The sequence below is a fragment of the Antennarius striatus genome, chromosome 23 (assembly GCF_040054535.1).
Source record: "Antennarius striatus isolate MH-2024 chromosome 23, ASM4005453v1, whole genome shotgun sequence".
NCBI lineage: Eukaryota > Metazoa > Chordata > Actinopteri > Lophiiformes > Antennariidae > Antennarius > Antennarius striatus.
This window is the reverse complement of record NC_090798.1, coordinates 647,915-792,093: the sequence shown is the minus strand read 5'-3', so window position 1 is coordinate 792,093 and position 144,179 is coordinate 647,915. Positions and strand designations below refer to the sequence as shown.

General features: G+C 44.2%; 2 protein-coding genes across 7 annotated transcripts; one reads left to right on the top strand and one right to left on the bottom strand.

Annotated features, from left to right (window-relative positions):
• Positions 1 to 33,285: 33,285 nt before the first annotated feature.
• arap2 (ArfGAP with RhoGAP domain, ankyrin repeat and PH domain 2) lies at positions 33,286 to 126,382 on the bottom strand. Of its 5 annotated transcripts, XR_011034407.1 has the most exons (34): positions 126,147 to 126,382; positions 123,484 to 124,262; positions 122,731 to 122,804; positions 119,637 to 119,710; positions 119,292 to 119,356; positions 118,631 to 118,978; positions 117,883 to 117,952; positions 112,397 to 112,517; positions 105,337 to 105,530; positions 97,193 to 97,299; positions 89,833 to 90,032; positions 86,093 to 86,178; positions 85,820 to 86,002; positions 82,428 to 82,602; positions 73,287 to 73,412; positions 65,612 to 65,756; positions 60,751 to 60,853; positions 60,032 to 60,236; positions 54,990 to 55,053; positions 54,327 to 54,490; positions 53,752 to 53,964; positions 53,474 to 53,579; positions 52,675 to 52,822; positions 51,164 to 51,241; positions 47,946 to 48,020; positions 47,541 to 47,658; positions 45,327 to 45,455; positions 45,068 to 45,204; positions 44,367 to 44,449; positions 42,536 to 42,571; positions 42,036 to 42,099; positions 40,378 to 40,467; positions 39,528 to 40,296; positions 33,286 to 39,069 (listed from the first exon to the last, which is right to left on the bottom strand). XR_011034407.1 is itself a non-coding variant. In XM_068308128.1 (33 exons), exons 2-33 carry the CDS (start codon positions 124,194 to 124,196, stop codon positions 39,949 to 39,951), a joined length of 4,842 nt encoding a protein of 1,613 aa, XP_068164229.1. In that variant the 5' UTR covers positions 124,197 to 124,262; positions 126,147 to 126,382; the 3' UTR covers positions 39,403 to 39,948. The 5 variants fall into 5 exon arrangements, 4 of the variants coding, with proteins under 4 accessions (XP_068164229.1, XP_068164232.1, XP_068164230.1 ...); XM_068308128.1 differs by lacking the exon at positions 33,286 to 39,069 and having other exon boundaries at positions 39,403 to 40,296; XM_068308131.1 differs by lacking the exon at positions 33,286 to 39,069 and having other exon boundaries at positions 39,403 to 40,296; positions 119,292 to 119,353.
• dthd1 (death domain containing 1) lies at positions 105,440 to 136,908 on the top strand. 2 transcript variants are annotated; one of them, XM_068308133.1, is made up of 11 exons: positions 105,440 to 105,548; positions 128,173 to 128,629; positions 129,160 to 129,637; positions 130,076 to 130,406; positions 130,487 to 130,666; positions 131,144 to 131,391; positions 131,469 to 131,624; positions 134,220 to 134,509; positions 135,378 to 135,613; positions 135,698 to 135,755; positions 136,118 to 136,908. In XM_068308133.1, exons 2-11 carry the CDS (start codon positions 128,179 to 128,181, stop codon positions 136,432 to 136,434), a joined length of 2,745 nt encoding a protein of 914 aa, XP_068164234.1. In that variant the 5' UTR covers positions 105,440 to 105,548; positions 128,173 to 128,178; the 3' UTR covers positions 136,435 to 136,908. The 2 variants fall into 2 exon arrangements, with proteins under 2 accessions (XP_068164234.1, XP_068164233.1); XM_068308132.1 differs by lacking the exon at positions 105,440 to 105,548 and adding an exon at positions 127,913 to 128,045.
• The last annotated feature ends 7,271 nt before the right edge of the window (positions 136,909 to 144,179 follow it).

Here is a 144,179-nt window from a genome sequence, read left to right as displayed (position 1 = left end):
GTTCCTCTGCCGGCTGTTTCCTTCACACCTTATGGTTTATCAGACAATAAACCTGCAGGAAATCGAACCCGCAGCCGGTTTGTATGTGTTTACAGTCATTATACACACGCCGTTAAAAAGTCCAATACGGTGTGTACTCGATTAGCGCTCAACCAATAATCAATCAGCGCAGCCCGGCGCTTGTGTTTGCAAAGTTTATGGGTTCTTCGCCCACAAACGCGCGTCATTGCTTTGCTATTATTTGGCAGCGCCACAAAAAAGAAAAAAAAGAGACAAACACCCCTAAGCCGACAATCAAAAGTTCCAAATCTGCTGTCGGTGCAACTTTCCAACGGTAACCTTGTGACGTGTGACAGTATTTACATAAAGGATTCAGGCTGGGTTGGAATATTAATTATTGATGCCAGCTGTAATGAATGATTTATAACCAAAGCCAATCAGAAGCTGCTGTCTCCCGATGCCACCTGAGGGATATTATATATTTATAACTCAAGGGCACGCTGTCATTGTTTTTGGCCTCTGCTCCTGCTCCTTGTTGCAGCGACGAAAAGCTTTTGTTTCCGTCTCCATTGTACTCCGCCTTCAAAGCCAGCCGCTATTGGCTGTTCAGCAGAAAAACACACTCAGGAGACGAGCAGCGGCCTTCCTTCAAAGTGTGTGTGCTCTTGCAGAGTGCACACACACACACTCGAGTGTAACTGCTGTTTGCAGACTTTTCCTCAAGCCTTTGTGAAGGGAAACAGATTACCTGTTCATGCTGTTCTCGACATGCATGAAGAAATGATTTTTCTTTTTTAAATTGAACAAGGAACCAAGGTTGATTTGCAGGGGAACGATTTTTTTTTGCGTCGACAGACAAAAAAAAAAAAAGAGCGCGGTTGGGTCGCGCGAAGGCATTGTCCTGAACGCCGCGTTTAAAAGCTTCCCTACATGCAAAGTGAGTTTGATGAATGTCTGCTATAAACACAGAGACTATAACAAGGTAATATGTTGATGTGGGCCGGGTGGAAATAGATTTGCTGGCTTCAAAGTGACTCGCTCACCCATGGGAGTGGAGCAAAAATGATTGGGCTAAATTGATCGTTGCTTGGAATTAACCCCACTCCGATTGGTGCTTTTGTAATTGGAGGTCAGGCGGGTTACTGTAATACATGGCATACAATTGATAATTAGGAGCTTTCCAATATGCAGACTGAATTAATTCTTATAAACGAGTTCCCACAATGTGCAGGTTCACAGGTTTTTAATCAGACCAGCCCCCTCCAGCAGGATGATTATCTCTAAACATGACTGCATGTGCATTCATGTCAAAAATAAGACACACTGCTGAGCCGGCGTGTTCCACGTAAAGATATTACCATTAAATTATTCCTCATGGGGTCTGAATCACTTCCTTACTTCCTTTTTCTTTTCTTTTTTTCCAGACATCTGCGCCTCATCGAAAGCAGACGGAATTAGTTACCAGAGATTTGACTGACCTTTCAAAATAATAATCCCCTAAATGTTTGATCAGTTTTCAAGTAAATTTCATTTGTGTTTTTCCAGCTATGTTAAATTTAACTTTGATGACAATAGATTGACTTCCCAGAGGCATTAGGATTAGAGGCAGCAGGAGGAGATCTGGACTTTTGAAATCTAACCTGATTAAATGCGTTGAATGCATCACATGGGCAAAAAATAAAAAATATGGGGCCCCAAACCGGATGATTTAACCCACGTGTCAAACTCAAGGCCCGGGGCCAAATGGGGCCCTCCACATCATTCTATGTGGCCCGTGAGAGCATAAAAGTTCAGAGTGTCAAAAATAAAAAGGTCTGATGAAAAACTACATTTCCCACAATGCAGTAATTCAAACTATTTTAACATTGACAAAAGCATAATGAACAAAGTTAACGTCCTAACTTGTGTCTGATGTTATTTTTCTTTATTGATTGATAGTTTGATCCTTGATTGATGGAGTTCTGTGGGTTTAATAACCTGACAAATGAAAAGGATTTATGTTAGAACAGAGAAACAAACAAACATGTTTTTTCTGTCTAACTGTAATGTTTGGAACTAGAATCAGTCAGAAATTCAGTTATTTAACATTAAGGAGTAGTTACATTTAGTTACATTACACTGAGTTACATTTAGTTACATTTATTAGTTACATTAAGGAGTAGTTACATTTAGTTACATTACACTGAGTTACATTTAGTTACATTTATTAGTAACATTAAGGAGTAGTTACATTTAGTTACATTACACTGAGTTACTTTTAGTTACATTTATTGGTTACATTAAGGAGTAGTTACATTTAGTTACATTACACTGAGTTACATTTAGTTACATTTATTGGTTACATTAAGGAGTAGTTACATTTAGTTACATTACACTGAGTTACTTTTAGTTACATTTATTGGTTAGAGGACAGCCGTGATGCTGATGTGGCCCTCAGTGAAAATGACTTTGACCCCCTGGGGGGCCTTCACCTTCCTCCAGTCACATGTATTTCCCATTTCGAATGGTGGACACCCACACATCCAGCGGACCACTGTTGAGTTCTTCTTTTTTCAAAAGTCCAGCTTTAAAGGAAGTTCAGGGAGGAAATCAGAAGATTCATTTGCATTAATGTCTGCTTTAGTTTATTTTTAACCCTTAAATGGGGCCAGTTCTTCTCTTCTACGCTACAGATGGCGTTAGCTGTTTGTGAGTAGAACGCATAAGATGACGCGCTGAAGGCGTCGACCCATCAATCTCCTTCAGAAATCCTCTGTCGTTGTAAATCAATAATCCTCCGTCGCCCGTCGTCACGCGGGACGCTGCACCGTCTCCACCGTCTCCACCTTCAAAGGCTTTGCACACTGGTGAGAATTCTGCAGGCTGGTCCTCTCATGGCTAAGCCGCGGTCTCATGATAGTGCTCCAGCCCATTCTAGAGGATCCTATCTGAAGTGGGGGGCGGGGGGGTTTATTGAAGTAGCTTTGGCAGCTGCTGCAGGAGCGAGGTGCCCATTGCAGCAGATAGACCGAGCCTTTGTTGAAGAGCTGGCCAACACTTCCTTCTCTCATTGTTTGGGTCCTCAACGCGTTCGTATCCGTGGAAAAACGACGCCGACGTGACAAAAGGTGAGAGTCCTCCGTGTGATGTCACAAACACTCCCGTGCTGCTCATGCAGAGCGAGTTGAGAAGAATGGAGGTCCACAAGCTGGTCCAGACGGGACGCTTGTGAGCGTTCCTGAGCCTCTGAGGCTCCGTCTGAAGAGCTCTGGAGTTTCACAAACAGGGAAACAAAAAAATAAAATCTGATTCCAGTAAAAGAATAAAAGTCTGAATTCTCTCAGATCGCTCCAGGCCTGATTTTTTTTTTCAGACATAACTTTGAGATATTTTTTAATGAAACCTAGTATAATAATTCCTCGTTACTCACGATTAATACGTTCCAGGAGCCACCCACGAAGAACACAAAGTCCCAGTAGAGCGACAAACAATTTATCTTATTATTTAGGGTAATAAGATACATACTGATATTAAACCAGCTTATATCTGTATTACCTTTTCCCACGCTCTGATAGACTGTTTAAAACACCTCTATGTTTCGCGGATGCTGTCAGCCAATAGAATGCGAGTACGGTATCATGTGACTACCTACTAAAAATCTGTGATGCAGTGAAGCCTCACATCTTGAGACGCATATAAGCGAGGGATTACTGTAAAACAAACTGGCAGCACATTTTTATTATTTAATCACAATAATCTGCTGTGATTTATCATGAAAATATGCCGATAGATGAAGCTTGTTTCCTTAAATTACTAAAAGTTAAAACTTTACGTGAACAGAATGTAACAACAAAACCTTCTAACTGACAGTAAAAATCAACTTTTTTCACCAGTGACTATGAATTCCTACACCTCTGTGTGTCTTTATGTCCTGATTGGCCTCCTGTGAATGAATTAGCATAAGATGTCGATCAATACAATCATTGGCTCATTTCAGTCATTATTGTCCCGTGTAAACTCCACTAAATAAACACATTTGCATCCTAACGTGTCCAACACCTTTGATAGCGTTCAGCTGAAGTACCATCAGGCTTAGCTGCCCCCCCCCCGTCAACATTGTGTGGATTATCATATTCTACAGCCTCCGCCGGAGCCTTTTCCCCGCCATATGTTATCTGCAGCCGCAGCTGCATGGCGGCAAATACAGAGTATCCCCATCTGCCGACCCAGTCATGCACTCCTTTATCCCCCCCCCTCTCTGGAGCCCACCTGACGGCCCCGGCGGAGGGGCTAACTTGCTAGAAACACGACTGCTCCACAGCACTGGCAGGAAACAAACCCCGTTCACTCCTGGAGGGGGCTGATGTGCAGTACAATCTGCACGGATTGGCTGATGGCCGCACTTAGTTCCACTACTGGTTGCCAACCCCCCCCCCCTCCTGGAAATGCTTTAGATTGTGTGCCAGTGTTCCCAGTGTCCCCTTGAATGGCCGTGAGGGTATTGGGCCAAAATTGCTGCTGCTGCTTTGGACGAAGCCAATTAGTTGTGCTATTGTTGAAGGGCCATCAGCAAACGGGGCAGACTTCTCTCACCATACATTACATTATATTATATTATATTATATTTTATTATATTATATTATGTTAGGGGTATTTTTCTTTTAAAAAAATATTTCTTTTAATGCATTAACTGCAAAAACAGACAAAAAGAAACCCGTCGTCACAACAGCGTGAAAGCCTCGCTCAAATAAACCCTATCTGGTGCCATTTGTGTGATTGTTGGGAAAATTTCTGCTTCCAGATGATTGTCATTACGCTGTAATTGTTTTAAAAACACAGAAATGGTGAATAGACTCCGACCAAAAAAAGGAGGGTTTCAACACAATATTGCTGATTAGCGAAGGCGGCTGAGCTTCTACGATCTGAAAAAGAATCACTCTCTGCAATTTGGATGTATTGAAAAATATAAATATATGCAAATGAAGGTGGAACCAGGGGCGTGAAATATTTCAGATTCAAAGTGGAGTATCAGAATTAATCACTTTCCATCCTGGAATAAGAAAATAAGGGGGAATTTTTGAAGATGTTTTAAAAAGAAATGGTAACGCCAGGGCGGAGGGGGGCTGAAGGGTCAGAGGAAGACGAGCAAAGGAGGAAGGTTCCCGGCGGCGGGTCCTGAAGTGAAGCCGGGGGTCTTTGGGGACCCTGAGAATTCCAGCCGGCAATTACGGTTGATGAAGTGCCTCCTTCCTCGGCCCCCTCCAGCAGTGGTTTCCCACTGGGGTGCGCCGTGCCGCAGCCACATACGTCTTACTGCTGCACAAAGATCTAATTAACAACCAGTTGATGGGGCATCACTTATCTTTATCAGACACACGCATAAGCACCCCCCTGATGATTTTCTGCACCCATTTCCCTCTTTCACACTTAATATGCATTGTCTTAAAGGCAAATAATTCATCGGTTTCATTTAGCGGCGTCAGATGGGGGGGGGGGTTCGTGCGCTGGAACGGAACAACTTCCACTCGTCTCCAGATAAACGCGGGTTTACGCGAGTTTTTTTTTTCTACCTCCGCAGGTTCAGACAGGTGGCGGGGGCCATCAATGGCGACGGTAATAGGTATGATTTGCGCTATAGACTGGAAGCAGGAAGCCGTTAGGATATGAAAACGGATCATTCTGGTAGCATATCTTTACACACACCTGTTGAGCAGGTAAACGTCCGTTATTTCACAAACTTTTTTGTAACGGACGATTTCATAAACGGATCTCTGTCGTAGGAAAAGACCTTGTAAGGCCGCACCAACAAAGTCTTCTGAGCGTATCCACCCCAAAAAGCCTTTATTTAACAGGCATGTCGAGGGTTTCTGAAGTGTTCGACCCACTTCGATTCAATCCCCCTCAAAAACGATCGAGACCCCCGTGAAAAGGTTATTCAGCGCGTGCAGAGCGGTGATGAGCGAGATGAGAAGCGTCCATTGTGGTTGAAATAAACTCACAATCCTGCCTCTCAAATGAAGGTTTTCACCATTCAGGTCCCTGAGAGCAGGTTTTGGGCTCAGTTGTCCTGAGTGATCGTCCTGTTGAACGAGCCTCAAGGTGATGGGAAAAATGTCCGCTGAAGAAAAGACGGGTCATTCAAACGGTCGGACTGAATGCCGTTTGTCGTCTTTTGTGTTTCACAAGTGGGAATCAGGAGAAACCAGGAAAATAAAGCGTATGAAATATTAAATATTAAACTTGGTAGACTGTTTGGTTCAATTTAGAAAAAAAATCTAAATGAATGCACCTGGAAAAGGTGGGAAAGTTGAAACCCATTGAAGAAAGAAGAAGAAAGTCAACTTTAATCTGCAATGAGGTGAAGTCACGAGCGTTCTCATTCTCATTCTCATCCACATCCTGAGAGAACGCAATGCATTTAAAAAAAATATTCAATCTTTGGTCAAACAGATGGGGGGTAATTGTTTATTTGTAAAAATATTTGTAAAAATATAAATGATCAATTCCAGGCGGCAGTTTTTTGGGGTGTTTTTTGAGGAGTTTCATTCTATAGAAGGACTCTTCATCAAACACAGACTGTTTCACTGTCTGGCGATGATAAATTTCTCGGCAATCCATCCAATAGTTGTTTAGCTTTTTCAGTCTGAAACATTGAAAATGTGACATTTAGTCATCCTTAGAGACAAATATTGTTGCTATAAATCTCTGACAAGCGTCTTTCTGCTCGATTCCACCATTTCCAGCTCGTATTTTTTACTGCGATGTTCAAAAACAACCGACAGAAACGTAACGCGGGTCGTTTCTCCACAGCGCTTTCTTTTCCCCGGAGCGAACTAATCACACAGCCTTCATCTCCTCCAGAAACTACCCCGGATCTCTCCTCCATCTGCCCCGTCTCCCGTCACTCACATGCTCCAACTACAAAAGGTGCCCAGATGCCTCGGATCTGATCTCCTCCAGCTAAAGGGTGACCCACGTGGGACGGGCCTCACTAATCACTGCCTGGAACCGCTCTGGGCTCAGAGGCTGAGAGATAAAGACAGCCGTGAGCTTTACTCGGCTTTAGCCGGCATCAGCGGCCGTCTCTGTCGGGACTGACAAGCGAGACTGTTTCTGAGGTGAAAAATCGCCGCCGGCCAGCCGACAGAGCCGCGCTTCCATCCGGCAATCCGAAAAGTTCCAGAGACGAACACAAAGGAATGTCACCTCTGAGCCGGCGTGACGCGGGTGAACACGCGTGTGCATAATAACGTCATTGTTTTTTAATGTTTATTATTATCACTTTTCTCTTTTTCTCCCCTCTCCTCCGACTCTCTGGAGGTGTTTGTGTGATAAACGATGAACCGGGGGGAGGCAGCTCCGCATGGCTGCACCGAATCCACAATTAGCCATTTCATTAGCATCCATTAGCATTTCATTTTATTGTGTATACCAGGGCAGCGGTGGAGGAGATGAGGGCACGCCGTGTGTTTTCCCGTTGACCCGTGAACACACATGAACGCGCTGTGGCGCCGCGCTAATGGCAGCTCCTGTTTGGTGCACATGAATCACTGAGTGAGCTTTAGGAAGAGCTGGAACATTAGCACCAGCGCTAACATCTGGGTTTAGTTAAATATCCTACTTTCCATATGCGCTAAATTAAGAATTTGACTCCTGAAAGTTACACCGAACATTTCTAAAAACGACTTCACAAACATGTATGTAACAGGAAACACGGATGCTGATTAAACACGAGGCGACATGAGTCCTTAATCTGCATGACAAATGATTGCTTTTCATCGTATGTGATGAGATTTCGCTCACACTCCTGACACAAACTGTATTGGCTTGCATGATCATGCGGTTAAAAGTCTGTGTGTGCATGTGTGTGTGTGCATCATACATACATGCATGCAGAGGTCGGGTGTGTGATTAATTCGGTACGATGTTCCTAACCTGCGGCTGAAAGTCAAATGGTTGCAGCGAAATTAAATAAAACATAATTCCTCATTTGCTGTACGTTCTCCAGAGTGGTGCGATGCTCCTCGGGTCAATATCAGCATAAGTTTCCATAAAGGCCAGAGAAGGCAAAAAAAATACACACTACTCCCGTTGTGGAGATATTGATAACCTGAATGAGGCGTGCAGTTTTTCTCACACTAATAAATCACACTGATATCACTACGACAACATTAAAAAAAAACATGTTTAATCCATATATTGTCATTCCTTACTTAAACATCTAAAGCACATGTGTCAAACTCAAGGCCCGGGGGCCAAATGTGGCCCTCCACTGTACTGTTGCAGGTTCCTGCATGTCCCTGCAGGTGGTTTCAGGGTCTCTACCCCTGACAGTTTAAAGACACTGGGCTTTAAGGATCCATTCATTTCAGGGGGGGGGGCTGGTCATTACAAAGGTAAACGCTGACATTTGGGGCAGCGTGTTATTTTGACTGACTGCCTATTAGGGGGTGTAATGCAGCGCGCAAATGTATACTTCAAGCCTCAGCGCTCCGGCAATGGACAGCGAACGCCGGTGGCTAAATCTAGCGCTCTTTATTTAGCAAGGTCGCTCAGGACATTACCGTCTCTGGACACGACACACACACACAACACACACACAACACACACACATCAGCGCTATCGATGACACCGCCGTCAGCAGCACGCTTTACTTCTGAGGAGCTATTGCTATTAAGAGCTGTCTACACTTAAATATATCGGTCCTGTGCGGAGAAGATAGGAGTTATAAATCTATTGTATATGGCTTTTTGTCAGCCTCTAATTTAGGCTAAAGGTCGGGCGTCACCATTTCTGATCGGCGGTCTTCGCCCATTAAACGCGCCGGCGGATCGCTCAAACGGACAGTTAAACTACCGATTGTCAAACTCCGAGCTGTGAAATTTAAAACCGCACCAGTTGGAGAAATGTAAACTGTAATGGTTTTACGTCGTATTATTTATCGTCTGCGATGACCCGCGCAGCCTCCAGCAATTTGCTAGAAATGGCGCATTACACCGCAAGGAATGAAATCATCAAACAATCGACCTCTCGTACCGGCCGATGAGATTGTGACGGATTTTCACCGGGGGCCACATCAGCATCACGGCTGTCCTCAAAGGGCCAGATGTAACTAATAAATGTAACTAAATGTAACTCAGTGTAATGTAACTAAATGTAACTACTCTTTCATGTTAAATAACTGAATTTATTACTTATTCAGGTTACAAGCATTAGTTAGACAGAAAAAACATGTTTGTTTCACTGTTACGTTTGTGTCAGAGTTAAAATGGGCTGAATTACTGCATTGTGGGAAATGTAGTTTTGGTCAAACCTATTTATTTTTACACACTCTGACCTTTTATGTTCTCGAGGGCCACACAAAATGATGTGGAGGGCCACATGTGGCCCCCGGGCCTTGAGTTTGACACGTGGTCTCTGATTCACTGGTTTGTCCCACAATGGGAAGGAAAAGGCTTGTAGGACACTTGTGGGACACTTATAATCCCGGTCTGTTCCCCCCCTGTTTCGTGATGCTTCGTGCATCAGATGTTTTGGGGGTCAAGGAGGGATGCGCCCCCCCCCCCTTATAAAGGTCCTCCTTCAGAAAAATGGAGGAGTTTTTATGGGTCTAATTGGAATTTGGCGGCGGGGGCCATGTCAGGGATTAGACCGCTGGCTCAGTTGGCTGAGTCCTGATGGAACAACCCAACACACACGCTCCCCTTGTTACGCTGGGAGGGCAGTGTGTGTGTGTGTGTGTGTGTGTGTGTGTGTGTGTGTGTGTGTGTGTGTGTGTGTGTGTGTGTGTGTGTGTCTGTGTGTGTGTGTGTGTGTGTGTGTGTGTGTGGAGAGCATGGGGATGGGGGGAGAGGCTACAGTCCCACTCCAAAGCGATTTGTCTCAGCCAAAAGGTTCCCCTGTCCTTCACAGATGGCCGGTCACCATTAGTGGTGGAGGAAGACGAGCAAAAAGTACCGAGGGAGGGGGCCAGAGGAGACACCTGTGTACCCGCTCAACAAACAAGTGGAGTCTGGCTGTGGACTCCACTTGTTTTACTCAAAACGTGATTTACGCTCCATCACAGACTGAAAACCCTCCGCTGAATTTATCCAACCTGAGATCTGGACCAGGAGCCGCCGAGGCGAGAGACTCCTGAGACCGCTGGGAAAGAATTAGCATTTACACCCTCATGGGGGGGGGGGTGACGGGATGGGAGGAAGTAAAAAGGAAGTGGTTTCTGTTTTTCTGACCAGTTAAACCATTCTATTGGCTGACAGCATCAGGAAGTGTGAAGTCTTTTTAAGCTTCTGGTTCCAAACTGGAAGCTTGAACGCAGCACCGGGCCCCTGAACAGAACTCTGGCTCTCAATCAAAGGGGAATCGACGTCCTGACTCCGATTCATTAGCAGATGTTACAGCGATAGTGTTCGCCCTGGATGTGGATATTTCCAGCTCCTCCAAAAGGAAGTGTCAGGTTTCATTTTCAAAAGTTTTGGAAACGACTGCAAGATGTTGGCCAACGCTGAGAATCTGAAGCCCCTTCAAAACCGAATCAGGACCTAAAAATCATTTTGTACTTTAATTTCAGCATCGTTAGCATTCAGTTTATCATCCCTTCCAACGGGATTATTATTTTCATGAAATTAGATTTAATTAATAATCTAAAGAGAAATCTTCACATAAAAAAGTAGATATCTCCGGATTCTGAAGAACAATTTACAATCTTATTCACGCCCACGTAGAAAATATGTCATTTATATTCAACTTTCTTATTACTTATCGGACACACATGGATAAGAAAAGGCAACAGGTGATAAAAATACGACAATTTAAAAAGACAAAGAAGAATATTTTAGATGCAGGGCACAATTTCAACCTCAGAAAATAATTAGGAATAATTATCTTTGGGTTTTATTGAGGCAGAGACAGATGTTAGCTTCTTTCCATTCACCTCTTGAGTCATGAGATGTTTACAGCCCCCACTAGGAATCATCTTTAATACCGTTATCTCCCGTCCTACTTATAAAGTTTGTACTTTTACTCTAGAAGTAAAAGTCTTCTGCTGTCACCGAGTCAAACCAGGACTTAAACCATCATCATCTGGACCGGACTCGACAGGATGCTTCATGTACTCGTGACCTGCTTCACCTCCTTTTGACCACCATGCTCTAAAACCTTTGATGGTGCTTTCAAAACCTCACCCGGATTAACTAAGAGGTACTTCAGGAAGTCGTCTTTGAAAAAGAAGTTCAACAGTCCCATTACTGCAGGTAAAAAAGCGTCCACGCGTGTGTCTGCTGCCGTCATGCGTGTCCTCATCCGTGATGAACTAATGCAGGTGAAGTAATGACAGGGCAGTGATGGTCTGTAAGTAGATGATAATCCAGAGTTCCCCCCGTTGGGGCTTTTAAAGACCATCAGCGCTGAACCATGAAGACCAAAGATGTACGAGACCAATCACGGTTGATGCCTCTTAATGGCGCGGGTCAGAACAGCTAATGGTGCCGGCGGAGAACGCCACGGCAACAAGCAAGTTCACGTTTTTATTTGCGGAACCTCTCCGGAACGCCGTTTCAGAGCCGAGTCCGACTAATTTAATTGTGTTTTCTGAGCAAAGTGCCGCCATGCCACGCTAACGGGAAATAAACACGTGTGGGTAAAGCAAAGCAAGAGGCTCTGGAGGGTAAAGGTCGTTTATCTGCGATCGCTGCGATGCACGGGAAACCAGGTGAAGGTGAGGATGAGACGCCGCCGCTGAAAGTCCATTTCAGACTCAATCCTCCTAAAAATAATGAGATTAATTAGCGCCATAACTCAAACCCTGAATTAAACCTAATGGCGGCGATAGATCATGTCGTAAGTTATTATTGCAGCAAAGCTGAGTGCTTATTATTAATTAGGTCGGACGTCAGTTTGGACCTTCTGGTCAAAGAAACCACAGGTGATGTGTGAACGCTCGCTAGTTCAGACGCCGTCGCCGCGGTTAGCCGTGGACGCTAACGGCGTGATGTTGGAAGGAGACATCCAATGAAAACAACTCCATCAGCATTGAGTTTCTGACGTGAAACATCTGGCGTCTGTAAACATCACCGATTACTAGCGTTAACGGGACAAATGGGCGCCGCACAAGAAGACTACAAAGACGTCCGATCCCGGTGATGCTCCGTTTTTAACGCGCTCCAGGTTTAAGCTCCTCTGATTGGTTGATTGTCACCGTGGGAACAATCCTCCCATCTTTTTAAACATCCTTCCCACTTTCCCTGTTTTACTGGTCATATAGCTAAATAATCAATTACTCAAAAGACGGTAATTCCGGCTAAATAGACTTGGGAGTCGCGCCTCATCATTGGTCGACATTCTGGCATCATTAGTCAATGGAGTAATGTCTCTAATTACTTTTTCACCATTAATTCAAAGTACTTCAGAACTGGAATCTGGTGTTTGATTCTTCCAATTAGGACCAAAACATCCACTCAAAAACCGGTATTACTTTTAATGATTAACCCGATGCGTTGAGTTCTTTAGCTTCATCCTACCGCTCCACCACCTGCTGTTATTTAGTCTGAACATCATTAAAACACATTTCCACTTCCACTCCAACCGCTGTGAGGGAGTGTGTGTTTTAGAGGCTGGAGATACTTAATGGTTGCACCAAGTCTCCTTTAGAAGTTAATTCAAATTAAGTGAATCTGCAACAACCTTAAAGGCTGTTCAGCCGGCGGGAAAGGTTAGCCACTGGAAGACACATCTCCTCCGCACTGGAAATATTCTTATATCTCCCAAAAGGGTAATCAAATTATTAAGAATTCAAACGTGGCGCATGTGGAGCGCTGTTTGCACGACCGGCTAAAAATTAGCTTGAATTAAGCTGCAGGTACGACAAGAAAACCTTTTATTTGTGGAATCTCCTGCGTGCTAAAATAGAAACGCATTCCACTGTATTTAAAATACAGCATGAACGCGTTATTGGTAATGATAGTTAATTAATTCCCCTTCATCAATTGAATTGCTTACATGTGTATTAGCTGAATCTGCTTATAGCTTTTAATTATCATTGGTGTCTTTTGATGCATGTTTCATGAATTTAATGTCACAGAGGAATTTAATCAGAACCTTTAATAGAATTAATGAAGTGTCTCCGTTTAATTTAGGGGTGAGGACGGTGCTGATGTGTTGATTTGTGACGGGAACGGAGCGATCCGCTTTGTTGTGACCCTCAGATGACGCCGTTCTCTTCCAGTTCAAACGTCACGCGGGATTTTTTTGTGCAAGATTTATTTTTTTATTTTTTTAATCGAATATGGGTGTTGTTTTAACAGGTCTAACCCCTTTTAAGCAGAGCAACAACAGAATGAGATGCATATCAAGTGAAAGAGGAAAGAAATAACATCAAATACGTATTATTCCAATGTTTCCCACAATGCACCACAGACAAACACAGTATTTAACTTGTATTCAGTTTAGAAGTCACTCTCCTGACTGAAGCTCCTTCAAACAACTCGTTTTTGTCCTCACATAACCGCGGCGGCGGATTATTCTGCTTCGCTTCTCTTCAAAAGCAAGGTAGCGGCGTCTCGGAAATCTGAACACGACCGAGAAGATGTCGAGTAATCCGAGGTTAACGTGTGCGGTCAGATGAAAATCCTGCTCAGATTGCAAAGCAGCATGGGAGTCCATCTACCTCCAGCCACGCCCTGTCGGTAACACGAGACGACCTGCCAGACGCCGCAGGAGCATCGCCGTATCCGCCGCCCGGCGGAGCCTGATCATACCTGACAGGTGAACGCGGACGCCGCTGCGCCTCGAAACTCCTTCACTTTCATTTGTTTGGAAAGATCACAAAGGGGCGCCGCCGCGGCTTCGTCTCGCAAAGGATTAAGGGTAATGATTCCTCCACAGCGAGGACAACGAAAACAAAAACGATGACAGTTAATGACAATGAAGAGAACGAGTCTCCATCCCCTTCCTCCAGACCCTTCATCGCCATCGGGGCGACTCCATCAGCACAAAGACACACAGGAGGAGATCCAGAGGAGCTCAGGCCTGCAGCTCCACCTGAGCCGTCTGCAGAATGGATGCCGTTGTATCTGTGTTAGCGCTTTAGCGTGATGAATCGGTCGCCGGGCGCTCTGAGCCTCTGAAAATGGATTTGTGTTGGAGATATTTCCAGATTGCAGCTCCTGTATCTGTCAGAAACGGAGCGCTGCAGCTTCAGCTGAGGCCGCTTCAGCTGCAAACAGCTGAAGATTTTAAAGAATAGCTCACAATTTAGCATAGCAGATTTTCCTGTTTCCATAATGCTAAAGGTTTAATTTATATATTTCAAAAGGTGCAGCTGTTGATGCCAACATTCTTCCACACATCTTTTATATATCGATTTTTGCAATGAGTTTCATTCTAAGGTGGGTATTTATTTATTAACTGCCGTTATTCCGACTAGGAGAATCACAGAATCCTGCTCCTAGAATATCTTTATAATAAATCTTTATGTGCTACTTTTTATTAAAAGCCATAGAGGAGGAAAAAACCCCAAAGGGAATAAAGAGTTTCCTCGTCCTCGTCACACATGCACGTCTCGGACCCGGCGCAGGGGACCCGGTTTGGCGTTTACACCCCAAAAACGCAGCATCTGCATTGGTAGCTGCAGAACCGCATCACAGACGAGCCAGCTTCATGTTACTACATTTACTTTTTTTTTTTTTTGCTCATGCACACAACTTTATTTTGGTAGAAATGCAAATAAGCGTTGAGTTAATTAACAAATGTGCCCCATATTTTATAACGTTGTATTTTTAAGACAGCTGCCCCCCCCCCCCCCCTCCCGCTGGATCCATCCTAGCAGATATACCACCAGTTAATGAATATCTATTTTAGTCATACACACTTATATTGTCCCCATTACTGTGGTATTATTTCAAACTGCTCCACTTGCCTATATGGGCTTTAAAAAAGAACGTCTAAGCCAATTTTGTGTGGAAGAGGCGCCTCAGGAGTGTCTCTGTTAGATAAGTTAATTACCTCATACCCCCCGGCTACGCACCGGCTCCCACCCCCCACACACCACCCCCTACAGGACGGAGGAAAACAACCCTCCTACATGATCAGGATGAACTGTATGCTAATGCTAATTAACACGCCACTTTTATTTTCATCACACACCTGCTCGGCTAATCACAGAGCCATGAAGTGTGTGTGTGTGTCACGTCCGGGACATACATCACAGGAGCAATTTATTATACCGAATGACCGTGTGTGTGTGTGTGTGTGTGTGTGTGTGTGTGTGTGTGTGTGTGTGTGTGTGTGTGTGTGTGTGTGCGCATGTGTTCCTCTGGTATCAGAAATAGAATAATCCCAGTGTTTTTACCTGCCAGTGAAGGTTTTTCTTTCGCCGCCCTGCTTGGCAGAAGTGCATCATGGGAAAAGGAGCAATTACCGGTGACTGTGTGCAACATCCTGTGCAGACATCATGATTTTAAAGTGACAAAAAAGACACACTAACATGTTAAAATTTGTCACCTTGTCTTATTTTGAAAACCCGGTCCGCCTTCTGGTGGCCCCGCCTTCACACTTCCTGTGAGCGTTCCTTCCTGTGTTGATTGTCTGATTGCTTTCACCTGTGTTTTGTTCCCACCCGTGTCTCGTTATCCCACGTTCCCTCTGTAATTAGTCCGTCGCCGCGACGCCGCGTCCCCGTTCGCGTTGTTCTCCCAGAAAACCCGAACGCTCCGGCAAATTGCATCGCCCTCCACAGCTGAGGAGTCAAGATGAGGCATCTCAATCCCTCGTAATAATACGCACACGATTAAATTTTAATTTAAAAAATCTGGCTCCGTTTTTCTTTTTATAACTATTACCACGGCTTCCATTACCGCTGATTTCCTCACCGCAAACGTTCTCCTGTCGCTTCATCTCCTACCTCAATCCGCTGAAGTGCTTTTTATTCCTTCATCAGGACGACGACTGGAAGCAGGACCCGTCATCAACTCATCAGCTGTCAATGTTGCTAGGCGACAGGGAGACGGAGCTAATGACATCTGCGTGTTTTTACCTCATTGTCAGGAAAGGAAAAGAGGAATTTCCCTTTAACTCGTGTTTGTGAGTCCAAACATCCCATTATCATACAGAGAGAAAACCGGCATGGATTGAATAATAGTTAAACCTGATCTCTACAAGCGGCCCAACATCGCCCAGTGCTTCTCTAATTAAAGCTGTCTTTATATGAAGTGTTTCCATGTGCGATAACAACGACTGGGCCTCAAGTCGAGGGCCAGAAACCATTTAGCATTCTGGGTTTTTAGTCTTCGGATGGTATTTGTGGGCTAGAGGTAAATTATAGAAGTGCAAAGTAATGAAACCGAGGCTGTGATCGTTCAGTATGGAAACACCTTGGTTGTGTAGTGGAACTCTCTCCGGCTAAAGTGTCTGCACTTTGTGCAGAGTGGCCTCTGGTTGTTATGGAAACAATCCGTTTCATCACAATAAAATGCAGCATGAAGAGAGGTTTTTTTTTCTTCTTCCAATGAAAAAACACAAAAGGGAAAAAATAGCTGAATAACTCCAACGAGTCCTTGACATGGAAAGAAAAAAAGAAGTGTCACCCTTTGCTCTGCGCTGACTCCGCCTTCCTTTGCGATCATGAAATACGAGCATCGGTGAACGTGATCGGTGCACGTCGACGATCCTTGTGAGGGAACGTTCAGCCTAAACGTTTGCAGGTCTTCAGTCGGTGTAATCCTGCGTGTCAGCGCCGCTTTGCTTCAAGCCATCTCACACATCTGTCTGCAAATAAACACACACACACACACACACACACACACACACCCACTGCTGCACACATGGAAAGTCAGCATCAGCCTCCCCCCTCCCCGTGTGAGGCGTGTTTTTACTGGATTATCCCGACTTCGACTCCCCTCTAAAAAGCTTTAAATTGGGGGAGAAAGAAAAAAAACGCTTCTCCTTCTCTTGATATCTCTCTGGCTTGATGACGAATAACCCCACCACCACCACCACCACCACCACCCCCCCCTAGTTGATGCTCAAAGTCAAAGGAGCAAAACAAGCACGTCTAATAAACGGATAAATGCAACCTTAAAAGTCGCCGGAGCAGCAGCTTAAAGGATGTTTGTCTTTCCCCTCAGATGGAGGAACGATGGAGGTCCTTCTGTCTCTTTAATGCACCATTACCCCCCTCTACCGGTGAGCGCAGGAAACAACCCCGGAGAGACCCACAGAGGGGAAGGAGTTCTATATAAAACACCCCCCCCCCCACCTCATTGTTATGAGCCGACACCATGTGGCTCAGTGTCGAACAAGGAGGAACAGAATAAAGTCGCAGTAGATTTTAGAAGTCGAGGGCAGAACTGTGACTCATTTCCAAGTCAGAGGATGGAGGATGGAGGACTTGTGAGACTCCTCCTCCCTCTCTCTCTCTCTCTCTCTCTCTCTCTCTCTCTCTCTCTCTCTCTCTCTCTCTCTCTCTCTCTCTCCCCCCCCCTCTCTCTCTCTCCTCACTCTTTCATTTTCAGTCAGATTCAATAGCCGACGTGTGGCGGAATTCAAATGAAGATGACAGATATTACTACAGATCTTATCAGGCAACATTCGAACATTTTATTTAAATTCCAGCCCCTCTCCATCAGAGTCATGGCTGTTCTCTCCATCCACCCTCTCCCCCCTGTATGCCCTTCACTCTGGCTCGTCAATACCCTTTCACACATGGTCTCCTCCAGCCCATTACGCTTTGTTTTGAGCCATGGATGCTGCGGCATATGGATGATTTCAATCCATCTCTGGAAAGCCTTCCCTCCTCCGCCTTTCCCATCACTTCTGTTACCCGGATACAGTCTCAGTTCATCCCCTCCAGCGCCCCCCACCCAAGCCCTCCAGCCTCCACCTACCCCAGAGCAGATATCGTACTCCTCACGTCCAGCTTTGACTAAAAGCCAATTTACAGCTGGAATGATCCTGTCTGGGTCACCTGACCGAAGATGAACACGTTAGTGTGAAGTGTGAATCTTGTTCTGGTCCAGTTGTCGATGTGATCGCATCTCAGCATCTGTTATTAACGTGTTTGAATAATGGAAATTGATCCAGAGGCATTTGCATTAACATCTGGCACCAACAGCAACTCTCATCAGCTCAATTATGCCCAAGGTGCGATTGGATCTCGATATGCAAATGAGGTGAGGCTGGCATCTCATGTCGAGGGTGTTACTCCCTAACGCCAGTCGTATTCAAACTGTACGTTACCAACGAAATACGTTACCAACGTCTTGATTGAGAGTTTTCCTAAGCTAGCTGGATGACGTTGACTAAGGTGACCTTTGAAAGTGCAGGGAAGATGTATTTCTTTAAAAAGCAATCATCTTTTTTCCCGATCTGATTACAATTCTACTTCTACATCCCAATCGCGTTGGGATCAGATTGTGCTTTATGTGCATCTACACCTTTTATTTACACCTTCAATCAAGTCTGGATATCCAAAGTATCGCCTGGGGAGATTAAAGGTCTCCGAAGTCGTTTCCAGAAACCAGCAGCAGCGTCTTCTCTACTTTGGACAGACTCTACAGGAAAGGAAACCGAGCCCAACATCGGGAGTTCGATGACGCCAGAATGCTTAAGGCCTGAGATTATTCACGTTATGTCAACACCAGGTGCAAACCGGGTCTAAAAGATTGGCGAAACGCTGCTAAATAATGAACAAGCGTGTGACTAATGACTGACTCATGAATCTTCACGTCGGAGGAAACTCATTTGTCAGCCTGACTCACATGAGAGTACCTCCACCCTCCTTTCTTTCTCTTGTCGTTGCACACCGGTTGCTTTCCCAAGGGCTCTAACGTCGTTTGTGGCTCCGCCTCCACCCCTACCCCCCACCCGCTCGCTGCCTCTGCCCCCCGTCTCAGGAATCAGACATAGGTTTGCCTCTGCTGAGGAAGCAACCATGCTAATCCTCAGGCTCAACTTCAAAAAGAGCCTCTAAAGACGAGACTTTCTTCGGTTCTGGCAAGTCAGCCCGCTACCGATGCTGGAGGACGGTAAAAAATAAAAAAAGCATCCCTTCTTACCTGCCTGTTCCTCCTCCTCCTCCATACTCCACTCTATCAGCATTAAATGCAGCTCGGCTCAACTCTTCAACTCCCCATGCAACCAACAATCCCCTACGGGTAGAGATCCTATCAACATATCTCTGGTGGACAAATGAAAACAGAAAGCTGGAATCAAAATGGGACAGAGGAGGGAGAGGATGAAACAAGTCGGGGACAGTGTGAAGGATAAAGATAGGAGGAAAGAAGGGGAAATCAGCTGATGTGTAGAGTCTGGTGTCATGTCCGACTGATACTAACACAACTACAAACTACTTTGACGATCGAGAGCTGAATTATCAGAAGGTCGAGTAAAGAAAGTCTGGATTTGTTTGGGTTTTAAAGGTCTAGACTATCAGCGTTGCACAAAATAACTCCGACATCCTCTTGGGTAGAACTGGTACTGACTCCAAGTTGGAGTCCAATTCTACACCTTTAAATCCTTAACGTTCAGGACGTATGTTAGACATTGTGGCCTAACTTACCAGCAGTGCTATTATAGCTACCTACCTTCATCTAAAAGGACTCACTGGCCTCGTTTCATTGACTTAATCTGTCCCCGTAGATGGTACGCTTCTGCATTATGAATTATTGACTTCATTACAACAGCATCTCTTTGCCTTTTCGTTTATAAAAGAGGAATTAAGTCGTTTTTGTCTTCTGACGCCACAAAGCTGAGATGCTAGCTCGGTATTTCTGCCCTCATCGAGAGGCGGCGGCGGCTTTGGAGGCGGAAGGACTCAGACGGGCGCTGCTTAAACATTTAAAACGGAGGAGGACCGCTTCAAAGGAATGACCTCGCACAATCAGTGTAGTCTTTTCCTTTTCACTTAGCGCACGATCCGCACGGCTGGCATGCTCACCTCAGGGTTGGGGCCAAGGTCCTGAAATATTGATGGCCTCTTCTCAGGAATGAGCGCAACTCTTTGTTCCAGACTCCCGTGGGCAAGTTTATGTGTTTAAGATGTTTTCTGACAGCAGACATCTAAGTTTGTGATTTGTTTGTGTGATCCGATTGAGTGCTCGGTGACGCACTGGTCGTGTACCGCGCTCAATTCAATCAAGAATGTCTCAGCAAATACTCCTCCAACCCAGCAGCACATAAATCTTTTACAACCATAGCACAACAAATCGTTCTTGGTTAAATCAGATGAATCCCGTGTCTCTCAATCTTTCTTGCTCAGCCTGGGAGTGAAGCTTACTTATTATCTGCAGTGTTTTACAAATCCATCAACAGCATTCCACCTCCGGCTGAAGCGCGTAAACGCAAACAGGACAACTTTCACAGGAATCAAAGCCTTTTGCCTGTAACCATTGGTGAACAAGACCTCATTATTTCCAAATGTGTGATCGTGCCTTCTTTGGGGATGTAGAACAGACATCTGCATAAGTTATTAGGCCAGGTTACATGTTCAACAAGTGGAAAACACCTCAACTAGAAGGGATTAACCTGAACCTTTGGCGACTTTCTTTCTTTTTAGCACGAAGGAGAAAGAGCATCAGTTTGGGGTGATGTTTAAGGGCATTGCAATTCATTTCCAGATGAAATAATTGATTTTTTTTTCCACTTACACATTGCACAGCTAGGTTTCAGTTCACTGAGAAGACAGTCTCAGAGTGATGTCTGACTTTGAAGGCTTACAGGAGAGGATGGACAATAATTATGAGGAGAGGATCTCATCTACTTCCTAAAACCTCCTTGAGCGCAAAAGCATTTTTTTCGGCAAAAATTAGATCTGACTTTTCTCTCATGCTGTCTCGCAAAAAAACTATACTGACTTACATCCAGAACTGCAAATTAGGCTTTCAAACAAGTTCTCAAAACAGTTTGAACTTTGACGTGCATCCCTGAAGACACCTTCATGTGGCGAGCAAGGGTATGAAGCCAAAGACAGACAGCGAGAGGAGCTGATTGGATCCGAAACTAGTGAGGACTCATGAGAGAGGAAGGGTTACATACTCCGTCATGTGATGTCACAGCCTATAATGGGGCAGAGAAGCGATGCACTGATATCCTTAATTGATGGATTAGAAGTGCAATAATTCCCCGCAGAGAGAGAGAGAATGATCAAGGGAACGGTGGAGGAACAGAGGGAGCAAATTCTCAAACATGACCTGAATGGAGCGGCTTGTCGGGAAATTCCTGGGATATCTTATTCCCGCGAGGTCGGAGGAACAAATGAAAGAGCAGAGGAAGATGTGGGGTTTGGAAAAACCAAACGAGCAATGAGCGGGTGATCGATGACGGATGGGGTAAAGCGATGCAGAGAGGGCCTGGGAGCGGATAAACATCCGCGCCGGCGTTTAGACATCAAGAGTAAAAAGGTAGATCCAAAGCAGAGACGTGGATGGATGGGGGGCAGGGGAGAGGAGACACCTCCAGAGGGAAGCAGCAGATCCCCGTCTCCAACTCCCCTTTCATCTGGCCCACACAGTGCCAGATCAATCCCAACGCCCGCCCATCATTAGGCATCAAAGGTTTGTAGGAGGGGGATCTTGTCTGCACACAACTAATCCCCTGTAAATGTGCCTTCTCAAGGAACAAAGCCGCCATTACATCCACAATGAATTTCTGGATGATCTGCATTTTTTTTTCCCTGTGATGCGCCGCCATCTTCAAAGCGAACGCCACGGCAGGAAAGTTACAAAGGAAGACTTTGAAATGCGGAGATTAATCGAAAATAGTCGTTCGTTTATTCTGGCGTCTCCGCTATCATTTCAACGTCTCCATTCGGAGCCCGAAACTTTTGCGTTTGATAAATGCTCCGACATCGACTTGGGGAGGGGGAAACAAAGGTCAGCTGCGTTCACGGCGGGTGGAATCATCGCCGTGGTGTGAGATGACAAATGGAGTCGGCGTCTCACATCGCCGTCACGCCGTTCCCCTCCATTCCCGTCCGTCTGCCGACTCTTTCCCGTTCTCTACCTCTGACTGTTCCTATTTGAAAGCCATGAATAAATAATACAAGCCACAGAATTGTCATTTCGTGCCTAAATATGATATTTATCTTGTAGCCGACGTCGCCCCGCACCCACCCGCCGCTTCTGAAGGCACTGGAAGTCTCTTCACCTGCATCTCAAACGAGACTTTGAAAAGCCCTCAACATTGTTCCCCCCTTCCACGACTTGGGGATCATCTCCTGAGCCCCGATAGGTTGACTCAGCACTCCTCCAGTTGCTTTGTTTTCTCTTAAGCTTCCTTTATTCCCCTGCCACTTTTCCGTCTTAAAGCACCTTCTCATCCCTTTATTGCCCTTCTCTCTTAGCATCGTGCGAAGAATCCCAGACGGCGACAAACTCCGACAAGAAAGCCAGCGATCCCGACGCCGCTCTGAATCTCAATAATGGAGCAACTTGATATGAGAGTCTTGTTATCAGGGCCCTATTGGCTCGCCGCGTGTTGCATCCCATCCGTCAATAGGGCAAGAAGGGAAGAAGTGGGGGAGCACAGGGGGAGAAGGGAGGAGTGCGGGGGCTACGGTTCAGTTATCACAGAAATGGGATTAATGGATGTGTGGGGTTTAAATTGGCTCTCGATGACAGCGGAGGCCTCACCGTGTTTCTATCAGTTATCAGCAGGTTCCCCCCATTACTCAGTCTCTTTCTCTCTGTCTCTCCCTTCCCTTACCCCCCCCACCCTCCTTCTTCACCCTGTAGCTGCAATTTATTCGTGAAGCTTTAACCATTTCTCCCCAAATCCCCCCACACATCAATCTCCTCTCTCCTCCACTTTTTGAATCCAATACTCCAGACAGCATGATGTCCAAATTAAAGAATGTGATGGAAGCCAATGAAAGGCAAAGGAAGTCGACTCCGTAAATGGAACCGACGAGAATTTTTAAAATTTGATCAACGCTGTTGAGAGCAGTCTGGGAAAATAGAATATGGCAGAGGTTCGTGGGTCGCTGTCAATCTACAAGGTAGACGAACCAGGTGGACTTTTAGCTTTTAGTTGTCTTGTTCACTATCAGCTGATTCACCATTTTAAATTGAGACCAATTACTTGGCATTAAAACCCAAGTTAGCCCAGTTAGAACCAGCACATCCACCAGAAATGAACAGACACCATTGGATGCACCACCAGCAGCACCAGTAGCACACTGCTGCTATTCCAAGCCTTTATTTAAGCCAATCAAGCTGCTGCTGCATCTTTTAACATGGAGGACTTTGTCAGTGATCACTACTCCGGTTCTAAAGATTTATTACCCTGAAAGAAACGAACGCTTGTGGCAGCAGATGGGCCTTGGGAGGAGACAGAAACCGCTGTCAAAAAACAAAACCCATCCTCAATAGTCTCATTAATCCTCACTCATCTCACCCTCAATGACACACTTTAACAGGAATGGAGGAAGACACTCCAGTGTCGTGGAACTAAGCTCCATTTGGGGTGCAAATATAAAGCGCCAGAGCTAGCCCTTTTCCTGCTACGCTGTAAAGCAGGAGGCATCTTCAGTCTTCATGGTGGGCCTGTTTTCATCAGTTCATCCCCCCTTTTTATTTGGAGGATTGTTCCTTTATGTCGCATCACATCCTCTCTCCTGTCAGACTCTTATTTCCCCCATGCAAATCCTTCCAGTTCCAAAACACACACATGGGGTGTGTGCAAAGACGCTTGGAAGTCGTCGATTCAATTTGCTTGTGTGTTGCGGGAACACGGAACAGCCATTCATGCATCTATGTGGATTCACAAACATCTGCTGCTAATGGGGGAAAAAAATATCCAAAAAGCTCCATGGAATATGGAGTTCCCTGCTGTGGGACATTTACCGCCGTTGGTTGCCATGTTAACCGTCAGGAAACGGCTTTATTCTGAGGAATGAAAACCCATTCTCTCTTCGTATAATTATACAGGTGTTTAGTCAAGACTTAACGGATGGTTATCGTAGATTCCCAGAGGAAAAGTTGAAAGAAAACTCAAGTTACAACAAGGACTTCCTGGAAACATCTTCATATCTCCAGCAGTGTGTTTGAAGCGTTGTGACTGCTACAGGGTTTGACGTATAATAGAGCCGAGTGCACGGGAGCGGAAGCCGGTGTTTGCTCTTTGTATCGTACGTCTTGTTGTGGGAATGGGGTGAGCAGCATCTTTACACATGGCTTCCCCTCAGTGAAGGTGAAATGAAGGGGAGGCCTCAGGGCAAACACAAAGACAGGAGGATCTGCAAGAGTCTCAGATGAGCGTCGACTCAGACACAGACGAGGGAAACAAAAAAAAAAAAAAAGAAGTGCTCGTGTAAACAAGAAGCATTTGAGGAAATGGAAAATTCACACTCTCACACACTCGGGGATGAAGATGGAGTGTGTATCGTATCGCATCGTCCAGATCTACGGCGTCTGAATCCGTCAACCTACTCCCAAATGACCCAACGACACCAACTTCCTGTTACGAGGCGCAAAATATCCTAAACATTAAATTACTTTGTGGTCATTTTAATGCATTTATTGTGACATAATAGCAAAGACGAATTAGTCCAACACAATAAAGGTCTCCTGCCCCCCCCCCCATCTGTTATCTATTGTTCTCGCTCCAAAGACGTACAAGTAAATTATCAAAACTTCCTCCCTCAACAACAGGAAATATACATTATCGCTCCCATCCTTATTTTTTGTTTAGGGATATATTTCTCCCCGTCGCCCCTTCGCCCATCCCTGCTTATGATTTGCTGCGATTTCAAGAGACAAAACAGAGAAATTGCACAGGGGGGGGATCAGGAATTTACGTCCCGATAACATCTGTTACTAACTGTTCTTCTCAGCGTGCAAAATCAGTTTCCCCCTGTAGACACATTTTCCCTTTTTATCTTATTTATTTGGAGAAAGGATTTTACTGCCTGGTACACCACGAGGTGCACCTAGGAACCTCTGTGCATTGCTAAACAGGAACTTTTATAGCCGTCCCTAACCAGAATGGCAATTAGCTGTTGCAGACTGGGGGAAAAACCACAGAGCCGAGTTGGTATGCAGAGAGCCCTGCAAAGTTAATGGACTTTTAAATCGACACTGTGCACCAAATTCCCTTATTAACGCCATCGCTCGTCCCCCCGGCGGAACGGCCGTTTGATTTGAAAGGTCAACCCTCAAATGTCAACAATAGACCAGTAAATAGAGTCCAGTGTTTATGATGCGTTCAAAGCATTTCAGGTAAAGGGTTGGTCATTGAAGAGGGAGTCTCTGCTTTACTGATGCAGGGTCTGCTCACACACACACACACACACACACTTAAACGCTCTGAAGTCAACCTTAGTGGTAATTGCTGTTGTTACTTCTTCAACTCCTCTCGCCCGATTCTTCCAGCCAGTCGGAGCAGCTTGATCCAGCCGCTCCGGTCGTATATTACCTAGAAAGTGTCCATACATGAAGTCATGGATCGTCAAAATAAAGTGTACCTGGGGTCAACAAACCCCAAAACAGCATTGTGTTAACGCTAATGTTCGCTGCACACTTCCTCTAATTCCATCCATCAGTTATTTTATAACTGTAATGGTTATTGCCCCGCCTCCCTCCCTCCATCGGTCGGGGCAGGAAGCCACCAATCACCCACTTTTGGCAAAGAGCAAAAAAACCCGACTATGATTAAAAAGAGAGCGGGAAACAGATCCGTATGATCGACGTCTCACGATGAAGACGGATGTGGCGCCGCGGGTCAGCGCCGCTGACTTCACACTCGGAAGTGAGATTGTGTCGTACTGCCAATGTGTTCGTCCATCCGGAGGGCAGGAACTGCGAGTTTTCACCCCGTGACTTAGAGAATAACGCCGTAACGCCCGGGGGCCGGGGTGGCTGGACGGAGACACCGGTGGAGACACATCATTTTAGCTCACATACAGACAGAAAAAAAAGGGATGGGCACAGACACAGATCCATTAATCTGTCAAAGGTGCTGTTAAAGTGTACCTGGGTATCGATCGCGCTGATGCAGCCGGAGGTGCCGAGAGAAACGAGAACAGAACGGAATAAAAAGAATAAGAAATGGAGGAAGTAGAAGGGAAAAAAGGCGGAATTTTCAACATGGCCTGGAGCAAACAGACTGTATCTGTCTATTTTAATTTGCTTTCCTAATTATCTGATTACTGCCTGCATCCACGGATTCATTCCCTCCTCTAAATATAGGCCCAGATTGTTCCAAAGCTCTGCTCACAAATTCTCTTTGATTGTTTGCTAGTGAAACGCTTCCACCGAGCGAAGGGGGGCCCCACCGAACCCCCCCACCACCGAACGAACCCTCCACTCAATAAAAAATGTCTCTGAGCATTTGCTAATTTGCCCGGAAGGCATTTGGAGCTTCCTGTCCTACTTGAAAAGCACCACATCAGAACCTTCCAGATGTTTTTTTCCACAGCACCGTTTCATCCAACCTGCTTTTTTTTGTTGTCGACAAAAAGCAAAAGTTTTGTCTCATTAATTATTGTTCACGCGCCCCCCCCCCCCCACCACGATTGCCTCGCAACGCAAAAACCTGCATTCGCTCCGGTTTGCTCGGGATGCTAATGCGAACGGAAACGTTTTTGAAAAGAAACGGAAAAGGAAGGAAGGAAGGAAGGAAGTGTCAGGATTGTGGTGAAAGAAGGAAATGAGGAGCGACAGATGAAGAAAAAGAGGATTTTTAAGAATGCAACCTGCTGGTTGGGAGGTTGGAGGTAAGCGGGTGAGTAAGTGGCAGCTGTGAATGCTTGTCAAAGAAAATTAAGGTCAACACGTCTCCGTCTCTCCGGGATACGGTTGTGAAACCCGTTGCGGCTTAGACTCTACATACGTGTCACATTCCTTCTAAATGTTGATCCGAGCTCCCATCGATTTCCCGTTGCCGCGGCGGTGATTGATAAGCCGACCGCACTCATCTATTGGTTTTTGGTCCTCCGGAGCGACTCCTCGTGACAAAAGCGACAGGATGCTTTGTGCGTGTGTTTGTCGGTGCGGTCGGAGGCAGCTGCCTGTCCGTCACTGTCTACACCCAATCATGCGCCTGCATACAAAGACGGGCGGCGACACGCTGAAAGATTCCCCGTGTGGAAATTTCCTGAGCGAATCTCAACGGCTGTGACAGGAGGAAAAAGTTTGTGGTGCAACAACTCGAATAAAATAGTCGAATTTACAGCGAAGATCTGGGTTAGAATATAATTTAATCTGGTTGATTTAAGGATTAGAATTAGAGGGTCTGGAGATAATGAGTCGTGTGAGTTACACATAAATGACGCTACACGCATTCGCGCATCAACAATCGCGGATTTTTAGAAGGCAGTCATGTGATACCGTACACGCATTCTATTGGCTGACGGACGTTCACTACGTTCCGTGAGTCTTGGACTTCTGTGAGACACAAAAGTGCTTTAAACAGTCTGTCAGAGTGTTTTAAAGGTAATACAGATAGAAGGTGGTTTAATATCAGTATGGGGGGGTTCAGAAACGTTTAAATTACCATAAATAATAAGATAGTTTGTCGTTATATCATGGAATTTGTTAATCGCGTGTGGTTCCTGGAATGCATTAACATCTAGTAATGAAGGATTTCTGTACCATTATTTGTGCCTCTTATAATTAAATCCATCATCTCTTTTATAAATCCACTAGTTGTGTTTTGACTCTGGAACAGGGAGCAGAAATAATAAAGTCAGATACAGAAAAGAAAAAAAAAGAAGCTTTCAATGTTTCTGCCTGAAAAAGTCTGACACACTTTCCCGACTGCAACTTCTCAATCCTCTGCATCTTCCATCTTTAATGGAATCGCTGCACACACCATCCCCAATCAGCCCCCATAATGCCTTGCTCTATGCATGCCCCGTGGTTACGGCTGTGCCATGATATAATGGTTCCCCCTTATCTGACACATAGTTATGCAAATATTAGGTTCCACCCGAATATCTGGTGACAGGAGTTCCTCCCGCTCCCGTTCCCCCTGATGCTGCAGCGATACGCTCCCCCAGCCCCGAATAGACGACTCGCATGTAATCGTGATTAGTCATATCTGGTGTTTGCAGTGATATAAAAGCCGTCGCTGCCCCACTCTTTATCGATGGGGGGCTTTCCGTTAGCGTGAGACTGAAGGACAGTCCTGCTCTTCCATTGGTGCACATATTATAATATAATCACATGTTTAATAATGATAACTCGTTTCAATAATATTAAGCTCTGCAGGCATTCAAATAGTTCTTTAAACTGCATCTGATCAGCTTCTCAACACATGAAGCGGTTATTAATTAGCTTGGAGGGGTATGTGTTTGGAGCGCTAACGGAAAAAAACAAAGCAACGCCACTGGGAACGGTCCCGGAACTACGATTATATTCAACCAAGATGTGACAAACATCTACAGAAACAAATTCAAACCAAACAGGGCTGGCATTATCTCCACCTTCATCGACAGGCTCCGTATTTGACGCTGTCTAAACTTTACTGCCCTCCTGTGGTTGAACTCATGTCCACATCGTACCGACTTACAGAGATGTTGGATAGACTGTGTATGAATGGGAAGGTCCATTATAATAGAAACATAAATGAGTCTTATTATAAAGGGAAAAATGCTTCCGTTAAATAAATTCTCAACACTAAACGTGATCAGAATCAGTTGAAAACCAATAAGTTGCATTTTAGCAAAACAAAAACTGTCAAATTTCGTCGCATGTGTTCTCACACTTGTGAATAAAGCTGATTCTGAAAGAGCAAGCAGAGGCTACGAATGCAGAAATGTGTGTGTGTGTGTGTGTGTGTGTGTGTGTGTGTGTGTGTGTGTGTGTGTGTGTGTGTGTGTGTGTGTGTGTGTGTGTGTGTGTGTGTGTGTGTGTGTGTGTGTGTGTGTGTGAGAGACATTTTTCAACCCACGCAGCACAAAACCTGCAGTTTCACACCAGGATCCCAAAATTTCTCACCAAATCTGTATCCGGCGTGATGTGGAATGTTTTCATGTCGTCCCTTTCTGTTCCTGAGATACGCTCAGTAAAAGCAGCCAGATTTTTTTTTTCCAAATTGTAATAGTAATCTTGCGGTGTACTGGCGTTATGCCCCGGAGTGTACCCTGCCTTGTACCCCATTAATGTTTTTTTTTTACTAAACTGTATAAAGAGCACCTATTTAATCTTTCCCTGTAAAGGAAGTCATCATTTACTTAATTTTATTTGTGGTTTAATGACATGACAAAGGCTCCACTGCCCTCTACTGCCCTGGCATGCACACTGCAGCGTCTACAGATGGAATAATGTTCAAAAAGTTCATTTCTAGAATGTTGTCTTTGGGGATGCAGGAGAAATCACTTCGTACAAATGTCGCTTGAAGCCTTTTCCACTGCTAAACATGTTCGATTACAAAGACCTTTAATTCCCATAAAATATTGATGAGTGCAGCTTCTAAATGCTACTCAATAAATTAAAGCCAATAAGAGTGACTGACACTAAATAACTCTGGATGTATTTTAAGAACACTGGGGGCCACCGGCCCCACGGGGACGGTCGGTAACACACTCATGTGACTTCAAGACGGCAGGTGAGTCTGAAAGAGGCAGGTCAGACGTACGTGACAAGGAATATAACCAGTCCCTAACACACACACACACACTCTCTCACACACACACACACACACACACACACACACACACACACACACACACACACACACACACACACAGCCCTCGTCCCTGAGGGGTAGTGATCTGTGACTCCTCAATGTTGTGTGTGCACATCTGAGATGACAGCACACACAACATGGCCAGCGCTCCATGGGTTCCACATGATCGGCCACAGCAGACACAGCGTGTACCGACGGGGGGGAAGCGGGCCAGAGCCCCCGCCGAATCCTGACGCGTCACACGTGGCCAGATAATTATGTGGGAAAAGCGTTTGCGGTTTGTCTTTGTCAGGATTCGGACGCATGGACCTTGTCCTATTAAACAATAAAACACTGGTTGACATGTTTGCACAACTTATTTGCTTTTTTTCTACACGAACTCTTTAGGTTTGACCTAAATCTGACCCGTATATGTTAGAAATGCACATAATTTATGAAGAGGAATTGATTTTATTGCTAAGAGATGAGCATCCTCTTTGCCTGAATTCATATATGCTATAATATAAAACACTAAAGTGGATGAAAATACTGATGCAGCTTTACAATCTTGGATGAAAATGTTGATGTAGGCAAGAATTTTGCTTTGTTGACGTGTAAAATGAGATCATATATTTCAAATTGAGAGAGACAATAATAAACAACAGTGTAGTGATGGTTAAAGGAGAATAAATACATTAGTTCAGCTGATAAGGAGGAGATATTCTTCACTACACGCATCAAACATGATTCTTCTGCGTTTACGATGTGAATGTGTAGTTTTGTCTCCATCATGTCGATCAGAGCAGACGTAACAGACTACAGTCAGGACCCAGAGCAGCTGTCAACAACAACAACAACAACATCAACAACAGAAGTTAATTTTACATTCTGACTCCTTTCACATCACCGTTCAAACCTTCTTCGTTCTTATCTCGAACGACTTTTTCTTTTACATTTTTTGCTCTTTTGATCTGACGGCGCTCAGAACACACACACACACACACACACACACACACACACACACACACACACACACACACACACACACACACACACACACACACACACACACACAAAACGGTACCACTTTACAGCCCCGTAAATTTCAAGAGCAGAATAAAGGTCAGGACTTGATCTAATTTCATCTTTTCCATTTATCAGATTAACTTCCAGCCGTTCCAGGAGCTCCTGTCTGACTGCATGGATGAAACTGAAGCGTATTGATAGGCATCAGTTTCATCTCCTGTCATCAATAACGGAATCCTTTCATTGGATGTCGGGTTGGATGCTGATATTTGCTGCCAAAAAAACCCCAAAAACCACCAACTATTGAATTTCCAGGCGACTTTTTTCCCGAATTGAATGTTTTTTTTCCATAAACAAAACACAATATTCATTCTTCGGGTGTGAGTTTGCTCATTTCTAGCTTTAATCTTCTCCCAGACTCGACTTTCCTCTCTTTTCAGCCTCTCTCATTACCTCCGTTCATGACGACTCAGCGATTACCCAGCAGCTCTGTAATTTGCCGTTCTCTCGCTCTCGACTGCGTCGCTTTTGCCAAAGTTCTTTTTGTTAAAAAGGCCAACAGCTGATAAATAAAAATCCACCTTTGACCTGCGGATTGTTGACACAATGGGAGCTGTTTGCAGGGCGAAGCTTTATAGAACAATTACGACGTAATTACAGCCCAGGATTTGGAACCAGAACATAGGAGGGCACCTAAAACGAGCCTTTCGTCTCTCGCTCCATTAATATCTGCAAATATTTGCTCTCAGACCATAAAGTGAACAAAGTGCGTCTGTCTTTAGACCTGGAAATTAAATCTAATCGCGCTGCATTATGTTGTTCATTCCAGCACCTTCTAAATGTATTTTCACATTGAATTTTTTAAAACTTTCCATTTTCTTTCAACTCCGTTCACCTGCCTCTGCCAACGCTCGTCAAGGAGTTGGAGCGAAGCATCAGGTTGGCCTGACGCCTGGGAAACAAGCAGAAAGTGTAAAAGACGTTAAAAGTTGCACATTTACTCTTGTTTACAGGACACGTTTGGGCTATTCTTCCATATATTTTTTTCCCAATCAATATCTACCCTTTAATTCTCACATTATTTCCACCTGCCGTCTTGACGGAGCTGGGATGGCGGGGAGTCGCCGTGAAGCATCGGGTTGGCAGGACGCCTGGGAAACGGCGAGATAGCGCGGAAAAAAGATGGAGCGAGAAGAGAAAGACGTGAAGGATGCGATGGATCCGGAGGCGCCGGGGGGGTCCGACGATGCAAAATGAAAGCGTAACAACAGGACACAAAGCGAGTGAGGGAGGAGAGCAGGAGCGAGTGTGATGTGTTTAACTGCGGGGGCTGGTGTAGGAGTGATGGGAGACCCCCGCGGGGCCCCGAGGTAATCTGCAGGTTTGTGCGTTGGCGCTCCAGGACCTCACAGGTGCTGCAGCGGGGATGTCACGACTGGTGTTTTTTGCACGAGGACAAAGATGCAAAAGCAGCACGTGAGCAGAACCTCTGCAGACTCCAAACGCATCACTTCCTCCTTCCTCCTCTTGTCTGTAACGCCAACATCAGTGACGTGTTTCCACACGCGACGTCGTGTGAACAGCGTTTTCTCATTAAGATGAAGAGCCTGCAGCACGCAGAGAACACGCTAACGCCAAATGGACTTGGCTGCCGTCTTGGATTATTTTAAATTCTCTCCTTTTTTTCCTTTTCTTTTACTGCAAATTCACAAAGAATTAAATTTTACATACAATCTGTGCTGATTTCTTTTCTTTTCCACACAATTGGATGACGCCATCAGTGTTCATACATTATGGAGACGCTGCAGCGCGTCGCTGTTAATCACAATCGACAGGAAGCTGCTGCAGAAATAACAAGAACAGACTCCTCTAAAATCTCAGGCCCCACCCCAAAAACATCTCCCCTCCACACACACACACACACACACACACTCTGCCCGCAATGCACAACAGCAGTGGGACATCCTCATCAATTATGAAGGAGCTCTGAGTACCATCCATTACACCCAATCAGCTGGAGAAATCACTGTTTTACCACCATTAGCATTCCACTATTCATTAGGAAACCACACACACACAAATCTGCACACACACACACACACACACACAGACACACACACACACACACACAGACAATGCGCCCGATAAACCAGGATGAATATGGAGGAACTAAACAGTTTCTCAGAATGCAAAAGAAACCAGTTCCAGTCTGTATTTTATTCATGACCTGAATAAACCAGGAGCACAAACAAGAACCACTGATGGTAATTAAGCAGAAAAGAGGCTGGTTAGCGACAAACGGATTAAACACGAGGACGGATGGAAGGAAACTTCAGCCTGAAGAAAATATTTGATGTTTTAAACCACATGTGTCAAACTAAAGGCCCGGGGGCCAAATGGGGCCCTCCACATCATTTTATGTGGCCCACCAGAGCATTAAAGTTCAGAGTGTCTAAAAATAAATAGGTCTGACCAAAACTAAATTTTCCCACAATGCAGTAGTTCAGCCCAATTTAACTCTGAATAAACGTAGTGAACAAAGTTAACGTCCTAACTTGTGTCTGATGTTATTTTTCTTTATTGATTGATAGTTTGATCCTTGATTGATGGAGTTCTGAATGAATTCAGTTATTTAACATTAAGGAGTAGTTACATTTAGTTACATTACACTGAGTTACATTTATTAGTTACATTAAGGAGTAGTTACATTTAGTTACATTACACTGAGTTACATTTAGTTACATTTATTAGTTACATTAAGGAGTAGTTACATTTAGTTACATTACACTGAGTTACATTTAGTTACATTTATTAGTTACATTAAGGAGTAGTTACATTTAGTTACAATACACTGAGTTACATTTAGTTACATTTATTAGTTACATTAAGGAGTAGTTACATTTAGTTACATTACACTGAGTTACATTTAGTTACATTTATTAGTTACATTAAGGAGTAGTTACATTTAGTTACATTACACTGAGTTACATTTAGTTACATTACACTGAGTTACATTTAGTTACATTTATTAGTTACATTAAGGAGTAGTTACATTTAGTTACATTACACTGAGTTACATTTAGTTACATTTATTAGTTACATTAAGGAGTAGTTACATTTAGTTACATTACACTGAGTTACATTTAGTTACATTTATTAGTTACATCTGGCCCTTTGAGGACAGCCTTGATGCTGACGTGGCCCCCGGTAAAAACGAATAAATCTTTGATTTAATGGTGTAAAGCAGGAAAACCCATTATGCTATTATCACGTCGCACTAGTGGTGGTTAACTTGAATGTGCTGAAGCTACTGCTGCTACTCGTTTGACAGCGTGGACACACCCTGGATGACGGTCCTCTTCCACCATTTCCTGCCGTCTAAACCAATCAGACGTTCTCTTTTAATTTGGAGGATGGAATCAGGTCTGAAGAGGCGGAATCGAGTGGCGACGGAGATGAAACGACATCTGAGTCCGTTTGAGGGGAATCAGAGGTCAGTCTGCAGCACCTCAGCAACCTTCATTACGAGCTCCATATTGAACCGAACCGATAGGTAATCAAGTCCAATCAAATATTCATTGGGACACATTTCGCCGGAGGCAAACCAGAACAACAGGGACATGAAAACCTCCAGATGTGATGAACGGACGGAGCTCAGGACACGTCTCCAGTCAGGCTGCATGATTTAAGTCACATCTATGGCAACAGAATCATCTCTTCTCTGGAATCTCTGCTATAAACACTCCCAACATGTGGTCTTAGTGTGTTGCTGTGTTTTCTGACCATGACGGCGTACTGTGGGTCTGATACAGATACTGGAGCTGCTGGTGGAACCAGTCAGGACTTCACCCCCTGGTCTACCTCCATCTCCTTTATATCTTCTGGTGGGAAATCAACCACACGCACGTAAACAAACACACACACTCACACACACACTGTTCTGCAGATCCATGAAAGAAGCTTCTGTCAGCACAGTTCAGTCCTTCAGGTGGTAATTAGCAGTCATTGTTGTTTTTCTGCTAATCAGAAATCTCAAAAAACAATGAGGGTCATTATCTCGCCGTCAAGAATAGAAGAGCAGGAGAAGATGCAGAGAAGGGGGAGACAGTGGGGGGGGGGTCTTATTTGATATGTATTATGATAGAGTTCAGCTCTTTGTGGAAACACATGATGAGGTTGGATTTTTTTTTCCACTCACACAGAAGCGTTTAATATCAATTATATGATGCAGGAGTGTGATTGTTTCTTTCTGGGGGTAATTGCACGTTGGGATTTACAGACGTGTTATTAAAGTGTCCAAAACAGTGAAGCTCAAAGCAGCGACAGAATAAAATGAATTATGAGCTTGCATTGGCTCAAATGTGAGTGGAATGATTTGGTTTTTAAAGCTGGAAATGGTGAAATTAAAATGGGATCAATAAAGCGTATGTCTTAATGTCCACATGAAACACATTAGAGAGAGAAAAACAAAACTATGAGACTAATTTTACAGAAAATCCTCCATAAAGTTCCATCTGTTAATGACATCTATCAAGATTGATCATATATCTGTTCGGTTTTGGCCCTTTGATGGATAATAATGACTGTTAAAGTATGATATAAAAGCAAATCCGTCATAAAGGAATCCAACTGGAGAATAGTGTTAAAATGCTGTTGGCGGTGGCGGCTGATGACTCTGCTGAGACTGGTGGAGCGTTTTAGATAAATATTTCTGTCCATGACAAACAAAACTGAATTGACCGACACAAAAAATGCACTTTTGGGTCCAAAAAAGAAATCATCAGGGATGTGTTTATATTTTATGCATTAATAATGAGATAATCGCGCTCTGATTGGTCCCTTTGAGCAGGTGTCTGGACTTTACGTCGGGTATCAAGTAAACCAAACAGGAGCCAAGGACGCCTAAACTTCAGAGGACGGCGGCGCGGCCACTTTACAGGAGCTTCACGCGTCGGCGTTGATAACTTAGTTTAGACCAAACAATCCAGAGATGAAGGTTACTGCGGATGGGGCCGGCGTCGCAGATTAGGGGGGGATAAATAAATAATGGACTCCGAATGAGGCAACAAATTATCCTCGTCTCCCCAATTCAAATCAATGGTATCCAATCTATACCAGCGTCCTTGGGACGGGGCGGTTTGGGGAAGCGGGGGGCACAGATTGCTGTCTTATGCGGTATGCTGCTGTGTCACTCCAGGGAGTGACCGCTTGGTTTAAGAGAGGGGGGGTCAAGGTCTCATGCATGAACAGAAACCACTACAGGAACGCCGGATGGAGGGGTCAAGAGGTCGTCCAGCATTACCCGCCTGTCGCTAGCGCCCCGTCCTTCTCTAAACGCTCAGGTGTGCAATCTGGCCTCTTCTATTAGTCACACTTCTCTCACTCTTTTCCTCGCACCTCTTTTCCTACTCGCCCCCCCCCCCCCGCGAGCGAAGCGCAGCAGCTGATTGGACGGCGGTCTGCAGAGGTCGTCTGGGCCTCGCTGTTCATTCCACCTCTGCACCGGATTACCAAATGGAAATGAGCGCCGGACCCGCAGGAGCAGCCTGATCATCTACTTCCTGCTTCTGTCGCTACACCTCATTCCAGCTGGAGGTGTGGACACCTAAAACAACCAATCAGAGCTTTGTAGGCGGGACTAAGAAGAAGGACCTGTGAAAATAATGAAATTTACTGCTCTTAAAGGAGTTTTCTTGTTTTCAGGCTAATGCTATTAGCATAGCACACCTGTGTCGCCAATGGAAGAGTGGAATTCTGGGAGATGTAGGCTTCAAGAGCTTTTAAAAAGAAGGAAAAACGTAAACCTGAGTCGACATCCTCCTTCCAGTTGTGATGACAACACATTTTATTTTTTAAAATCCTGCACAGACAGCATTTAAATGGACTGTTTAAACATTCGGGTCTTTATAAGCTGTGGTGACTCACTTCCTCCTTCAACCGGAGGTTTGATGGAGGTTTTAAAGACTCAATCCCAGTTGAATTGCAATTGCAGAGGCTTTTAATTAGATAAAGCTTGGCTTGGTTTGAACATATACTTTACAGCCGTGTCAGGCTAAAAGGGTCCGTGTGTCGTAAATATCATCCCAGACATTAATAGAATTGAGATTAGAGGGCAGAATGTGTGGATCAGCGTAAAATAGCAGGCGGCGGTGGAGCTATTTATAGCCGCTAAAACGGATGTGTCCATTAAAATAAGAGTTACTCTTTCTGGAAATTCAAATCAGCAGAGCTGCGGCTGGATGTGTGTGTTACCCTAACGGCTAACGGGACCCATCGCGCTGATTTACAGCCGTCTGGGAGCAGCAGAGGAGATAACGCCGGTTTTTGGGCGTTATCCTGGTGGACATCTGGTTTTAAGGTAATAAGAAACGCAGTAATCCTGCAAAAGACGCAAGATCGTGATTTGCTCGTTTTCAGAAAACGATTGTTTCTCACCAGATGCTGAGGCGGATGCTGAGGCCTGTCACTCATCGGCTTCCCTCCATCCCTTCATGTTTGTCTGATTCACAGAGGAAGACAAAGGAAATCAACACCAAAGAGAGAAGGAGGGATCAAATCACAGCCTCGGTGGACACGTCCGCAAGGCCGAGGGCCGATCAATAACCCCCACATTTCAAAACGGCGTCAGATTAAGTCCGACACGTCTTGTTTTTAAAGACCGCGGAGGCTCTGGGTTTAATTACGAGGCGTCTCACGTCCAATCAGACGGCCGGCGTCGCTTCTTTTGAAACAACTTGTCATTTTCTCTCTTTCTCGGGGACGTCGGCTCAGACTCGCCTCCCCCGACGGCCGCGGCCGTCACTCTGCGTGCGAACTCCCATCTCTGTCATATTTAATATGTTTATCACTGGGATCCTCATCGGCCGCATTAAAGAGAAGCATCTGTAAAAATCTACTAGAATTAAAGACAACAGCTCTGCCGTAAAACACGTCTTCATGAAGCCTGAACGTCTGATTTACTGCAGAGCGGACGCTTCAGGATTCCTGCAGATGCATCCAATAAAGACGGTTTGATTGGAGGTTAGACTGAACCTGAAGGATGAAGAAATTAGAATATAAAATACACCAGGGTTCTAATTCTAAGTATATATTTCTTCTATTTCCAGCTCCACGTCGACACGTAGAACAAAACTTCTGACTGAACTGTCTCCTACCCTGTGGTGACCTCATTGTTGACCTCAGAGGGGTGAGGAGGGCGTGGGAGGGGGGGAGAGGTCACAACCGGATCAGAGCCGCGACAAACGATGTGAGAGAAGAGAAAAACAATTATTTATCTCAAGCAAACGTCGACCATCAAGAACATCAAGCAGTCAAAGTGAGTCGGTGGAATCAGGATGTGCTGCAGGGAGAAGATGGAGTTTCCTCCTCCTCCTCTCTCTCACAAGGGGGGGAGGCGGGGTGAGCTTAAACATGAATAATAATAATGCACATATAGGTGACAGTCAAACGATACAGATGGTGTCAGAGGAGATGCAGGAAGGATGGGTTTAAGTAAATAAATGCATTCAATGAACGTGTTTTCACCAGGAAACACACTTAATCCTGCATAATAAACACGTGAGGTTTTAGTAGGCTCTGAAACTGAAAAAAAGGTGATAAATGGTGAGAACGGCTGTCAACAGGTTGATTAAGCGGGAACAGGAGGTATTATTCCTCCAGAGTGATGAACACAGTAATAGAACTAATAAAGGGAAGAGGGGAGCGTTCCAATAAGCAGCACTCGGACCTGGAATGTGGACGCTTTCTGATTAGAATAGGACGACGTGAAACAAAGGACAAGCAGCTGGCGCACGAGGCGTAATGAAAATAAAATGTTAATATGAATTTTTCATGGTGTGGGGGGGTGGAACCTGTGTGACAGTTGCCTACGTGTGCATTTTCAAGCCGCCATGCATTATTCAACGGGAGCGCGCGCCGACTGCAGACGGCCGAGTTTTATTCTTACAATTTTTGCTGGAGAAACAGCAACTTAATGAATTCTGAGAATAAAATGATGACATAATTCTATTTAAATTAGCCAAAAGGTGCAGCAGCTAATGGGAGGAGGCTTTTTGTTACTCGACGCGCAACTCCACACACAACAGAGTTCAGAAAGAAATGAAATGCAATATGAAATGGCTTTATGCATGTAGGAAATGAATGTTTGATTATATGAACCTGCAGGGATTTAACACGATATTAAAATACAGATGGATATTAATAATAATCTGACTGAATCCTGATGCAAACTCCAGCTGAAAGCGGCGCTTCCGTCTGCAGGTCCGATGAGGTTTAACGTCGCGTTAATGGCTCTTCTGCATTCATTCTAACTGTATTCATGGTTTCAGAGCATCTGTAGCTTCACGGCTATAAAAAGTACAAAACTGACAACTTCTGGAAAATCATTTCTTTGACTCCCGTCTTTTCGTTTCCGCTCTCACACCCTGACACCTTCTCCTATTTCCAGAGTTCCCACCATCTGTATTTCTGTGGAAACACATCAAAAAGTCATCGTCAGACAGTTTTTTCTGGGGCAAAAAATAGAAATTGTTGATAAGTTGATTTGCACTGCTGAAGCGTTTATCTGTAATTTATGAGTTTTATTTTTAAGTGAAAGTCAATAATAAATATGTGCCCACAGAGACTTTTAAATGTTAAACGTATATCTGCGGCGTAATAAATGTTAGTTTATCTCTCTGATATTTAATTTGACATTTAAAGAGGAACTTGTGTTATAATCCCTTCCTGTGATGATGTCATCTATATTAACGGATGTTTTTATGCATGTTTCATCTTCGTAGGCCGAATAACATTAAAATCTGCTAGAAAGATCTTTATTCTGTAATTAAACTTATCAGTTTAAAGTAGTACAGAATCTGCTCTTTGTGATTATAGTAAATGTTAAAAGATATGTATTAAAAACATAGTTAGAAATAAATACTGACACGTTTTCCCACCACCAGCAGCTAATGACGCCCCAACCGGCTCCGTTCTCCTGGTTTTGGGGTTTTCCTCTCAGACAGTCTAAACGCAGGTCGGTTTGAACCTTTCAGACGCGCTTTCACACAAACAGGAAACATAAAAGCGTTGATTCAGCGTTTCCGAGAGCCTCTGACAGCGGGGCGTGTCTCCGTAACGCTCGCCGCTTCCGAGGCGCGGCGTATAAATCATGTTTTGTAGTGCTTGGGTCAGCGCCGCGTCCGGCTGAGGTCTGCCTGACCTTCACCTGGTCCCCCCACCCCCTCAAGCGTCTCTAACACCCCCCCGGTTCAAACACCGATCCGGGGGGCTCTGACCGCTCCTGAAGCGACGGATCCGCCTCCGTTGTCCTCCACGCCGCTCTCAAATCAAACCGCCTCCCCCCTGTCAGTCGTCCGCCTTGGCGCCGCGTCCCGCTCTGCTCAGCACGGCGTTCAGCTCGTTCAGCAGGGTGGGGGGCATCAGGCCCTCCCCAGCTTGAGCGGGCCTCTTCAGCGCGACGCCGCCGCTCTGAGCAGGAAGTGGTAACGGCACCAGCTGAGACTTCCTGAACGACGACGGCGACGGGCGGCGTTCAGGCTGGGGGGCGTCCAGGGAGGGGCCCCTGTGTGCGTCTGAGGCCTTCAGCGCGTCGATCAGCTTCTGGCAGGAAGCGAAGGTGTTCACCCGGTGCTGGGGGGCAGGGTCGAGGGTCGGACGCGGGTTGCCGTTGTTGAGAGAGATCATCCTGGTCAGCTGTGGGGGGGGGGGCAGAAATAACAGAGTTCTTTGCAGGTGGAACACACAGGAAACAGGTGCTTTCTGCTGACTCGTTACCTGTCTGCTGGGGGGGTCGGCGGTGCTGGAACTGTCGGTCACGGCCCGACCCCTGGACGGCTGGTCGGGGGCGCAGAAGTCCGACCCGAACTGGAGAAATAAATCAGTAAAATCACCATTACGATAAGGGGGGGGGCAGGACGTTTAGGTCAGCATCTCAGCAACTTGGGAGGGGAGGTCAAAGGTCAGTGTTCTGGTCCCAGGATGACCTTTCTCCGTGACCCCCGCAGACCCTCCACCGTCTCCCTTTAACAGATCCTCATTTCATCACTGCCAGGACCTGTCCTTGTACCTTTACACCCCCCCCCCACCAAACCCACCCCCCAACATCTATTCCATCTCGCTTCAAAATTAGGTCCTCCATCAGTGGTTGCTATGGAAACTGTCGGAGCACAATGCCGGCGAACAGGTAAGAGAAAGGAAAGGAAGAACACTGAAGTGCTCTCTGTCGACTTTCTCAACAACACTTCCTCTTTACCCCCCCACACCCCCCAATCCTCACCCCCCCATCCTGATATTTAGCAGATTCGGGCGGAGCATCCGCATATTTTTCAGCTACAGGTTTAAAAGCCGTGGAGACGAGATCCTCGACTCAGAGGAGAAACAATCCGCTGAAATAAAAGCACTTAAACAACAGATGGTTAAATGCCCCCCCCCCCGACCCCCACCCCCAGATCCATCTCCCCATGACAGCACTGCCCTTTTTTCCTTCCACACCCAATCAGAGGCGCTAAAAGGCTCCGACGGCGAGCACCTGTGACAAACAGCATCAGAACACGGAGGCGGGGCCTCGTTTTAATCCCAGATTATCGTCATCGACTCGGAAACCAGCAGAAAAAAAATCCACCTTTGTTGAATCAGGAGACGACTCAGAGCGAACGCACACATCTGACACATCTGGAGCGTCCGTGCATTACTAATGCTGCGTCAGCGACGGAGCGACAACATTTAGCTGTATGTGGGGGGGTGAGCACCACGATGTGATCGTTCCGGTCGCCCCGACCTTACTCCAACAGACTTTCCACATGAAGTGATTTATGTTATTGCTGAGCGACCTCCACAACTTTACCGTTTCCCTGCTCATGTTTTTCATTTGCGTAAAAAAAAAGCACAATGGAAACGTGGGATTGTGGGTAATGTGATTTATCACGTCTCCTTGTTCTGAGGTGAGGATTGAGAGACGTGATTTATTCTAGGGGGGGGGGGGTTCATCCCAATAAGGAGGGAAAAGGATTCTGGGATGCGGCACACGACGCAGGTCACATGTGTCAAACTAAAGGCCCGGGGGCCAAATGTGGCCCTCCACATCATCTTATGTGGCACCGCGAGAGCATGAAAGGTCAAAGTGTCTGAAAATAAAATGTTCTTTGACCGAAAAAAAAAAGAAAAAAAAGTTAATGTCCTAACTTTTTCTTTATTGATTGATAGTTTGATCCTTGATTGATGGAGTTCTGTGGGTTTAATAACCTGACAAATGAAAAGGATTTATGTTACAACATATTTATAACATTTGTAACTTGAATAAGTAATAAATTCATTACATTTATTAGTTACATCTGGTCCTTTGAGGACAGCTGTGATACTGATGTGGCCCTCGGTTAAAATTATTTTGACCCCCTTACTGTAAAGCTCTCCATTAGGATTTTTCGCCGTCTCACCTTGGTCCCGATCAAGTTCACCACCCAGCTCACCAGCGCCTCCTTCCTGTCGCAGCAGAAATGCCTAAGAAGAAAGAACCCACTGATTTCCACGTCATGACTCCACGAGTTTCTCATGCAGGTGAAAAGACTCCGTGAGTCACGGTTCTCTCAGACCTGACGGCCGATCGGTGGGCCGGCTGCGTGTTCCTCGTGGTCACAGGAACACGCGTGTTTCTGCAGCCATTGGCGGCGCTTTAACTAATGGAAGCTGACGGATTAAACATCAGCTGTCACATTCTGACACTTCAATTTGTTTGATTTGGACCCTTTCTCTGGTCATGTGGAGTAAAAGCCATAATTGCCGCGTCGTTTCGTCCCGACGTCAATCATGAACGACTTATTTTAAATATTCGGTTTTCCTGGCTGTCGTCTGTGAACAGTGACGTGTAAATCCACCCTCATGCAGATTTTCCCCTCCTCTGCATATTTTTAATTGCATGGACTTGAACTCTACTCACCACTGCTGTTTATCCGTGTGGATGGTGAAACCCCAGCTGTTAAACGACAAAGGTCAAAGGTCAGATTTGGAGACGCAATTTCCTGCATACAAAAACGAATTTGAAGACAGAGGTTGTAAACATGCTTTTGTCAAAGGGCAGGTAGAATTTTAAAGCATCAAAAACAAAAAAAGAAAACACTGATCATGTATTTTTAAAAAGGAAACCTTTTTTATTAAAATGCAAAGAGTGAAAAAAAAAATTAACTCCAAATGCTCGCTGCTAAAGTGGGGAATTAATTGATTAATCAGTGGATTTCCAGGCTGCATGATTATGAATGTGCAGACCTTAATGAGCCCGGGGCCAGCGTGTCCATCCCAGAGCACCCCCCACACACACACACACACACACACACACACACACACACAAACCAGTCTGAAAGTACATTTCAATGCGTGTTTCCAATCTGTATTAATACCTATAGTGCGACACGCGTCACGTCCTAAATGATTCTATATGAACAGGATTCCTGGGATGGAGATAAATAATGAAGCTGCTTCCCACACATGGAGCTGTTTTGGGCTTAAAGGTGTGAGTTTCACCTGCGCAGAGGCAGCAGGAGGTGAAAGACCACCTTCCTGGAGAATACACCTTCAGCCGAGGCTGGATGGGAACAGAGAGGTGGGGGCAGAACAAAGTGGGGAGGGGGGCAGGGATGCAGAGCCTGGAGCACCACTCCAGTGAGTTCAGGCAGTCGATCCGGCTGCTCACAGGTAGACCTCTGCTTAATGAGGTACCGGCGCGCTGACTCGCCTCACCCTGACTGTGACTCCCCCCGTTCTCCACATTTACTTCTTTACTCAGACAAACACTCCTCCTGCAGGAAACTCAAAGGAAGCATCCTCTCCCCCCGTCTCCTCGTCCAGTTTCTCTCCCCTGAAGGACGACGTGATGCAAACGATCGTTTTTCAAACTCGGGGGTAAAAACGAAGACAAATTGAAACTGGGTCATTTGATTTTTTTTTTTAAATCCTCTCGTTGTCTGACCAACAGGGTTTCGGCGCGTCGTCATAAATTCTAATCAGTGAAGATCATTAAAACCAAACGGTGGCTGTGATGTTTTCTACCCGCAGCAGCAGAATCTGAGTTTGTATTTGTTAAAATATCATTGGATTTAATCAATTCCATTACGGCGAGAGAATGGGTGGGGTCAGCGGGGCGTCGCCAGACCAAGGGGGGAGGAAAGAGGACAATACATCTTGTCCTGTATGGTGCAGGGAAAGGGAATGGAACCCACTGGGGATATAAAAACCCCATGAACCCAACCTGAACCCTAAACGGTTTCACATCCTTGATGCAGCGACACAAAATCTACAGCATTTGGATTAATGCATTATTTAGAAATAAATGCAAAGAGGAAATGTCATTTATAAAACAATAACAGGTGAAAATGGTTCATAATCCAGTTTGCTAGTATCTCCATGACCATGGAAACCGGTTCCCCTGATTGAAGGTATAAACACAGATAAATTGGTATTTCTGCAGGAGCTCAGAGTTAAAACCAAACCTGAGTGAATTGATGTCATGTTTGGTTTGAGCTGTAAACTTATTCCTGATTGGCTTTTGACAGATTTTATTCTGATAATAAATAACAGGGCCAACAGCTGCAAAAGCTTCCATCAAGTATTACGATTATCGATAAGTAGACACGCAAAACGAAACGGATAAAACGCTCTGACAGAATTTAATTACTTAATGAGTTTCTTTTTTTTTTGCACCTGACAGGAGGTTCCTGACCCCAAAGCGTGTCACTTGTTTAATCCACTCGCCACCGCCATTCGTGTGACTTTACCTGTTGGGAGGTTTGAGTTTTTTCCTCAGGCCCAGGTAACACTTCACCGAGCTGAGCTGGAGCATTTTCTCCGCTTTTGTTCCCTGAATAATCAAGAAAAGCAATCAAATTTGTTGATCTGTGACAGAAAATGTGGACATATTTGCACAATACATCAGTGAAACGTGTTTTACACACATGAAACACACTAAAAAAGTAACAGTTGGATTAATTTCCAGCAGACATCTCCACCACTGACACAGAACAGATTCAAACGTGCAGTTAGCCTCTGACTCCTGCCATCACAGCCTGACACCCATTCTCTGCATAATTTCAACTAAATATAGCCTGGAAATAACTGTAGAGGGCAAATAATACACATTAGATTTCTGTAGCACTAAGCCAGTAATTAGCTGGACGCTTGTGTAAAATGATATATAGAAAGGATTTTCGGAAAAGTGGCCACCCCATCGCTTTCAGAAGGGAGTGTGAGCTCTGCTGTTTTATTCTGAAGATGTAGATCCAAGAGACGGACATGTCTCCATGGAGATGAATCAGTGTTTGGTTCCACTTATGTAAGGACCAGTCTAACACATTTTGTTTGCTTTTTTTTTTCTTTCCAGCAGCTCTGTAACCTTTTAAATCCCCCTGCGAGGCAGCGAAGGCGCTTTGTGTTCGCCCCGTCTTTAGTGTCTGCGGTGCAGAAACAGAAGCGCACTGACTTTGATGTCTCTGTACAACAGCAGCTTCTCGGCGTGAAGAACCACGTATTTGTCCTGGAATTTGTGCCCCGACAGCAGTTTGGAAGATCCGTCGTTGAATTTCAGATAGTCGGCTTTTATGAACTGCTTTTGGGCGGCTGCGAGAAAGAAAACAGAAATCTGGTAAACATGACAACAACTAACAAGATTCAGCTTCAGATGCTCCATTTCTGGTTATTTTCAACTTAAAAACCTCAAATAAAACGCTTGTGCACCACACCTTTCTCATCAGCTGCTCTTTTGGCTTCTGAAAACTTCTTAATGAGCAGAAAAGCTGAGCTGGGACAATCCAAGCTCCTCCAATCCAGCACCTGTTCCAGGACTTTCTCACCGGGGTGCAACGGTCGCTCTGTCGGAAACGGGAGGCGGTGGGTCAGACGCGTGATTGGCAGGTAAATCTGACATCACACAGCGACGGGAAAGCAGATTAAAGCAAGATTAAAACCAAATCCACTCCATATAAAAATCTACGACTAATTTTAGGTCGACAAATATCAGAGTGGTGGTGTTGTTCTCTGCGTTTTCATCACCGGAGCCGTACGAAATATCTCCAGCAAACCAGGACCTGATTATAAAAACACACAAAAATAGATCTATTATCTAGGGGGGGGTCCAAAAAACAAACAAAAAAAAAAGAGTTAATTTGTGTACAGCTACCCCTGCTCTGATGCAGTCCCTGTTTTTCATAAATGAAGGAGGGAAAACGAGCCAGAATGGCATCACTTATTCATAACTGAGGGCTTATCTGTGTGGATCTCTGCAGACCCAGGCTATGGAATTAGTTCCTCATTTCCCAGCAAATATTAGCTCCCATTTTCTGCCTATTGTACTCGATAACAGTGTTTATCTGTAGCTATCCTCCAAAATGGCTAATTAACGCGTTTCCCTCCCTCCTTTATGGCTTCATGAGCTAAAACCTGTCACGCCGCCGCCTTCAAAACAGCTCTGCTGTTTACTCCTCCACAGTCGCAGCGCGCCGCCGTGGAAAATATGCGGAACCGTCAGCAAATACGTTCAGTATTCAACACACCTTGGTGTTTTAGAGGAGGACGGCGCGTCCTCTCTAACTTTGTGGGGAGAAAAACAAACATGAGAGCGCGGCGTCAACTCCCAGTGAACCCAGCAGAGAGCGCCGGGACCACAAAGCTCAACTCTGACTTCCTGTGATGCGATCAAAACGCGGGGGCGCGTGAGCCACGTGTTGCCGCCAGCGGTGCATGTTAATGCCAGGTGAGGTGGGTCACCCCCCCCCCCCCCGGCGTCCATCATCTCGGGGAAGATGGAGGTAATTTATGGCCAAATGACGGTAAAGATGATTAATTAGGTTGGATACCATCGAACCGATGAGGCGTGGAGAATTGGTCGGCGTTCCTTTACTTTCGCCGACGCTGATTGATTTGAGATACGGCGTAATGTTGTCATCATGAGATCCCTGGATGAGAGGAGGTGTGGTCTTTACATGAGAATGGATGTTTAATCGGTCATGTGACTCATCAATCACCAATCGGTTATATACATGAGAGAAAAGACCGTCTTCACAACTACAACGTCTGACAATAGCGTGACTTTTAATCTAGGAGATGTTTTCGACGCGCCGTCCAATCATCAGAAACTAAACCGTTCAGCGGGTGATGACGGGGGCTGCATCAGCATTTAACTCACTGGAATAAAAGCCCCAGGCAGTAATTACAGAGACAAAAAAACAGAGGTGACAAAACAGAGGTGTTACGTTAAAAAGAGATACAATTTTGCGTCCAAATGCAATTCAGAATAATAATAATGGTAATAATAATAATAATAATGATGTATTATTCTCAGAAAGGTTGGAAGTAAATGCTCTGGTAGCTGAAAGGTTAAACTGTGTCTTGAGTTCTGCATTCAAGAAAATATTATTTAGATCATTTAGATTCAGTTTGAAACTGAAGATCCTGAGAAAAGAAAACGAAGCGTCCAATCAGACGGTTTGAATCAGGGGGGGTCAAACTCATCTTCACCGAGGGCCACATCAGCATCACGGCCGTCCTCCAAGGGCCAGATGTAACTAGTAAATGTAACTAAAGGTTTGTCAGGTTATTAAACCCACAGAACTCCATCAATCAAGGATCAAACTATCAATCAATAAAGAGAAATAACATCAGACACAATTTTTGCTCCATGCACACTTTTGACCTATTTATTTTTAGAAACTCTGATTATGCTCTTGTGGGCCACATAAAATGATGTGGAGGGCCACATTTGGCCCCCGGGCCTTGAGTTTGACACATGTGCTTTAAATGAAGACATGCTAGAAAGCTTGAGTCTTAACGGGCGACAGGTGGGGAAAGCTTTGGTTTGTGGATGTAACTTGACAAGTGGGGGGGGGGGCTCAATATTATCAGCTCAAATTGATGTCCTGACAGAATCCTGCCCCCCCACCCCACTCCATCTTTCTCACCCAGCTCTCCGTTCTCAATGACCTCAAAGGTCGTCCAGAGGTCGTCGGCGTTCACCGTGACGTTCCTCATGTTCAGGGCCGTTTCTGCGAGCTCCCCCGACCTCATGGTGGGAGAAATCTACATCAGACACAACAAATGGACGAGTCCAGTGTGTTAGTGGGGGGGTCAGGGTCACATTGAAACCAGTTTAAATGATGAAGTTATTAAAAGACCCCCAGACGTGATTAAATATTTGCTCCCCTTTAGAGTTATTAGGTATTTCTGAAGCGGACACAGCTAATACGCTACGTCGCTCCGTGGAGAGGAAGTGAAGGATTGTGGTCCTTCACACACACTCACACGCCCCAACATGCCTGCAGAGGTTACACACACACACACACACACACACACACACACACTAATACCTTGATTAAACAGCAGTTCTCCGGCTCTCTCTTTTCCAGGTAAACCTCGAAGATCAAGTCCCCCGCTGGAGAGAACTGGAGGAGAGAACGGAGAACGTCTGAGATCGGTGGAACACTAAACAATGCGTCGGGATTAATTGGCTTCTCCTGCACTTTTACTCCACGGTGGGTTGAATCCAAACGGAGGAGAAACAGTGGGAGGATTTGTGGGGAAGGTGTTCTGAGCTGGAGGCAAACTTGATCCCAGTGGTTTTAAAGCAGCTAAATAAAGAGAACATGTGTGAGAGGTGGAAACGTTGGTGTGTGTGTGTGTGTGTGTGTGTGTGTGTGTGTGTGTGTGTGTGTGTGTGTGTGTGTGTGTGTGTGTGTGTCGGGTGTTAACTGTGTCTTCAATTTAGAACCGTTTCATAGACAAGTTGGAAACATTCAGCGTCTCTGTGAGGCTTTCACACATTGACGGTTTCCTACAAATCGGATGTCAAACTTTAAACCAAGGTTCCATCGATGACTGAAAGCTACATGAGCTAACTGATGGATGCTACATCAAATCCTAAATATTTTAAATGGAATATTTTCATCATGGCGACACAGAAAATTATCCTCCAACACAGGAAGCAGTTTTTTGTTCCGTCTTTCACACGTGTGCGAGCCGCTGCAGATCACGTTTCATGTCCACGTTCATTTTACCTTTAATGAACATTAGCAAGTTTTTCGCAGTAGTCGACCCTAAAATCTCAGCCCGTCGATTGGCTGATTGTCTTTCTAGCCAAGAACAACAGATGCGCTCCAATCTTTATTCATTAGCTCAGAGGCTAGCAGCAGAAGGTAATTAGCCTAGCCCTGCAGAATGCTAGCCTGGTTCCAATGGAAGGACAAAACTCTTCCTCCTCTCTGCAAACTTGATTTTTCCACTTCTATGTGGATTCACAAACTAAATTCAGCGTGCTAATTGCTAGTTTTAAGATTTGGACCCATATTTTTATTTATTCTTTTTTTTTTCTCATAAATTCTAATCCACTCTATAAAGTCTGAGGATTTGAAAACCTTAAACACAATAATCCTCCCGTTGAGCCGATGGAGTTTTTTCACCAGCGGATCAGCAGATAGAAGTTGAAAGAGAAAATATTTCTTTCAACTAAAGGTAAACTAACATTAAAAGAATTCTTTCTCTGTGTGTTATGACTCTAATTTCCTGTTCATGCCATTTAAAAACATTTGGAAAAAAAAAAAGTTGAGAAAGAGTGAAAATACATCCCTTCAAATCCAAATTTCTGTAGAAAGTGGAAAAATGTGGATTCTGAAAAACAGCTAAATGATGATGAAACACTTTCTTTCACCGTACCGACAATTACATTTCACTCTTCCTGTGTCATTTTAATGTGCATGTGAGCAGAGGTCCATCACTGGCTTGAACTAGGAGAACGATCACATGATAACAGGCAGCAAACCGCTCCTGACTCCCATGGCCGTAAAATGACACCCAAATTACAGTCATTCACCCAGAGGAGAGACAGATGTAACTGTGGAAATGTCATACAGCTAGGGGGCCATCTGGCTTTTCATTTTTATATTTTTAAGTCAAGTTGTTCTTTATTTTTATCTGGTGGTTGGACGACAATCAGCTCTCAAACATTTTAGAGTAAAGAAAAAAAAGATGTTAACAACTTGATGATGTGTAACAGTGACACGTAGAGAAACCTTTATGTTATCACAATAGATTCTATAAAATCTCAGCTAAATGCTCCAGAATAAACACTTTTAAAAGACATATTTGGAAAAAAAAATTAAATTTGTACTTATTTTAACACAAAAAACACTTTAAACTGTAAAAATCAAAGAAGATGTGTCACATTTTTTTGGGATTTCCAGCTCAAATCATCCCAATGTTATAAAACTCAAAATTGAAGCGTGACCCCCCCTCCCCACCAGATCACACGCCAATCAAACACCTTCCCTCCCAAACGAAACCGTTTCTAATCATTCAAGTCGCTGTATTTGCTGTAAATGTGAGCATTGATTCTAAAGAACCACTTCAGACGGAAAGACATCGTCTCCCCCCTCATTATGTCGCTGATTAACTTCCTGCCCGTCTGACTGTACTGTGCTGTCCCTGTGCTGGTGGGGGGGGGGCACCTTGACATTCTCTCCTTTCAACAGTAACAGACGAGGTCGGCGCCTTCGCCCGTCGGGTCCGAACCCTCAGAGATAAACTTCCTGCAAATGTCAAAAGCACAAGCGAGGTGTTCAGAGTGGAGGAGTGTGTGTTCAGCAGCCGACAGGCCATCTCCACTTCACACACACCACACACACACCACACACACACACCGACAAACTCAGATTGGATGTTATTCCAGGTTGAAGAGAAACCCAGGTGTGGAGGGAGTCGTCTTGTTCAGCCCCCAATGGTGCGGCCCCCTGTAATGTAGTGAGCCCCTATTCTCTAAGGGATGAAGAACTGGTGGTCAAGTTCTCCAAACAGGTGTTTTCAATAGCAGGAGTGCAGAAGAAAACTCCCAGAATGCTTTGTGAACAGAAGTAACAAGGATGTCAGATGACTAAATGATGCGTAAATGTCCTTTATCTTTGAAAAATGATCCCACAAAAATTATAATTCATGAGAATACCTGATTAATGTAGAGGTAAATTAATATGTAATTAGATTGTTATAATGTTCACTTTATAATGTATGTCATGCAGTTTTACACACACACACACACACACACACACACACACACACACATAAGCCTTTAGGTGTCAAAGTAAAGGAAGTAAAATAAGGTTTCAGAAACAGCTTTGGAGACATTTTTCACTCTTTCGACCACTTGATTTCGTAAAAAGCTCAAATTTGCGTCTTTAACCGTGATGTCGTTTCATTCTTTTCCTCGGTTTTAAAAGCAGCCTTGATTTCAACTGATCAACCATCTGCACCCCCCAGCAGATTTGTCCTCAGAGGCTACGGATACGTCAGTGATCGGCGTGCAGCGACGCGGTGAGATGAAATATTTCCTCCTGTTATCTGGATCAAATGTTTTCTGGGCCGAGGCGTATCGGTCCTGCTGTAAAGGTTAACACCAACAAAGATCTTGTCTTCCCAACACATTTTGGTTGGACAAGCAGGATGCGTGTGTGTCGGTGACACACGCAGGCTGATCAACAAACACACAAAGCAGAATAAAACCCAACGGTGATTTCTATTCGCGTTTCGTGGGTCAGCTTACTGTGGCGTCCTTCTTGTCGTTCCAGCGCGTGATGAAACTGTTCTCTCTCTCCATCTGATGCAACCGGTCTTCACTGATCTGTTAGAAACACACACACACACACACAATACACGTTTCAGATCCCGTACGGCGTCCTGCAGCAACATGAACTTTCCTGATTGGATCGCAAAACTATTTTCAAGGCTAATATTAGCCACTGCACAAAAACATGGCAGACAGGAAACCAGATGAAAACAGGAAGTGAGGTATCACACACCAACTGGGTGGTCAAGACAACACTAGCACTAGTTTTGAAGACTAGTTTGACGCAGCTCAGCTCAGAGCTGCGTGTGGGAATGATTTCCATCCCAGCTTCCCTTTAAACATCATCATCATCATTTTCAGAGAACAGTTTGCTTTGTTGGATTTATTCGAATGAGAGAGAAGATTGAAAGGAAAGCCTGACAAACTGTTGGTGTGTGTTTGGGCCTGATAATGGGCACAGAGCTGCTGCTTTCATTAGGAGATGTCTCACTTTTTTTTTTCCGTCGACACAGCGTATGTATTCACCGCCGCGCCGTGTACTCACTCCTGATTGGTCGAGCTTAACGGCTATTTGTCACGCGAACGACGGCGTCCCCAACCGATTTGGAGCCAACGCTTCCCTTCAAACATCAGAGGAGGAATCCGGGCGTTCTGCTGGGAATTAGCTGTCGCTGTGTTGTTGTGTGTGTCATAAGGCAGGCAGCTCTCCAAGGGGAACACTGATCCCCCCCCCACTGCACATCAGCAGCGTCAACTCATTGTGAGGATTTGGCACCAAAAGTTCTGGTTGAAGAGAGTTAATAAAGCCGTGCCTGCAGCCTGGTTTCCATATGGTGATAATATCTGAATTAAACGTTAATAATAATTATTATTTTTAACATTAAGTGAATCTTATTTCATTAAGTACGGACTTATTTATTTTAAGTTTTTAGGCTGTTTTTTTTAACTGAATTTTATTTATTTTATTATTTTTACCTTTTTAGTTCAACCTCTACTTTGTTCTTTATTTTATTACTTTTATTTACTTTAATTTAATCTACAGTCATTTTTGTAATTTCCCCTTGCGGGGATCAATAAAGTATACTTATTATTATTATTATTATTATTTCCATATCGCTTAACTTCTCTGTGGTGACGAGTGTAGGATAGTGCTTCCTCTAGCGCGCGCGCGCGTGTGTGTGTGTGTGTGTGTGTGTGTGTGTGTGTGTGTGTGTGTGTGTGTGTGTGTGTGTGTGTGTGTGTGTGTGTGTTGGGGAAGAGGAGGGATATTTCTTGTGTCTATTGTTTGTTGTATTGTTTTTATGGGTTGCTCATTTTGTATGAAAATCACTTTATACGTAAAGTTTGATTGATTGATTGATTGATTGATTGATTGATGAATGCTCCTACTGTGATGCTGTCTCACCGGCCATTGGCTGGACAGTGGTCACACCTCCAGGACACGTGTGTTTGTCGTGTTTGTTAGTTAAGCCGTCTCTTCTACTCACGTTGAACAGCGTGACGTAGTTGCTGATGAGGTCACGTATGACGCTGGCTTCCTGCGGCATCTGACCCTGAGTCTGGAACAAGCAGGAGGAGAAGACGGAGGCCAGCCTCTCGCTCGGCATGTGGTTGAGGTGGGAGCACTGGTGGATTCTGGGTGGGGGGGAAGAGAACCGGTCAAACGTTTTCTGAGACGTGATTGCTGAAATACGTCTCAAACATCCTCGTCCCTCATTGGTCGCAGGGGAAAAAAGAACACACACACAACAAAGGGCAGAGGGGGGGTCACGGGAGGAGCAGAAGGGACCCCAGGCTAATCAGCAGGTGACACGGGGCGACTCTAGGGCGACTCAGAGCCCCGACCTTCCTGTTTTATGAGCAGACGCACCTGTTCAACACGTCCAATCAGAACCGTTCAGTGTTTTACTTCACATCACAAACCAGAGTTCCTGCAGGAGCTGCAGTGATGAGTCCATCACATCTACACGACCAGCAGGGAGGGGGGGGTCCTGGTGGTGTAACGGCTGTGACAGACGTAGCCGGGGTGTTTGAGACCTTTACTGAACTAAAACCTCCAGTTCAACAAAAAAATGTGCATTACAAGGAAAGGTGGAACACTGGAGCTCCTTTATCTCTAATGAGTCCACAAAGATTCAGAGACTCTAAAACATGACCTGAAGATTCTGTTCTTTTAAAAAAAGGACCAAGAATAACACGACTGGGAACCACTGGATTGGATTTTGATGGCAGATTTTATAATCTCAAGAGATTATTTTAATACCAGTCACTTTAGTCATACTTCACCTGTACAGGTGTTGCAGCAGAGCATCGAGGGTCGACCGGTTTATCTTTGGTAAACTCTCTATGAACATGGAGTACTTCTTCACTCGCTGCTCCTCATCCATCTCATCTACAAAGACCAGACAGACCAGAGCTGACCTGAAGACGACAAAAAACTACAAAAACATTTGTTGGATCCCTAAATTTTCTTAAAGGACGTTCGAGCTCTACCAAATCAAACAAGTCGTCTGAGTAAGAACCATAAGAACCATTTGCCCCATGTCGGTCTGTGCCCCACATACCCAGAGCCGACACCCAGTACGGATACAGCTCCTTGGTCAGCAGGGCGTCCTGGACCCGGGACAGGAACCCCTTCAGGGTGTCGGTCACGTCCTCCAGCCGCTGCTCCTTCTCCCTCAGCTTCACGTTCCGAGCGTCCCGAGCGAACTCCTCCAGGAGCAGCGCCACCCGATCGGGGTCCCCCGGACTCTGGTAGACCCCGTCCTGACACAGACCTGATGAGACGGTTCAGCAGATGAATACATAACGACTCATGTCAGTGAGTGTGTTTTACTGAGTGAAGCGCGGCTGGTTTGTGGCGTCTGCAGATTAAAAACAATTACAGGGCAAAACTCTAACTTAGTATGCTAAAATGTGCGATTTAACGTTACATAAGCACATTTGAATGCAAATTGCAGGTTCGACACGATTATCAGTGTAAGGTCTGTTAACCTCTTGTGTAACGTCGAGGTCCCTGATTACAGACCACTTATAATGACACCGAATGCCACATGAATCTGTGGGTTTACAGCGACATTTTCTGTGTTTGCAAAATAAAATTCAAGTCCAACTCAGGCTGAACTGCTTCATAACTCACCGTACTGCGTGACAAACGCGATGCAGCTGTCCACCACGATGGGGACGCCGTTTCTGGTCAGCTGCTGGTCGCTCAGAGCGTTCCCGTCGGTGGCGGCCGCCAGCATGATGGCAGCGTGCCACAGCGAGAAGTCCATCCTGTTGAAGCCGTGGACGTAAACCGTTCTGTTCAGAACACACACACAGCAGGGTTACTAGCATAAAGTTGTTGTTTTTAATACTCACAATATGCTGTTTCATATTTTAAGAGTTAAAGTTGTCTTTGTATTTGGGTGGGGAGAAAAAAAAGCACTAAGTCATTAAATTAACAAACACAAAAGATGAAAGGAATCCCGAAGCCCTTCAACAGAACACACACATCCAAAGCAGCACCGCTTTCTCCCGTGAGGTTTGATCAGAAACGCACAAACGCGGAGCAATTAACGGCGTAAACACAAAGTCTCTCGCGTTGGGAGCCCAAACCGTCGGCTGGTGCTGCGTGCCGTCTCACCTCGTCTGCAGCGCTGACACCGGCCGTCTAGCGCCGCTTTAATTACCGCTAGCTAAAGTGCATTCCCACTAACAAGACAAATGCAAAATCAAAGCTAAAGGCGCTGCATAATGCATGACGCTGCATCACCGATACATCGCCAATTAGAAGAGGTTTTTTCAAAGGCTGACATACCTTCCGCCCTCCACCATCAGCAGCACTTGGATCCTGTCCTCGCCCTCGCTGTGTGTGGAGACGGCTGTGGGGGGGGAAAGGGCAACAAGTTGGAGGAAATTCAGCCTCCGAATGTGGGGCAAATTCAAAGAGTGACGCTTTTCCGTGCTGATTTGGAAACAATACGGCTTTGACATTTGATTTCCATCACAGCGGAACGCGTGAACACTTAAAAAGTCAATCCATTAGCTGCCAGCGAACAGGTTTCCTCTCTTTTAAGTAATCGCTTCAGTTTTACATCAGTCATGGCAAATAATGCACCTCAGTGTGAGTCCGGACGTATCGGATTCATCTTTACAAACGTGTTAGGAAGAGCAAAGCAGTGGGGGGGGGGGGCACACGCGTCTGTTTGGAGTCAGGAGCGTTTACTTAGAATGGAAGAGGAAAGATTATTTAAGGTGTGAGACAAGAAGGACAGCAGGAGTCAGTGGAGCCATCTTAACATGAGGTTAGTCTGCACTACATTTCCCATAATGCAGTAGTTCATTCCATTTTAACTCTGACTAAACGTTGTGAACAAAGTTAATGTCCTGACTTGTGTCTGATGTTATTTTTCTTTATTGATTGATAGTTTGATCCTTGATTGATGGAGTTCTGTGGGTTTAATAACCTGACAAATGAAAAGGATTTATGTTAGAACAGAGAAACAAACAAACATGTTTTTTCTGTCTAACTGTAATGTTTGGAACTAGAATCAGTCAGAAATTCAGTTATTTAACATTAAGGAGTAGTTACATTTAGTTACATTACACTGAGTTACATTTAGTTACATTTATTAGTTACATTAAGGAGTAGTTACATTTAGTTACATTACACTGAGTTACATTTAGTTACATTTATTAGTTACATTAAGGAGTAGTTACATTTAGTTACATTACACTGAGTTACATTTAGTTACATTTATTAGTTACATTAAGGAGTAGTTACATTTAGTTACATTACACTGAGTTACATTTAGTTACATTTATTAGTTACATTAAGGAGTAGTTACATTTAGTTACATTACACTGAGTTACATTTAGTTACATTTATTAGTTACATTAAGGAGTAGTTACATTTAGTTACATTACACTGAGTTACATTTAGTTACATTTATTAGTTACATTAAGGAGTAGTTACATTTAGTTACATTACACTGAGTTACATTTAGTTACATTTATTAGTTACATTAAGGAGTAGTTACATTTAGTTACATTACACTGAGTTACATTTAGTTACATTTATTAGTTACATCTGGTCCTTTGAGGACAGCCGTGATGCTGATGTGGCCATCAGTGAAAATGACCCCCCTGGTCTGAACACACACCAATTTGACTTCAGGTTGGCAGTGTGGATCTGAAGTCGAATCACAAATTTGAATTTTGCTTCAATGAGAAAAGAAAAGAAAACCTTTCAGCATCATTCATACATCCCTGTTTCAGATATAGAAGCTCTGAACCCCTTTACCAACCTCTAACATGTGTGTTCTCTAGTGTGTGTGTTCTCTAACTTTGTCTTTATGATATTATGTGTAACAGTGATCTTCAGGTTTCATTATGAAGATTTTCAGCTACACATTTAACTTATTTAGTGAACGAGTTGAGAGAATAAACGATAGAAATCGTGTTACAAACATCATCTCTGAACCGTCCTGGTTGTGTGCTGATAAGTTGAGCTGGTTCATATTGAACATTAGAGCATGTCAATCTCCTTATACGCCTCTGGCATTATAATACTGAAACCCTCCTCTGACAGCCTTTCAGAGGCGTAGACGTGTGAGAACCCCTCACCCCTGCCCCATCCGCAGGCTGGATTTTCTCTGTACTATTTTAAAAAGCTAATTTCACATTCATCGCATCTCAAAGAAAAAGAATAACAAGGTTTTTTTCTACTTCATCAAAAAACACAATCGCTGCATCCACTGCTTTGGTCAAAACACTGGTTATCAGCAGCAGCAGGATATTTAATTTAATTGTTGGCACAAGAAAGGATTGGCAAAAAATGTGACTTTTTTTTTTTTTGGTTAAAAACTCCTTTGTTTAGGCTTTTATATCTTCAACCAAACAACAAATACAATTAATACCCAAAAGCTTCTCTCAGCAAATAATTTTCTCTCTTTTTTTTATCATCTTTGGCAGATTTTCAAGGGCACAGAATTTAATTTGGATCCAAATAACAAGAGAAGTAAAGGGAGAACTTCAGAGATTGATGTTGACTTGAGAGGTTTATTAGCTGTGTTATCAGGTAGATGCACAACACTTGTCATTGTTGTTTGCACAATCGCACAGCGATCCTCTTTTATCCATCTTACAGCTCAGCGGGAAACTTTTTATATCTTAATATGTGTGATAAGGAACTGAATGTGTGGCTTTGTTCTCTCCATTAATTTATACTGGCAGAGGCTTCATGACGCTTTCTCTGTAAAATCAGGGTGATTTGTGGAGCCAGAGCTCATTTTAAGGTGGATTATTGAGGTTTATTCTCTTCTTTATTTTGACTTGTGTAACGATAATGTGACACCAGATTAAAAAAAACACAGACAGACCAGTTATTTGTAGGCTAATAATAAATATTTACATCAAATCTTATTGTAATGTATTGTCATTTATTATAGTGAAATAAATTTGATTTGACTGAGACGTGTAACGACCAGGATATAACTCACACCTAAAAAACTTAACTTTTCTGTTCTGATGGTAAAACTTCTAACCTGCCGCTAAGATAATTTGACATTTATTGTCACAGACATGACGTATATGATCTGTTATAAAAGCTAATAGTGGCTGATTACTCAATCCTTATTCCTAGAGCGCACAAATATACCTTTTTATTTGCATTCTGTGAAAGCATAAGGAGACTTCTAACCAATAAATGAAGACATAAAACTGTTTTCTTCGCAAACAAATCTCCTAAAAATCAGCGTTCAGCTCATCAGTGCTCTCTAACTAAAGTCTATCAGGATATTTATAATAGTAAAAACTTTCTTCTATATCAGTTTAGTAAAGATTTTAAAACGCAGCTACACTGAATTAGTTGGATTAACTTGGACATGGAGCAGTGGGCCTTTACATCTGATCCGAGTTCAGTTTTGGCGAAACTCCTGAAGCATTAACTTCCAGATGAAATCAGTGGGTCGTCTGAAATGTGGAGACTAAATGTGCTGGACTGCACTTCTACTATCTGTCCTCGCATTTGGACGGCCGGAGCAGTTGGAATAAATCATCTAAAGGAAATAAGAAAAATCCAAAGCATTGAAATAATTAAAAGATAATTTTCTGGAGGGAAACGTCGACCAATCACGTCGCTCCATTTCCTCTCATTTTACTTTACAGATCAGCGTGTTTACAATCTTTTCAGGAAAACCTGCTACAGATGTTAGCTCATCGAAGAAATGACTTTCTAATTTATGTCGAAGAACTTTTCAACATCAAACACTTTAACTACCAACTCAGACGAGTGCTGAATCATTGAAAAAGATCGATAAAAGACTTTGAAACCATAAACTTAGACAATAAAACTGGTCCTGAGCAAACATCCGATGAAGAGAATAAACAAAGGAGGCGGTCGGGGATAAAATGAATTACATCTCTTCAGGAGGTTGAACAAAAAGAAATGGAAAATGATCATAACTGCCAGCCTGAAGTCAGATGAAACGGGAACAAGCTGCATCGCACTCGCAGTGAACTCCTGGTGCAGTTTGAAGTGCAGAATGCTGGAAACACGCCGTGATTTTAATTGAAAAGTGTCTTCATTAAATCCCCTCGCTGCTACACGGGGGCACCTTTCATGTGGCGGTGTCACCGCCGAGAAAATAACAGCTAATCCCGTGTCACAGGCTGTGATTCCTGAAGGGATCCATTCAGCACTGCAGAACCCACCCCCCCACCCACCCCCCAACAAAACGGGGAACCTCCTGGAGCCGGCGGCTCCCCGGCTGTGACAAATATGCTTTGAGAAAAGTGGGAATAAAAATGAGCACTTCTGCAGTTCTTTACCCCGCCCCAGGTGAGGACACGGGGCAGCATTTGATCCACGTCGAGGTTTAATGGATTAAAGTGATCCATCCCACCCCCCCATTCTGTTGGCACATCGCTAGTGCGATCGATCAATCTGCCAAAGAACGTGTGAACTTCCAGCGTGACGGGCAGCCTTAAAGTAACTGGTGGTACCAGGGGTGTGGACGGGCTGGCAAACACTCATGTTGGTGGGGGGCAGAGGAAGCAACTGGTGGGACAAGAACACATTGATGATTTATTCTTCTTATTCTATTCTATTATTCTACTAATTCTATTTATTCTACTAAATCCTCTAAAAAATCCTCTTCCTGCCACGTCTCACACAGAAAACTCAGATTCTTTCCCCTTCAGAATGAATGAATATTGAACTTCAGTGATTTCCTACTAAAATCTTCTATAACAGGCCTGAAGACCAGAGATCTGGGTGATGGTGCACATCATCAGACACTTAAATAAATACTTAAGCAGTTATACATGCAAGCAGCAGGAAATTGTGGATATTTTATCATAATGGTGGGAAGTGAAGTTTAAAGCTAATAAACGCCAACAAGCTCCAGCAGATTTGATCATTTTGGGGGTGAGAAATTTCAATATTGCATATTTAAAAGTGTGATTGACGTCGATCCATCGAGCTAAAGCTGTGGGAATTAAAGACGGGGTTCTTGTCCGTGTGTTAACCTATCTTATACGTATGTTAATGCACCAGAACGCACCAGAGGCTTCATCTATCAGTGGAACACAATCATTACATCACTGCTGAAGCAGCACACTGACCTGAAGGGGAAAAAATACATTTCACAAAGTGGACACGTTTGAGTCACCATAAATGCAGAATGTTTGCAGAATGTTGCTTTATGGGTAATTTGTAGCCTACATGTTTCCTGTTTAGTCATGTTATTTATCCCTGAGTCGAGCATTCAGGCATCCTGGTTGTCCCAGGAGACCAAACGGATCAAAACCCTCAGTGTCAGTGCAGCGTTAACGGTCACACGTAGACGATCTGCTTACTGAGCTCCTGCAGCTGCTTGAGGTGAAGAACTTCCTCCTCCTCCTCCTCCTCCTCGTCTCCTTTGCTGAAGCGCAGCGTCGAGCCTTCCAGGCCGAACCAGCCCACCCTCCAGTGGTAGAGGTCGTGACCTTCCTTGTAATAAAGTCGACCAATCAGCTCGGCGCCCCTCTGCACCAGGCCCTCGACCCGCGGCGGGACGAAGCACTGGGGACAAACAGGCACCCACAACACTCCAGAACTTTAATGTTCACATTTAGATGGTGACGACAGACGGCGACGCCTCCTTCAACCTTCCCTCCCTGAATCGTTACTCGACTACATTTCTGATTCTCCAGCTCTCTTCCAGACCGTCTGTCCATCGTTGTGTAATTCAGTGAAACACGGGGGGGGGGGGGCTGTGGGGCAGACGGAGGGACATACGGAGCGGATATACCTCCTCCTATCTGCCTGGGATTAGAGCGATAAAAGGGAACGGGACGTGTTTATGTAGGACGTTTGTACAAGATCCTGTCAGCGTGGGGGGGGGTAGTAGGACCACTTGTCTTCCTGAAAGCAGCACAAGAATGGGGCTGGAGGTGTGTGTGTGTGTGTGAGTGTGTGTGTGTGTGTGTGTGTGTGTGTGTGTGTGTGTATGAGTGTGCGGTTCCGCCCCACGGCGTACAAAGGGGGGGGGGGGTGTGTTTGCGAGTGCGTTCGCGCCGTACGCAAACTGTGTCACCTTAGTGAGCGCCTGGATCCAGTCGCGCTGCGTTTCCTGCGTCTCGGCGCCGATAATCAGGACTCGCTCCGTCTGCAGGTACAGCTCCACGGTGAACACGGCCCTACAGGGAGGAGACCGTCACTGCGTTCGGACGCTCACAATTCATACAGACGTTTTTACATTGGAAAACTTTCATGTTCAGCGTGCAAAGTGTGCGTTTCATGTGGAGGTCATCGATCCAGGAAGTCGTGTCAATAAAGGTTTGAAAGGCCCACAATGCACCATTCATGATGGGCTGCACCAGTAGGAGGCACCTGTGGAGACGAGCTCCATTACAGATTGGTTTAGAAAAGGAAAACCTGCTTCAGTTAGACTGAAGTGAACTTGACTGGTGACGCCTTAAGAAGATGATTCTTGCAATAAAGTATTTTACATTTGACGACAGTAATCCCTCGTTTCTCGCGGTTAATGCGTTCCAGGACCCCCAGCGAAAAAAAATTAAACATTTCTGACCCCCCCCATACTGATATTAAACAACCTTCTATCTGTGTTACCTTTAAAACACTCTGATAGACTGTTTAAAGCACTTCTGTGTTTCAGCCAATAGCATGCATGTACAGTATCATGTGACGACCTAATAAAAATCCATGATGTAGTGAAGCCGTGTATCTCGAAGCGTGAACAAGCGAGGGATTACAGTGCTGTGTATTTTTCAGCTTTGGACCAGAACCAGACTAGAACAGCTGATGACCAATAAAAATCATGTTCACTAATTTCCAAACAACTTCTTGCCAAATTTTAGTGGCATTAATCTCACATCACATTTCCTTTCTCACTCCCTGCCATCAGATTTAATCTGCAAGCAAATGAATCAAACTCTCTCCACATCCTTTCACCAGAATCATCCAAACGCTGACATTTCTTTTATCGTGAGCCAATCGTATCGTTCACACGGCGTTCACACGTCACAGCTTAACACAGATGCTGCTGTGAAGTCACTTCTACACAATTAGTGTCGGTGAGGAGCTGGGACTGGTCTGGTGTACGTACATGAACACACACCGGATGTCACACACACACACACACACACACACACACACACACACACACACACACACACACTGCTGTCAGGACTACAAGAGCTGCTATTAATCTCTGTTGCTCTTCCTTCTTCCTCCTCCCGCCTCCCTCCCTCCCCCACGCGTCTCCCTCTCGGAGGGGGGGCAGAGGTTAGAGTATCACTACCTTAATGGTTTGAACACACACTGGAGGCTCCACATGCAGTGGCAGTGGGTGTTTAAGGTGAGGAGGGGGTCACCGCCGCACTGAGTCGCTCTTTTCTCACACGTCATCGGAACAGGTGGGACATGGGTGTTTGCATGCCCTCTGGTGACCCCCCCCCACACACACACACACACCTCGTCTCGTCTCGGTGTGCAGTTGCTTGTTAGAGGGAAATCCCAGGGGGGAGACGGAGGGAGGGAGGGGGGCGGAGGGAAGGGCAAACGGTCTCATAAAGGAAGGACGGAAGGCGGTGAAGGAAAAGAGATGAACGCTCCCATGATGAGGCTCCCAGAGGGAGGGGGGGCGCTGGGACAGGAAGTCGCTGAGATGCTGCACGTCTGTGGGGTTCTGCTTGTTTCCTGCTCTTCTCTCCTGTTTTCTTGTTGATCACAACTCCTGCTGTCTATTTTGGAATGTTTACTCCACACACTCCCAGAACAACAGGTTGGTGGGAACAATCAGGTGGGGGCACAACAATAACCTGATTACTGTATAATAGGGGAGCTCGTCTTCAGAGGAACAGCGCTGAATGTGATGGAGTTCTTTCTGTAGTGGGACACCAGGTGTCCAATGTCATGCAGGCGTTCGCTTTGAATTTTAATCTCTGATTACTTCATTAATCTCTGAAGTGGAGACCGGATTGGACGCCCGCGCACGGCGACAAAAGACAAAAAAAACACACACAAGTGAGACGACAAACCCACCATCGCAGCAACAGGAGTAACGGTGACACGCGGTTTAATAAAGATCCCAGAAGGACGCTGGAGCAGTACAGTTTAATGCACCAAAGCGGTTATTAAGCACACAGGACATTAAGTGAAGCAATAAATAAAACAGAAAATGCACAGAAAGAAGGAGCTTATTTACGTTATTTTATTTCACCCGTTCTGATGCCACACCTTCATTCACACACGAGCGCAGCGGGTCCACAACACATGAATCTCTTCCAGCAGGATTTTTGCTGTGATAAACACACTTTTTTTTTTAATATGAGGTGATGACTGCAGAGAGCTGACAGTGTCCTTGTTGCTCGACGATCTGTTTGTTATCAGGCAGCTTTAAGCGCTGCTAAGTGAAGGCCTGAGGTAACGCTGACAGAAGGAGAACAATGGATGCTGCGTGTAGCGCTGCAGCTAATAATACGTTTTCATCCCGTCTTTATGGATTCATAGGACCGTTATTCACTCATTGACATTCACTAAAGGCCAGAGTAATCAAGTGTTTAGTCCATCTAAGAACCCCGAGGATTCAGTTCATGCAAACAAGAAAAACAAAAGGAGACTGAGAAATGATTTCAACCCAACGGCAACAACCACAAACCTGATAAACTTTACGTTTTTGTATTATTTGATCCTCAAAAAAATGTATTTTCTTCACGTATTCTCAAAATAACTAGGTAATAAAAGCTGTGTTGATGTGCTATTTATGGTAATATTATAAATATGCAATTATTCTATCCTGAGCCCTGTGCTAAAGTTTTGACGTTTCTCAAAGGTGCATCGTTCAAACATTCGGACCAGTTCACTGTAGTGATAAACAAATGTGCACCAGCGTCACGTCTTCTCATCCACGCACCACCCACCTGAACTAATTATGTTTTCAGCTGCAGAGACTCATCCACACAGACATTATACTGCACCTCCACAGGTTGCCTCAGGACATGTTTGATGCTTTACTCAGATCACTCTGCTTTGATTGTGGGCTGAGTGAGCTTTTTATTATATTATATTAAATTATACTGTATATATATATATACGTATGAAAATTAGTTAACAGTACATTCTGTTAGTTTTTGTTTCTCAGCCTCTCACATAAATGGCGCAGACAGGAGGAAAGTCACTGCTATCTATCCTCTTTAACTTTATATCTCTCTATATTTCTTTCTCTCTTCATCTCTCTTTATCTCTCTTTATCTGTCTTTCTATCTCTATACCTGTATTTCTATATCTCAATGGCCATCTCTCTTGTCCTCTCTCTCCATCAATACGTTTAGCTTCAGCACATAAATGCAGAACTTGTGAAAGTGTCAAAATGGTGAGAAAGAGAAGAGGTGAAAAAAAGGAAAACAGCACAAAGGGTTCGTTTCTATGGTTTTCGGTTGAATTTGAAGGTCAGGAATGACTTAAGAGTCTCTTGTTGAGATTGAGTCAAAAGAAAAGTCCTTTTAAAACCTCGACTTATCGCCAGCCGACACACTCCCTTTGCATAAATTCCTTATGAGTGGGGGGTTGTAATATTCATACGTATGTGTCAAGCCGCTGCTACCGTTCAGTGTGTCCTCTGCCACGCTGAAATTGCCCAAATGCTGTGTTTAATGGGAGCTACACCTATGGCCTCCTGCAGCACAGCGATAGGCTGCTGGTAGGAGGGTGTCATCTGCATACGTTAATATTCATGAGCGCCAGATGCAACAGAGGTGAGGCGTCGCTGGTGGGGGGGGTGGAGGGAGTGAGGCCAAGTTTAATCTACTGAAACCAACAGCCATTATGAGCGTTAGCAACAAAGAAATAATAGCCTTTCTGGGGGCCGGGGCCGTGACCTGTAACTGGTATGTATGAGCAATGCTAAAAACAGCACAGCGTTGCTTTGCTTTGCACAAACACACACACAAACACACACACACACACACACACACACACACACACACACACACACACACACACACACACACGGTATTATCATCGTAAACCTGTCACCACTGTTTGAATGTGTCCAAATAAACCATTTACGAATAAAAGTATAGGAGCCTCCTCACGGCATCTGCTGCTGTCGTTAAAGGACGGGCTTATGCTTTAATCATGAGCCATTACCAGACTCCACACACACTTCATCACACGTGTACACACACAGAAACACACTCCCATCCAGATGCTGGGAAGGAGGTTTCCTCTTTATGCTTTTCTACGTGAAATCAGGAGTTTTTTTCTTTCTTTACTAAACCATAATCTGAGGGATAAACGAAGCGAGGTCGCTGAAGCCGTGAAATCTCCGCTGGAGTAAATAATATATTTATCACTCATAAAACCTATGCGGACATCTTTGTTTATCTGTGTGTGAGAGGCGATGTAATACGTGAACAGCTGCTGTAAATTGCAAACGCGCCAAACGAGAGTCTTTAAAAGGTGTTTAAAGGAGACATGTGTGTCTTTACATCACATTCAACCAACACTTAGAAAGTGAGATGCAAATTCAGACGGAGTGTGTGCGTGTCTGTGTGTGTGTGTGTGTGTGTGTGTGTGTGTGTGTGTGTGTGTGTGTGTGCGTGTGTGTGCACGTCTGTGTGTGTGTGTGTGTGTGTGTGTGTGTGTGTGTCGGTGAACATGTACTGTAACTGTGAGCTCTCTATCCGGATGAACAGCTGAAATGTTTTAATTACGTGTCAATCACGACTTAATGCACTGAGTTTAGCTGATATCAGATGTTATTTATGACTTTTAATTACTCCAACAGCCATAATGAGTTGAGCTTACTGATTTTACAGATTCAGAACTTTTAAAGTTTGACGTAGAGAAAATAATCTGAAAGAATCAAATACGAAGACAGAAATAAACCCCTCATCGTCGGCGTGAGTGTGTGTGTGTGTGTGTGTTCATACCCCGCTCCGGTCATGGTCTCCGTGTTGCAGACGGACAGACTGACCACCTCGGTCACGTCCAACCTGCCGATGGCCGACGGGCTGCGTTCACTCTCGTAGTAACTGAGGAAGCCTCCTTCCAGAGTGCACCAGCGGCGGGTTATTTCTGAAGGAAACAGGTAGACTTTCATTTTTCCCCCAACTTTCACAAAACTAATCCTCCTATTTATTTTCATCCCTGCTGTTTGATTCCAACTTAGAGCAACTTAAACGTCTCTGGACAGCTGGGGGAAGTTTGAAATCTGGTGGACGTAAAGCCGACTCAGGTAAAACATATTGTGTGATTTCACGCTGCATAAATAAAACTGATCCGACACGAGACAGGATGTAATCCCCAGTCTATGTCATCAGATTAAGCTACTTTGTCCCCATTCATTCACTCTAAATCTCCCAGTGAATCTGTCACAGCGTGTTTGTCCTGCTTTCCTACTGAACCCAAAATTTCTGTTCTTGGTAGAATGTCGTGTAATAAAGTTTCACCATTCTCACACTCATCTATAAGCATCTCAGCCTAAAATCCAAATCAGTTTTTGATAAAACTGATCTAAAGGTCCCATTATACATAATATGGGAGCAGGGTAAGATGAACAATAAGAGTAAAACATGCATGAATATTAAAGTAATAGTCTAGAAACAATATATATAACACAAAAGAACTCTGATATGTATTTTTTGTTGTGATTACTTTAGTGTTTGAGTTACATTTTGGTGAAAACCCCAAAACCTCTGGTGGTCTGCTGTCATGCACAATAATGATCAATCACAGATGACATCACGCACCAATAATACCAGGCAAAGTAAAGCTGCAGCAGCAAAAAATGCAAAGTTTTTTTTAAACTCTGAAAAAGTGCATTGTTTTTCTTATTGAGTCAACTTTTTGCTTGGAACAAAAGATTCCTTTTATTCTCTTAAATTCTGCAGTCCCTATGTAAGCAGCACGCAGTCAGTAAATACACTGAGATAAGCTCACTCTTTAAAAATATGCAATATGTGGAAACATTTTGTAAACTGATCTGATGCTAATTAAAACCATTTATATCTTTCTCTCCTTATGCAACCCTAATCCATCAATATGTCTGGTGCCTCTATGGGATTACTAGAGTAGAGTCATATATTTCCATATTGATAAAATTTAACAAATTGGCTATTGTTGGTGGAGTCAGAAAAAGAAATTAATTAGAGTCTGTCAGCGATTGGTGTATGAACAATTAGCACCACTCCAGCGCTAATCAACACAGCTAATGACTCTCCACAAACCACCGACGGCACCGCCGAGAAATCGTTTAAAAAGTTTGCAGATAAGACGACTCCTCCAGCGTTCACACATGGATGGAGGCGACGGTGTCAGAGGCCTCCGCTTGGCTTTTTCTTCACTCAAACGCCAAGTTGTGTTCGATTCAAAGCGAAACCACGCAGAGTTGACACTACCTAAAGGTCAGGATTCAAGAAACATCACCAAATTAGTAAAAGCGGTTTAATTGGTGGACTTTAATTCCAAAACAAAAGCACAGGTCTTCACATGGACCAAAGGAATCGGAGACAGGGTGTTCCCTTCCTGCTCACCGCGACCAAACCATCCGTTAGAAGACAGATAGTGCTGCTGGATGCAAACGCGCCAAATTAAAAGAACGGGTGTCGACAGATTTTAATCACCAAACATGATCTCTGCTGGAAAACACACAACATGATTGTCTAACTGTGCGATTTCCATAGCCAATGAGCATGAAGTTCATAAGAACATACCTAATTTTGGATTTTCAAAGTCATCGTGCCATCTGCTTTTTTTGTTTGTTTCGCAACAAACACACACAAACAGCACCCCCCACCACCACCACCACACACACACACACACGCACACACACACACCCGCCCCGTCGCTCGCGACTCCAAAGTTTCCACTGTATTCGTCTCATGAATATGCTAATTGCGCATTCCTCTGCCAACTGTGTGTGATGTTTTTGAAGGAACAGATATAGTTCCAATAAAAAAAAGGAAGTGTCTACAACTGACTGTTAAAAGAGAAAGGATGTGATAAGCATTTGGAGAGGAGGATGTCAGTTTTGCTCTCTTCACCCTTTGCTCTATCTCTCCGTATGGCTCTTTCTGGCTTTTTCTTATCTTCTCTCTTCCTCTCTTGCACAAAAAAAAATAAAGAATTTGGACACGATTCTGCTCACAGATGTGAAACTGCAGAACTCCTAATATTTTGTTACCTACTTTGGCATTTAAAAAATACTGTTCTTCTGACCCCACTTTGCTTCAAACCACAATCTGGCGGCTGAAAACTCCTCCTGTGCCTCTAAAAGCACCTGTGCATGCAGGAGTGCGCCTGTGTGTCAGGAAACGAGAGAGTGACGGACTCTGGTATTTAAAATCATTACCAATCCAATCTATCTGACAGGACGCGCCGTCGTCTTGGTGACAGAAAAAAATTGTAATGCACTTCACTCCATTGCAAACGTGTCTGTGGATTGCTAAAGCTGTGTAGGAAATGTCATGTCCATCATTACCCAGCAGAGTCGTTACCTTAATGTTTCTGGATTTATTTTCCTGTAGATATTCCTTCTCTGTCCTTCCTCTGAATCGGTAATAAACCGATGTTCAGTCTGAAAGCCTCACACAATCATCGTCTTAAGGGCCACACTTGATTGCCTAACTGGAGTCAATTGCTATTATTGCCTGGTGCAAGGCTGAAATGTCATTGATTATCGAGGTAAATTGATTTATTCTCATTCTTGTGGTTTCTAGAGAGCAATATGGATTTGGCAAAACTTTCTGAGTTGAGGTTCACTATAAACACCTTTTCAAACACATGATCCTGTTTGCTTGAAGCTTGGATGAGCCAAACTGGATTATCTTCACCAGATGGATCTGGAGGTAGCTTTGACATTCATGGTCACCAGAGGATGAACCAAGAGACTCCAGTGAACCCGTGACTTTTTCCTCCACCGTGAGGTTGAGGTTCCTGTTGAGCCAAATCTCTCAGTAGCTACTGGACGGATCGGCATGGAAATTGGCACAAACATCTAAAATGCCCAAAGGATGAATTCCAATGACTTCAGTGGTCCACCTGACTTTTTGTGTAGCAAACAACCCTTTCACCTTCCAGAGAAGAAACTCACTACAACAGGAGCTTTTCTACCAACCAGCAGGTTGATGTTTGAGGTTTTTAGTTAAATCCCTTTATTAGGTGTATTAATACACAATTTAGTGATTATATTAGTGACTTTTCATGAAGTACCTTAGATGTAATTAGTTAAAAGGAGTTGTAAATTATAAATTTTGGACTGAAAAAGATCATTTCACTGCTCTTTCTTCTCAATCACTGAGAAGTTTTTCACTCTTGGGGTTTCTGAAAATGATAGAAATAAAACCAAACTTTGACTGAACTCATAAGAAGTAGGTGTACGGTGAAACGGGGTCGCAGGAGCTTAATTTTGAGGTTTCGTCATTGTGAAAACCTCTAGTCAAGGGTATGAAAACTCCCAAAGGGTACAGAACGTGAAATACGCAAAAGAGGAGAATCAAATGTCCTAATACACAGGAAATATTAATAGATGTGATTTGGATGTTGGCACGTGTGGCACCCAGATAGTCTCCTTGTTCAGGCAGCGTCTGACACATTCCTACATCAATGATGGGACACGTGATGAATTTTAAACCCCCCAGTGAGTCCTGGAAGCAAATTGCTCCGGGATCATGGTTCCAGACATCAGGAACAAACCAGTGAGAAAAAAACAAGAACAACCTTTTTATTGAGGAATTACTGTAATAATGTCCAACAACCCCCCAGGAATAGATCCATATGAGACCTTTACATGATAGGAGAGATGCTACAAATGGATGGGGGTTAAAGGGGGTAAAAAATCTGCAGGGACTCCAAACATAATTTAAGATTCTGTTGCATATTTTGCAGTTTCTGGATTGTGATTTGGTAAACGGAGGACAAGCATTGAAGACTGGAATCCCACATTTTTACGGCCAAATAAATAATCAAAATCGGACAGAAAGGGTTGTGTTTGGTTGAATGCAAACATTCTTCAGCTGTGTTGGGTTTTGTGGCACACGCTGCTTCCTGATGCGGCGCTGAATGGCTGTGAAACCTCTCGAGAGCTTCACCAGATCGTCAGCATCCTTCTCCATTCTGTCCTCGTGGCGCGGCGTTTCCTCAGCAGGCGGGAGGCAACCAGCGACACGAGCATCAGCGCAATGGGGCGGACAATAGTGCTTGATTTACAATCAGGCAGCTGCGTCCACTGCCAGCTGTTCCCACACACACACACACACACACACACACACACACACACACACACAGCGGCCCGGTGGCCCAGCCGTTCTCCACAGGGGGCCACAAGCAGCCGTCAGAGACGACGCCAGCGGAAGCCAGCCGTGGTTCGCGCCTCCAGCGGTTAAATCCAGCCAATTAGCTAACAGGCCAAAGCGCCCCCGTTTCACCAGTTTCCACAGGAGAGGTGGGATTGCTCTCCTTTGCAGATTTATTTCCCACCTCCTCCCCCAATTCAGCAATTTCCTAAATGTTCCAATTTTGGAAGGCGAGCATGATGATTGGCAACCAACGGGGCAACCGAACCATCTTGTTGTTGCTGCAAAGTCCTGACTGTGATTGTGTCGGACTTTATTTTTAACTGCAAATGCCCCCTGAAACTTTTTATCACCGCCGCACAGACGTCCACTTCAGTCTGCATCAACAAAAAAAAAAAGAAAAAGAAGGAGGCTCTGCCCCTTCCCACCAAATCAGCCTCTTCCCTCCCTAACTCGTCTGCCCCCCAAACAATTGTCTGCCTATCTCACCATCAGACTAAAATATCTGCAATGAAGACATCTGCTGGACAACTTGTCAGGGGGGGGCTGGATATGGAAATGGAGAAACTGAAGGGATCTGAACGATCCGTCTGCGCCAGCATCACCGCCCACTTCATTACAGGGACGTATGGACAGAAACGAGATAAAGAGGAAAAAACAGCGTCTGACACGGATTTCTGGTCTGAGCAACAGCAGCGCTCAATTAGAGCAGCAGAGAGGCAGTATTATGAGTAAAGACAGTCCACATAGCATAATATATGAGCACAAATAGTTTAAATAGGCTTTATGTACTCCTCATGAAATATAAAATGTGACTAATGTGCAATTTGAATCATTTACCATCCTTTGAAAACTATTTTTGCATAAATCACAGAGAATATTTGATCTATTATCAAAGAATTTGACTTTGTAGATGTGAATAATTTAATATTCACACAGATTTGTGTCCACAATAAAATGTTAACATAACTGTAATTCAGTCTCTTCCCTCCATAAAGGATCGACACCTCTTTAAATCGGAGGTAGCCTCACTCACTCTTTAGAATCAGCTGCATGAAGCACAAACAGCCAATAAAGCAGAGTCAAGTACAGAGAAGCTTTGATTTCAGTCAAAAACAAAACAAGAAAAACAGTTTTTATATCCTAATTTATTTCACCAGCAGAACACACACTGGTTTGTTTTTCTGTTCTCGGTTCAAAGCAGCAAAGTGTTCATTTCCATTACGCTGGACTGGCTCCATGCCCACCCATGACACCTCTGTCAAGGCCATTACAAAAACTGCCAAATGAAGTTACGTTAAATTTAGCTTCCAACAATCAAAGCATGAGCGCCTATTGAGGTCAGCTCCAGAATAAAATCAACTTAAAGAAGCTGCGGCGCGGTGCTTTTATTCAGCCCTGAGCACAACCTATGAATTATTAAGAAGCTGGGTGTATCTATAGACCATCAAACCATTAGCCGGCATCCTGGAGTACATTCAAAAATACCTCATGCTTGCAAAGTAGTGACAGCACTTCCTCGTGATTGAAGAAGTTGGAAAGCATGAAGTTTTAAACCCAATCGCCCTTGAATTTATTTAACAGCTGCGGCCGCAAGTAAAGCACCATAAGAGCACAAAAGCCCAACTTGTACGACTCCATAATAGATGAAATAGCAAAGAATTTATCTGGCAGCACACTGCAAGGACTTTTTTAGGGGTGGGGGGTGAATTAAATAGCACAGGCTGCACAACAGGAACAAAAATGGACTGAAAAAGCAGACCTGATGCATCCCAGCTTTACAACAACACGGTTAAAAAAACACTTTCAAGACCTGGAATGAAATTAATCCGGGACTTACTGACAGCAGTTACACTAATTTTCCATTTGAACTCGACGTAAAACGGTTTACAAACATAACCCCATTAATCTTATTTTAAAACAAATGTATTTAAAGCCTTCCTTGTGAGGTGGTCACCATCTTTCAAGAACTCGGTAATTACTTCAGCGACTACAATAACATCCTCACCGCCAGAAACAGCGATGAAATTAAGCTACGCATTAAAATACATTGGAATTACCTTCAGCAAATTAAATGAAAATGAATTCCATTTGTTCAGATAATGAGAATTTCTGCAGACAAGCGGCAGGAATCTCCACCAAGGAGGAGTTTCCCAGACCTCTGCCTGTTCATTAGCCGGCGTGAGCAACGCGGGGCGAGAGAGGGTGATGGGAATGGAGACGGATGTCTCTACGACTTTAGGAGGTTCAAGTGGGAGGTAGCCGCAAGCTGTGCCCCCCAAACCCATCTCCCCCCCATCTAAGAGACTCTCTTTCCTTCCCATTTCCCCTCCGACCCCACCAGCATTCCCAATAACCTCCTTCCCCAGGGGCAGCAGCAGAGCGGGCTCCTTCTCTTCATTATCCACGGGCCCCAGAAACGACCCAGAAACGCTTCAGAAACGCCCCAGAAACGCTCTAGAATCGCTCCAGAAACGCTCCAGAAACGCCCCAGAAACGCTCCAGAAACGCTCTAGAAACGCTCCAGAAACGCCCCAGAAACGCTCTAGAAACGCTCTAGAAACGCTCCAGAAACGCCCCAGAAACGCTCCAGAAACGCCCCAGAAACGCTCTAGAAACGCTCCAGAAATGCTCTACAATCGCTCCAGAAACGTCCCAGAAACGCTCCAGAAACGCCCCAGAAACGCTCTAGAAACGCTCTAGAATCGCTCCAGAAACGTCCCAGAAACGCTCCAGCAACGCCCCAGAAACGCTCCAGACACACCCCAGAAACGCTCCAGAAAGTAGATAACAGAAACACTCCAGAAACGCTCCAGAAATGGTCTAGAAACACTCCAGAAACACTCCAGAAACGCTCCAGAAATGGTCTAGAAACACTGCAGAAACGCCCCAGAATCACTCCAGCTACTTAGAGAAGAGGGACAGACGCGGATCAGGAGGTTCAGCAGCAGCTCAGTAGCTGTTTTTAAACTGCCTCCTAAGACAAAAGAAAGGTGGTCCAGACGTTTTGAAGGAATCATCTCTCGGTTAGATTGGTCAAGTTTTCTGTAGAACATTCCTTCTCTGACTCGTATTCCCAGGTGTCCGATTGAGAACTCATCTGGAAGACGGATCCATTGATCGTCTCGACTGGACTGTTTGGTGTTGGGATTAAAACAAACGGCGTTTTGACAGCTGACTGGCCGACACTGATTGATCGATCAGGTCTTAATGGGTTCACACCCCTGACAGACGCGCCGTTTAAATTGCTTACAGATGGACCGATGGATTGATCGGCTTCGCCAGGGGTTTGAGTAACGGCGTCCACACCCACCGTCTCGTCCGCGGCGGTCCGGCGTCGTCTTCAGGGGGGTGGAGGAGATGTAGAGGAAGCCGTCCATGAAGAGGGAAGCCTCGGATAGCGAAGAGTTCTCCGACCACGGCTCCAGACGGGGGAAATCTAGAAGGGGAGGGAAACCCAACATATGAGCAAAGAACGGCTTCTCCACCAATCAGATCGTTCATGTCCACTTCTGAAGACACACATTTAAAGAGTATAACAATCACATCTTCTTGAATTTGAAGAATAGTTTCACACTTTTAACCTTGTCCTCTACTATTCACACAAAACACCTCAATACATTCCAACCAGAGCCCACGGACTCTGAGGTCGACGGCTGACTGAGAGCTTCATGGTTTCCGTCCTCGACCCTGACCTCTGACCTCGTTGTGAACAGAATTTCCCTTGGGGGAGGCTACACACTGAGATATTTCTGGATCTTGCAGGCAGCAGAAAACATTATTAAACTACAGCTAACTTAGTGAACAGATGAACCCACAGCTTTAGTCTCCTCTTCCGTGTCCGTTTGAATCCGTCGCCTCCTTACCCCCGGCCTCCACTCATCCTTTGTTCTCCACTTTAAGAGCTCTCCACATTCCACCTTATCGTTCTCAAAACTTCCATTTTCTGCTGGGGCCCAGGCTATATCTTCTAGATTTTATCTTCACGACCTCCAGCTCTCTCATCAGGAAAGGAAAAATAACCTTAATTGAAACCGCTTTTAATTGAAGCGGCATTTTCACCCTTTACTGACACCAGCGGTGCTTCGTCTGTGGGCCGCTGAGGATTACAGTCGATTTAACAAGACAGCTTCTTCTGAATGTGTGTGTGTGTGTGTGTGTGTGTGTGTGTGTGTGTGTGTGTGTGTGTGTGTGTGTGTGTGTGTGTGTGTGTGTGTGTGTGTGTATTCTGTATGATTGTCACCACCCGTGGTCTAATTCTTAAAGTTCTCAAATTCTTAAGTTCTTAAATTCTCTATAAAATAGATTATATCACATAGAAGTGTTAATAGTAGTTAAAGAATTATAATATGTAATGCGATTATTTTTAAAATACAAACATGACCTTGGGTTGAAATTGTGAATAAATATTTTAACTGAAACACCTGTAAACTAATTATAAGACGAGATGACAGAAATGTGAAACGTTCAACAGATATTATCGTACTATTTCTTCCATAATATCGATTTAAAGTTAAAACCATTTTGAAAAGCTGTCAACCTCTGTAAATCTGAATAAAACTCATTAACATGTGGGAACTGTGACATCGGTTCAGGCCAGACTATGCTGGACTTTATTATAATATAGAGTCAAATTTAATGCTTAAAACATGTCCATTCATGATTAAAAATAAAACGCTAACGGTGTACAGACCCATCATTTGGGTAACACACTCCCACTCGCACTGAATTTTTAACAGTGGACAACAAACTGACAGTGTGTGACTTTTTTAGAGCAAGCTGTTATGTTTTGATGCTATAAGCATTTCTCGCGTCTCTCTTGTAATAATAATTAGTGACCAATGAGATTTAATTATCAAATGAGGGAGTCCCAACAGATGCATCATAAATATGGACTGTAAATGGGGGGGGGAAACTGCAAACAAATGTAGTAATTAAATCAACATCACACCTTACATGAAACGGGCGTTTTACTCCATGTGATCACAGTAATGAGTGCAGTGTTTAGTATTTATTTTGATGTGGTGCAGGAGATGATGACACACAGATTGGGTTAGCAACATCTGTAATCTGGCCTGGAATCTGACACAGGGAGCGTCTGCCAATGGCAGCACCATAAATACATGGAATCTGACAGGATGTAATCAGCAAACTGCAGGGACACGAGTCTAACACACGCACACACACACACACACACACACACACACACACACACACACACACACACACACACACCACTCCAGTTGAAGGAATGTAAATAAGCCGGCGGTTTGATGCTGTATCAGTTGTAAAAAGGCTGTGTGAATCGGTCCCTCGGGGCCCCTAAAGCTGGGCTCCGTTAACACGGGACTGGGATGTCTGTGGGGGTGGCGGCTGAGAAGTCTGGCCCGTGCTGATTGGCTCGGTCCCCAGCGAAGGGAGGTGACATGACAGAGTGCTCAATTAGCCATCTGGTCGCCCACGGCGATGGTCACAAAGTGGTCCCGCACAAGCAGCGGCCAGCGGGGCCAATCAGGGGCCGCCACACACAAACACACACACACTGAAGGCGCACAAAGTAGATAACACAAATGGGTCCAGTTCAGAGTCAGCTGTTTTATTAATTTAGAATCAGTCCTGAGTCATATATCATTAGATTTTAGAATATTTAGTCGACTTGATGTTAAACCAAAGCTTTTAGGTGTTTTAGGTCTCAAACATCAGGATAATAAGATATCAGTCCAAACAAAAACCCATATTTTGTCTGATTTTACCTTTTATTTCACTTTCATTTTCAGTTTTACAGAAAACATCTACGTCCGATCCCACTTTGGCTTAAAGCACTTTTCTTTACAAATTAAAGCTATTGTGGGGAAAAAACAGCTGCTTGAAATGTCCCGATCCAACAGCTGAACATTTATCGGTTAAAAACTTTGACAACAGCGACCACATCCGAAGAAAATGGCGGATCTTTGTTGCAAACAACAGGCTGGAAAATAAAACAGAGCCTCAGATTCAGAGTGTGTGTGTGTGTGTGTGTGTGTGTGTGTGTGTGTGTGTGTGTGTGTGTGTGTGTGTGTGTGTGTGTGTGTGTGTGTGTGTGTGTGTGTGTGTCTGTGAGTGGGTGTGTATGTCTTGGTGTTCATCTTTTATTATCCAGACAGAAAGCCTGCTGGATAAATTTTTAATGTGCCGCGAGATTCAGAGATTGGAGGCATCAGGGATGCTGGGGTGGCAACAATAAAACATCTTTGCCTCCAAATCCGTGGTGTGTCATTTAAGAAGAAGTGGAATGATGTCAACAGTAAGAGGCATCCCTGTTAAGCTCGGTTTTACAGAACAACGGCCTCCTGGGTGGAGCGGAGAGCCACCATGAAACACAATTTACATGTTTACACTGCTGGGTTTACAGTCCAGGCATTAGATGATGCTTCCAGCCACAGATTTACAGTCGGGGCGCTGGCGGGGGGTCGCTGTCCTGCAGTAACACACTCAAGTTGTTCAGGGTGGAAATCAAACATGCCGCATTAAAGTCACTATATGTACAATTTTTATGAGATAAACATCTCACAGTTTTTGTTTGTAGAAAAGTAGGACAGTACCAAGGATAGTACTTCTGACTAGCAGTGATCGCATTCCTGCCTTTACAATGAAGAAATAAAGAACCGCTGCAAAGGAACCAAAGCCAGACCAGATGCTGATGAATTAAACCAATGAAGACTGAAACAAACAACACAATGGAGAATCAAATGGTATTTTGTGAATGATAGACCGTAGAAAAGTTATACCAACATAAAATCAACTAAATTTACATTATTAATTGTAAAACCTCCTGAAATATTTGTTTGTTTGTTGAAGACTCTTAAAAGCTGTTCCAGACCTTGAATGGCACCGTGCTTCTTTCCTCCATGCAGACTTTCAACCCTGTGGAACCCCTTCAGCCTAACCCTAACCCGGCCTTACAGACTAACTAACTAGGTTTTAAACTAATTCTGTTTTTAAACTAACTAGTTTTTGAACACATTAACTAACCCACTAGGTTTTGAACAAATTAGGCTCTAATTTAACCAGGATTTAAACTAACTAGGTTTTTGAACTATGTTTTTCACTAACTAGGTTTTGAATAATTATTATATAACATAAACAGTGTATTGATGTTACTATTTAATTATCATTCATGTTATCGTTCATGTTTACAATGTATGTTTGCATTTTTACACCAATCCTGCATTATGTGCTTTCAATTGCCCCTTGGGGATGAATAGTTTTTTTTAAAATTTTACTTGACTTTAGAGAGTCCATCGTTGATTTTTTGTTGCCTAAAGCGTCAGACAAGCAGCGTTCATTCAGTTCAAACCCACATCCTAAATGCTACACCAGTGTCAACAGTTTCCAAAGCTGTGAAGACGTTTTTAGGTTTCTACCACCAAAGGCCTGATTTTCAATCTTAGCCTGCAGCTGCTTTTAGATGGCGCGTCGGTTTGGGTTGGCGTGGGTTTGGTAGCTCAGGTGATGCGATGTGAACACAGGGCTGATTACAAACAGCAGCACGTTCACCTCTCTCGACGTTTGCTCCATTTGCTCCAACAAATGGCCTTTCCTGCCTCCGCTGTGCGTGTCAGCACAGGATGGACGGGCGGCGCGTTACCGGGTGACAAGTCCCACTCCATCTACACACGACTGCTTTCCTGAACCACTGACGCTTTTCTGAAATGACCAAACATTTTCAATTCAAAGCTTTTTGTGCTGCTGTCAAAAAAAGTCAAAGTCACTACGAAAAAAAGAGTTTGTTTTCTCATAATTGGGAATAGCTGAAAAAAAATATGCGGCTGCTTAGAAAATAAATACGTGCACACGGGCATTTATTTTTTCACTTATAATTTTACTCTTTTGGTTGAAAGTTAATGGAGTAGAACATCTTACATGTGATTACGGGTCACCACTGAAGGTCAAACATTCATAAAAAACCTACTTTCCAAATGTGAAAACGTGGGGTTTTATTCAGACTGCAAAAAACATGTTGATAAAGAGAAGCTGATTATCTCCTTAAGGACGAAAAACCCACATAATAACTCTACTTCAGGGGGGCCAAACTCATTCTCACTGAGGGCCACATCAGCATCACGGCTGTCCTCAAAGGGCCAGATGTAACTAGTTAATGTAGCTAAATGTGACTCAATGCAATCTAAGTATAAACATTACAGTTTACAGATCAAATGTGTTTATATGTATTTTTAGACGCTCTGACTTTTTATGCTCTCGCGGGCCGCATAAAATGATGTGGAGGGCCACATTTGGCCCCCGGGCCTTGAGTTTGACACATGTGCTCTAGATAATAACTGGAGTTTGGACCTCATAATAATTTCTACTGTAAAACACCTTCGTAAGACCTTCCAGTCTGTAGATTTACGGCAAAACAATATCATAATTATATAAGTCTAACAAATCTAAAGGGACCAATAGGCTTTTATTTTCTAAACCCGGTTGATTGGAACATGGTGATGGGTTAATTCCTGGAACATTTACAAAGCAGTTTTTGGGTCGTAGCTCCAGTTTGACTGGGACCAGTAGGACCAGTGGGACCAGTGGGACCAGTGGGACCAGTGGGACCAGTAGGACCAGTAGGACCAGTGGGACCAGTAGGACCAGTGGGACCAGCAGGACCAGTAGGACCAGTAGGACCAGTGGGACCAGTAGGACCAGTAGGACCAGTGGGACCAGTGGGACCAGTGGGACCAGTGGGACCAGTAGGACCAGTAGGACCAGTGGGACCAGTAGGACCAGTGGGACCAGTGGGACCAGTAGGACCAGTGGGACCAGTGGGACCAGTAGGACCAGTAGGACCAGTGGGACCAGTAGGACCAGCACAGAGTCACATGTCAAACATCTTTGTGTTAAACTGCCTCTTGGCCAAACCTTTTGTCTGTGTGGCCCATTCAGGACACAGATGTTACAGTAACGCTGTCAACACTATTAGCCCCCGCTAAATTAGCCAACAAGATGATCATTGTGCCGTTTTGAGGATTTACATTTACATATTTCGCCCATCACTTGATGCTTCTGTCTAGAACGACTTCCAATTTGTGGCGACGCTGATTATTTGGGGAATTTCCAACCCACAACTGTTCGTTTAAGGATGGTTTTTTAACCGCTCTGACTGCAAAAATGTAAAAATTGGTGCCAACACAGGTCGAAATACAGCTGCACTCCCTGTCTGCCGTTATATCAATCATCACATTAAGAGACATGACAGACACTGCTAGCAGCCCTGTTAGACATGAGCCATACTGATGTAGACAGACCTTCAAACAATATTTGACTCAGACTGCCGGTGTTCGCTGCTGAAATGTTTTCTGACATTATCTGTTTGAAAAAACGTAAAATCATTAACTGACTTCAAACCATTTTTTGTTTCAGTGATGAAACCCAAAGAAGGCGGCTCCACACGGGTTTTTATGGTTTGATATTTATTCATGTGGCCGGTACCCTCTCGAGTGTAACACACGGGAATACGCTGGACGTAACAAATGATTTAGGAGCATAAAAATACACAAGAAGCTGGTGGAGTGGGAGCCGCTGGCGATCGGGGACAGATCCATCACTGGCGCTGGCCTCAGGAGTTCGTAAATGTGAAGAGACGCTGCCTCGGAGAGCCGCCGCCGGTGTGTTTTAATGGAATCTGGGATGACAATATGTAAATGAACATGCTCCTGAGGTATTCCGAGGTGCTGTGGGGCGAGCAGGTGTGGGCGGGAGAACAACGTCCGCCGAGGCCCCCGCGTGTGCGCTCACGTACGAGAGAGGAGACGCTAATGAAGTTGCTCCGTCCTCGCGCCGGAGCCACAAATGGGCCGCTGTGGTGAGAGGAGACGGAGGAGGAACAGCTTTGTTTTTCTAAACTACATCCAGAGGAAATATGGGGGGTTTCCTATTTTTCTTTGTGCAAATTAGGAGAATAGTTCAGACTGTAAAAAGCTGCAGCAGCTATGTTGTTGTTGTTTTTCCACAGATACTCCAATTTAGAGAGAGAATGAGGATTGTTCCAGGTGTGTGATCATAGTTTATTGCTCGTTCATCCTCATTTCTCACCGATGCAGAATTTGGCATAAAGTATGTTTTTCATTATTTTATTCATTACAGTTTAAGACCAGAAGAGATCTCTTCTTCAGCCACATTATGGGATGAAATAACAGAAGGAACATGAAGCACAGTGTCATCAGCGTATTTGTCTCCCTGTTACTTGTGGACATGTTTTCAGATGTGACTTGAGGTCAAAATGTCTGAAACAAGTCTGAGCTGTTCTTTGATAACACACCTCCTTCTATTGTCGCCTCTATCTGCCCGCCGTCCACACCATGGCGGCGCCGTGGGGACGACGTCAGGAGGGGAACGGTTCCCCGTCTCTGGCAGACTCAACACCGACGCAGGAGAAGCTCAGATTCTGTTTGATCAAAGTCTTCCTCTGCAAATGACCAATGCAAACACTTCCCACAGCGTTTTGTCCGGCGCTAGAATGCAGCCACACAGGGCCGACGGACGCTACTTTCAAGTGCAGCCTTAACCTTTTCAGGACATTGAAAGTTGTTCTTTTTTCACTGTGGCTTAAAAAATATTCAATGTTTATTGGTATTTGCTTCTCAAACTGTTTCTGCGCTGGCAGCTCTGCTCATGTACACCTGACCAGATTCCTCTTGACTTGCAACGAGATTTTTAAAAAAAAAGTCTATAAATGTTTATTTTTTGCCAGTTGTTGAACATTTAAGGATCTTCCACCATCCTTAATGTTTCATGTGACACTGGGTTAACATCTGGTGTCTTTTCGGAGTCTCCTCCTGAGGGCCACTGTGCCAAACAGTCCCACACTGTAAAGCACTGCTCTGACTTCTGTCCCTGCGGCAACATCTCAGCGTGAATCTGTCAGGGTGACATTTAGGTTCAGGCTCACCTCCTCACCCCGGTGCTTCCTGCCTGCAGTAGTTAGTCTAGTTGGGCATCCGTCTCAACTGTAAGCGTCTTGTTAGCTCCATATTTGTCTGCTTCTTAATGCTGGAGTCCCACAACAACCGGATTCATAATGACCATCCACTGGAGCTCCACTGTCCTGATGGACACCACCGCTCCAGTGTCTGTCTGTCTGAATGTGTGTCTTTAAGCACATCTCCAGGTAATGGCTATCACCATGGTGACCAGGTGACCCTTCCTAGCAATTAGGAGTCCCTAACAGGCTTGGCGCCAGTGAATTTGCACAGATGTAGTGAATATATTATGTAAAATTCGGATCCCTGAGACGGTGAGCCCCCCCGGCCCCCGCCGGCGGCCCCTCGTGCTCCTTTAATCTAACACATTTCTATCATTAGCCTGTGTGGACGCGCACAAACACAACACAAGCCATTGCTAGCACGCCTCACAACGCAGCACATCTGTGCGGCGCCTCCGACACGAGGTGGGGAACAGAAAGCGTTGCTGGGTAGGGGGGGGGGTGGGGGGGGGGCACAAAGACAAACAGCATTTTTTATTTAAATGTTGTGGCTTCCAGAGAGACTTTAAAGCGCAGCGGCTTCTGATTGAATTGTAAAAATGATTGGCTTTTATTTTGTTTGGGGAATTGGCCGAATGAGGTGTTGTAAAAGTTCACACTCAGTTATGAGGTTTTACTGATCTACGCAGGCATGCCAAGGCCTTTCCTGGATGGGGGGCCTAATTAGGACCCCTGTCGACCAGTGATTCTGTTTCATGCGTCCTGCGGTCCACAGCCTCACCTGGGCTCATGGAAACATTTGTTTTATTCTAGCTGGAGAGATTTATTCTCTATTAATGAAAGCAAGATTTTAATGCGGGTTGGAAAACACACATTTAGATGCTCTGAACTAAACTCACACAGGCTGACGTGTTTTAATTCCAGTGGAAACAAGAGCAGGCTGATAAAATGCGGTGTTTTTCATGTAGTTGCTTAACTGCTAGCGTTAGCGTGCCTTTATTCAGTTTGAGGAAACTAACAGCAGGATTTAAAAAGTAAAACTTATTCACTGAGATCAGAGAACGCTGCATTTTCTCACTGGCGATTTTTCATCCTCAAGTTGATCATTAGGACAAGTAATAGGGTAGTACACAATTACAAAGCATGAGGAGACTTTGCTAACAAGCACTGCGCTGTCCAAAAGCTGTTGAGTCGATCCACTGGACGTTCAGAAAGTTCTTGAAAACGTTTCGTCTCTCATCCAAGAGACTTCTTTGGATGACCATGACCTGGATGACTCAGAACCTACACAGACATCAAGCACTGCGCTGGTGTTTTATTTTCCTGTTTAATGAGGATGAAAACTTTATTTCTGAACCTTTTAGGGTTCTGAATCTGAACACGATAGCAAACAGGTTTCAACCAACTTGGGACGGAAGCGACAGATGGGAACAAATAATCTGATGATTCTGTGATGGTACTGAAGGTAGTGATGGTACTGATGGTACCCCGACTCACCCGACAGTTTGTTCTGGTGCAGGAACTCCATCTGCAGCCTCTGTCCGGCGCGCTGGGCCAGGAGATACGGGGTGGAGACGTTTGGATCCCCGGTAGCACACATCACATCTGCACCGCTGAACACCAGCATCATGGTCTGGAGAACGTCAGGCAGGACCACCGACGCACACAGAGCCTGAATACACAGGACAAAAAGTCACAGAAGGTCTGAGCACCACTGAGAAGCTCTTCAGGAGGGAAATGTTATGAATTCTTATTAAAGGTGATTTTTAGTGGTTGCAAATCATATTAATGTAAGTACACCTCCCAGTGTGACAGACTAATAAAAGACGGAATGCACGCTGTCACTGCTCTATGTTGGATAAATACCTTTAAAAATTTCACTCCCGAGACAAAAGACCCGTAAAAATCACTGCAAAAAAAGCAAATATGGTCTCACTCCATTGAGTCTAGAGAAAACGCGTCCGTCTTTCAGCGCGTCTGCGTGCAGGTCAGGCGGCTAGAGGACAAAGAGTTCATAAAGTGTCGACAGCAAACCACATAAAAATTTAGAATTGGGTTTTTGCCCGCAGATCTCGAAAGAGAAGATAAGATCAAACTTTAATACTTCCTGTGGGAATCGTTAAATATATAATTCCTGTGAAAAGAAGGAATATAGCAAAATGAAAAAGGACAAATGGGACATATTAAAAATAATGAAACAAACCATTTTGGAGACGCGGAAGGTGGGAAGACGGGACCGAGAGCAGAAAGCATAGGCTGAGCAGAACGCAGGAAATACATGGATGAGAACAAAAAACACAACCGATAAATCAGTTTCAATCCCACTTTAGAAAGTTTCTCGAATGATAAAAGACATTAAGTGTTTAGAACTCTAAGGACGTCTATATAAACTTTAATATCTTCTCATGGGAATACTGAAACAGGAAATCAAATACAAAACTTCCTAACTTCTCGGTGTACTTTGATTTTCTATATTCTTATATTTTCCTTTATAAACTGGTCAATCTGACTGCAGCCGCCTCAGGCACCCCCGCCCGGGCATCAGCCTCCCTCCATTAAACCTTGAACAGCATTAAACTGATAGAAAGCATTGAGTCCCTATACGACACCTACATACGGTATTTAAGGTGCAGGCATGTAAACATTCCACACAACCATTAACCTGCTCCACGAGGTGAGCTGACTAAAAGAAGCCGGATTAGAGCCTGAGTCGAGCGAAGCCTTTCCTTTCTGCCGCCGTCTGGCGCCATCGGTCCGGTCAATCTGCGCCGACATTGTGGACGATGACCTGCTACAAAGTGGATCAACAGTGGAGTCGAGTGGCAAAATACCGGAATTTCAACGAGCAACCTCTGCTTTCATCAGTCGGACGGAGTCAGTAAGCCCCATCGATCCGCCATAAACAAGCGCGCCTCTTTCTCCGAGTGAGGCGCCGCGTAAACACACACACACACACACACACACAAAGTCCACAAACAAACAAAGTGCCAGTCAATAGACCCAGCCCGCCCACACAAAGGGCCTGCACCCAGACAGAGACATCTAGGTGTGTGTCCACGGATTCCTTTATTTCCACCTAAGCAGAAATAAACAAAAAATACCGACTCGTATTTATTGACGGGAAACAAAAGACGACATATTTTTGTGAGGGTGTGATGAGTTTATTCTCTCGCCGTCTTTGTCTTTCAGCCTCACACCAGACAGGGTCAGATTACGGCAAAATAGTCCCATGCAACCTGGCCTTATTCTGTATCGTCTCTGGAAGTGACCTTCTGTGTCACAGCAATTACTGCAGCCGCTAGAGGGTTGATGTGTGTGTGAGTGTGTGTGAAATGATATAAGAAGGTCCTCTGACACCCCCCAGTTCTAGGTCACGCGGCCTGCGGAGACTTTGTGGAGGTCACTGGGAAATTCTCTTCTAATGGGGAACATGGGAGCAGGAAACCGAGGGGGGGGGGACCTGACGGAGTGAAAACATCCCGACTTGAGCGCTGAGATTATGTCAGAGACACGGAGATGAAGTCAGGTGCAAACGACTATTTTTATTCTCATTTCATTACTCAAATTGACACTTTAAATGGTAATTTATTGCAGGAGTTTCAAAGTCCAGTGGGCCCATAAAAGCTGTTAAAACGCCAGTGCATGATTTCAAAAATTGCATGAATGTCAAAGAGGAAATTGCCAGTATTATTGTCTTTGTTCCAGAGAAGAGTCCCAAAGGAACGGGTTTTATATAGCTTTTATTTTTTATATTCATACTAGTGTTACAGTAAGTAAGTGTGACACAGAACTGGAACAGCGCGTCCAATGAGATTAGACTCAGTGTCCTTGTTTATGATAAAAATACTTTTCTTTATAGGTTGCTTATGATTTATTACATTATATTAAGATAAGCGAAAATGGTTTTAAATAGAATTCTTTATGATTTAAACGGAGATGCGGTCGCATGTTTTCAACCGCTCCGTGTTTATTTGTTCGATGACACTCTGATCCCCATCAAAACCCGCTGAGCCGGAAAGAGAGAACGCGCACACACACACACACACACACACACACACACACACACACACACACACACACACACACACACACACACACAGTGGTCAAACCATTTCATGCAGACACATTCTCTGTGTCTGTCACATTTTCTCTCCTTCACCACCCTGCAAACACCATGCCCCCCCCCCTCCCCAAAAAAATATAACAGCAAATTCACACGTCTGCAGTAGAGCAGCACGCATGTTCACACATGTACACACACTCCACACACACACACACACACACACACACACACACACACACACACACACACACACACACACACACACACACACACACACCAGTGCAAAAGCCAGCAAAGCGTTTCTGTTGTGGAGCCTAATCCACTTTTCCACTTAGCTCGCTGGAATATCTCTCTTCTCACTCTCCCATCATTTCCTGTTTCTCTCCACGACTCGTTCCCGGTCTTTCTGCCCCCCCCCCCCCCAAAAAAAAACAATTCAAAGTGTCTGATCTGAGTAAACGCTGACGACGGTGGAAACTAAGCTGTTTGGAGGCTCGGTCCTTTAAAGGGGAGGAAAAATACAGACGTGATATCCATAAAACGCAGCCTGGCAGAGGAGACCTGACATCACCGACCCGCCCCCACGTGAGGTGGATGAGACCCCCCCCCTTTGGTATTTTAAGACATATGTGAACACAGAGGTTTTCATCCCTACATCATGAAGAGTCACGAAAACGTTTTTCATTTGTTTCGGCTCAGTGGATGAGGTAATAGAGCTCATGTGTCAAACTCAAGGCCCGGGGGCCAAATGTGGCCCTCCACATCATTTTATTTGGCCCGCAAGAGCATAAAAGGTGTCTATTGAAGGTTGCTATAAACGTGGTACCTGGTTGAGCTGCTGCGGGTCATCCAGGCCCTCCAGGACCCTGCGGTACTTCCTCTCCCTGTACTTCCTCCTGATGAACGTAGCTCGCTGCTCCGCCGAAGCGCCGCTGAAGATTTCCTCCTCCAAGGGCAGATTAGCGGCCCAAAAACTGTTTGCCTTCTTGTTGCCCACCTCCAGGAAGAGCTAAGGGGTTAAAGGGCAAGGAGAAGACCACAAACATGGAGATACGTGTTTGATATCAACACCTAAAACAAGCGACACAACCGGACACACCTCCACCAGCGCGTTGCTCCAGATGCTGCTGTCCATCTTCAGGCTCCTGACTTTAGAGATGCTGGGGCCGAGGGAGCGGTGTTGCCCTGACAGTCAGACGCAGTCATTAGCCTCGTTTCACACACGCAGTCAAACACACTCAGAATGTCACACAAATCCTGGTTATAAAGCTATTTAAATCAGAGAAACACCCAATCGGCTCGCTTTAAATTCACTTCTACGGACTGCATACAGACATCTACAGTCTCTGCACACACACCCCCACACACCAGTGAGGGAGAACACAACAAACAGGCAGTAACAAGTCAGGAGAAACGGAGCATAACTGGAGGCTCATGCTCTCACTCACAACAGACATATTAAGTCTTCTCAGCGCTCCTAATTGGAAATGAAAGCACAGAACGAGGGCCATTAATTGCTAATGAATCATGAGTAATTCATTGTGTTTGCGGGTCGGCCTGTTTATTTCGGTGAACAACAGGCTTCTGGGGTCGCTTTTGGCCAAAGACGGAGCGCCCATGCATAATGTATCTGGCAGAAACACTGTGTCTGAATGTGAAATTTGTGAAATGTCTGCATGTAAAAGGAAGATAATTTTAGATCTCAATGTGGCATTATCTAATTACTGCCCTCCATGCTCCACAGTCGATGGAAATGACAGATGGGGCTGTGAAAGCTGTAAAAAGATCGCCTTGACACAGATTTAGAGAGCAGAGCAGCCACAAGTCATGGATCCTCTCTTAATATTAAAAGAAAGAAGGAATTCATGCCATATTTAAAAAATATTTATTCGTCGCATCTCTATTGAAATAAGCAGATAGAAAAAAAAGAGGGTCTCAGATTAAGATTTTAACGAAGGTATTGATTTCAACATTCCATGAAATGAATTAAAACAAAAGCAAAGTTAAATCTCTGGCACTTTGTACAAATTGTTTTAAAAGTGGTTGCACTGAAATAAATGACATTAATAATGATAATAATAATATTTTCTAATTGTTCTTCTTTTAAATTTTGAATGTGGAGTGAACCGACTACAACCCCCAGTGGGACACCCCATGGATACAATGGGCATTAGGAATGTGTTCCCCAATATTAAAACATATATATACACCGGTGTGTGTGTGTGTGTGTGTGTGTGTGTGTGTGTGTGTGTGTGTGTGTGTGTGTGTGTGTGTGTGTGTGTGTGTGTGTGTGTGTGTGTGTGTGTGTGTGTGTGTGTGTGCGTGTTTCAAGTTGTGCATTAATATGGAGCTCTTTTATGTGTCATTCACAACCATTAGATGAAATTTATTGAAATGTGAAGTTTCAAAAAACTCAAAAGCAAAAAATCTCCTTTGTAAAAGTTTAGATGGATTTAATGCCTGATCAAAAGTGTTATTGAGTAAAGACCTAAGAGGAAGTTACTCTGCTCATTCAAAATGACTGCATAAATACATTTTAAGTACAAAGTCCAACTATAATCCTTCTCATCCTGAGATGTTTGAAATGTTTTGTGGGGAAGTTCATATTAAAGTTTAGATGCATGAATGATTTTAAATCAGTTTCCTCAAAGCCACATTGAAAAGTCTGGACTGATTTCCGTCTTTGAGAGCCTGAGTCCAGGTCATAAAGGCCATAAATAAAAGCCACAGAGCAGGATTTCTGTCACTTTCAGCTGCGAAGGAGTGAAAATATTTCACTGTGGGAGCGTGTTGAATTGCTACGGCTATGCTTCATTCGCTGAGCCACCCGGCACCACAGGACCATTTTCACTTGTGTAAAAGTAATGAAGCTGAAAAAACGTCTGCTTTCGCACATGCCACAGGCACATGGCGAGATCTTCCCGTATAAATAGTCTGTTGTTGACGTCTTCATCTTTCTGATGGAACAGAAACAACACGCACAAGGGCATCCCCCTCACGCCAGCGCCGACAAAAAAAAGTCTTCAACCCCCAAAGAACTTTAGCCCCAATTAAAAACTTTCCTGGTGACGGTTCACGGAGTACTTTTCCGAAACCTTTGTGCTTTTTCCCCTCACTCAACGAGAAGTCAGGAAGAAAAAAGAGAAGGCTCGAAAATAAGCATTACATTTAGTGGTTACCATGGAAACAGTTGCCAGCAGATGGATCTACAAGTTGCGTCGAAAAGAGTTTATTGTAATTACATGTGTGGAGAGTGGCCTCCTGATCCGTGGTGTAATATGGTTTCCTATGGATGGTCAGCTCATGTGAGGGAAAGGGTGAAGAGGAGGAACGGAAGACGAAGAGCAGACGAGTAGAGCTGTAACCATGTGCAGCTTTAAAAATAGGATTAGGGTTAGATTATTAGTATATATATTTGAGGTTGTAAATATGTTGTTTATTTATTTTTGTATATTTTCACTGATCTTTTTGATCATTTGCTGATTATCCACTAAAATGGGTTATTCTACAAAGAAACACCAAATGTGACGTTTTTGTATCTTAAACTAATTCAAAAACTGCACGTAATTATAGTGAAGAGTCTCTTTCTTTAATGACAACATTTTTATGTTTTGCATGATTTTTTTTTTTTGACAAAATGCAACTGCTGTTTTTTTATGTATTTTTTTCCATAAAACAGAGTAATGATCCCTGCCAGTCCTTCTGTTCTTCACAAACAAAGAGCAAATATTCCCCGTCTTTAGCTGCACGTCAAAGAGTAAAGCTACGGACTATTAAAATTCATTGGGTCTTGGCACAAAAGCAGGAGAGCCAATGCGGGATCATTTTCACCATTAGCCTTCTCATTACTTTTTTTTCCTCTATCTCTTGTTCAGCATTTCTCTTTATTGCCCATGACATAAGAGTGCTAATTAAAAGCGTGAGCAGCCATTGGTATTCAAAATGGACCAGCACCTAATTTGAGCAGAGCGGAGTGAGGACAGCTTCTCGGTTGCAGATATTCCCCCCCTCCCTCTCTTTCCCAGCGTGTCGACAAAATGTAATATTAAATAGCCCTGCAAATGAAATCATTTAAGGTTGTTTGAAAAGGGATGTTGAATATCTGATGAGAACCAATTACATAAGCTTTACAGAGGTAAGGTGGAGAATAACATTAAAAACTTGTCTGGGAGTTTTATCAGGCCTGGGGAAGATTTGGAGAAGAAGGGGAAAATCAGATATCGCCTCAGATCAGGAACGGCTCCAGCTTCTCTTTTAATCACATTTAGGGGGTCACAAAGCAGTTTGTGAGCCCCTAAGTTCTCGCCCATGCCTTAATCTTTGTTGTCATTTCATCTGAGCCATCCAGCATCGCCAAATAGATTAGAAAGTCCAGAGGCCAGATGTCAACCCCCATAAGTGGCTTATCACCTGAGAACTTATTCAAGGAGAGCCTCTGGGTCAGAACAAAACACTCAGACGGACACAAACAAACCCTACAGAGAGAAAAGCGTCTCCGATTTATCAATATTACCTCAACAGCAAACAGAATAAATGTACAAACTGTAAAAGTACAAACTGTTAATATTTATTTCTTATGAGTAATAAATGAGTTTATTTTGAATTCATCACCTTTAAACTACCTTGTTTTTCATCATTCCTTTAGTGTGTTCCAAATTCCTGAACTTGTTTTCTTTCTGCAAACATCCAGTTCTTGTTTTTGAGTCCTTGAAACGCCGTCACATAAAAGCTGTTCTGACTTCCTGTGACTTCATTCTGCATGCAGGCGGGTTTTCATACATGTGGGAGGCTCTTTTATCAGATGTGTCAACCAGTTCCGGGGGTGTGTGTGCGCCTTACCTGCACACCTCTTGCAGATGACCACACCCAGATTGACGGAGGCCCACTCGGGCCGCGGCGCCCGACAGTCGGCGCAGCTCCTGTTGGCCTCGTTGAACCAGATCTTCTCCGCCACTTCGTAGTCGCAGAGAGTCTCGGCGATCGATTCCTGGACCGCTTCAATCCACTCCTTCTTGTCCCGCTGCGACTCGGCCGTGAAGCTGCAACAGTCGATTTGGCCCAACCCACCACCGCCTCACAGTTATTGATTTAATTGGAGAGAGAGAGCAATTGAATAGCATAGCAGAGCATGGCACGGCAGGGTCATGGGGGTGTGGGGGGGTGTCTTTTCAGGATATTATTTTACATTAAAAAGTACTGTAATTCGAAAGAATTTTAAAACTAAATTTGCAACATGAAATACTGTCAAGCACAAATAAATAATCTTGTTAGGAATTAGCTGAAACAGCATTGTGTGAACGTATTGGCCCAGGCTAGTGTGTAAATAATGCAATGAGGTTTATCTATGTGTAGAAGTACTGCATTGAATCTGTAAGTGTAATGATCTTCTCTTTGTTCCAACTAATCTGCTATTGCAGCAATACATCAGTCTTTGTCATGCACACGCGGTAGCAGCTAAACCCTGGTCATACATGTGCTGCACATGAAGACTCAGGAGAACTTGAAGAGGGAAAAACAGATTTTTAGAATCCCCTTCCGCCATAATTGAAATAAAACGCTTTGTGAACATGAAAGTGGGGGGCAGGTTATTGCAAAAGCCAACTGTAACCCAGTCAGACCGTGTGAGCACAGTCAAGGATGTGTTTTTTCAATATGAGGTAGCATGACTGGCCTGCAGAGCTCTGCTTTAACCCCATCCAATATCTCTGGGATGAGGTCAAACGCCGGCTGCAGACCCAGCCTTATTGCCCAACATCAGAGTCCTACTTTAATAATGCTCTGGTGACTGTATGGGAGCAAATCCATCAAGTTTGCCCAGAAGAATGTAATAAATAGTGTGTGTGCATGTAATTCTCTCCATATGGTGTAAGAGTTTTGAATAATACTGCACTGGATGCATTTAATCTGCTACTTAAACAACCAGGTAGTCACATCAGCTGGGTTTTAAACATAGAATTTCGTACCCTGACAAACTTCCAAGTACTTTTTGATGAGGGGAAGGTTAAGGTAAAAAAGTCCAAGCTATAAAAATAAAAAGGCACAACCCACACACACACACACATAGTAAATGCCGAAACTGTTAACGCTACCAAATTGGGCACCTTTAAGGATAGTCGTCCACCTGTCTCTCAATCCATCCATGTCTAACTCATTAGTTCTCCAGAATGAGGAGATCTTTTTGTAAACGTCACACACTAGAATGATGGAATATGTCAATTAGACTCTAACAAGCACTTTTAAAAATACCTGGCAGGGACAGTCAGGACAGGTTAGTAATGAAGCGGATGGCACATGCATGTTGAGGGAGTTGCTGTGTAATGTGGAGAGTGACTTAAAATTAGCTGAATGTATGATAAGTGTACAGTATGTAGCAGCCAATCCAAGAGCTGGAGGAAGAGGAAAGTCAGAGATGCAGCTGACAGGACAGAGAGTAGAAAAGTCTGGGCTCGACTGAGAGACAGAAGAAACGCCGCCGCTGTCGTCCAATCAGAAGGTGAGCTAGGAAAGAGGCGACGAGGCGAAGGAGACCCAACGCTTTGATCCAGAAGAGGATGTGAACAGTCCACCTCACTCAGGTACCTGGGAGAGATCAATAGGCTGATTGGGTTCCTGCCCATGAACAGATGACTGCTCACGTTGTTTTGTTGAATTACAACACTGGAAGAATATAAAGAGGACCGGCAGCAAAGAAGGTCAGGATATGAAGTGAACGCTGCTTTCAAAGACAGCCAATGAGATAATAGAGCTTCCAGGAGAAATGTGGTGAAATCAGGACAAACAAATAATAAAAAAACAATAAAATAAGTCTGCTTTAAAGTCAAAATAAATCTAAGGGTAAAATTACCCTTTATGGGGAATTAAATCAACTAGATGATGTTTATTCATCTTCAGGTCAATTGAGGAACCGAAGAAGCCTCTTGATTGAGATGCAAAATGTTTTCAAGCTTTCCCAAATAAGTCCGGCTGATTTTATGGAACACAAAGACTAATCATGACCTGATGAAGGAGAAACATAACAGAATTGATGCCTTTACTGCCACTGCAGCAGTTAGAAGTCACTAAAATAACAACTTTAAAGCAAAAGAAAGCTTTTTTTTTTTAAAACGTTAAACTCTCTCAGTCTTCAGGCTCATGTTATCTATGTAACTGTCTAGAAAACTATCAGAATTGAAAGGTAGTAGTAAAAACCTGGAGATGAGTATCTTAGCAACTTTTTTTTACATTCTATGTTTTAAAATAGGATTGGAGCTGGAGTTTGACACCTTAAGGTTTTGTGGTTTTCCCAGGTATCCAGTCTTTACTGTAAGATTCATGTCATATTGCTTTTAAGCAGAAAACCTGAGAGTGTGATTGTGCATCTAATCAAACTCTTGGCAAGAAAGCAAAGTAGTATATCTCCAAAAACACGTCAAACTGTTCTGTTAATAAAGTAAATCCAGCACTCTATTTCAGGCGGCCTACGTGACCTTCAGAGTGTGGAGACACTTCACATGGACCTTAAATCAATCCCAACTCATGAAAATGTATTTCACATGAAAAGTTAAATGATGATTGAATTGGGAAATGCAATTTCGATGAACAGTAGCTTGACAGACTGTTTAAAATTCTCGGTTAAATCTTGTTCAAAAATGTACTCCCACCAGTGTCCTTTGTCCTAGATGCTGTGCTACCCTTCATACTTGCAAGAGGGGAAATCAAATTTTTCATGAATGTTAAACGTGTAGCCGGCTCCTCTTGCATACATACATATGTCATCATAAGGGAGTGAAATATAACGTTGTTTAAGCCATCGTATTAATGTTTTTGATAAGAATTCTATGTATAGTAACTCATTAGGGTGGTTAGTCAGTACAAGCTGAGGAGAAGGAAATTCTATTTCTAAATTCCAGTAGCGTGACGAGCCATTACCAGCCCTATTTGTTACCGAGAGAACAAATTGCTTTCATATGTGGGTAATCAATGCACCTCTATAATAACCTTGATGGGAAACAAACAGATCACAGTGGACTACTAAAATGTTCTATCCTCCGTCATTTATAAGTTGATTTTTCAGGTTAAAATAAATCAGAAACAAAGAATAAAAAATCAGGAATTAGTCATTCAAGACTGAGTTCTAAAAGAATCTAATTATTAAATATAAAAGATGGACATTAACATTAAAACTGGCAGCTCTTCAAAAGACATGAATCACCAGTATTTGACATGAAATTGGATTAAATCTAAGATGTGTTGAAGAAAGCAGACAAGATAAAAAGAAGAAATGATTTACTGCCATAATATGGCCAGTGGGTGTTTGACACGACATGTTTCTAAGAAATCAACGGTTATCATGAGCAATCCAAGGATTTCAACATCTTCCATTACTGTAAAAAAAAGGATTCTTTATCGCTTTTGCTGTTATTTCAAACCTTGTGATGCTATTTGCATCTGTAGCGCAAAAGAAAGAAAACAATTTATATCTTCTTTCACCTTGATTGAAGAATCATGTTACAAGTTAAAGCAAAATTACAGTTTATCCAACATTGGGATTTTTTTTATGTAAGAAGCTAAATGTTATTGGTGACATTCAAAAAATATGTACATTACATAACTTTAGAAAAGGATTGGGAAAAATATAACACAAAAATATTTGAGCAAAGATGTTAATGAAAGCATTCTTTCCCTACAATGGAGTGGTCACAGTAATACCAGTGTCAATATTAAATGTGTAATGACATCTTTATTCTAGCATAAATGTGATTCGTTTTATTTGTAGGATTTTATTTAGTGTCACATGTAATCAAATACAAAAATCCAGTTCAATACAAATGGTGCCATTTAAAGCCGATTCTAAATCAATACTAACAAACTAGTCAATTTGAAAAGAATTCAGAGGAGCAGCTTTAGACTGACAAAAAACCACCAAATGGAATTTAAAGGATGAAATCGTGTCTTCGAACAACAAAGTTTTTCACGACTAATAATGAGATCACTTTGTTAGATGATCCCAGCGTATAAAAAAAATAACCTTAAATACTACGACTGAGCCTGTAGCCTTCATCCAAATAACTAAAACCTATTCTTGTGATATCGACTGATGCAGTAACACAGTAGTTTTGGGGTTTTTGCGATGTCACAATGACACAACGGAGATGTAAAAACTGAAGATAGAAACAAAACAAAAATAGACAAATATGGATTTTCCTCAATACACCCTCAAGCTTGACATTTATCTGCAGCTTAGATGAAGCAGAAGTACTTTCTGATCAAGAGCACAAAGTTTTTTTTTCTCCTTTCCTTCAAACTTTGGTGTCTTTGTCTGTAAAGTCTCCTCTCCTCCCAGACTCATTGTCATTCCGTTAACTCATAAAGTTGACTGCTGCCTCCAACCGCAGTGGGATGAACCGTCTGTCCATTTAATAGCAGCAAAACAATGGAAAAGCCAATGTGAGTCTCCACAGCTTAAAGTGATTAGACCAGTTTCTCACTAATCCCCACCTTGAGCAGGTAGGATACTGCTCCCAGGGCCACCAATCAATTTGATACAAACACACACACACGTGCACACACACACACACACACACAATGAAACCCTTCCAGCTATCACATCATCAAAACAATGCTGGAGACCGGAGCTCATTTTAATTCCGTCGGTTTTTCTTTTTTTTGTTTCGCACAAAATGGAAATTACGTCCAGCATATTAACGACGCTGCCAAACGACGGGACCATTAAGTTAGCTGACACAAACAGATCGATTAGATATGCAAAAGACAGGTTGAGGAGTGGTGGGGGGGGGGAGTCTTTACAGAGGACAACGCGCAAACAAGGAAGGGGTAGATAAATAACTGAAATACGGCGGAGTAGCGAACAAGTGCACTCAAACAAAGCGGTTTTGTCCGGGCGGCTGTGACGGTCGTGTTCTAAATGGGTCATTACAGCACAAACAAGCTGCGTGCTCATTGATTGTAGGTCCTCATGGGTTTAAGCCACCTGAAAGGCTGTGCGCTACACACTCACACACACACACACACACAGATATACCTGCACAACGCTCCCAGGGGAGATTTCATTAGAATAAAAACTGAAAAAGTCGTGCTGATGCTGTTTATTGCGGCGCCTGATAATGTGATGTTTGGTGGGAGAACACAGAGCGCCACTAAAATCCAGTCACAAGGAAAATATCCTCTTGTCTCATTAGAGCCAAGGAAAACATGAAAGGTAAAATGAATGTGTTTGCTTCCGTAATAAAGTTCATTTGATAATTCAAACTCATTACACGAGAAACTTTTTTTGAGTATATATTAATATGAAAAAGGTTACAGTCATCTCTTCGCTCCGCAGAAGGCTGATATTTGTTTTACCTTTTCTGATTCAACGTCGGAGGTTTAAGATGATATGGAATTAAAGATATCAAGAATGATGAGAGAACTGTTTGCTTTTATCCATGAACCAACTTTTCCATTTCAGCCAGGCGTTGCAACTTTTTTGAGAATTTCTCATCAGGTTTTTTATGTGAGAAAGGAAAAAGAAAATGAAACGAATGGGTGGGGGGGACACCTGTTGACGCATTTTTATTTGTGTTGTTTATGCTGACTAATTCAGTGTTACACTACCTCATTGGTGAAATCAACTTCAGTGACTGACTTGAGTGTTAGCATTATCTGGCATTAATACAAAATTATAGGATCATAAGACACCGACTTTACAGATTTGTATGAAACTATAAAACACTTCATAACATTCATCTGCTGATTGTAAATCAGTTACAAGCCATCTATGAGTTACTGCCTGAGCAGTCTTTCTGTGTGTCCTTTGGGGTGCTTCATTGCCAGCATTCATAATATTAGTTACGAGTTGCAGAATGAATGACAACAATAAGCAATGATTTTTATCTGTTTGTGAGATGAGGTTTGATATTTAAAGCCTGACGACTGCAGCCTGATCAGAAAGTAACAATTATAACAATTATATTTCTCTTGAAGATTATTGTTTTTCTGATGAAACAGGATGACACATAACTGTATGAAGCAACAGACCAGAATAAACAGGAGGGTAAACGCACGCCACATGTGTTAGTGTCATCTCAGTGAGGTCTGAGATCTCAGGAAGTAATTTTTTATCCTGGCTCAAGATGATAAATAAGAACTTTTTATTGTTGTGTTGTTATTAATTCTTTGCTTGTCAGTTGACCTATGGTGTAGCTGATTTCAATGCATTGTGGTTTATATACGCATATCTTGTGGCGAAGAGAATATTTAGCTATTTTACATCCTTGGATTATTTCTGAAGTCTAAAAGCGAGAGCCAGATCCGATAGGCCTATGTAAATATTTTCTCAGCACAAGTATCTTAAACTCTTATCGCACCATAAAGGTTTTCATATACTTGATGTATAATCGCAGATTAAATGTCTTTGCCACTTTCCTGTGAATATTGATGCAATGTGATATGTGAGTATTGGGATTTAAATACAGTGAAGAAAGAGGCTTAGTGTATGTGAATGACATTTAAAGGTCCAATATTATACTCTTATTAATAATTTTAGAAATGGACCTGAAGTCCCCAAAAGACATCTTTGAAGTTTCTTACCTGTGACACCACTCAGACCGTGTATTACATAGTATTATGGGATGGCTGCCCACCCTTCTGTTTCAGCCCCCTGGTCACTCCAGACCAGAATGAATGCAAATGAATTGAGGCTAGCCACACCCATTTTTTCAAGTGGGTGTGTCTTCTATGATGTCATCGATCACCTTGAATCTGATTGGTGCTTTACAGGAAATAAGGGGTTTTTTTCTCATGACTGCAGAAGAATTTATGTCAAATGTGCCTGTTTTTTTTAACTGGTATGATTGAAATGAGCCCATGGGGGGTTTGGAGGACTATGAATGTCGTCTCGACACCACGCTGCTTCCTCCTGTCTGATGTTAAACAAGCACAGACGTGCGTTGAACACTCAACCTGTTGCATGCATCCTTCTGAGGGGGTCTGCGTTCAAAAAGACATTCCTTCACTTCATATTTGTCTCTCAGATGATGGAGAAAGTAAAAGCAGACGGAGGAAGCTGTGGATTAAGGTTTTGATCCGCGAGATCAAATAAAATGGGAGCAATTTTGTCAGACAAGCAGACCTTAAAAAGAAATATCCTACATCACAGGAATTTTAGTATAAATAGTTCTTTGTTGTGGGAGAATGAGCGCACGCGCCGGTGTGAACGCACCAGAAGTTCTTGAAGGGTGTGTTGATATCAAAGCTCCTCCGGTCCACGTCTTTAATGTTGGCAGCAGTCAGCTCCACCTCAGCGATAGCCAGACCCGCTTTATAGTCCTGGCAGATAAATAAAGAGATGAGGGTCAATAGATCTCATACCAATAGCTTTGATCAACACCGCTCCTGTGGATGTTTTTTGAGTGTGCGTGTGTGCATGTGTTCATGTATGTGTGTGTGTTTGCCTAAATGATGTAGACACTAACTAACTTAAAAATAATGACTTAACTAAGCTTCTTATGCATTTATACTAAACACTGAATCAGATCCAGGACTGCAGGACCTCTGGGAGGTGTGTGAGGAGCGTTTTCCTGCTGCCGTTATGACCTACAGGGGGAAGGAAACGGAAGAGCGGCTGGACGGTGGTGAAATGCTAGCGGGACTCCTTTGTCGTCTTTAATAGCTTTCCCATTTTTAAAGCCAGAACATCCGTCTGAAAAATGTTCCGGATGAATGGAGGAACCTATTTAAACTTATGGAAAGTGTGAAAATGTATTCCTAAAGGACCCTGGGAACGTTAGCGTCCTTCCTGAGACGCTATCTGCTGATTTTTGTCTCCCTTAGAGACCACTCGTACAAAGCCGAACAGGTCTTTTCATTAAAGGTGCAACTTTTTAATCATGTGAAATTTGAATGACATTTGCTCCAATGAAAACAAACCAACACTACGGGGACGCCGTCGGTCCAGGCTGTCTACCTTCATTAGTTTTTATTTTTGGGAAAAAAGTGCTGGTCATATTCTTAAGACGTCTGAGAGCAGCTAAAAAGTTTGTGACGCATCAACACACACCGAAGAGTAATTGGCTTCGTCTTTAAAACACTAACACACACAATCTCATAAAGAACTAAGCGGGGGCAGTGTGTGTGTGTGTGTGTGTGTGTGTGTGTGTGTGTGTGTGTGTGTGTACCTGTGTGAAACACCAAAGCCATGTGAAAATGGTGCATCTGGGGAATCAAACTCATGCCCAAGCCTTTCCACTTCAACGTTTTCTGAGTCCCATTTCAGAAATAGAGGTTAGATGCAGAGACGCCGTGTTCATAAGCTGTGCTATGACTCGACACCCCCCCCCCCACACACACACACACACACACACCCAACCCGCTCCTCTTCACCCTCAACACTCACAGCAGTTTAGACCATTTTCTATAGCCTTGAGCTCTGAGCCAGCTAGAAGAAACAGACAGGAAGACAAAAGAAGTGTCTCCACCCACACGAGTAGAAGCGCAGCATCAAAATAGAGCAAAAAATAAAACCTACAGGCATCAGATATTACAATAGAGAAAAGTACAACTCCATATTACACCATCGCTACGGCACAGAGGCAAAGCCAGAAAGCATGAGTCAAATGAAGGAGAGAGATAGCTGGGATATAAAGGAAGGGGAAGCGAAAAGCAAATAAAAAAAACTCTTGGTAATCCTTCCAGAGAGCTGGTGGACGGGTCAAAGGTCAGCCGAGCAGCTGACACCGAGTCAGTAGAACAAAAAGAAGCGATTACAAAATCCTGCTTTGGTGAGGAGGCCTCGATGCTCCAGATATAAACCGTGTGTTTCTGTTCTTCACCAGCAAGAGTTCCACTATTACACCAAACAAAGTGAGGAAAGAATAAGGAACAGAGAAGCCCTGCTTGGGAATACACGGTCGATCCCATCTTAGATGTGTGTGTGTGTGTGTGTGTGTGTGTGTGTGTGTGTGTGTGTGTGTGTGTGTGTGTGTGTGTGTGTGTCTGCTGAAGAGGAGAGCGATGCCACATCTCTTGACAAAGTCCTCAACTAATTAGGTGCAAACAACTCAAATTTTGCAGATCGTAGCACAAACACAAAGCCGCTGGTGTTCTGAACGCTCCGGGATTCCCAACCTGATGTTTCAGTTTTGTGCGGTTTAGTTCAGTAACGGCTAACGTCGTTAAAATCTTCATTTGACATCATTACCCCCAATTAGGTTACTTCAAACTAAATTCCAGGACCGCGGTGAAAAAGACACGAGCAATTATTCTCCTCCCCCCCAACAGTTCTGCACAACGGAACAAAGAGCGAACGAGTGGGATCGGAAACGTACGACGAGATTAGATCCTCAGACGCATTTTGCGTGATTATGACGCTTTGAGAATGGAAGGGGACGACATAAGAGATAAGCCAAGAAAGAAACGGAGCAAAAAGAGCGAGACGTGAAACAAGTGAATTCACCGTGTGACCAGGTCCTAACTGAGGTAAAACTTTTGATGTGAGGCCTCAAACGCAGCAGAAACTTCTCTATCCTATCAATTATAATGACACACAGTCATTGCTCTTTTGAAGTCGGTACGATCCGGAGGATTGGAAGACGTGACACGATAACAAGAGCGCCGAGATGAGCCAACCTCGCTCAAAGCGGATCCTCCGGTTCGGTTCAGCTGAGGATGTATCAGCCGGGACGCGGCGGCGGTTCAAAACCAGCAGCAAGAGACTGGTTCCAGATGATGTATGGAGGAGGAACTCTACTGTACGTCCACGTGCGCGCCTGTCTCAATGTAAATGCGTGGGGGAGTTAGTCTGAGAGGGCAAAGCAGTCACCTATACCTAATGACCCTCATCCCTCTCAGGCAGCCAATTAGAGCCCTGGATGTTAGCAGCCGTCCAGCCCTCGCCACTCGTTATGTACCCAATATGTGCCGTAGCCTTCTGCCCTTTCCAATTAATTCACCAAGGATGGATAGAAGGAGGGATGGGGAGAAGAAGCAGAGGCATTAGAGGTAAAAATAACTCACCCAATTAAAAGCACCGAGGGGTAGATAGCAATGATGGTGCTCACGGTGGGAAAGGGGGAAAGACCCCCAGGGGCACTTCAGACGCATTGGTTTAGGTTACTTAAATACACATTTTATAGAAGAAATTAAAATATGTCATAAAAAAAGATCAAGAAATGCATGAAGACTCATTCTGATTAATCTTTATTTTTTGAGTGAGTCACCTCTCTAAAAGACGCCGGTAAATCACAGGTCGTCTTGACCTCCATCTCCAACAACATCCACCCAAGAGCCTCTAAAAAGCTTCCATCAGTTTTTCTGACGTTGGTGAACTTGAAAGACCAGAAATGCAATAGAGACAAAGGATTTTTATTTCTAATAAAACAGCAGAAACAAAAAAGTAAATAAAAGGAGGCACATGTCAAAAAGTCGTCTTCTTCTTTTCCTTTCGGCTTTTCCCTTCAGGGGTCGCCACAGCCAATCAGTGTCCTCCATCTAACCCTGTCTTCTCATCCTCTTTTCTCACACCAACTACCTTCATGTCCTCTTTCACTACATCCATAAACCTCCTCTTTGGTCTTCCTCTAGGCCTCCTGCCTGGCAGTTCAGAACTCAGCATCCTTCTACCAATATATTCACTATCTCTCCTCTGGACATGTCCAAACCATCTCAGTCTGGCCTCTCTGACTTTATCTCCAGAACCTCTAACATGTGCTGTCCCTCTGATGTACTCATTCCTGATCCTATCCATCCTGGTCACTCCCAGAGAGAACCTCAGCATCTTCATCTCTGCTACCTCCAGCTCTGTCTCCTGTCTTTTCCACTGTCTCTACACCAAACCACATTGCTGGTCTCGCCACATGTCAAAAAGTATGCACCTAAAATAATCTACACAAACCAATCAAGAAGAAAAAAATGCTTCAGGAATCAGGAAGAGGAAACTCACTGAATGCCAGGAAATGAACAGACTGGTGGGCGTGTTTCTGCAACACGACATCATGACATGTGAACCTTTGTTACAGTAATCTAACTGGAATTTCACAGGACTGGTGTGAAACCACAGCGAGCAGAAGTGGTGCCGGCTGGAGAGACTCAATGAAGGTAATGAGATTACTTTCACCATCAATTCTGCGAATAAGGACAGCAAGAACAAAAATCCCCAAAATCATGGTTGGATTCTCCAGATTATGTTGGATGATTTGTTTTCCGATGGACGAAAGCAGAAGAAAGATCGTCCATAAAGAGAGAAACCTCTGATCCACAGTAAGTCATCCCTTCAGCACTGTTTTACCAACACTGAAGAATCATCAGTGCCTGTTAGCAGGAACGAGGTTAAGGTCTCCAGAGAACAAGTTTGGGGTCTGGAGATAATTTTCAGGAGCCAAATCCCATCTTGATCAAATTAGAAATCAACTATTTTACCTAATAACCCTTTGATCAACTTTAACTAATTTATTGATATCATGGTATTGATATAGTACCATTTGATTATAACCATCAAAGTACAGCACTACTTGCAGACTGCTGGGTCTCTTTCTGCATGAACTGGTTCTGTACCATGGACTGTATTTCAAATTAAGTTTAGACAAGCGCTGTATAAATGTAATCCATTATTATTATTGTTATTTTTATTACTGTGAATAAGCAGCAGCATTATATAGCGAGCGTCTGACTGCTGCTTCAGCACAGGTCTATCACTTCAAGAGAAACTTTGATAAAACAAAGATTCCAATCCTGTTTAAGAACTAACCTAATGTCAATGACATCCTGGCAGGATTAGACGAGAATTTAGATAGTTTAATAGATATTCAGAACTATTTGAGCTCTAGTGGTGGAAGCGCCGGACGTTTACCGCTGCCATCCAAACGGAAATTTCTCTGAAACTTTTGATTCGACTGTCATTAAATTCTAACTTTATTGTGACTGGAAGACAAACCTTGAAATTCTAATTTGCCATTATCAGTGATAGAAATGTTAGTTTTAGCAATAACTTTAAATTCCTTCCTCATTGTGTTATGAGCCATCAGTTGTGAACAGATCATGTTAGCAACTTGCTAATGAACTCTGTAGCAACTAAAGGGCAGCAGATAATCCTCAGACATGGCTGGAGACCAGAGCAGCACAAAAGAAAAAGAGAAAACTGAGTTTAAATTTATGTTTGCACAGAGAAAAGTAATTGTAGAGTAACTAAATAAACGCTCAGGATACTCCACGCTGGGCAGACGGTTAAGAAGGCATCTGTTTTAACAGATTCGCCACCAAAAAACTAATTTCATCAATTCATGTAAATTTCAGTCACCCATTTCAAAAGAGCAGCAGGAGTCTTTTAAAAGTGTAGATTAACTTCTAGCAGCTTCAAATATGCAGAAGGAAACTAAAGTCATTATGAGAAGAACGCCTGTGTGAAAATAAACTCTCCTTCGTGACACAAAACAACAACTTGGGATGATGCTAACGCTTACAAAGAAGATCATAGGAGGAGATTATGAGAGAGAGATTTAATTAAAGTCTAGATTAATTAAATCCTCAGCATCATTGCTGTGTAATGATACCAAGAAGAAGGTGCTGCTGTATAAAGTAAAATTCTTTTTTATTCAACCAAGCAAATTCTGCCTTGTCAGAATATTAAATTACATGTTAAAAAACACCTGATACATCAATCTGCTGACGGCGAACACAAAAACACCTGTGATGTAGAGGATAAGATATGTAACAGGTAGATGTGTGTGTGTGTGTGTGTGTGTGTGTGTGTGTGTGTGTGTGTGTGTGTGTGTGTGTGTGTGTGTGTGTGTGTGTGTGTGTGACACACATGACACACACACACACTTCCTTTGCCTTGGTGTTTAAATGACCTTAAACACAGTTTCATCTCGGGGTACAGTCGGTGAGGAATGGAGTGGAGGTGTTGAGGGAGGAGCTGGAGGATGATGTTTCCAATAGCTCGTTCATCATGTTAGATTAAATACTCCACTCCACTGAGCCCGAACAGGCCAGCGCTCCCCCCCCCCCTCCACGCGCCCTCACTCTCTATTACTCTCTCCTTCTTCTCACACACCACCAACGCTCCTTTCTCACTCATGCGACCTCTGCATCCGAGCGTCCCATCCACCCCTTTCACTTCATCTTTCCACTTCTATATCTCTGTCTGTCTCTTCCCGACTCGTCTCCAGTTCGCCGCCGCCTTTCCTCGCTGCCAAATGAGAAGCCGGCGCCACCGCATTTATGTCAGGGATTTAGCTGGTAAGCTGAATTAATACAATTAATTTGTACTCTCTCTGATTCTGTGGATTCTCCTCATTCTCCTGCTGTCTCAGATCAAGGAACTGGAAATGTGCTGACATGGAGCGATACTCGAAAGAGAATTCCACCAAAGATGTTTGTTCGCGCTAATGAAGAAAATAATGAAAGGCAAACAGCATATCTCAAATTGCGAGCGAAACAAAATGAGACCTGAGGAGGGATGGAAGCGCGTGGGATGTGTGATGCATTACCAGACTGGAACACAAATATGTGCAAAGACTTTAATGTAGACGTGTTGAGGCGGATATCTCTTACATCTCAGGTAGGATATCTTGCTGCTAGGACAGGAGTGTCTGAGCATGAGTCTGGACTGTCAGATATTAATTAGACTCTGACTCAGAAAGACTGAAGAAGAACCATGACTCAAAAGAAATGAATGAACGGTCGTCTGCTGTTCCTCCGGAATAAAACTACTCCAGCTGCACCTCAGTGACGTCTGGAACAAATCCAGAGTTCAGTGAACCCAGAAACAACACGACGAGATCACGTTTATATGGTGAACATTTTGCATGTGTGATAATCAGGAGGATTTCTGATTAGCTTAGCTTAGTTTAGCTTATAGCAGAGGTGTCAAACTCATTTTCACTGAGGGCCACATCAGCATCAAAGGGCCAGATCTAACTAATAAATGTGACTAAATGAAACTCAGTAATTAATGTTAGATAACTCTGAATTTCTGACTGATTCTAGTTCCAAACATTACAGTTAGACAGAAAAAACATGTTTGTTTGTTTCTCTGTTCTAACATAAATCCTTTTCATTTGTCAGGTTATTAAACCCACAGAACTCCATCAATCAAGGATCAAACTATCAATCAATACAGAAAAATAACATCAGACACAAGTTAGGACGTTAACTTTGTTCAAAATGTTTTTGTCAGCATTAAAATAGGCTTAGTTATTTATTTTTCTTTCCTCAAAGCACACTTTTGACCTATTTATTTTTAGACACTCTTATGACCTCTTATGCTCTCCTGGGCCACAAAAAATGATGTGGAGGGCCACATTTGGCCCCTGGGCCTTGAGTTTGACACGTGGTATTTGACAGGAAACAGAAAACGACTGGCTGCCTTATGCATTAAAACTCAAAAAGGCAAATAGAAGGGTGTTCATACTCCCATCACGCTCAAAGATCCCCTTTGAAATGAATTAAACTCCAGAATTTCCCATTATGATTCTCACCTATTCCACACCATAACCAGCTAACTGATATACAGCAGAGCTATTTTGCAGGAGAAAAAACATTTCCTGCATCTGGATCCCCTCCAAAATGTATTCGGTGTGTTCTCAGTGTTGAAGGCAGTGAGAAGAAAAATCTCAAATCCACATTCACTTCAAAATCCAGTCAAATCCTCCCCATCACATGTCCAACACCCCTACCAAGTCTGTGAGTCACGCAGTGTCTGTCAGAAACTACCAGAAGCGTTGCTTTTTTTTGGAGAGGTAATAATTATCCTGTTTCTTTGACAACCGGACTCGTGTGGTTTTAACTCGCTGCAAGTGATCAAGTGATTGCAGGCTAAGACATAACAAGAGGAGCGAGGTGTACGACAGGAATCACTCATCAGCTCATTAGCTAGCAGTGTTAGCATGACGATTTAATTAGAACTTGCGTAAACTTCACTCATTGCCTGAAACATTAGAGCAAAAGTAGGGAAAACGCTATTTCCTGGTCCAGCCTCCATCCTATTCAGTCCTGCTAACAAATACACAAACGAAAGGGTGCAGATAAAACATGATGTCATCTGTAAAGAAATACATTTTCTTTTTACATCCTTTCCAAACTACTCTGAACCTTTGGGCGTCGGGTCAACTCAGCAGAGTGAATAATTTTTGCTCCACCAGCTGGGACGACCTCGTACCAACCAAAACCAGAGTGTTATATATATTTCATTGAACCCTGAAGCTTTTTCACCAATGAACTATATGTGTGTGTGTGTGTGTGTGTGAGTAATACATTACACATTCAAGACCATCCCCACATCATGAGCTTCAAAATGATTATTATCTCCTTTTTTTTCAAACAGGAAGCTGTCATCCTGCAGAGAGGAAGTCCCGGCGGTGCTGGAAGTACCTGTTCTGTTTTGCAAAGCCTGACTTTGCTTCCCGCCAGGGACACCAGCACTCTGCCTTTGTAACCGCGCAGCTCCAACAAGCCTCGCCTGTTTGTGGAGGAGTGGTGAGGGAGGCTGTCGGAGCGCTTCTGGGAGCTGCAGGAGGGGGGGCGCGCGGCCGTCTGAAGAGTTTCCATCCACTCCTGGCGCTCCCCTGTGGACACGTGCATGAGTAAGACAAAAACCAGAGAAAGACAGGTAGGGGGGGAGGAAATCAAGATAAGACCAGAGAGAAAAATAGAGAAATAGTCTTTAAATCATATTAATAATTCATTATATTTGCATTGCTTTCATGAATTGTTGTGGCTCGTTGTCGGCTAAGACTCCACTGCATGCTGTGAGCAAAATTGCAATGGATAAGAAAAGAAAAGATGAGCTTTAAACACTGAAAATTAACATCACTCCTGGAATCAGAATATCCCGTAGAGCTGAAGAGGTGACGTCCAACAATGCAGATGCAGATACCTGATACTCTGAGTGACTTAAGTCAAAAACATTTTAATTACACCCAACCTGCAAAACAACTCAACCCAGGTGTGAATACATTTCAGGTGTCAGGAGATGTCAGCTTTACTTCCTGTGTCCGGTTTGGTGCTTAGAGAGATGGATTCTAGCCAGCCAATTAACAGCTAAGTCAGAGTTTGGTCAAAAACTGAGTCACTCTTTCAGTATTTTTTTCAGTAGCAAACAGCCTGAAGTAATTTCTTCAATAATAAGGTGTTTAGATGAGAGTTCCTTCTGTTTTATTGTACTGTATTTACTTGAGTACTTACTGATTGTTTTGTACATTTGTTAACTTGTTTTGCACTGAATTAGACAAAGCACTTCAAGTTTTTCTATAATCTTTGTCCAGAAACTTTCTATACCATTCTCTTTACATTCTCTTTGAAGTGATGCTACTACTGCGGTTAGTTTTTAGAAAGTTTAATTGGTGATATTTGTTGAATGGATATAAATCAGCCTGGCTAATGAGCAGTCACAGCTGCAGTAGGAGGTTCCTGTCCCCACCACTTTGCATTCAAACGGACAATCCCTGGACAATTCTGTTCAGGGGAGCGTCCTGAAAGCAGCGCTCCAGATGTTTAGCGTCTGTATAAATAGTTTGTCCTTGAACAGGACAGTTAATCCCTTACTTATTTTGAATTAACGCGTTCTATTGGGGGTTTACGTTCAAACGACGTGCACTCAAAGGACCTTTCAGATATCCTCCTCTACAACTTTTCAAACGGACATAAAAGGAGGAGTGAAACTGGCGTCGTCCATTCCCACAACACCAAAGACTTTGTGCTATCAAAGCCGGCAAAGTGGAAACACCAGAGATACCAGAGGGTTGTGAAAACACAAGCACACCCACAGATATCACAGGTCTTAAGATGAGCAGATTGTAGTCAATGTTTCATACCAGGAAGAAAAAGACGAGGAAAAGTACATCAAAACACGACCATGCAATCAGCGGGGATGGTCATTTAGATATGAGGGAAGGCAAGAAGGAACAATTTTTAAAGACAAGAATGAGAGCTTTACAGAGGATAACAGCGAGGACATTAAACTGACGGTTGCAGAAATTTTCAAAATAAATGTCACAGAGGAAGAAATTCATCTTTCGATGTCCTAACAGAATGTGAATTTTCTGATAATGGAGGGGCTGATGCCTACATTTTGGAATAAGGTAGAAAAATCAAAGACAGATAAAGAGAGATTAGCTGCTTGGATAGTCTTGGGATTATTGTGACCTGGATGATGAAGAATCAGTAAACTATCTTCAAATTATGGACCACCTAATTAATATTCAATTATTCTGATCCGACTGTGCTTGGATTTTTAAAAAATCATAATACATTGTATTTTTTTGCTCCTACACACTTGGTTCTTTTTCTTTTGTGTCACCCTGAGTGATGCTCCACTGTCCTCAAACCACATAGCAGTGCAGAACAGGGAGGGGGCCGTCGCTACTGGCATGTCAATTTTTTGAGTCAAACATGGACCTGACGTTGTCCTAAAATGACCTAAATTAAGTTATTGACTGCGACGTTCTGCCCCCGTAGTGGACACAACCTCGTCTTTGGCTTTGCATACAAACACGTTCATCACGTTTCTTCCTCCTCCCTAAAATACTGTATCCTCAGCCTGGTCCCAAAAACCCTGCTCCGGTCCAGCTCGCCACCCCAGATTCTTATGAATTTACAAAGAGCTGATATCAATAATGAATCCCCTCCTCAATAATTGACTTCTCTTTACATCACCAGGCTTTACTGTTGAGTTCACGCCCTGCTCTGAGTTCCATTACCTGTCCTTCCCTCACTTATTTGCCTGTTCATTTATTCAGGTCCTTCCTCACTCCTTCCACTCTCCTCTTCCTCCAAACTGTCAATCTGGGCGTGAGGAGGAGGGCTGGAGCCAGCGAGGAGGTGGGAGGATTGAGGGAAACTTCAGAGGCAGTGGCAGAAGCCTGTACGCCTGCGTGTTAGCATATGTGCATCTGACTTGTGTGCCTGGATGTATCTTGATATATGTTTCTGTTTGAATGTGGTAGAAAAACCTCCAGCATGGCTGCCAAAACTATTTTCACTCTGTGTGCAAACATGCCCTCACCTCTGCATGGTTATAAAAAGAATGCACAGCTCCTCTCTCCCACTAAAGCCCGTCACTCTCATCTAGCTTCAGCGCTTGTTAAGGGATATATGTATAGCCGTGTGTTTGAAAGACTATTCTACTCCGCATAGAAAGAGATGAGAACAGAGGCAGATAATCCTCATTGAAAGTGGATGAGATGTGAGCCGGGTCCATTCAGCGCTCGCCGAAGATCTTAGAAACCGTCCACACAGCACCCACAATTGGAACGGAAAGGGAAAAAGACGGAGAAAATGCACGAAGCGGACAGTTTCTGGACATTCGCTTTTGTTTTCTCTCCCTCCAAACCTCTCATCACCACATGTTAGGAAAGAAATTTTCATCTCTTCAAGGTAATTTAGACTCAGACATACAGTCATTCCCATTTCTTCACTCAGAAAAAAGGTATTTGGACTTTTTCAAAAATGTGCAGATTCAAAAAAACCGAAAAATGAACATTGCTAGCCAGGAACATAGTTGTTATCTGTAAAGACTCTTGTCTCTTGTCCTTTAAAGAGAGGTTTACCTCACCTGGTTTTCATACTAAGGGATTGGACAGGCCTCTTGTCATCTCATTATTCTAATTGATGCCAGTAGTGATGGAATTCTGTATGTAACATACCCAAAAAGATAAGACAACTGTTTATAACACCTACATACAGCTACACAACCTGAAAACCTGACATAGCCCATGTCAGAGTTATTCTTCCAGGTTGTTGTGCTGCACAAAAAGCCAAAAAAACATAAATGAAAGTAGAGGAAAGGGAGACAAAGTCGCCACAGGCCAGTAAAAATGTGAACTAGTGCAACATGAAGTATGTAGTACAGATCTGACTCTATGTCCTCCTGACTTGACATTTCTGCAATCATCCATTTTGTTGTACTCCCTACTTATTCTCTCTCGCCGTCTTTCCTGTCATCTAAAACAAAACCAAACACTTGTTCAAAGACGGCTGGTGGAGGGAGGCAAAACCCAAAGCATCCAAATACCCATCATTAATATTTCTGTGAGCCATAAATCCCTTCTTCTCTCCTCTTTGTCTGGACCGTTTTCCATCAGCCTCCACCACGTCTCCTCGCTTTCTCCCCCCCATTGTTACCAACATCCTCTCCCCACCTCTCTGTCTTCTCCCCTCCTTTTTGCCCTTTACCTAACTTCCCTCCTCCTCCTATTTTCCCTCTCTTCATCTGACAGAACCTGAGGGAAGAGGCCACCTGCGGACCAAATGGAGAATCAACCGACAGCTGTGTGCACACACTCTCTGGTGGCCTTCAATTATTCACTCCCTTCTCCCTCCGTTTCCCTCCCTCCATCTTCTCTTTGCTCTTTTCATCTCTCCCTGTCGACGCCGCCTTCATCTGTTGCTTTTCTGCGCCGAGCCGGCGTGTCTCTCTTTGTTCATCTCTGTTCTTCCCTCGTTAAAACCCTCCCTCCTCTTGCTCTAAAAGGATGCCCTTCCTCTAAAAAAGCCCCGCTGGAAGCCTTTCGACACTCTTGGCCCTCTCGTCTGACGATCACCCCTCCGTTTTCTCCCCCTCTCACCCCGACTGCATCAGCCCAGAAGCCTCCACCTTCAATCCCTCCGTCTCCTCACGTCTACCTCTTTCTCACGTGTTCCCCCAAAGATTGATGACTCCTCGCCACAAGGCGAGTGGGCCTTTTTAAAGATGCATGAGGCGATGAGGCCAAGTTTTCTCCTCTCCTCTCCTCTCCCCATCTTTCCCAACTCTTTCTTTTCTACATAAGACTTCCCACCATCCTGGGGGCAGTCAGACACCAGCTCCAAGCCAGACAGCCGTCTCCAATCACAGCACTTGTCAGGAGGAAGCGATGCGTTACAGTCAGCCAGCAGATAGTGTGATAAATGACGCAGCTGAGACCTGCTTCTCATAAACAGAGAAAATAATCTGATCGTCGTTGATATAATGATGCAGCGTAGAGACAGGAAGGAGATAGAAGGATGGTGGTCGTCCATCGGGAAGGATCCAGGATGGAACTGGAGTCTGACCGACATCCGGCCACAAGGTGGTGGAAAGAGGAAAAGACGGACAAAGCCAGAGAATTTGAGACTTCTGTTTCTGCATCTTTAGAGAGACTTATCTCCATGACGACATCCCAGATCAAACAGTTGTAGTTGTTGACTATGTTTCAGGCCCACGGGCCAGAACTCCTGGTAGACGATGATGCTTGGTGTTCAAACACAAGATTCCGACTGTATGATCGCCATCTGGTTGTGGCTGCTTACGTTCACCCACAACTGCAGCTTTACAAAACGCAGAGGAGTAACTCCAAGGTGTGTACGTACACGCTTGTATAAGTAACTACGCTCCATTTTATTTACATTCAATTCAGAATTTAATTGCCTGTGCAGAGCCCTACCTGTGCAGCATTTAAGGGAAGATTGAAAGTTCTGGACTGAAAATATACCAGTTTGAAAAAATAACTCACAGCAGACTTTTAATCTATCATTGAATCATAACTATAGATGCATTAATATGGATTTTACAATACTTTTATGTTTATGACACAAGAAACAATCAAGGGACAAATTAAGTTTGTATCCAACCAAGTAGTACAATTTATATGTTGATTAGTTTCTGTATTGAATCCTGAATCAGACACACATAGAAAGGTGGAGTCGGGATAATGTTTGATTCGTAATAGTTCATATTTCAAAATTAGTTCTGTGACAACTCATTCTGGTATTTTATGCTGATATATAAAACAGTTTGTCAAAATGCTGTCTAGACTGGACTGTTTTTGACTTAGTGACAGAACTAATTAAAAAATTAGACACTTCAAAAACTAAAAGTAGATTTCAAGCACTAGTTTTTTTAGCAAGTGTGGGCTCGCAAAAAAGACGCAAATCTAAAACACCTACAAGCATCTCCACTGAACAATTATAAAAAAAATCAGATACTCACTATGAATAATTAGCAGGTCTTGTCTCTGAGCTCAACAGATTTCAATAGCTACCAAAGGAAAATCCCAAAATAACCTATGCTTGGAGTTTTCTGTCAGGCTTTAATGCTCATGCTCACTTTCTTTGTCCTGATGGGTTCAATTTTGGCAAAGTGGAAACTTCTAAATCTGCAGATTTTTTATGAGGACTTTTTAACATAATTCATCAAATTAATTCCAGCACACTATTTCCTATGATTAATCCATTTTCCAGGTTGAAAGCAGTGTTGTTGTGTTTGGAGTGATTGTTGGCTGTGAAATGGAAATCACTTGAGGCCGTGGGTTGAGTCAGTGAGTTGTGTTTCTGAGCCTTCAAATACCTGAACATTATCTACTGGATTTTTAATGAACAGCAGGAAGCTGGAGCGTCTGCTGAGACTTCCCACCTGCTTATCAGCATTACCAGTCAACCAACCTGAACTTTGGTTTTTTTTGCAAACAAATATTTTTAGTTCTGTGTACCAGACTAATTTTAACACACATGTGACTGTAGATAATCTAGTTAAACCACATTATTTCAACTCAACTGGGTCTGAAAGGTACTTCCCGTGATTTCCCATGCCATTAGAGTCTCTGTTATCTCTTTAAAACAAAATATAAAATTTCCAATTACAACAAATTTTGCCAAATACCGCGGACATTTCATGTGGGTCTGCTACAAAGAAAGCCAAATATTTATAAGGAATGTTGTTAGGCTAGAGCTACAACAAAAACACAATATGGAGCAAAATATTTTTAGAAATTTATATATTGAAATCTGGATGTAAAAAACAAAGTCATCAGCGCAGTGTTTATTTTTTGGCTTGCTGCTACGCTTTAGGCGCCACTCACATTCTCCTACTGGCAAATGACACCGGTACAGAAAACATGAGGTTGTGTGATCATTTATTAACAAGACTAAGTCAATTAGAAAAACACAATTAAAACACAAACACATGCAACAAATTTGGTCTATATTAAAAGTCATATTAAAATGTGAGCGCTGTGCACAGGTTGTGTGAGTGTTTGCAGGGTGTGTGTTGTCAAACTGATGAAGTTGTTTCTTTAATTTGCTTGTAATTTGTTTATTAGGATGTGTTCTTGGGTTGTAACGCTCTACACGCTCTGAGACACTTACATAATCACCCAGCCAGCCCTTAAGGTTCACACAAAGATTAGACTTCCTCCAAAAGCTCCATCTCAACCACTTGCACCCCGGATCACATATACCTTACAGGAAAAGAGTTCTAGAGACGAGTTATGACATTTAAGCCCCTTAAAAAGCACCTATGAAATGTCACTGAGCTCCAAGGCCACGCCTCCTCCAAACGTGTCATCAGGAAATGGAAACGTGGTTGAGAGAAAATGAAATAAAAGACATGCAAAAGAAGAAATAGAAGCTACAGAGTCATCTGCAAAGGGAGGAACGAAGGAGCGAAACGATAACGGACAGGGGGCGCTTGATTTACCTTCCCTCTCGGCCCGGAACGTGAAGGTTCGGAGGGGAGTGACCACCTCAAACTTGTTGTCTCCGAGCGCTCGCACTTGTTTGATAGCGCTGACCAGAATCATGCCTTTAGAGTACATCTCCTGAAACACAGACAGGCAGACAAACAGGCAGATAAGAGTCCTGCTAACACACAAACAGCGACGTGTAGCTTCATGCATGCTAGTAATGCTCTCGTGTTGTTGTATTTGTATTATCTGCATATGCAGAACAGCAGTAATTGTTTTCCGATGCCCCGTTTGCGTCGACAGTGGAGGAAGTCTGAGTGGCGTAAGCGCCTGCTGGGATCACGTTGGATTCTAAACGCCACTGACAGACAATCTCATTAAACTCGAGCTATATCCCATCAATGCTGCATTAAATCGATTTGCAGAAATAGCTTGTCTGTTCCCTTTCATGCACCAACTTTGATAAATGGCACAGAGTTCTCAGACGAGAAGACTTTTCAAACTCCACGCTGTTAAGCAAGCTGTGATCCTTAAATTCCATGCAAAAAAAAAAAAAAATCTAAATTCTAGACTTCTGGAACCTGATAAATAAAAAAAGTGAACTGTGTGGCATTAAAGAAACCCAAACACAAGGAAAACACAGCCTTGTCATTTGGGTGTTGGGTGGGAGACGCGTCTACAAGTAGGAAAACAAACTTCTCAAATATTTAAGCGAGACAGGCTCGGTGCTGGGGATTTGGGGAAAGCACAGGAAGTGCTTGTTGGGTGGAGTGGGACCGGGCTGTGTTGTTTCATTACCCCCCTGTTTTCCCCCAGCAGCTCTAGCGGAGGCATCCAAATAAAGAGGACGACGCACTGGAGGCTTCGTGACCCTCTTTACGGCTTCCCTTGATAACGGCAATTAAAGTAGTGGGTCATTGTCAATAGGAAGATGAGATAGAACGGGCAGAAGAGGGTAAAAGGGTTTCTCTCTACAATCACCTGTAAAGGAGCAAAGACAGAATGGAACCGCCTTTCACTTAGCAGGAAGATGTTAGCATCTCAGACTGTGATGTTCCTGCAGGAGAGTGAACTGGGGGACAGGGCATTACTTCACTGGGGGGTGTGAAAGTGAGACCGCCGCCATGAATGAAGCGGCTGCAGACATTATATTATTCATGTCGATAATGTCATCATCATAAAAAAAAGAAAAGAAAGAGAACTCGGGTTTTTTTTACTCTTTTTATGATCTGTGGTCACTGCCGTGCAGAATGACCGTCAGCTCGCTCGGCTGCACCGCCGGCGTCATTTCCTATGAAGAGTGTTTGTGTGTGTGTGTGTGTGTGTGTGTGTGTGTGTGTGTGTGTGTGTGTGTGTGTGTGTGTGTGTGTGTGTGGAGAGGATTGAAAGGATGAATGGAGGGGAGGAAAAAGAAGGAAAGTGAACTTCTGACTCTCTCTTACAATTCTTAATTAAGCCAAGTGACCTTGCCGTCCACAGAAACCTATTTCTAGAGACGGCACGTCCAAAAATATAACGGCCGGCCGAGTCGGTTAGAGAGAGAGAGAGAGAGAGAGAGAGAGAGACGGGGCGGGGAAGAGGATGGATGGATGACTGTGAAGGAATATGAAATTCTAAAAAAAGGAAATTAGGTTAGCGTGAAAGGCCAAGGAGAGGGCCGGGTGGTGGAAAATGGAAAGATGCAAAAAAAAGGAATGGTAAAAACAGGAGGTGATGTGGAATTCCATTATCAAGAGGAGAATGGATGCAGGGAGGGGAAAGAAAGCTGACCTGTGGGGGGGGGGGGGGTAGATAGAAAGATGCTGAAGAGGGTCAGGGGGGGTCCCCTCCTCACACTGAATCAGAATTAACAATGGCAAGAAGTGGCTCAACCTAATTACAGCTTCTCTACATCTCCCTCCCTGGGAGTTTCACACTGATACCTGTAACTTTTCCTTTTTAAATTTAGACGTGATGAAGGTGAAGAGGAGAAGGTGTGAACGCATGGATGAGTTAGCTCGGCAGCTGAGTGCCGATAATTATCCTGCGCAACTGGTTAACGGTATTTAATTGTTTTGATTCTATTTTTGGGGTCACCTGTGCGTCAGTAAATAGCAGCCGGCGGAGAGACGATGAAGAGGGGGTCAGACGAAGACACGCAGAATGTTTATAGACGGATCCCAGTAGGAAGGATTGCCAAAGACTCAATGAGGCCTATCTCTCTGTCTGCAAACACACACACACACACACACACACACCTGACTCGCCTCGCTCTGCCAAACATCTCCCCCACCCTCTTCACCTCCCCTCCAGCTTCAGACTCCCTCTCTCGTATCGCCGCTTCTGATTCCGTGTCATTTTGGGGTGGCGTCGCCCCGGTTTCTCCGTCCATCTCGATTCGTTTTCAGAAACAACTTGAAGAAACAATTAAGGCGGAGAGACGTGAGCTGAAGCCGACGGTGATGGAGGCGCCGTGTGGAAGAAACAGGGAGGGGGCGAGGAGGTGGGTAGAGTTTTACCACCAGCTCAGGTTGTGGCAGCCGCAGAGCGGAGGGTTTTCAGTGGAGGCACGAGGACACCCGCTGGTGAGGGCAGGGAACTGCAGCCGAGGCCGACGGCGCTTCTCTCAGCAGAGGACTTTAAAAAGTTCCTTTCAGGCAGAGCAGCTTTGAGGGAAGTCAAATTTAAATGAGTTCATTAACATAAAGTTAATGCCGAGACTTCTCCTCTGACTTTGACACATTTGCACAGAGATCATTTTAAACGTGTGTGTGTTAAAGCTAAACGATCTCCAGGTCACGTGGAAACACTTCTGCCCCCCCCGGGAGGAGCTAGCATCCCAGGGCTAGCCTGGATTATATACGGAAACCGCCTTAAAATAAATGAAATCTACTGGAATGCATGTAAATCATGTCGTTTTAGCACTAATGAGGTTTTTTGGAGGAATTTTGGAAGTTTTTATCAGCAGCTGCTGCTTGTTAGAACCTAAAGACATCCTGATGTGAGCCGCCAGCGATGACCCCTGCATCGCTTTACATGGAGCAGATTCTGAACCCTTATAGATCCATTTTCTCACCATAAATTGTGAAAACGTGAACCTTTAAATCACAGGCAGAGAATTCAACCACATGCACATGATGGACCTGAGGTATTATTGGAGATAAAACCACAATGAATGAAAATAAAAAGACTATTTTTATTCCAATAAGGACGGAGCATCCAGGAAGGATGGAGGGAGGATGAGGAGCTTTCAGGATTGGAGAGCGAAGGGTGTGCAGACAGAAACACACACGACCAGACAATGAGATGATCCCTGATCCTAAAGCCTCCTCTCCCCTGCAGCCAGACTTCTAAAACACACACACACACACACACACACACCCTATGGACTACATGTCAGGCTCAGGACCAAAGCTTTCTCCCCAGTCAATCCTGGCGTTGACGAAATCGTGAGAAACGCCTGATGGATACGACGGCTTTGGACGCGATGCAGCAGTGAGGGAGGAGTGTGACAGAGGATTCGGTTCCTCTCCCACGCCGCCTCCGCTACCCGCCGTGATGACATCACCGCGGCCGGAGACTTTCAAGCCGCAGCCACGATTAAGTGCGATTAGTTTTGTCTGGGGTTGACGGATCCCAGAGGGTTTGTTTTTTTTAAACTGGCAAATTATTAGGGCGTTGAAAGTTGAAGATGGAGAAAATGGGAATATTTCAGCGAGGAGACATTTTCATCTTTGAATCACACCCAACAAAACAATGCCACAGGTGTCACTCTTTTAGCTTTGATGCTAAAACGCGTCGAATGAAACGACTTTTATTATAAAGTAGTCAAAGAGGTTAAAGTCAGTTTTTAATGCAGTTCTTTCAAAAATAGAGCATGTGGCACATTTTAGGTCTTTTTGCACAGACCTGATTGGTTACCGACCGTTCAATCAGGCTGATTACCTTCCCTCCTGGCATTAATGGACTCGCTGGACGCCGGCAGTCCCACGACGGATACACAAAAAATGTCTGCAGGCACGTCTGCAGACAGCCGTGTCAGGGCGGCTGTGCAACAATGTTAGCCCCCCTCCCCTCGAGAGATTTTCTTTAGAGACATTATCATTAAACAACCTGAATGGGTTCGGTCCTGTCAGCGCAGTCTTAATCAAGTTAACAAGCATCTTCTAGCATCGGTCAGAGGAAGTAAAGCCTGTTGACCGGGGGGGGGAGGCTGGATTTTATTACCACTGGAGATAAACAGGTCTGTCTGAGAAGAAAAGAGGTTTTACTGCTTCCTGTTACATCATTCATTACAACGGGCTCAGATCTTTGGGTTATAATAAAATATTTTCAAAATTAAAGCACTAACTGTGCAAAAAACGTCGCTGTCAGTGTCAACAGCGTCAAACGGAGGGTAACAGCGCCGCCCTGCTGGCCGAGAGAGCGTCACCTGATAAATAAAGTGAATGAAATGGAAAGAGTGAGAAGCAGTGGGAGGGGGGGGGGGCGCCTGCAGAGATATAATTACTGAGTGATTAACGAGCAGGCATTAGACGGGTCCCACGTCAATGATTGAGATGTTGAGCGAAGCCGCTGCAGTGAAGACATGCCAGGCCTGGGAGGGGGGGGCAACGAGGTCAGCGCTCGCTCAACGTGGACGTGTGTTTGTTCATGGTCGAAAAAAAACATCCACAACACGCCACCGGGGTAAAAAACATCCACAACACGCCACCGGGGTAAAAAACATCCACAACACGCCACCGGGGTAAAACACATCCACAACACGCCACCGGGGTAAAAAACATCCACAACACGCCACCGGGGTAAAAAACATCCACAACACGCCACCGGGGTAAAACACATCCACAACACGCCACCGGGGTAAAACACATCCTCAACACGCCACCGGGGTAAAACACATCCACAACACGCCACCGGGGTAAAACACATCCACAACACGCCACCGGGTTCATCAGACGAACAGCGACTCAAAAGCAAATCAGACCCGCGTGTCGTCGTTTCATCGCCCATCTTTCCTCCAAGTTGCTTCTACATTTATGCGTTTCTGCCCCCCCACCTTCCCAAACTCTCACCCCGCCCTAACCCTTTCTCCCCCCGCCCCCCTCTCTGATGATAAGTCAGGCAACACTAAGCAAAATCTCAAAGTGTCAGACTGAAGGAGAGTGAAGGGGGGTGCAGAGGGAAGGAAACGCTGAGGGATGCAAAAACGACACTCCCCCCCTCCTTCATCCTCCTCGTGGTGGAACTGTATGGTGCCAACATCGATGTACTTTACTGTAGAGCTGGGGGGGGGCTGTCACGCGTTGTGTAATGTCGGTCCATCCTAACCCCCCCATTTTTACTCTGCTGAGCTAACGATGATGATGATGATGACGAGGGAACACTTAGAAGTTGGCTGGAATACATGTGGTATAGATTTCTGGAATGGGATGGGGGGTGGAGGGGTAATGGAATTGCCATCGCCGGTGTGCACGAGGATGTGGGCGTGTCAGACCCCCAGGGCCCCGCCCACACTCACCTTGTCGTTGTTGTAGTAGAACAGACTCTCCCCGTCGAATCTCACCCACCTCCTCTGGAAGACGCAGTTCCTGCAAGGGGGGGAGACGCGTTAAATCCACTCCTCCTTCACCAAACATGTGAGCCGGTTAATTACCCCCCCCATGAGGACGCACTCACATTCCATCAGGAGTGCCATTCATTCATTTTTGTCAGTTGTATCAGCAGCTGTCAATTAGCATAATCAAAACAAATGGCCCCTTTCGTTCAGAATGTTCAATAGCCGGGGGGGGGCAGGCTGCCAAACTTGGACGTGTGTGTGACGCCGGTGGGGGGGTGTAAGGAGGAAATGATTGATAGCGCTGGTTTGGAGCGACGGTGGCACCTGGAGACTCTGGACAGAGGGGGCGATAGAGTCACCCCTCGCCAGTTCACGCTTAAGCTAAACCCAAATTCGAAGAGATGAAACCCCCTTTTCCTTCTGTGGAGCTACGTGTGACTAAAGGGGCCGGCTGAGCTTTAACATTTACATTATTTCCATTTCAAATCGGAAACAAACTGGGAAGAAGCACAGAGAAGCTGGAACAGGTCTGCTCAGGAACAAGGAGCAGTGCTGCCACTTCCTCCATCACTTGAGGGACAGAGTCGTGAGGTTGTGAAACAGGTACTGATGTTCACTAGTGTGTGAATTCTGGAATCGGTTGACACGGATCATGAAACCATTAATTCCTGTATGACCATCACTCCTCTTCAGAGGTTCTCCCACCTACCCTTGAGGTGACAGTTTGTCCAACCAGCCCGCTCGAACCACCTGGTCTTTAGGGACTCCGTAGAAGCAGGCGTACGGAGAAATTTCAGGCAGTGCATTGTGGGTTTGATCCCCGCGGGCGCTGACAGCTGCAGCGTAGAGCCCACACTCCACCATGTTTAAATCCTGAGGCCCGGAGGCAGCAGGTCCAGCAGCAGCCTGGCCCTCAGGGAGCCCCGAAAAAATGTGGTCCGAAGCAACTTGTGACAAAACGCTGGCGCAGTCTTCCACTGTGGAGTATTCCTCTGTGTCCAGGTCTGGGGCAGGAGCAGCGTCTGCCTTCAGCTCCTTCTGTTTAGGCATCTTCCTCCTGCAGGAGCAACGATAAAGTTGTTTCTTTACACCAGAAAGGATGTTCATTCTTATTTTCTGCCAAGTTTGATGCTTAAAGTCAGAAATTAGCCCATTTTTATTTATTTTTTTTTTCAATTAGCATGGAAACAGAAAACATGCAGCTCAGCATCCGACTGATTTTTAAGACTCTCACATAAGATTTCATCGTTGTACAGCTTTATGGTTGCGTGTGCACCTAAACACACAGCTGACGATTCGATCGCCGCGTCATCGTAATGACGCAGCGTCTGCTTCATCACATCAGCTTCATCACATCAGCTTCATCGTACCTGTGCTTCTGCCTCTGCTGCTCCTTCTGACCCGTGTGCGGCGCGTCTTTAGCGCCTTGATCCTGCTGGAGCACAGAGATTAGCATCAGATGGAAATAAAGCGTCCATCTTCCAGTCAGACGCCGTTATCGTGTTTCTACAAAAAGCTGGAGTAACTTTACTGGAGAGGTGACATTTCCATTAACCTCAAGGGGCATTTTACACTCTTCTATGGTGACAACATTAACACTAGAGGGGGAGTGTGGTGTGCAGGCTGGGGGCTGAAACTCTACTGATAGTGTTGAGGAGCAGAGAAACGTGTGATGTGATTGGCTGGCCGGCAGCGGGGGTGTTTGTCGGTCTTACCGGAGAGCTTTCGGGGTCGTTGTGGAGGAACATTTCTCCATAGGGAGCGATAGGCATCAAGGATGTTTGAGGCGCTGGAAAAGGACACAGAAACAACACAACAGTCGTTTGTCCCCCCGTTAAACCGTTAAACCTGCTGGACTGAGCCTTAAATACGGAGCATTAAAGTCAGACGCTGAACAGGATTGTTACAGTAAAACCACTCAGATGTTAAAGCGCCCTGCCATTAAATCACCGCAATGCGATCCAAATACGCAATAACCCCCCCCCCCCGAGTGGGAGTCTGCATCTCCTCCATCAGGCCATTTTTCTGTCTTGGCTCCTGGGGGGGTCAGCAGAGACAAAAAACGAAGAGGCGACTCCGTCCAGACACTATTAGTCTGAAGACCCGAGGCCACCCTCCATGAACCACATCCTGTCACGGTGAAAAATGACACCCCCAACTCCTGAGGACCGTCATTGCTAGAGGACATCCCCACCCCCCCGTAGGGGTGAATGTGCGACTGGCAGACATCTTTAAACAGACACAGAGGTGAAAGGATGGACGGCTCGCACCGACGGAAATAAGAATGTTTTATAACCGCAAAGAATTCAGACCGATACTGACAGACAGGTAGTGTTTTAATGATGGGGGGCAAACATCCCCCCAATGACGGACGTCCCTCCGTCTGAATAGACTGGTGAGGGGATAGCGACCATCAATCTTCAATCACGATTTAGGATTCTCTCCGTCAGGTCAGGAGATTCTACTGTTACTGACTTCTATCCAATTCCTGTTTTATTCTCACGTCACCGGGTTTGTCTTCAAAATGTAGCTTTAGTTTCTCAGACTGGACAAAGTCCTCTTTTTTATCTGGACGCTCTCTCGAGTCGCAGTCTGGAAAAACAACCGGGAGTCATTCTTAACATTCCAGCAGCTGTAGGTCACGTTGTTGTCACTCCTCTGTTGTTTCCGTCACACCTTAAACATTTTAATGCAAACATTTCTTAGGTTGTGAAATCCCCCTTCTCCTCAGCTGTAGTGTTGATTATAAAACCTTCACATTGAGCTCTAAAGAGCAAGAATGGGATCTAAAAAATTATTTTACATGAGAATTTTCCCTTTGGCACAGGCATATAAAAATATATGATATTAATATTTAGCACAAGTTTCACAAGCAAGTTATAAATGTGTCGGTCTGAAGGTCGTGTCTGCAAACACGTCACCAACAATCGTTTCCAGCCCTTGGCCTTAAAAAGCAGACTTTCGATTGTAACTCTTGGCATTTTTTAAAACCACTGAATTATTCTGAATAATTCTTCCATCTGCTGCTGAAGCTCCAGACAGACGAGTGTTTTCTCAATGAGATTTCTGTTGTGAAAGAAACTTTCAGGAGGAGGTGTGGGGGCGTTAATTAAAATTCTGCTGGCGTCTAATAGCACGTTTTTTTTTGGGGGGGGGGGGTTTGCTGAACCGATCATTCGGGGAGCCTACGGTGCACGCCGTTTCAAGTTAGGTATCTCATCTCACAGTAAACTCTTCAAATATGCTTGGGTAGAATAATGTGTCAAAAACGCCTTGCTAGACCTCGCTGTGAGGGGAGAAGCTGCTCCCCGTTTCCCTGCTCGGGGACCGACTCGGCTTCCTGTCTTCCTGCTTTGCATCCATCTCCTCTTCCTCTCCTCCCAGCCCACCTCACTGTCTCTGCTTCACTCCGGTCTGACTGTCTGTCTTGTTCCACTCAGACGAAAAGTGGGAAAAACAAGGCTTACCTAGAGACTCCTGAAGTACAGGTACATGCTACAGGGAAGGAACTAAGAACAGAGGAGAGGGGGGGGGGTGTAGAAAATGGACATAAAACTGTTGATTTGTTGACTGCAGGAGAAACGGTCTCTTTATAAATAAATAGAAACCAAAAGAGGCTTTTTAACCGCTGCTTCACATGCATTAATGAGATTATTCAACATCATCTGCCACAATATCATCATCACCTACAGCTAATTAATGTAAATGTGTATATTAAGTCAGATGGGTCCTATCAGTGGCCACTTCCTGCATGCCTTCCCCTTTATTCTCCTGCATTTCCTGTCAAAACCACATAATAAAAGGTGAAAATGACAGATAATACAATTTATATGAAAAAAACACACAGGTATCGCACTACAAATATGACACTTATCTGGGTTGCCAAAAAAACTACTGCAAAGGGAATATATTTACCAAATGGTTGTCACCTCTCCTGTTGGGTTTCAATCACGTCTCACCTGCTGTTGTGAAAACTATGCTGAGTGAAAAAAATACAGAACTTGCGGTTCTTGGGCAACTTTATAAGACATCCTGCTGACAAAGAATGTCAAGAGGCCAGATATAGAAGGAGAGAGACGAGACGAGGAGGATATGGTGAAGAGAAACCAGACGTATGTTTCAGTTGGGCTGGGGAGGGCAAATTGAAGGGGAAAGCGAGGAGAGTTGGTCAAATGTGTTTGAAGGCCAACACGAAAATAACAAGGAGGAATAAGCTGCTATGTAAAAAATATCTAGTGCATTCTTTCAGCGATTTGGAACAGATTATAAGCTGTAACGCAGGTGCTTCATCCGTCCCTGATACAGACACGTTGTCAATCTGTGGGAAAACCTGACACGTATTCATAGCGACTGTCGTCACGGAGAAGCTCCTCATAATCCTGGGAGAACACATCCGCCTCGGCTCAAAAGCAGCTCATGTAGTTTCTCAGATGAGACACGAGCGACGACGAAGCCCAACGAATCCAGCAGAGGGAGGAGGGAAGACCTATCAAGCATTTGTACTGGTTGTACGACATGCCACCGTGTCGTGGGCCAAGTTTAACCAACAAAAAAAAACTTTGGGAAACCAGGCGACACAAATAAACAGTGAGTTGACACTGAGGGACGAGATGTGAGGGAGCGTATTCCCTATGAAACGGGGCGACGCCGTTTCCCACGATGCAGCTGCCAAACACCCCAACCCACCGACGTGCCACCCCCGTCTCCGCTGCTTTCTTTCATCCGGGCAAACAGGAGCGGCGCTGACTCCGCTGCCGAATGAAATATTCATGGCAGAGATGAAGCGGCTGTGGCTGAAAGACTGTGTACCTTTCTGTGTGCTGTTTGCACCGCCGAGACCCTCTGAGCCGGCGAGGTGTTCGGGGCTGGCTGGTGGGGCGCTCCTGAGGAAGAGGAAGTATCAACCAATCAGAACCACCGATGCAGCACATGGGAAAATAACAGCATTTAGATGTAAAGGCCTTCGCTATATAGACTCTGGAAGTTACTTTACCAGTTGAAAAGTTCAAAAATGTGTAGTATTACAGGGAAAAAATGTGCAGGCTAATGCAGCATGAAAATGTGAGATTTGTGCTGCTAGCTGACGGATAGGAATACAGAGAATGAGGCCACAGCGAGCCAGGCTTCACACAGACATAATTTGGGACAAAATCCATACAGTAATCCCTCGCTACTCGCTGTTCATGCGTTCCAGGACCACCCGTGAAAAACAGAATTCCGCAATATAGCGACAAACTATTTATTTTCTTATTTAGGGTCATTTAAACGTTTATGAACCCCCCCATACTGATATTAAACCACCTTCTATCTGTATCACCTTTAAAACACTCTGATAGACTGTTTGAAGCACTTTTGTGTAAAAGGAAAGTGTTTCTTTAATAAGTGAGGGATTACTGTATTTGTTCTCTAGCTGGATGAAAACATATCACCTGATGTTAGCTCAGTTAGCAACAGCAGCCGGTTAGCGTATCGTACGAACGAACAGAAGACAGGGATACGTTTCTTAAAGCGAACCAGAACTGGTCCCAGTGTCCAACATCTCCTGTGAGAGTGCGGCTCTACCTGGTCTGGAGCGTCTCCGTCTGGTCTGGGATGTCCGGGACGGGCCGGTGTCTCAGGCGGTAGGAGCGGGTCAGTTTGGAACCTGCAGCCAGCGTGAAGCCGGGTTGCGTCCCGTAGATGTCGTTTTCCACCATTTCACCACTAAAGCCCCCGATGTCCTCAGCGGGACGAGGGATGGAGCCGGCGTCCGACGGGGGGGGGTCGTCCCAGTCCAAAGGCGTTTCAGAGATGGAGAGAGACTCGCTGCTGCTGCTGCAGGATGACAGCGAGGCGGGGATGGCGGCGTGTTCGTTAATGGACGTTAGGACGTTCTCAGGAACGTCCTCCGTTTCTTCTGCCAGATGTGCTCCTGGAGGTAACGTCTGACTCCCCTCCAGATCGTACTCCCTGTCCTTTGGCTGGCGGTGCTGGAATGAGCTCACCCTTTTTTTATCCACCAAGACGTGTTTTGGGTTTGGCCAAGGCTTCCTCCGCTGCTTCCCTCCCTCTTCATCGCCTTCCAGAATAACCCCAAGTGCTTCCAAACTCCGGAGGATGCGTCTGCGGTGGCCGGTGGGCAGCACCTGCAGCTCCAGGAGGCGCTCCTCCGTGAGGTCCTTGCAGTCTTGCAGCGATTCGTAGCCTCCCTGCTGGAAACACGGGGCGTACTGGGGCAGACGGAGGTGAAACAACCACTCCTCCATCTCCAGGCTGGGCGGTGGAGGCGCCGACATGATGCTCACGTTTCACCGCTGGAGCATCAGGAGAAGCTTCCGTGGATCTAGTGTCTCACCTTTGACCTGTGACACACAGAAGAAGAAAAAACATTTAAATTAAATTAAATATTCCATTTCCTATTTTCACCTTTGGAAAAGCGTCTGCTGGAGGTACCTTCAGATCCACACACATATTTAACCGTCCATTCACTTTAAACTCTCTCTGAAATTATCTCCATGTGTGTACCGTACGTTCAGAATAACAGCAAAAGTGCAAGAAAACCAAAATCACACACAACCTTGCAACACGCACGTGAAACAGCAGGAAACAGTAACAGCCCTGATGAAATAGCAGCTGAAAGCGAGGTTTGCTGTGGGGTTCTTGTCGTACCCAAGATGTTAACTGAACATCTACCGAACATCATGCCTCAAATATTATTTACCTTCACATGGGATATTTTTGAATGATATATCCGGCTGACCGAGGAGCAACGTGCACAGAAACCTGCTGGTGTTAACTCTTGAACAAACAATTCCACACCTTCTTGTTCAAGTCAAGCATGGACGACTTGTGTGGAGAACTGTTCTCTCACACTTCGAGCTCACAGGATGCATCAACATCTTGTCATGCCTACTTCTCCTTTGGGTTGCAGACGTGCAGCAAACTGAGGTGTTACTTCTTCTTTCAAACACACAAGATCCAGTCGCTTGCAGCATGCATGTGACGACATAATGCACACAAACACAACCAAAACAAAATAAACACATTTACTTTAGCTTATTCTATGAGTTGAATGATTCTATTAGTGTGAGGGATTTTTTAAACACTTTTTGCCCAAAAGTGTTTAAAAAATCACACTTTTGTGTCCCACAAATAACACAGCTATAAACAATAGCCCAGCTGTGCAGAGCAGCATTAACAGGCAAGGACCTGCACTGGAAAACAGCCAGCAATGACACGCGCCAAAGCCTTTATACACACACACACACACACACGCACACGCACACACACACACATAACTAATAAATGTAAATGTAAATGTAACTCAATGTATTGTAACATACTCCTTTATGTTAATAATTTTTAATAATTTATTATTTATTTAAGTTCCAAACATTACAGTCAGACAGAAAAAACATGTTTGTTTGTTTCTCTGTTCTAACATAAATCCTTTTCATTTGTCAGGTTATTAAACCCACAGAACTCCATCAATCAAGGATCAAACTATCAATCAATAAAGAAAAATGACATCAGACACAAGTTAGGACATTAACTTTGATCACAACGTTTTTGTGCATTGTGGGAAATGTAGTTTTTGGTCAGAGCATACTTTTTTAAAAATCTATTTATTTTTTGACACTCTGACCTTTCTATGCTCTGGCGGGCCACATTTGGCCCCCGGGCCTTGAGTTTGCCACATGTGCTCTACAGGAAAGCCGAACACATGCCACATGGGGGGACAGGGACCGTAAGACCGGGTGCGTGATGACGTCATACTGCATTAAACGTAACTACCACACATCTAAACAAAGGGCCATGCACAAGAGAGATGTGACGTAGGGCCCCTCCCACCTGATCCCATTCCACAGGTGAGTCAGAGAACTGAACCATTCCTACACGCCTACTTTTAATACCTGGTCCAGCCCTCCACGAGCAAAGGCCAACTTCATTGTTGTGGGTTTTTTTCCTATTAATTTGAGATTCAAGAATCACTCGTTCTAAAATTATTGTACAAAGTCATTAAAAACTTACATTAAAAAACATTAATAAACTTTTTTATAAACCGTCCCGGTTGTTGTTGTTGTTGTTGTTGTTGTTGTTGTTGTTGTTGTTGTTTCAGTGGAAACAGACAGAGGTGTTCTTTAGTTTTCCCGATAATTAGAATAAAAGCAGGTGAACACTCGTAAACATAACGAGACATAAACAAACAAACAAACAAACACCGGAGTGACGTCGCCTCTCGTTACCTTCCCGGTGTCCGTTCGTCCTCTCCTCCCGCCCGTTAAAACTCACGGTGAGCCCCCGGTGGGTGCGTCGGAGCGGTGCTAACATCCCGGGGGGGTCGCCACACTAAGATGGCTCCGTCAGCCGCGTGCCAGCCCGGGTCGGTGGCGTGATGACGTCATCACGCCGGTGGTCCGGGTTTACCTGTGCTTCAATAAACGGCTCTCCGTCCAGATTTACGTCGCACCGTTTCCCCGGGCTCCTCACCTGTTTCACGTCCGTCCACGTCCTCCAGGTGTGGGTGTAGAGCTCTGCCACGCCCACCTGGCGAGTTTCACGTTTTAACCGCGAAACATTCCGTTTCTTTTGTTTAAAACTCACAGTTGTGTGGTTTGAAATTCTATTTGTTGTAGGAATTGATGGCCTGCATCGATTTTTTATTACAGGTGGCGGAAAGACATGCTGACGCATTTTATTCATCCGGTCGGGAGTAGATGACTGAACAAATGAATACTGACAGTTTCTGTTCGGATGAAAGGACGTCTGTGTGCATTTCACTCTGCTTTATTTGTACCAAATCAAAGATGCCTTATTCTCCTGTTCTTCTCAATATGAAAATGTTTCTATACTTCTCCTGGTGTAAGAGGAATTTCGTTCTCTTTTAACTCAGGTTGCGGCTGTAATGTGAAAGGAGAGTTCTTTGGAGCTCCTGAGTGATGGATAAAAGCAGAGAAGTGGAGGAATATGTGCATGTCCCAGCTTGATCCACAGGCCAGGAAAACACGTTCAGGAGACAGGAATGCAGAGGCTGGCTGACACTATCAATGAAGTTGTTATGATGGGAAAAAGATTCAATTTTTTCTTTCATTTGCCATTATTGACCCAATTTGACCACTTTAATGTGGTGATAATTGTGATCCTTTCTATTAAAAATTCGACACTTGTGTTGGCAGTGATTCACAAACAAAACAACTTTTTTCAGGTATTAGCTGTAAGATAGAAATATAACTGACGAAATGAGCCTTCTACTTAAAGTTATTGATCCAGAAAAGACATTTAATATTTTGGTTTCTTTTCAATACCTCTACATAATGAGATCATAAAGTGCAGTACTCCAAATCAGCCACATGATGGCGACAGATTGCGGTAGCGCCAGTTTAGAAATAAGACAGAAAAGGAATAAACAGTGGGTCATCAGAGGTGAGCTGGAGTATCAGAACACTTTGTTCACAATGCTTTAATTTGGAACATTCACTTGTTTTCGGGTGAATAATTTACAATATTTGGGGGAGCTATGAAATGTGGCTATTCTAGTCTCATAGATCAGTTACCTTAATGATCTACAATGATCTTAAAGAATGCTGCAGTGCTTTACTTTTCACTAAACCGGTGGTGTATGAAGTACCTAAAATTGAGAATACTTTATGTAGTCCAGTACAATCCACTACAATCATATATGTTTATATATGTTTAATAATACAGATGTTAGTAATGTATAAGACTAACATTTTTGTGCTTTGGTCCCCCAAACAAAGCTTGTTGCTCTCCAGCTATTGCAGACATCGTGATTCAGGAACATGCTGTCAAAACATCTCATCGTAAACCTTCGCTTGTTCTCTGAACAGTATGTGAAGTTAATGAGCTCCTGTCTTTACGTTCAGGCAGTAAAATGAGTGATGGAAGAACAGCAGAGAGGGATGGGATGCCTGCTGGACGACACTATGTCTTCCTGTGAATCTCCTGGACTCTTTTGTCCCTTCCCGCCACGCCTCCGAGTTCACCTTGGCAACACGTTTTACTGCTGGCAGCCATAGAAATACAGCATTGGCTTCTAAACTAGAAAAGCTGTACACAGCAACAGTGTACAGTTAGTGCCAAGGACACAGTGGACTGGGGGGCTTCAGCGTCAAATATCAAAGTAGGTAGGTAGGAATGGAATGTATTTGGTTGTTTAAGGATTGAATTTCTTTTTTTAGGTGTAAAATGGACTGAAATGGGGAGAGCAAACAGGGTAGATGAGATGTTTTTGACACTTGATGTGTATTTCAGCTCAGCATGGATGAAAATCTGCACCAGACCGAACGAACGGATGAATTGAAGTCTCTTGACGGCAGGAGGAAGGAAGACAGTCTCCTCATCACGCTGGCTGAAACTATTCGGGGGTTAGAAGCTGTCAGACACGACAGGCGTCATCAAGATGGAGCTGGAAGGAAACACTCAGGAGAAGGACCAGGAGGCTGTGAGGGAATGGAGACACCAGGAGGAGGAGAAGAAGGGATGCTCAGTCCAGCAGAACGTGAGAAGAAAGACGACGAGAGGGGGGGATCTGTTGAGGACGAGTGCAAGGAGAAGGGTTACAAGCAGGAAGTTCTGAGGGTGCTGAGGGAGTTGGGGCTTTTGCATTCAGACAGACTGATGGCGTGGAGGGAAGCGTTTGGGAAATGTTCACGCATGTTGGGCGTGTCTCCAGCAGGGGGCGAGAATGAGCAGCATCCATCAACAACAGGTACTGGAGTTGATCCAACGAATCACATCTCTCTGAGAGTTTTGGGAGGCTGTAAGGAACTGGAAAATTCTGTAAATGCATTCAGAGGAGGGCAAAATATTGGGAGAAATACTTTGGAGTTGCACTGTTGACTCGGGGCAAGAAGGTCCTGGGTTCAAATTTACCCAGGACTTTTCCCCATGCTGGGTTCTCTGTATGTTCTTCGGCTTCCTCCCACAACAAAAAAAAAGTGTTATCCTAAATTGACTCTAGGATGTGAGCTAAAGAACTGGCTGTCAGTGAAATAAGTGAAAAGGTGGAGTGCCACAGATTGCCAAATCAACACGCCAGTTCCAAAAAACTAAAGAGAAACCAATTGTTTATCTAGCTGCCGTAATTTTCCCCCAGGGATCAATAAAGTCCGATGTTATCTTGCTTATCTTAATCCATTAAATGTCGATTATGGTTTGTTACAAATGGTCTTACTATTTAAAATGAGGTCTGGAGATGGAATCTCCTCACCGTTGCCGAACATGTCCGTTGTGTTTCAGATACAGTATGTGAAGCTACACCTGGTTCAGACTTCAGCGACGCTTTGCTGAGTGTTGAGGAAGACGTTCAGAACATGATAGAAACACTCAACAAGATCATATCCAAGATGGAGGAAGAAATCCTCAAGTTATGCAAAGAGGAGGAAGTCTCAACCCAGGAGACTAGATATCCTAAGGCAGCTGAGCATTATGGGAATGACGACCTGAGCGCCAATGACCCGGTACAATATGAGTCCGAGCAGGGCGTGGATCAAACTCAAACAATGCTATCACCAGACGCAGAGCAAACATCTGCCTCCAGATTCAATACTTCTGAACTCGACGAAGTGGAAGAGACAGGACAAGAACCTGTGGTCAGTGGTCCAGGGAGCAATGAAGAAGATTTGGTTTCTTACCAACATGAGACAGATCTCTGTGAAGAGACAAATGAAAACGTCAAGACCAAAGAGGAGACAAATGAAGAATGGATCACAGTTGGGTAAGATGACAAAAATCGCCTCATTTTTCCGAGTTTTGCCCTGGAAGTCATAGAAAAGGCCACATGAATCCATTCTATACAGTATCAGTTGGGTCCAGCTCCTCTGGTATGTGACTGTTATGGAATCCACTATCATTTAAAGTAAAAATTTAAAATGAAAAATGCTGTAGCTTAAGGCAAAACATTATTGTAATATTCCACTTGTCAAAGAGGAGTCATTCATTTTGCTTCCACTTGTGCATAATGGATTTGAGAGGCAGTGACTCATGCAGGTCCATCCTCTGAGTCTGGAGATGATTTGCAGTTCTACCTTCATCTCTACCCTCATTCATCCTCCGTGATACCGAAGCAAACTGTCTGCAGAGGTTTATAACAAGCTGTAACTCAACTCTTGCGCAAAATGTTTCAGGAAGTTGTTGAAAATTTGTCAACTTCCAGACTGACCGGCCACCAGGAGGACGAACATTCAGGGTCACCTCCTGCCTGCCTGATCAGAGCCCCTCCAGGCATGGCCGACGCCCTGAGGTGCGACACAGTCGACAGTCTGAGCTTCCTGATGGTGAGCGGCTCGGAGGAGCTGGTCAGCAGGGTGATCCGGATCGCCGCTCAGGACGGAGCTGCCGTCCACTTCCCCGTGACCGTGGTCGTGCCCTTCTGCATGCATTACCGTGGAAACTACAGGGATATCGTGGTGAAGATAGTCGACGAAGAGGGGAGGTCAAGTTATGTCACCCCAGTGACAACGGAGGGGATGCACAAAGGGCAAAGGGTAAAGAATTAAAAACTACCGTCTTACTCTTTCAATGTTGTATACATGAAGATATCTTTCAAACATTTTGTTTCTGTCAGGGTCCGTCTGCAGAAGTGAGGGTGTACTCATTCGGTCTGCTTGCAGTGGTATTGTGTCTAAAAAGAGAAAACTACACAATTCCTATAAGGGGGTTGTCACTGAAGCTCCCCATGGACCCCCGGATATGTCTCAACTACTTGCCAGGATCCTTCACAGCTCCAGTAATGGCACAAACTATGGTATAGTAGTGTGATTTAATGGCTATTCCACTGTCTCCTGTTTGACAAGTGTGTTACAGCAGCAATCCCAGGTCCACCCAACTGATTTATCGAGTCTTGAGGGAACGGGATCAAGAAACAGATCAAAACTTCAATACCAGTCTGCAATCAAGCCTTTAATGATCAAAAAAGGATTGACAAGAGAAGGAAAAGTAGTTGAAGTTGATTTTTCACAGATATTTTCTTCGGAAAACAAACAGCTGATGCCACTTGCGAGTCCAGTCATGGTGAAGTAGCTTCGTCACAGCAGGTGGTCTCTTGATTTTACATCGGAAGCCAACGGCTCCACCTCTGCATGTCTATCTGATATAAAACAGCAAGCTGTCGGCTGGAGGAAAGAGTGAAAAGCAACACTTTTATATCACACAGGATTTGTTTTTCTGTTGTTCAAACCACTGCCTGCATAATCCTGAACATCTGTTTCTTCGTCCGCCCCAGATCCAGCCTGTAGATGCCGGTACTTTGGCTTCAGTCAAGTCTAGAAGTGATTCCTATCATTCGGTAGCATCTACCAGCCCGCTGCTTTACCTCTCCCACCCAACCTCTCAGCCCCTGAAGAGACCCCTGACCCTCGTCCTGCCCTGCCCCCCAAACCCCGAGAAGAAGAGGCAAACGAGGGGGCGAGGGGAGGCGCAAGATCACCAAGTTGGTCCTCCATGGGATCGACCTGTGTCGGCCAGAAGGGGGTGAGTTGTGGTCTCTTTGTTGTGCAGAACAAAGCAGGTGGAACTGTGTTTGTACACTAACGGGTTTCATCCGTCAGAATCCTGGTTGGGTCCGTAAAGAATAAGGAGGTGTCCGACGAGGTCCTGATCGCTCTGGGTTGGAGGGACAAGCTGTGGAGCGTCCTGGAGGACGTCACAGTCAGGAGCCAGAAGAAAGGGCTGGTGTCCCTGGAGCTGACCGAGATCTTTGACAGGTCTGCAAATCTTTTAAAATGCAAGTGGATCAGTAGAATAGGACAAGAGGTTCAACTTTATTCAAGACAACCAGAACAGAACTGTCAGACATTACTATAGAATACTGGATTTAATACTAGAGCTAACAAGGAGCTGCTGCAGGGAGGCGAGAGGTAATCAGGTTTACTGGTCTTGTAAGAAGCTTTTCTGCAGCTCTGGACTATTTGGAAGCAACACAAAGACATTTAGGTGAAAATATTGAGCCTTGCAGCAAATTCCATATAAAAGCTTGGGTTTTCTTCAGGTCAGGCAACAAAACAAACAGTTGAAGCTCAGGTCTTGCTGAAATACTGGCGGTACACGTTCCAACCCACGCAGATCAGAGCAAAAATCACAATGTAAGGCAGAGACATCCAAAGTAAGACTACAGACAGGACAGACAGGCCCAGGGTCAGTCTCCTCGGCTGATTCGTGTTGGATCCTGGGCGGATTTGTCCAGTTTTACCTCCCAGTAAGAGAAAAATCTGAAAGTAATACAGTAGTTTATCAAAAAAACACCCTTCTCAGCATAACAGAAACATGTCAAAGACGAATGATGTCTCTCACCTGATCTCCTGGGGCTACAGTCTTGCTGCTAAAGTCAAGCAACCACAGCAGATGATTTTCAGGATAGTAGGTTTTCATCTTGTTACCGGAACCGACGCACAATGTCAGAACGGCCTGGCCGCTCCCAGCACAAATTAGGATGTAATGGATCCTGCACCTGAAAACAAGAAAGAAAATACTTTCAGGAAGCACAGAAGAAGCAAAACCAAGACAGTTTCACGAGATCGTCTACCTCCTGGTCAAGACGCGGTCGGCAGGAGTCGCCTGTGGGGTTGTTAGCCACATAGCGGACGCAGGAAACCAGAAGAAAACGTTGAAATGGCACGTTGCTACCGTCAGATGAAGAAGACTGTGTAAATATGAAGAACAGGAGACAATATTTGCTGGAATTTGTCCAAAGCAAAAAAATAAACCAATTGATTAAAAGGAAAACTGAGTCACAGCTCAACACCTGTCAGTGACGTAAAGTCGTTTCCGTTTTACCACGGAGTTGGGCTACGTGAAACGCAGAAAACAACATTATTAATAATTGGAGCGATTATAATATTCCCCTTTAGATGAACAATCACACCTGAAGGTTTCTCACAGCTTGTATCTGATGGCGCAAACCCACGAGTCTCATGAGGACGTGTGAGAGGCGCCACAGGTTGTCGGGGTGCTGGACGGTCATTACAGCCACATCCACCCCACCAGAGATCATCAGGAGGCCCCCAGCGGCGTAGAGGAGGAGGAGGACATTGCTCCTGACCATCAACGGGGCAAAGAAATATCGATTATGACTTTGCATTTGGGCCAAATACCTCATATTCTACTGATAACTAGAGATTCTTACTTGTGGATGATGAGCTCTTTGGAAAACTTCAACATGAAGCTGCGAGAATCAACACAGATCTACAATAGGACATGTGTTTAAGCAAATTTATAATATTTGTCATACAGTAATTTACGTATTTAGGATAAGTGAAGGTGGTTTTAGGTTACGTTACCTTCTCGAGACTCCGTGTCGAAAAATTATTGAGAATTCCTCAAATAAAATTATTTTATTTACCTCTCATGACTTAAAAAATCTGTTTCACTATGACATTTATTGCATCTTAATTTCCCATTTTAATTTCTAGTGTTCGGTTACAGTATAAAATCTTAATGTTAACATCTCATTAGTATCCCCTTGTCACTCCTGGTTAATGCGTTCCAGGAACCACCTGCAAAAAATGAAATTCCGCGATGTAGCAACAAACTATTTCATTATTTACAATAATTTAAACATTTATGAACCCTCCCCATACTGATATTAAACCACTTTCTATCTGTATTACCTTTTCTCACACTCTGATGAACTGTTTAAAGCACTTTTGTATTAAAGAAAAGTCATTGTAGTGTAGCCGTGCATCTTGAAGCGTGAATAAGCGAGGGATTACTGCACTACTTTCGGCTCAAATATTATTTGTATGTATAAGTCATATAAACGCTTCACCCGCTTCATCTGCAGTACTCACCGCTCATGCACCTGGTTTCCTCGTCGCTGGGGTTTTGATGCTAACAGTACCTCCCTTTCAATCAGACGTTGAGTTTAAAACACAGCGTGGTAGAAAAGAAATGTGGAATACTACAACTAAGTTTAAAGAAAGCTTTTCTTTACATAAGGTGGTCAAAGCTGTTGGATAAAGGGGCCCAAATGCCTTGAATTCCAGGCTTTAGCATTGCTACGTCACAACATGAGCACATGCTAAAAACTCTAAACAAGTGTGAGACAATAAGACCTTTCACTTAATTTGTTTTTAGGCTTAAAAAATAGTTTTAAGGAGCAAACTTTTCTAATTCTCTACATCTCATTTAAAGACTTCCCTTGGAATAATATGTACAGTGGATATTATGGATTAAATATTAATCAGCGTTGAGTCTGCATGGCTCTCCACAGTAATCATGTGTTGAGCCTTTATGTAATCTGTGAACTCAGTTTTCCTTCTCGTCATTCTCTGACTTCCAGTCTGTCCTGTTCCTCCTCTCAGGCTCCTGGTGGTTCGCCTCCTGTCTCCACCAGAGTCTTGTCATCTTGTTTCCCTGGCGGAGGCGCTGGGGGAGTCGATCTGCCACCACGCAGTGACCGTGGTCCTCCAGCGGAGGCCGGACAGACCCCACGTTGTCCTAGTGGCGGCTTTGCCCAGCAGGGACCTCGGCTGGGAGTTGTCCAAGCTACGAGCCCAGGGCCACAGCGGCCTCCTCCAGACCTCCACAGAGATCTCCATGTGTGAAGGAGATCAGCTGGTGCTCCGTTTTGGGGGGAACATCACCTCCACGGGTACGGAATGAGACTCGTTCACTGATCAGAAGGAATTGATAAAAAAAAAAGTTGAATCAAGTCAACCTTTACCTACAAAAGACTAAAAGACAAAACACTTGCTCATCCAGCTAGTTGGCTAGCTAAACACATGAGTTTCTCAGTTTCCCTTGAACTTAACGTCCCAAAGGGCACTTCCTGTTTCGCATTATGATAGATAGATAGATTACGATTGATAGATAGATCTGGAAAGACTGTGAAGTTGTTCAGCAACATTATTAATCTGCCTCAGATGCCCAAAACCGATAACCATTTTCAATAATCCAGTGAAATACCTCAACAGGGATTGGCATGAAAGAAAAGTATCCTCTTTGTTTGAGGATGATTCACAGTTTAAGTACACTTGCAGCACAATGCCAATTTTTTATTTGTATAATGTTTGAGATTTTTTGCATTCATAACCCATTTAGAACCTTGTAGCACTAATGGCATTCCAATCTGTCACTGTCACATCCATTTACAGCCATATTTACAATGCTAGCATGTTCATGTAGTCAATACAGCTTTGTCCAATTCCTCGTCCAATAACTGAAAGAAGGGACTCAGAAAAATATTTATCAATCAATATGAACAGATTTTCAGGAATATTTCCTTTGGCAAGTTCACAGTGATGCAAAGATTATTTGGCGTTTTCTGCATAATGCAAAATCAAAACCAATGAAGACAAGTCATCAGGTTTAAGATTAAAGAACGGGTGTGTCTTCTGCTTTTGGCATCATGGACGTAGACCACATAATAACATGAATGCTGGTATGTTAAACAAACAACCAGAGGAATGTTTGTGTGTTTAACTTCAGGTGTGTTTGATCAGATGTCCCATTTCCTCCAGGCATTCAGAACTACCCCAAGGCTATCACCTTCCACAATCAGCAGACAAATCACCTGTTGGTGCATCTGAAGGAGGTGGATCCCTTTGGGAATTATAGCTCACCTCACTACAAAGGCACGCTTACCTTCCATAAGGTCACCAGAGATCAGCTGGAGAGACGTGTCGACAGACAAGAACCACCGGATGCCAAGTTTCTAGAAAATCCCGTCTGCAAGCTGCCTTTAACTTTACCCAAGGTAAGTCAATGAGCTCTACTTCCTGTTCAAGGATGGGCTTCACAATGAAAGACAACAAGAACATTCTATTCTGATTTGTTTCAGAAAGCCAGAACCATCAACCGGCCCGCTCTAACGCGGGTGAAGTTATGTGAGGAGACAGGTTGGTGCTTCAATGTCTTTGTTGGCCAACGCAAAGTCAATCCTTACCAACCACAGTGACAAAGTGACAGTGACAGTGACAGTGACATTTATAAGACTCAGAAACAATCCATTTGACTGGACAGGTAACTTTAGGCATTTTGTTTTGAGGTATTTACTTGAGGCTTTGCAATTTATGCTACTTTTTACTTCCAATTCAATGTATACCCAAGGAAATGCTGCACTTTTTACAAACTGGCCTTTATTTTACCTGAATTGTTACCTTTAGTCTGTACAGTATGCTCTGAAATAGTCAGAACTTTACAGCTGATGCTTATAAAATCTGTGGCATTTTAAAACTATCCCAATCGTTCCCATCCATAGACTTCCTGTCAGACTCTCTTCTTCTCTGGCTGTCTGAGCAGCTATCGGAGGAAGAAGTCTCTCTCTTGGTCCTCTCCCTACGTCTTCGTCGTAGTGCCGCTCAGCTGGCGAAGCTCCGATCTGGGAACAACCCGTCCACCCACGCCTTTCATGCCCTGGCCATGTGGAGAAGAGGCCTTCCTGCCTCCACGCACCAGCCCAAGGCCTCCCAGCTGGCCCACTGCCTGGCTAAGAGCGGTCGGCCGGATCTGGCCGGGGAGCTCCTGGTGCGACAGGCTTTAGCCGCCAGACAGGACCCTAAGACAAAGGAGCTTTAAAAGTAGAAGTCACACAACAAGCAGCTTGTTCAATGCTGCGACTGCCATATTTGTTTATGTAACGCGTTGTCTGATCCACAAGGGGTCAGAATTGAGCTGTGAGTCATTTACTGCATGGATGGGAGTCAAAGTAATTTTTAGAGGAAGCAGTATCAGACACTAAAACTGCCATAATTTTGTATTTTTCATGTGATTTTCTGTATTGTTAAATCCAATTAGTATTTTCCAGCGATGTATTTCTGAGCTTGTCTTGAAATATTTTTGATGTATTTAGAGCAGGAATAGCTAAATATGAGATCAGAGTGTGACTGAGAATTTAGAAAATTGAAGTATTAGAACTTATATCCTTGTTTGTCCTGCAGTATAATCAACGTCTTATCTTATGCATGTGCTATAAAGCAATATCTAACTGATTCAAAATAAATATAGCATGATGAGTTTTATATCTTTTGTCATGTAGATGCAACAACTGTTTTTTTACCCTGTATTAAATTTTTTAATGTGTGAGTTTTCTTACCATATTTTTTACGTTAAAAGTTTCTGTGTGCATGACTTCAGGATCCAGGAGACCCTAACCCAGCTGTTATATCGGATATTGTCAGGTATAGCAAGGTATAACAAATAAATTCACGGGTTTATCAGTTTTACTACGAGATGCAGCTGTTTAGGCTCCATTTAGAGTCATGAACTCTGACAACAAGAGGTGTCGTTTCAGCCTGGATCACAGATTGGTGGGAAAATTAGACGAACCAGCAGGTTCTGAAGTTATTACGGAATGTTAGAGAAAATCATCAGAAGGAAAAAAGCAATTGTCCATTCGGCTCGAAAGCTGATCAGGGAAAGAAATTTGATCAAAAGCTGTGAGGGAATTCATTCTAAAGTCAGCTAAATTCACTGTAATTGAAACTGAATAATTTAGTGTCAGCTGGGTGGATCCTGAAGGTCACGATTCAGGTTGTAAACACACATTCTGGTGTTTCTCAGACATCACCTCCCGTGTACCCCCCCGTCCCCCCCCACAGGTGAATTTATTGGTCGTATCGCTGCATTGATAATTAAATTGCATCAGTTGTTCGGGGGTTTTCTCCTTCATTCGTATGCGGAGCCTCCGGATGGGTGACATTCTGAGCTGATGGAGGGTGTAAGGAGAGATGAGTCCAGGTGGGGGGGGTTGGGACTCCCCATTGTGACCCAGTGTGTGTGTGTGTGTGTGTGTGTGTGTGTGTGTGTGTGTGTGTGGGTGTGTGTGTGTGTGTGTCCTCAGCCACAGGTGGTACTGATGGATTAAACTGGATGCTCATCCCTGCTCCTTCTCCTTCCTCTCGTCTTTCACTTCCTGCTCCAATCTTCATGGGGGGGTTGGGGGGGTCTCACTCCCATATTTCTCCTTTAAATGCTTCATGATTTCCTCTTCTTTCCCCCCCTCTTTCCCTGATTGTGAAGGACGCGTGTGGCATCGCCATCAGGAGGGTTTTGTATCTGGAGTGGAGATGCCGGGGGGGGGCATCATTAGTCTGACATATGGCCGTCACACAGACACACACACATGGAGGTAAATGTCACGGGGAGGGGGGGCCTCCCACAGCGCCAGGAAATGGTTTCCTCTCTCGTCCTGGCTCCCATCTCTCCCCCTCTACATTATTGAAAAGGCCACGCAGCGAGGTTCTTCACGGAGGGGGGGGTTCAGAGGCCTAATGAAGTGGAGCATCCCCACCGAGCGCCAGCAGAGAGACATTCTGATTAAAACTTCATCGGTTTCATCATCTCACGTTTTCTTTCTTCTTCCCCCGACCAGCCGTGAAGGTAAAACCCGACGAGATGGAGACGGACGAGCGGATGGATGAATATATTCTCTGTCACAGCTCATCCCCGGGGGGGGGGGTGTCACTGGAGTGTGGAGGGGGGACGGCTCTCCTCTCTCCTGGAAATCACACGGTTCAATTTAAACCGGCTGTTTTAGCAGAAAAAAACCGGAAGGCCACATTAGAGATGCACATCCATCCTTTAACGGCTGATTGGTTTGGATTCCAGTCTGGTTTAATCAGCTGCTGTTTACTCCTTTACAGTCACACACACACACACTCACACACACACACACACACACACACACACACACACCGCTGACAAATCCTCGTATGGATCAGGTTCTTAGATGCTGAGAAATATGATGTCGGTGCTCATACATAATAAAAATCTTGAGTTATTCTAACCTTTATTATAGTAGAGTGTTTAAATGTTTGTCCCTGGGGGGTTAAATGAGACTTTGCGTGACTGAATTTCACTGTTTTCACTGTTTTTTTGTAAGATTAAACTAAAACTACCCAAAATATCTTGATGAAACTTGATGGGATGTTTGGGTATTCGACAAGAAACACGTTTTTTTTTACATTTAGGGGAGGAGTTATGTCGGGTGGGGCGTGTCCAGCGATAACGTCCACTCTATTGCGCTGCGATCTTATTGTCATATCTGAAGGCAATCAGGTTTTCCTACCCGGTATCTGTCGGTGCTCACAAACTACACAACATGTCGGCGCCCCGAGGGCCTGGGGGGGGGGGCACACGGGTCACTGTGGGGGCCACACGGGTCACTGAGTGGCGCTGAAGCCTGATGAGCCACAAATGGAGTCGGCTCCAGAGCGGCTGTCCATCCAGACCAACCACAACGGACAAAATCTGTGTGTGTGTGTGTGTGTGTGTGTGTGTGTGTGTGTGTGTGTGTGTGTGTGTGTGTGTGTGTGTGTGTGTGTGTGTGTGTGTGTATTCCTCTTATGAACAGCTTAGAGCTGCTCTCATCAATGGTCCTGTATTAACGATGGATTGCGTGACGTCGCCTGCGAGCAGCGACTGTCCGTTTGTTGTTCTTGTCTCGACTGTTAATAAAGTTGCATCATTTTGGCCGTGGAGCCGTAACACCAAATTAAATTGCTTTTAGTGACTTGAGCGTGGCGGGGCCATTTTTCTCTGGAGCTAATAGGAAGTGCTTACGCGGCAGAATAACAGAACAGAGATGGAGTGAGCTGAGCTTCTGACTTGTGCAGTGTTTTAGGGTTTGTTTACCGAGCTGTCGAGGCCAAATCCAACCCGGGGTGCGTTCCATATCTTGTGGTAAACGTGGCAGCAAAGAGGTCTGGGATACACGCACGCATGAACACACGCTCATGGAGGCTGCTCCGTTTCACCCCCGGTTGGGGGTCATTTTGGGGTCAAGAGGTGAAACAGAGTTCAGGGGCGTCGCGCGGGACACGTCTGAGAACGAAACGCACGCAAACACGTCGTGTGAAGTCAGTCTGGAACACAAATCGATTCATAAATCTTTCATCAGGAAAACAATTTTAACCAAATTCAGTGATTTTTATAAGCATTTATTTTCATCTACTTTCATAAATCCAGCAAAATTTGCTGCAGAAATCACTGCAGACGATTCAATCATCCTCAATCTTTATTTTTTATTCATTTTAAACTCCACGTCTGGTGTTTTCACCACCACAAAAACCGTTACGACTTCCATGAACTTGTGCATAAATGCTTTCCTAGAAACGACACACTTCACTCTGCCAGTACATCTTTCTTTTTCCACATTTGTTCTGCTCTGCTCACTAATCTTCCAGTTCTTGCGGTTTTATTTGCTCAGTCGATACCTCATTTAATAGAACTGTCATTGCCTACTCTGAAATATGACACTTATTGAATAAAAAAATTCCTACCTTCTCGTAATCTTTGCTCTGTAAAGAGAACGGACACTGAAGCCATCGGCTTCCATTGGTGAGTCGTATCAATAGATGTATTGATCGCAGCTCATGGACACATAATCACTTTACTAAAGGACTTGCCAACATTTTCTTTCCGGTCTCGAGTGTGTTCTACTCCACGATTTATCTTGTATTTAATTAATGCCTGAAATGTTAGAGTTCAAAGGTCACAGTTGATTCTATGAAGGCGACGCCTTCGAACCGAAATAAGATGCTTAAAGCTGATAAAATGCTGAGTGTACCACTGGTTATCAGGAGGAGAGCAGAAGACCCCCTGACTATTATAGGTTCCATCTTGTCTTTGTCCTCTTTTCCTCGTCGTCGGCTCTAAACTCGCTGTAGAATACGAATCGACCTGCAGACGCTCACGTTGTGACGGCGGATTCCTCCGGCGTGACGTTCGCTGTCATCGCGGAGCTGACCCCGGTGGAACCGCTCACCACGATGCACATCCTGCTGTCACAGGAGAGACAACAGAGAGATGAGAAAACAGCGCTGGACCAACATGTCACACTTCATCCCCGGAGACGACGACTCCCTTTCTTTCCCTCCTTTCAAAGCAAAACAATAAAGTCACTTTCAGGTCACAACGCGCTTCGGTAACCATCCTCTACCTTCCCTCTTGCATGACGGTCAATCTCTGTTCCAGAGACTCAGGAGCTCTGACATCCCACGCCAACCTGGAGACACCTCAGGTAGATTTGTGTCTTTTATTTGGCATAAATAGCTGCTTTTTAAATCTTCTGGTTTCATCATGTATTTTTTTAGCGTTATATTGTAGTCCTGGGTTTATACTGCAATGTTCCGTCCAGTATTACACGAGTATCTTTTAAGTTTCTCCACTGAAAGCCAACAGTCTGTGTCTGGATGAGCTCTCCGCGGCCTCTGATCTTTAGCCCTTGGCTAACGCTCAGCGCAGCGATGAGCAAACACACCAGAAACAAGCATGAAAATATTCCCAGCGAGTGTGAATCTGGCGTGTTGGGATGTGATGCTCCGCGTGCACGAGAGTCAACCAGAACAGAAAACGGCCTCACGCCGGGGGTTTGACAGACTTTCCTTTGAAAAACTGGAATCATTTCCAAAACTCAGAAAACAAGAGCAAATTTCTCCAAAAATAGATTTACTTTAATAAATAATGATGGAAGTGAAGTCTAAATATGAGAAGCGCGAGCAGCTGTTTATATATATAAGAGCAAATTATTTTTTTAGAGACAAGATTCAGACCTAATGAAACGTCAAAAAGAAGACGAGCAGAAGAGGAATTTACTTCTTTCAGGACAGAAATGCAGACGGAACATCGTGAGAAGACCTAAACGTGAAGTTTAGAGTTGAATTTTGGAGAAAACAAGGTTGCAGAAACGATCCATTAGCTTAGCTTAGCAGAGGGAAGTAAAAACAGAGGCAGTAAAAACACAAATCGGTCTGACTTCATGTCGCTGCATGAATTTCCTCCATATCCGTTTAGATTCAACTTTAATGCTCACGCTGATGCTAACTGATGTAAGTAATTGCAGCGCTTTGTTGCTTCATGAGCGCTAATGAACGCTAGATGCAAACCAGCGTGCAGCAGGCATTGTGTAGCGGTGTGTGTGTGTGTGTGTGTGTGTGTGTGTGTCTGCACAGAGATGCTAACAGCTGCAGGCCGCTGTGCAGCCAGCATAGCAGCAATAACAGTAAATATCCCCGTCATAATCACCGTAATGAGCTGTGGCACCAGAGCACTTCTGGAGAGCTGCAAGCCCCCCCCCCCATTTGATTATACAGCACTTTCTTTTTTAATTTCTTTATTTGTGTGTCACCATTCCTTCTCCTCGCCAAATCCCCCAACTGTCATTTCTCTTTTCTTAAGAGCATCAATACGAACGTTAAATTCTCGGAAAACACTCAGAATAACCACAAGCATGGATGAGTATTACATCATCAAAATCCCAAATAAGGGAATTATTAACATTTAACATTAACATTTTTTCATTGATAAATCACCGACTTCCTCGTCTTGTAAGATTTCATAGCTAAATATGTAAAAAATGATTTAAACTCTCAACAGGAAAAGGAATTTGTCAAAATGTTTTTTAAAATAAGTGAGAAAACTTTTTTTTTTTCTATCAGATGCAAAATGTTTCATCTGGAATCAGCTTCAAATCTTCTTTATTGGTTCTTATGAAAAAGCCTTGAAGCGACAGCCAAGATGACTGAGATATTCAGGCAGAACGAACCCGCCGATCCTCAGAAATGTCCCCCTGGTGACTCCGTAGTGAACTCTGTGACCCCACAAACTCTGATTTCAGGACGCTGGCGGAGTCCGCGTCTGGCTGGGGGGGAGCTGGAGCGGCTCCAGGAAGAAACAGACGAAACAAAAAATAGAAAAGCACAGGAATACATCCAGAATACTGTATTAAGTCCTGTGTGTGTGTGTGTGTGTGTGTGTGTGTGTGTGTGTGCGTGCGTGCGTGCGTGCGTGCGTGCGTGTGTGTGCATTTGCTCGTGTGCACCGAACAGATCATTTGCAAATATTGTATTTGTAATCACACAGATTGTTTTTGTGTTTATGTTGTGTGTGTGTGTGTGTGTGTGTGTGTGTGTGTGTGTGTGTGTGTGTGTGTGTGTGTGTGTGTCTGTGTGTGTGTGTGTGTGTGTGTTCTGCCAGGGCCATTTGGTATTTCTGGAACAGCTGTCAGATCCAGTCGAAGTGTTCCAGCTGACTGATCCTCAAACTGGGCCAAAAAACCCCCGCCCCCCTGCATGGACTCTGGGTAGTTTGCTGCACACACACACACACACACACACACACACACACACACACACACACACACACACACACACACACAAGAGGAACTAAAATGGTACTTACATGTTTGAGGAGGGAAGAGTTTTAATGTGACACAAATGCTGAAACCATGTGACGAGTAAAGATTCAAGAAAAAGACATAAAAATATTTTTTCCCTTTGTCCTGAAGCCAATGAGAGACGAATGTGAACGTATTGATGAGGATCTTATTATAGCTGTTTAACCTGGGACTGATTGGAAACAATTTGTTGTTCTGATGCCAACAGAGCTGACACCCCCACACACACATGTTCGACCCCCCCACCAAGGACGATCAAAGAAAGAAAGAAAGATGGAGGGATGGGAGGAGGAAGAGGAGAAAGTGTTTGAGCGAGGAAGGAGAGGGGAGAGGAAGGTTATGCTTTGGAGGGAAACCATAGGGGTGGGGGTGGGGGTGCTGTTGGTGGTGGGGGGGTTCTTTTCTGCCGAGGCAGCAAGCGGGTGGGGGCCGCTGCCGTCCTGCCTGCCGTTAATCCCTGAGTGACTTTCACTGCGTACAGTAAGCAGTGCAGCCCAGGCCAGAAACCCCCCCAAATTAATCTAGCAAAGAGCCTGAGTGGCCGTGCTGAACTCCCCCCCCCCCCTTTACACCCCCCCACCTCCAATGGGTGAACCTGAGAGGAAGAGGGGAGGGAGAGAGGAATAAAATAGTGGTGATAAGGAGGATGAATCGTCATGGGAACGGAGAGAAGATGGGGGGTAAAGAGGACAAACGAGTAGGGGGGGGCGATTACACCGTGTGCTCTCGCTCCACTGACATCACTCAGGGACACGATGATGTCACTGGCTGGGGGGGGCTTTTCCACTCTGTCATGATGTCATCTGCCTCCAGCTTCAGCCTGCTGTCATTGCAGGCAGATGGGGGGGGGGCATCATGAAAGGTCCTGCATGAGTCACGTCTGGTGAGTTTAGTTCATCATGACACCCCCCCCCCAATGAACATGAACGCAGCTGAAATTCATTTCATGGTTTTTAAAGTTTAAACTTTAAATTCAATTTTAAAAAAAACTTGCCCCCCTTGCCCCAAGGGGCAACTGAAAAAATTGATACATTTTAAAAATTTGCTACATTTTAGTCCTAAATTTAATTTAATCTGGATCCACTTTTTCTATATTAATGTTTACGACTGTAAAACACTGGATTTGGTAAATATGAACTCACGGGTT

What these genes read in the sequence shown, in the direction of transcription:
- arap2 (XM_068308128.1), bottom strand. Translation starts at nt 124,196, where the DNA reads ATGTCGGCGCCTCCACCGCCCAGCCTGGAGATGGAGGAGTGGTTGTTT. An exon ending in ACGACAAGAAGGACGCCACA is followed by an intron (nt 48,021 to 51,163) that starts GTAAGCTGACCC and finishes TCTCTCCTCCAG; the next exon opens with TTCTCTCCAGCGGGGGACTT. An exon ending in TGTTGTACAGAGACATCAAA is followed by an intron (nt 44,450 to 45,067) that starts GTCAGTGCGCTT and finishes TTGATTATTCAG; the next exon opens with GGAACAAAAGCGGAGAAAAT.
- dthd1 (XM_068308133.1), top strand. Translation starts at nt 128,179, where the DNA reads ATGGATGAAAATCTGCACCAGACCGAACGAACGGATGAATTGAAGTCT. An exon ending in CTGACCGAGATCTTTGACAG is followed by an intron (nt 131,625 to 134,219) that starts GTCTGCAAATCT and finishes TCCTCCTCTCAG; the next exon opens with GCTCCTGGTGGTTCGCCTCC. An exon ending in GAAGTTATGTGAGGAGACAG is followed by an intron (nt 135,756 to 136,117) that starts GTTGGTGCTTCA and finishes TCCCATCCATAG; the next exon opens with ACTTCCTGTCAGACTCTCTT.